Genomic DNA, 144,179 nt, shown 5'->3' on the forward strand with positions numbered 1-144,179 from the left:
TGTGGCTCGTTGTTTGACTTGCATCCGAGCAATGATTCTAGAGAAAATTCCCAAGGTGAAAGGTGTTATCACAAGTTTGGATGGTGGGACTGTAGACATTATCTTGAAATCTACCTCATCCTTTGATAGAGATGCTCAAAGACAATATACAATTTCTGAGTCTGAACTTTTTGACATGAAGATTGAAGGCGGATTCCTAGTCAGCATGTGCAGTGCGGTCACAAGATTTATACCTTTGCAAAATGTTGTTGCTTAGCCAGTACCTTCACTTGGTGCAAACCTTGCGTGAACAATTTCCCTCAACATTAATACGTCTTGATACTACTAGACATAATATCTCAAACATCAAAAGACTCCAAAATATGATTTCAACATCCACACATGAGTCCAATAAGAAAGATAATGGCCACGACGAGAGGACGTACCATCATCCCTACATTTTTGAAACGCCACTAGGAGAACAGAATCTAGCTACGTAGACACTTTCGGCAATTAAAAAAAGGAAACGTGCACATATAACAAACGATTGTATAACACTAACGAAGTATTCACAAGCTCTTGAGTCCAAGTAATGCATGTCTCTGAACGCCTGTTCTTGCTAGCTTCTCTTGCTGGAGTCCAACATTTTTGTTTTGCTTTTGATTGTTGGCTTGTGAGCCCTCTCATCTGCCCGCTCTTTTTTCATGTTAATGAATGTATGTAGCAAGCTACTCTCTCCCTTTCTTTTTCCCATATTCACTTGGTGAATGCACCCTCTACTTGCCTATGCCCAGCAAGCCATGCTACTCTTTCCCTCCCTTTTTCCCTCATGTACTTGCACCATTCTTTGTGGGACATGGGTATGTGTTTTTGTTCATTAATGCTCATGAATATTGTTTGTCTGTGAATATATTCCAACTGTTTGCTGCATGCTTGCTTGCACTGTGACAATCTTAGTCTAGCTTGTGAAATGCATTTTTTAAATTTGTTTGAATATGGCCCAATTGTGCAGAATCTATGTTGTGTTTGGTTGTTGCGTGCAAAATCTATGTTGTACTTGGTTGTTGTGTTCTTATTTGTATCAATGTGGTTATGTCTTCCACAATCTTTGGAAGATATTGTCAACGGAAAGCCCGACATTTTTTACCAGTGCCAATGGCTTCCTTTCAATGAACGTACTTATGGAGTTCAAAGTTTCCTTAATGCCTCAGGCCGTTATAGCCGCGTACTTAGTTCGAATCCCCGTAGTTAGTTCGAAGTAACAAACTAGTTTAAGGAACAAAGACTCTATAGTTGTTACCATTGGAAAAAAACATTTGTAATTGAATGTTTCCATACAGTATTTGTTATTGGAGATGGGAGTCTTTTATGTATTGGTACATCAATAATCGAAAAGTACTAAAACCTCATTGGAGATTAAGAATATTTATCATTCACGTGTATTACATTTGATACAATGATGCGATATTGGCATATTTTAGCAACATTGTCAAACTTTGCTGAATGTGTCAAATAATGAAGTACCTTTATAGTTTCCTAGATTTTTACTCCAGCATTAACATGTGAACATTCTAGAAGTTTTGACAATTCGTGACTTGTAGAAATAGTTATAGAATTTCCTCATTATTTGTTGTAAGATTAATAAATGTACTTGGTAATTATTTGTGTTGGTCAAACTAGCTGCAACCTAGCAGCAAGGTGTAACAATGTAATAAAAAATCAACATCAAGTATGTACCCGTCTTCAATATTATTAATGTTGACATGATGCATTATAAATTGTTGTTAGCATAGCAGTACCATCTTATGCTGTAAGAAATTTTTAAGTATTTTTGTACTTAATTGAGCATTCAAAAACTATGCGAAGTTGTAGATTGTTAATGTAGATGTGAAATTAGTCTCCCTCTACCTTCTTCCTATGTTTATATTATTTTTTGCTATTCTTAGCTCTTATACACCATAATGTAGTAGTGGAAAGCAAAAACAATGGAGCCTGTCTTCTATGGATTGGTTTAAGGATTCCAGTAGAATGTAAACATCTCCATTCTTTAAGTAGGCCTTAATTTTAAAGGTTGTAGAGGAAGTCATGCCCTTTCTAATATGGGTGCCAGAATCCTCACAATGATGAAGTTCCTTCGTTTTTTCTGAGGGACACAACTTATTTTCAAAATTTGAGATTCAAATAATCATGCCCAACTCACTTGGAGTTGACTTATACCTAAGTTCTGTTTTTTGACTACGTGAATCAAAATAGTTCATTCTACAAAACAAGATCCATTGTTACATATTTCATGTGTTCAACGCATTGTCCAATAGTTAAACTATTAATTGCATTGAAATTTATTTGCAGTAGTTAGAAAGGGTATTGAGAGTTCACACTCAACATCATGTGATCATGTGTGCATAGCACCATCACATGATCATATGTGCATATAGCACTAACCTTATAGAGTGCTATAAAGGAAAGGGTTATATCCCCTAACCCTAACCCTAAAAGGGTTTGTATGTATTCTATTTTTTCAACTAAATCTAGTGTACAGTTAGTCATTTGTGGTGTGCTCTCTAGCTGTGCCCTCTCCCCTCATCTCCACTCTTCTTCTCTCCCCTCTTCATATTTTGTCATGGTATCAGAGCATGGTTCTGCCTTTCGTTGAGGCGCCATCCTTCTTGTGAGAGTGAGAGAGATCGAGAGATTGAGAGTTTTCTATCTTTCATTCTGTTTATGAAAGATTTCCATCCATTGAAAGAAATTTCCGTCATTGTTCTTGAGAGATTTCTACTTTGAGAGAGTCTGAGATTTGAGGGAATTTTCGTTCTCTTGTGAAAGTTCATTTCTTTTAGAGATCTAGTTTGTGAGACAAATTTGTGAGGAGTTGTTGTTCTTCTTCTTCTTAGAGGGAGAGAATAGACATCCTATCGTTTGAGAGAAAGAGCCCGAAGCTCTACTAGTTTCGAGAGAAAAGAGAAAAGCTTGAGAGAAAAGCTAAGGGTGACTCAAAGCCGCCTCAATTAGTCTTGTCCTCTACAACTCCTTGCTCTATCTGCAAAGCCATCTCCAATGACCCACTAGCTTGGCTACCTAGCAGCCCATCAAAAGCCTCAACTGGGTCATCCTAAGCCTCTACACCGCTTCGTTGACCTACCTCTATACAGCCATATCAGCCACAACTGCATCCAAGGTACCTCCATATGCCTCTCCTCCATGGGCTTTGACGCCTCCTACAACACTGAAACAGTCGATCTCCTCTACACAGCAAAGCTCTGTCGGACTCAGCAAGGTGCTCCAAAATCCCACAACCGGTCATCTCCAAATGTAGCACTCAGCCACATTCATAGTAACGATTGACTCTACGAGCGGCACCTGATTATCGACCTCAAACGGGGTCCGACTTCCATGACCTTATGTAGCAATGCCTTTGATGGTCTTCACCGACTGAACCTGTTACAACGAAGCCTCGACCTTGGAGACTCAATTCTTCAGTGACGACCTCTTCATGGGCTGACTTCAGTGACGAATCTCAGGCTCATAGCTTCATCACTCCAAGCCTCAAAGGCTCCACCATATGGGCTACAGTTGCTTCTTCAAAAACAACTAGCAAGCTCAAAAGAGCTTTGATCTACACACATCAACTGAGTAGCAGATATCATGGGCTTCGACAACCTCCCAGGCTCCCCACCACTGAACGGCAATGCAACCTCTCTCGCGAGATGAATCGATCCTCAGAAGCCATAGCTTCTCCATCACAATCCCCAACTGAGACACGTGACACTCCACATACCACACCCACCTTGGGTCAAGCTAACTCAGGTATAGACACCCTAGTTAGAAGCAGATAGGGTTGGTCAGTGTCTTGACATGTGGCAGATAGGATGATACCAGGGTGAGGTCAGTTTGACCCTGGGTTAGCAGGCTTGGTCAACACATGCCACCTCCAGTTGTCCAGTCAACACTGACCTTTGCAAACACACATAGTGCTCCACAGTCACTTCATGTGGCCACTCCTACCACCTCAGCACAGGGCTCCACTAGCACACCTCCTGCTAGGCACAGTGCCACATCATCACTGCATGTGACTCAAAGTGACACATCATCATTGAGCACATTTGCACTCCTTTTGCCCCTCCACCTAGATCAAGTCGTATCTCTTGATCCAGGAAGAATTTGAGGGTGCTCCAAAAAGGAAAGTTGCTTGTTTTTTCGTGCTCTTCGCGCTCATTACATCACATGCACATTTTGATGCAAGTTACACTCACATTTGAGCCTCGCCGACAAAACCACTTCCTTCACATACATTTGCCTCTACATCGATGCATCTGACCCAGCACTTAAAAAGAACAAAAGAAAAGGAATTATTTGCTGTTATTTCATCAATCGACGGTTTGTTTAGATCTAGATAAGAGTAGACTATATCGCTATAGAGGGGACGCTTTGAATTTTTCCAAGTTGCCAATCTAAGCCATGCCCGAAATTCCCGACTAGTACCTACTCAGAGTCAGTCCATACGCTCACATACGGTTTCACATCATTACATTACGTGAAACCTTATGTTCATTAGTTCAGTGAGCAGACTTCAGAATTCAGAGGCATTGCAGATTGTTTCAGTGGGTAGATAGCATTTGATTTCACACACACATGCCACCATTGTAAAGCCTATTTGGCTATCTCATGGCATCGTGCACATCATTTCAACCTTGTAAAGCCTCTTGGCTATTCCCGGCATCATTGCCACAGGCCTTGTAATACAGATCAGATTTTATATATTGCAGTTCTATCTTCATCGATGGTATAGAGATTTCACTTGGCATAGTCAATGGATTTGCAGTTAATTCATACAGAGATTTTCACAACACTTTTGAGTACATTTCTTGCACCATGTCTACAACTAGCAAACTCAATCTGGAGGCACCTGATAAGTTAGACAACTCCAATTACGGTACATGGAAATACCAAATGGAGACCATTCTTGTGCTTCAGGACAAATGGGAGTATGTCGATGGGTCTACACCTAGACCATTGGACAATCCAGCTACCAGTAGCTCTACTCCATCTGTTGTCACAGCACCAGCAACAGGATCTACATCTACACAAACAGTTTCTGCACCAGTAGCAAATCCTGCCATTGCTCGAGCTCCAAGCAGAATGGGATAAGAAAGACAAGTATGCCTATCACCTGATCAAGCAGAATGTGCAAGATGTCATGCTAGGACAGCTCAACACAGTCAAGACATCAAAAGAAGCATGGGCTATGTTCACAGCTCTCTACGAGTCCAAGAACACATCAAGGATTCTCACCCTGAGAAACCAGATCAACCAGAGTTTTCGCAATAGCAGTGAAACCGATCATGCTTATGTACTCCGCATAAAAGACTACAACAATCAACTTGTAGCAGTAGGAAAGACTATGAACCCCGCAGAAATGGTTCAAGTCATTCTGAATGGATTAGGAGAGGGATACGAGAATCTAGTCCAAAGTATTGCCATTCAATGGCAAATTCCGACAATAGAAGAACTTCAATCAGTTCTACTTGGTGAAGAACTCAGAACTCAAGCTATTCAAGCTCATAAAGGTCATTCTAATGATCAGGCATTCACAGCTTTAGGCAGAAGTAGAGGCAAAGGCAAAGGCAGAGGTAGATCATATCAGAAAAGTGGTCATGATTAGCAACAAAATCAAAGTCAGCATCAACATCATCATCAGCATCAACATCAGCCTCAGCAACATCAAAATCAGCAAAGAGGAAATCATTCCAATCGAGGAAGATTCCAAGGACGAGGGAATGCATCCACCAATGTGTCAAACATTTAGTGTAACTACTGTCACAAGTTTGGACACTATGATAGAGATTGCCGCAAGAAGCAGTTTGACCAAGGCGGTCAATCCACCAGTAATCGAGGGAATTCCCGAGGTAAAGGAAATCATCGTGGTGACATTCTAGTCATAGTCATTTTGCAAATGAACATGGAAATATGTTTCTGCAAGCGAGGAATTGCATCAGACTAATACAATGCACCTAAACACTGATTTCAATCCCAATGAACAATTTCATCGGTACAAAAGGATTAGTGAAAGATGTGCTCTATGTTCCAAAGCTCAGCAAGAACCTTTTGTCAGTAGGTCAAATGACGGAACACAATTATAAAGTCATCTTCGATGGTGATGAATGCACTATTAGAGACAAATCCAAAAGATGTCAGCTAGTAGCAAAAGGTGTCAAGGAAGGACGCTTATACAAAATGCTAGCTACAGAACCAGATAAGCATGCCATGTCAGCTCAACTGCAATAGATGCCACTATCTGCAAAATGACGCAAGAGATATGGTCATGTCAACTTCAAGTACTTGTTAAATCTCAGGAATCAGAATATGGCAATTGGGATTCCGAAGCTACAGCTTCTTGGAAAAGTTTGTGAAGCATGCTGCTTCGGCAAACAAAAGCGAACCAACTTTGTCAGAAGTACCTCTCGTGCACGAGGTATTCTTGATTTGATACATACAGATGTATGGGGTTATGCCCAGACTCGCAGCATCAATGGTTCACTTTACTACTTGACCTTCATCGACAACTACAGCAGATATTGTTGGGTCTACTTTGTGAAAGAGAAATCTGAAGTGTTTTCTAGATTTCAAGAATTCAAAGCCATGGTAGAAAACCAAAGAGGCAAAAAGATCAAAGTCATGAGATCAGATAGAGGAGGTGAATACATGTCTTCAGCATTCATGAACTTTTGCAAAAATCATGGCATTCGAAGACAATTCACATGTGCAGATACTCCTCAGCAGAATGCAAGAGCTGAAAGGACGAATGGGACTTTAGCAGACAGTGCTAGAGCAATGCTTAGTGAAAAGCATCTTCCAAATCAGTATTGGGCAGAAGCAATAGCTATAGCAAACTATTTGCTTAATCGGCTTCCTACCGAACCGATACAAGGTATGACTCCTTATGAAGCATTCACTAGACAAAAGCCACACATTGGGCATCCCCGCATATTTGGTTGCATAGCATATGCTCACATACATGATGATCATCGCAGAAAATTGGATGCAACGTCACACAAATGCATCATGGTTGGCTACAGTGAAGAAAGCAAAGCATACAAATTGTCTGATTCCATCAACCGCAAAGTCATTATCTCCAGAGATGTAACCTTTGATGAGGAATCAGAATGGAAAACTTTACTTACATAGGAGATAGAAGCATCGACTTCACAGTCATCTACAGAACAGGTTGATGAAGAAGAGCACGAATTGCCAACACCCCAAGCAGAGCCACAACAGCTCAGACAGTCTACTAGGGAAAGCAGACCACCAGCCAGATTGACATATGCTCAGAAAGGCAAAGCAATTCAGGTGGAAACCACCAACTATTCTCTTATGACTACCATCATGGCTACAGAAGAGCCAGTGTACTTCGAAGACGCAGTAGACAAGCCGGAATGGCAAACTGCTATGAATGAAGAAATGGATGCTTTGTATAAAAATAACACTTGGGAATTATGCGACCTTCCACCAGGAAAGAAGGCCATAGCAAACAAATGGGTATACAAAGTGAAGTATAATCCAGATGGAAGTATTTAGAGATATAAAGCCAGATTAGTTGCAAAAGGATTTGCACAACAATATGGTCAAGACTATGATGAGACTTATGCTCCAGTAGCAAAGATGGATTCCATATGGTTCCTGATATCACTAGCGACACTTAGCAAATGGAATGTATATCAGCTTGATGTCAAGAATGCATTTCCAATGGTATTTAGACAAGAAAGTCTACATGCAACAACTAGCAGGTTATGTTGAACCAAGAAAGGAGAATAAGGTTTGCCATCTCAAGAAAAGTCTCTACGACTTAAAACAAGCACCTAGACGCTGGTACAGCAGAATTGACAAGTATTTTGCTGATCTGGGATACATGAAGTCCAATGCAGATCATACTCTCTACTACAAAGTTCAAGGTGAAGACATTGCTATTGCACTTTTGTACGTAGATGATCTGATTGTGACAGGAAGCAAGGAGAGCTTCATCAGAAAATTGAAAAAAGACTTATCTACAGAGTTCGACATGAAAGATCTTGGACTTATGCACTATTGTCTTGGAATTGAGTTCTGGAGAGATTCAGATAGCACATTCATGAGTCAGCTCAAATATGTTGACAGTCTCCTTAAGAAGTTTCATATGGCAGATTGCAGGATTGCAGCCACTCCCATGGAACAAAATTTGAAACTTACTAAAGATTCAAAAAAGCTACAGTCAATGACATATACTACAGGCAACTCATCGGATCTCTTATATATCTGACAATCACACGGCTAGATATTTGTTATGCAGTAAGCTCACTAGCACAGTTTATGGCAAATCCAAGACAATCTCACTAGAATGCAACCAAAAGAGTCTTGAGATACATCAGAGGTACAAGACAGTTTGGGATAGAATACTGAGGAAGTCATCCACGGTTGCATGGATACTGTGACAGCGACTATGCCAAAGATCATGAGACCAGGAGATCGACATAGGGATATGCATTTTTCCTTGGTCAAGGTGCTATATCATGGTTATCAAACAAATAGCCAACTGTTTCTTTGTCTTCGACTGAAGCAGAATATAGAGCACTCACTACAGGTGCATGTGACGCTATATGGCTCAGAAGACTATTGTCAAAAACAGATTACTTTGATGAGTCAAAGCCAACAATAATATACTGTGATAATCAATCGGCTCAAGCATTGGCCAAGAATCCAGTATATCACTCCAAGACAAAGCACATTGATGTCAGAGAGCACTTCATCAAAGAAAGAGTGTTACTTGGTGACATCACACTGCAGCATTGTGATACCAAAGAAAATGCTCAGTCCTTCTTCAATTCCCCAGAATCATCATCTTAAGGGAAGGCCTACTTCATGATGTTGATCTTGAGGGAAGGTGTTGAGAGTTCATGCTCAAAATCATGTGATCATATGCATAGCACCATCACATGATCATATATGCATAGCTATAGAGTGCTATAAAGGAAAGGGTTCGATCCCCTAACCCTAACCCTAAAAGGGTTTGTATATATTCTATTTTTTCAACTAAATCTAGTGTACAGCCAGTCATTTGTGGTGTGCTCTCTAGCTGTGCCCTCTCTCCTCATCTCCACTCTTCTCCTATCCCCTCTTCATATTTTGTCAAAGGGATGCTCTCTGTTGCAGAGCATGCCATGTGTCCTCCATGTGCTAACAATCCACCCCAGGTGGAACTCCTCCTTGTACCCTAAAAGGGTCGACTAGGGATACAAGGAGTTCTTCAACTTGGGTAATATATACAAGGCCCCCTCAAGTGTTCATGTGATTATGGCATTCATCCCATTGCACACTGTGTCACACAGTCCACAAGAGACCCAAATACCCTTTATTAATTAAGCCTCACATGGGGGTACCAAGAACGTTTGACCCATATCAAACATACAAACCTACCCCCCCCCCCTCTCTCTCTCTCTCTCTCTCTCTCTCACACACACACACACACACACATGTATACTTGCCCAACTATGAATTATTCTTTTATGTACCCTCCGTGAAATCTCTAATTTACATTCTCTTTTTAACCGCCCCACACACCAAGCACACTAATCCTTCCATACCTCCTCTAATCCCTTCTCAACCCATGCACTCATTCGCTCCTTACTCTTATGACAAACTTTTTTGTAATTATCTAAGAATCCATATGGTTGTCTATATTCCTAGGTAAACAATAACAAGCCATGGAAAATAGGCATTACTTGTCTACCCAAATGTAACTATGATGTTCAAACACCTAGTATGTTTGGATGGTGGTAGGTGAGTGGACCTTGACCTCAAAACCAAGAATGCCTTAGGATTCAACATCTTTTTTCAACATCGTGTTTGTCAAACTCAATCTTATTTGAAAATTTACTTTTGGTGGAAATTTTTGCAAACTCTAGTTGTTGCATTTTTCAACTTAGATGTCTCAAATACTAGTCTTACAAAGGTATCTATAGATGTCTCAAAAAAATTTTCCTTATATGTTTTCCTTTTTTTTTCATCTATCCAATTGATGTGTCAAACATTTTGTACTTGTTTCTTTTTCCTTATATGTCTCAAACTTTTTTCCTATATATATGTTTCCCTTTTTGTACTTTTTATCCAATTGATGGAATTACCTGTATGGCTCAATTATTGATGGGATTTTTTAATCTAAATAGACACTTTGATTTCCCAACTAGCCTTTGGGGCTAGTGCCATATAGTTAATTCACATCATTCGATAATTCTTTAGAATAAATAATCCCTAGTCATTTTGTGATCTGCCTTATTTTTTACTAAATTTAATATCTATTTTGTAGATGTGATTTATGCATATACTATTGGCATTATTTTTTCATTTTGACACTTATCATACAAATCCACTTTTATTCACTTATTATCAGTAGGTGGTGAGTAAGTTGCACATGGTGGGCGTACTCCCCACCATGTGGTCTTACCCTCTGGGTTGGGGGTGGGCCACACACACACGCGCACACACACACAATAATTTTGTTTAGTAAATGTATCTCATACACACATACTTATTTCTTTACACACACACACATGTATACTTCCACAACTATGAATTATTCTTTTATGTACCCTCTGTGAAATCTTTCATTTACATTCTCTTTTTAGCCACCCCACACACCAAGCACACTAATCCTTCCATACCTCCTCTAATCCCTTCTCAACCCATGTACTCATTTGCTCCTTACTCCACTTGTGATTTAAACTTCTCTTATGACTTAAACTTTTTTTAAATTATCTAAGAATCCATATGGTTGACTATATACCTAGGTAAAGTGATAACAAGCCAGGGAAAGTAGGCATTACCTATCTACCCAAATGTAACTATGATGTTCAAACACCTAGTTTGTTTGGATGGTGGCAGGTAAGTGAACCCCTAACCTTGTAACCTGAACTGCCTGAGGATTCCACATCTTTTTTCAATATTGTGTTTGTCAAACTCAATATTATTAAAAATTCTTAATTTGGGTAGAAATTTTTGGAAACTCTAGTTGTTGCATTTTTCAACTTAGATGTCTCAAATTCTAGTCTTACAAAGGTTTATATAGATGTCTGAAACATTTTTTCCTTATATGTTTTCCTTTTTTTACTTTTTATCCAATTGATGTGTTTATCAAACTCAATATTATTAAAAATTCTTAATTTGGGTGGAAATTTTTGGAAACTCTAGTTGTTGCATTTTTCAACTTAGATGCCTCAAATTCTAGTCTTACAAAGGTTTATATAGATGTCTCAAACATTTTTTCCTTATATGTTTTCCTTTTTTTACTTTTTATCCAATTGATGTGTCAAACATTTTATACTTTTTCCTTTTTCATATGTCTCAGACATATTTTTCTTATATATTTCGCTTTTTTTACTTTTATCCAATTGATGGAATTAATTGTATGGCTCAATTATTGATGGGACTTTTTAATCCACACACACACACACACACACACGCACGCATGCATGCATGTGTGCATGCATGAATGCACAAGGTAAGGTATCCCATGGTGTGGGCAAATATTCAGTATCATAGTGGGATACTTGATGACTAAGTAAACAAGTCAACTCTTGAGATTTAGATCAACAAGTGCACTTAGAGCATATGAGCGACCAGCTAGGCAAATATGAGATGAAATAGGTCCACATTGGGCCATATCTTCAATTTCATATGCTTCTTAAAGGAACTCAGACAAAAAAATACACTATACAAAACATAACTCCAAAAAAAAAAAAAAGGAGACTCAAATACTCAGAAGCATATCCGGATGCCATGGTGGCTCTCCTATGAGATGCACAGATATAAGGCTTTGTACTCTTTGTGACGCATAGGAGATAGAGACGTTGCAACACGTTTTGATGTACTGCCCTAGATTCTATGAGATATCTCACTATCTTTTCACTTTGGGTTACAAAAATATGAAAAAATCATTGTCTATCTCAACTAGAGATGTTTTGCACCTTTTTTACATAGGTTACCTGACTCAAACATATTTGAATTCATGACATGGTCCCAAATAATAGGAGATCATTGACTTCAAAGAGAATAGGTGATTGAATTGAAAGAGAAGAAGTGATTGGCAGGTAGTGGGATTATGACCTTGAGTTCCAAATATGCCAGGTTAATAGGAGGCTAGATACAAGACATGCGAGCACATCATCCACCCCATAAATGCATCTTCGCTTCAAGCTACCTAAGAGTGCAGCTCTTAGTGAGGAGTTGAGGACACCAAAGACGGATATCAAATATGTTTCAGAGAGAAGACTCCTAGTGGGGACCCCATCACACTCATAAGGAGTCAAGCTACTTTTGATTAATGCATGACAATTGTATGGTAGGAGCAATGCATGACAAAGGGTCATTCATGTTTTCTTACAGTCACTAGTAACCTATTGGAGGTTTAATTTACACCTCTACCTCCCCCCATGGGAGGTGTACTCTCATGATATTTTTAGTCTTTTTATCTTCATAGGCGTTTTAGGCCTTCTGCATATGTTAATAAGCCTCCCTCCCTCCCTCCCCCCCCCCCCCCCCTCTCTCTCTCTCTCTCTCTTTGTGCATATGTTAATAAGCCTCCCTCCCCCCCCCCTCTCTCTCTCTCTCTCTCTCTCTCTCTCTCTCTCTCTCTCTTTTATTCTCTCTCTCTCTCTCTCTCTCTCTCTCTCTTTTATTCTCTCTCTCTCTCTCTCTCTCTCTCTCTCTCTCTCTCTCTCTCTCTCTCTCTCTCTCGCACGCGTGCTCACTCCAATTTGAGCAAGATGATGAAGGTTGGCAGTTGCAGTCCACAAGATGATGAAGGTTGGAAGCAGTCCACAAAGGTGGCACCTTAGCTGCACAACACAAGAAGAGCAAGAAAAAGGGACAAAAAGAACATCCATAATACTCTAGATTAGTGAACACCCTACAAACACAAACACTTAAATTCAGAATAAGATAATGCAAGGCATAAGGGCAAAATGCCCCCTTATAGACGTGCTTTAATGGTGGATCTTGGTGGGTAGGAGTACTATGCATGTTAGAACTTTGGTGGACAGATCCCCATAAAAGTAGTCCTTGGCACTCCATTGCCATTTCCGTGAACTTTAATTGGTAGCGAAAGTGCAAGTTCCAAATTTTGATATGTCATTGAACTCTTTTGATTCAAAAGCCATGAAAGCTTGATGCATGGTGAAAATAGACAAACTAATAAATATGCCACAAATTTTGAGCCATGCACAAGTTTTACATGTTTTGCTTCAAGATCTCTCAAGGCGTACGTGGCTACGAAAAGATATAGACCAACCAATGTTGCAACATGACTTCCTAGACACCACGACCTCTAGCAACAACTAGCTAAAGGATATATGGTCCTATCATCTCCATCATGTGAAATGCTCATGTTTTGTGTGTTCCCTTCCCATGCCTAAAGCCAGCTAGTTGGTTGTTTTTGTGTGTTGGAGAGGTGATCCTCCTAGGAGTGGTACTGTGATAGCAAGACTAAGGTGAGATAGTTGCTCAATGATTGGTTAGTGCTTGTTGGTCGACACTTTGTCGTTGGACCATGCAAGAGATCACATATGATTGGAGGGCTGAGCATGTCATGGATACTTGGCGATTCTAGAGAAAGAACTAGATGTTGCATGAAGGCGGTGATCGGATGGTTGTGTTCCTTGGTGACTACAAAAGTCTTCACGTAAACTAGCTAGGTCTTTTTTTGTTGAGGCCACAAGCTGGTATGCCATGAGCCATAGTCAGTATCAAAGTCAAGCGGCTGCATAGGGTCGTTAGTCGAGTCCTATAGATGCTAACAAACTCCGTATAGGTGAGGCACATTTTTGTTCTACATGATTGTCAAGTCACATGATAATATACAATGATAGTTTCGATTCTATTTGGTCGTGGTAATCTATTTGTTCAATGTGTTTATCTTCATCTTTGTATATGTGAAGAGTGAATTTTGCAAGTAAGAGAATTGCATACATTCACTGTTTATCTACAACCCAACATTGGTATCAGAGCAATTCGATTCTGAGAGCCAAGATGAGTAAAGGCTGATTTCATGAGTAGAGTTAGAAGATTCGGTCCTGTCAGTCTTGATATCAACGATCATGTGTCAGTGTGGAAGATGAAGAGGCCAAGGAGTAAGCTACATCGACGTTCCAAAACTCCGCTAGAAGTATTGGCTACAATGTGCTCTCATTGTTGCTCGAATCAAGTTGTGCATGCTAGATTGAAAGCATGGAGTTCGTTAAGAAGACCAAGTCAGAGGCAATGATTGTTAGATTCACGAGTAGGAATTTTGCAAATTGGCAGCTATCTACTAAATTATGGTTTATGCAGAAAGTCTTGTGGGGTATTGTCTCTGACACTGAAAAAGAACCAACTTCTGGAGAAGCTGAGAAGCGTGCATGGAGGAAGGAGAATGAGAAGGCTATTGGCATGATGGGGAGAGCATTAGGTGAAGACTATTTCCATCATCTAGACATCATGAAAAGTGCAGCAAACAACTGGACAATGCTTGAAGCATTATTTGGAGTTAAAATGTGCCATTCCAAACCCAACTTGAAGCAGCAACTCTATGACTTGCACATGAATGATAATGAAGATCTGGCAACTTTCCTGAATTGCACGCAAGTGTTACTGAAGCAACTTCTTGAGCTTGGATCCAAGGTTGAAGAGGATGATAAAAAAGCAATACTATCAAAAAGCTTGCCCTCCTGATATAGTGAGACTGCTCATATTCTGAGCCTAGATGATGAGGCAAACTTCATCGATTATGTAGGATTACTCCTCAGCGAGGAAAAGTGGGAAGAGAATCTCTTCACTGGTGATACTACCTACTTTGCAAAAGATAAATGAAAGACACATGCACGCTCGTGTTACTACTGTCGTAAGCCAGGCCACATTGAAAGATTTTGTGCTAAGAAACAGAAGGATGATGTGGGGAAGAAAGAGAAGAACAAAGCTTCGTGTTTGAAGAATCTTCAAGACCAAAGGAGATGGTGGGATTAGTCTCTGATGATTTACCCGACCAAGACTAGACGTTCTAATTTTTTTGATGGTTTTGAGGCTTGGCTACGATGCCAAACACTAAGCTTTGATGCTTGGAAGAGTCTATGTGATTGAGCTACGATGCTCAGGAGTGTTTTATGTGGACTATGATGTCCTTTGTTTTATGAAGCTATGAGGCTTTAATTTTGTTTGAATGATTAGTTGTAATGGCGACAAGTCTAGTAGGAATGAGCCAATTTTTGTTATGATTTATTATTGACTCCCTATTCAGATCAAGGGAGGGTGTTGGAGAGGTGATCCTCCTAGGAGTGATACTATAGTAGCAAGACTAAGGTGAGATAGTTGCTCAATGATTGGTTAGTGCTTGTTGGTTGACACTTGGTCATTCGACCATGCAAGAGATCACGTATGATTGGAGGGCTGAGCATGTCATGGACACTTGGCAGTTCTAGAGAAAGAACTAGATGTTGCATAGAGGCGATGGCGGTGTTCCTTGGCAACTACAAAAGTCTTCATGTAAACTAGTTAGGTCTTTTTTTGTCGAGGCAACGAGCTGGTATACCGTGCGCCATAGTTAGTATCAGAGTCGAGTAGTTGCATAGGGTCGTTAGTCGAGCCCTATAGATGCCAACAAACTCCGTAGAGGTGAGGCACATTTTTGTTCTACATGATTGTCAAGTTAGATGATAATGAACAATGATAGTTTCAATTCCATCTGGTCGTGGTAATCTATTTGTGTTTATCTTCATCTTCGTATATGTGAAGAGTGAATCTCACAAGTAATAGAATTGCATACATTCAGTGTCTATCTAAAACCCAACGTTGTGCACTCAAAATATTCACATACCACTTTGAAGACACATTCAAGCTGCAAAATTTGATGCCAAAATCAATAAAGAACAGCCTTTTGATGGTTTTTTCCCCAAGGCTCATCTACCATTAGATTTGGTGGAAGATCTATGATTTGGAAGAGGCCAGGTGGCTTCATGAGAGGTTGAGGATCCCAAACATTCCTCAAGCACAGAACTAACCAACTATGCGTAAACTCCTAAACACAAAGCCAACCAACCAAGAATAAATACCCAATACTTACAAGAAAAAATCTGCATAAATTAATGAGAGATTGATGATGGGAACCTCTTAAGGATGCCATTGGTTGCTAATGATAGTAAGCAAGAAGCGACCATTACAACTAGTATCCATAAAAAAAACTGTATACAATGAAATTGCAATATTTTCATTATCATCTGTAAACAAGATGAATACTACATTCATGAGGCCTGCCCAGAATGCCATGAACTCCATGTTGTGAACATCAAGTCATGAACTATTGCTGATCAATCATTCCAATTGCTGCATGCCCACAAAACAATCTAAACTTTGAAGGCCACCACGAACTCCATGTTGCAAACTAGGAGCTATAGAGTCTGCGCTCCAAACACCATGCCATGAGCAGCTACCGACACTCCAATACCACGAATGAATCTGAGAAGTGGTAAATATGCACATGCACCACAATACAAGTGTACTAGTGCATACATGACAACAAATAGCCGGTTTAGAAATATTCACCATACAACGAAGACCTTCCCCACCAAGGCACGCCAAAAACAAAACACAATTTTCCCTTTCACAGGACTTGGACCATGACTAAGTCCTACCCTTATGGGCAGGCCAAAAATAGTTTCTCCATTTGCAAAAATTTTAGGCAAGGTAGTTACATTTTAGCTAAAAGTTTTCAAGAAAAAACTTAGAAAATTGGGAAAAAATGTTTTGAAATGATTATAATCCCTTAACAGGAGAATCCCGAGCTAACTATAGTGTATCTGTGCAAGAAAATCAACCGAGTAAGTGGTGATGATTGCTCTTCTGAACGCAACGCCCAAATGCCAAGGTTGGCGTAGCTGCAATTACCAATATCAGGTTGCCATGTTCGCTTTGTGTTGAAATTCTTGTTAACAGTGCGTACCAGCTGAGCTAAACGAGCAATATGATGGCCAGAAATCGCTTCTTGAGCTCTGGCGAGTGCGGGCATTGCAATCTTCTTGTGCTTCTGTTCGAAGCCCGTTGCCAGTCTCTCTTTCCATGACTTGTGGCCACCAAAGCGACATGAAGGCGATGCTGGACAAGCACCGGACCCAGGACATGGCTGGTAGCGAACCACCGCTTGCACAAGCCGACAAAGGGGTTCTCGACAAGTCGAGGTTTGACGTCGTGTTGAATGTCTTGGCACTGCGGATCCCCAAACAGCACTCCAGTCTCGTGTCAAAGACATTAACAGGGTAGTGCATCTATCCATACATGCAAAGTTTTTTAAATTTTAAATTGTATAACTTTTTCATGTCCAGACTCAAAATTCATTCAGAACGCTGAAAGTGACGTCCAAAGTTCTAACAAGTGTCACAAAATTTTGCGGCCAGGTACGTCATTGACAGGCCTCGAATAAGACATATTGTACCAGATCCATCAAATTCCAACACTCGGCTTATCGTTCTGTCGGAGAGCATAACCGATCCAAGTACATTTCTCCTGTTCTTGTTTCAATGAAAATCATGACAACACGCCATAAAATTTAATATTTCTTATTCCACCATCGATTACCCTTCAACATGAGGTTCGTTAAGAGAGGAGCACATGATGCAGAGGAATGCTTTGAAAGCGGAGTTGAGTAAAGTGAAAATCACATGAAGACGATTCCCCATATCTTTGAGGGTGTGGTCATTGGATTCTATGTGGAGAACATAGGGCAAAATGTGCATCCTAGATATGGAGGGGTGAGGAAGGTCCTTGTGCTAGTCCTAGATTGCCCACCTGTAAGGCCTCCATCAAGGGCTTATTATATTGGATGAATTTGGCCCGCTTTTGGGCTCTTTTGGAGGGCCATGAATTTTAGAGGTCTTCTCGTCTTTGCACAAGTAAGGGTGCTTTTATCCAACTTAGTTACATTATTTCTCTTAAACAAGAAAAGTTTCAGAAATAAATAAAACAAAAGCTTTATCAAAGAGAGCACAATGAAGCATCTACTAGAGGTGTCTGGTACATCTCCATAGGTGAGTGTAAATTAGAAAGAAACTGTAAATACATTTGCGATAGATGCTACAAGCCAAGGGTCTGGGCTATTCATAGATCAGCTGGGCTGTATCATGAGTAGTCTAAGCTGTATTTGAAGTTGGTGGGGTCCCAATAGGATTCTTGGTGTCTCTGTAGCATGTCTGAGGTTGTTGTCCTCTGGTCTGCTCTGTGGCCATGACCATGGACTTTGTGAGATAGCTTGTTTCTTTGACGCTCTGAGCATAGTACCTCAGATGGGATGCCTGCTAAGAGAAAGACAAAGGGTCTGGGCTATTCATAGATCAGCTGGGCTCTATCATGAGTAATCTAAGCTGTACTTGAAGTTGGTGGGGTCCCAATAGGATTCTTGGTGTCTCTGTAGCATGTCTGAGGTTGTTGTCCTCTGGTCTGCTCTGTGGCCATGACCATGGACTTTGTGAGATAGCTTGTTTCTTTGACGCTCTGAGCATAGTACCTCAGATGGGACGCCTGCCAAGAGAAAGACAAAGGGGCAAAAAGCGGGGTTGGTGGTGGTGCGAACTGTCCTATGGATAGTCTCTATCAAGAGATGCTGTTTGTTTTGTTCTTTGCTTCTGCCTCGGCAGTGAAAGGATGCAGCAATCTTTCAAATTCTTATAGGAGCTAAGGGGACAATAGACCCATGGCAGTGTATGAGAGTGTGTGTCTCAATCCTTGCTTGTCTTTACTTTCTGTCGTGCACCACTTGGAGTGTATTTTATCTGAGCACCGATATTTTGTTTACCCTCAGTCCGTTTATCCAGGGTTTTTATATGAACATTCTATTCTTCTTTTTCCTTTGGCATGCTATTTTTGAGCCCCTTTGCTTTATGGAAGGTCCAGTCAACTAGATATTTTTACAGAACAAAGGAAAAAAGGTTCTTTCTTTGCTCTGTTATTTTTCCAAGGTCTTTGGCTTCAGTAAAGACATCATGTTTGTACTATAGAATTAAGTTCATGTTTTTGACATTATAAGTCTGAAGCTTTTAGAACAGGGTATATGACATGGTGTACGGAATGAAATGAATACCTTTTTTTGCCATGAGAGTGCCACTAGTTAATTGTAATTGGACTTTTGTCTCATTGACATCACAGATCTATCTGAGCTTCCGGGTGACAAGTTGGCTTCCTTAAGGTCAGTGACTGATGTGGAAGTGGTACAACATCAAGTCCTGTTGGACTACAGCTATTGGCCAGTTGGTGAGTGATGTGATTTCTTCAGTTTGTTCATTTTTTGGCTGATCACAAATGGTGCTTCTTACCATAGTTGTTTAAAGATATAAGTTTGGAAGGCTGATAGCACCTTATTGAGGAAATTTTGTTCTTACAACAATCCATCTTCCAACTTTAGGAAGAGCATATTCTCTAAGCATGTGTGATGGTACGAGATTCCAAGGTTAAGGTTTGGCCATATGTTGATGTGGGACCTCTTGACAAGCTTGAAGTTAATTCATAGATGCACATACAACATAGATACAACAAAACGCCTTTGCATCATTCTCCAAATGCTTGCAAACTTTCTATGGGGTTTTTTTTTGGGAGACATGTTATAGATTGGTGCCCCAACTAGAGGATAGTATGTATATTTCATAATTTATTAATGCCGCATCACATGTCATTATAAGTGACCAAAGTGAGGGAAATCATTATCATCATGCCACACATATTGAAGTTTGAAGGTCTTGTCAGAGGGGTGAGTGTTTTGGAAAACATGGGGCTCATTTATAGGCAGATATTTCTGTGGCACACATTTGATTTGTCCCTCCCTACATCAAATCCTCACAAACGTTTGGAACTTCAAATTCTTGGATGTTAAATACGTTTGGTTGTACACACACTAACACAACTTAATGAGTGTTTGTGAATGGTGCCTATCTTGCCTAAATGACACTTAATAGGGCACCCTACTCCACATTGCCTAAGGAGATGCATCTTGAGAAAGCCTTACGAATTTGTATGGCCTGTTGTAAGAGAATATCGATGGCTATTGCATTTGTTGTGCTATCCAAAATGTCTCCTTGGCTACATCACCTGTAATGATGGAAGGTTATGAAATGAGAACCTAAGGGGAGTGACAGTGAAAGAAAGAAAGAAAGTTAAGTAAAGTCTATATGTTATTTGAGAGACCAGGTCCACTGGTTGGTTGAGATTGGAGAGGAGGGTCTCAATGGACAGTTAATCACATCTTGGATGTAACGGTAGATAAACTCGCTTGTGGTCTTTCTATCACCTTTCCTGCAGCAACATCACATAAGAGGTGTGTGCCAAGGCAAGAATAGACAAGGATATTGACGATATTTCTCCTTCTACTATCAGATCACCTATTAGAGAGTATGGTGCAGCCAAATTTCTTCCAACCTTCCTGGATGGGACTAAGGGCTCTAGGTATGCACCCAATCTCATCATCAAGAACTGTGCTACGCATGGCCCTATAGTCTACTTCTGTCAATTCCGCACATTGGCTGATTGTTGCAATAGCTTTGATCATACTCTGCCATTGAGGAGTGTTGAAGATATTGAAAGAGAGATGACATAAGTAAAGTATTCTCCCTATCAGTATCGTAGCCATTTTCATGCGCTCTTTCCTCCAAGCTTGAGTGGTGTGTGGTTGATGGACGGTACCTTGCCCATGCAAAGGTGCCAAGGGAGGTAGGCCACTGGGTGTTTGTGATGGGATGGGGATGGTGAGGGAGATGGGCACAATGAGGAATTGCTTCTTTGCCTTTGGTTCTTTGAGACACTTGATGTTCCATCCCTGCTTCCAACATTTGATAGCATGTTTTTCTTCCAATTATGATGAAGCCCTAACTACACGTGTTGCTGCTATGTGTGCAAGATCAAAATTTTCTAGGATAACTCACAAGGCCCTACATCCTCATCTCTTAACTTGGAAACATGACAGAGGAGTCAATTGATAGCGACAGGGCTGATTAGTGAGATTATAGAGGGCATGGGCTGAGTAAGTGGTAAGGGCTGAGAGAGCCTAAAGGCAAGACCCGAGAACTTCAGTAGGCTGCAACCTTAACACCCAAGAGTAGAACAAGAATGAATGCTAGGCGAAGTCATGTGATGGCAGCAACGGTGGTGGCATGGTCTAAGTGACTAGAGCTAGGTTATACTTTTAAAAAAAAGTGTAATAGGGGTGTACCTAACGAATTCAAGCGTTCTAAATCTTTGAATTGCGCCTCACATTTAGGTGTGCTCTGCGAATCAACTATGGTTTATTGAAGTTCTATAGAATGAAGGGTCTGTGAGACTAAAAGAATCAAATGTAATGAAAGCTAAGGGATTGAGCCACTAAAGGGGCATCCACTCCCAAGTCTTTCTGGGAGGACACACTTGTCTGCGTGAGAGCCACGGGCCATGGGAGATCCTTGTAGGGGAACCAGTTGGTTAGTCAACCACCAAGGCAATAGAGCCTCTATAAATTGTATGGGGGACAAATTCCACCGGCCGGCTGATGATAGAAGAGATGATCTTGGCCGACAAAGGCTTCGATGAAGGCTGGGTCGCATTGAAGCCTTTGTCGGGAGAGAGAGGAAGTTAGTGATAAGATGTTGGTGCTCAATGTGGGCAGCCTCTTGGGCCCCTCCCAGTATACTATGAGATCCGTGGACGCTTCTATTGCCTCTTCAGAGACAGTTTTGGGATATTGTTCTGCTTTCTCTCCTCTCCAGACCAGAGATGCTTAGCCGCCTTCATTCACGAGGCAGTTAGACACCGCGAGCATCTACTTCGATCAAGGAGACAGGATTAGATCTCCTTGATAGACTGTTCTTAGAGCTCGATCATTGAGTTCTTTCGGCCAAACCATGCAGGCTCCTGCACCATGAGGCCCCGCCATGATTGTGACACAAAGCCAGCGACATGACAGCTCAGACAGAGGGTCGATGCACAGATTACGCTTGGGGATATTCTTCTCTGTTCAGAGTTGGGGCTCTAGTGACAGGGGTCACTATAGTCCTTATTAGACGCATAGCTACGACCAGGAGGTGGTAGAGGACCATGTCCACGGGCAGCTGCCAGCATTCTATCTCTGTCTTTATGCCCTAGGTTCGCCTATGGCCCTCTCTGTCTTAATCCTTAGTTGGTGGGACGAGACCGGAAGCTGTCCAATGGCAATCCTCAATGCATAAAGACTTGTCTATCCTCTTGGTACTGGGGTCTTCCATCCTTTGTGGTCGCATTGCCTCAGTGTGACCATCCCAAAACATATCCTCTAAGGCCTGCCTATGAGGTGACTCATGCTCAAACAACTCTCAAATGGCTCTCTAATCCAAGCCATGACTAGTGATCTCTGCCTCAGCCTGTGCCTGAAAGGTATCCAAAACGTGCTCAACTGTGTCTAATCGACCTAGAGCATCAATGATTGAATCTAGACTTGCAACCAAGTGAGGGGGTGCCCTAGCATCCTGCAGTGCCCTCATCTCAGCTCTCAAAATCACTATCTGCATACGAAGAGTGGTGTCAGAACCTATGCACTGGCTAGTGCATGCACAAAAAAACACATGGAAAAAGGATCATAAACCCCAGACCACTACAGGTTTAAACACGATATAAATCTTAAAAAAGTTCAGTGTCTACTAGGCTACTCCAAAATCAACCCCCCTTGTTGGAAACTGGGTTATGACATGGACAGGATGAAGCCTTTTGACATTAAGGCAAAGAAAGACCCCTTTATTACAATTAATTTTGGGGGACATGCAAGGGCCAGAACCCATTATCGACACACACTTAACAGACATAAAAACAAGAAATTTACAACTTCCAATCCCATAGTTTTGTGCACCTCTTGCTCTTGTTGCCATTGTTAAAGTCTCACTCAAATTCTCTACTCTTTAAAAATCCTCCCTTTCACAAATATGTTCAAGCTTTGCTTCAGCCTTTTAAACTTCCTTCAATTTGGCAAAGGTGCTGGAAAACTTTTCTGTTGATTGTCTCTGCTTTTGTTCGCTGTTTGCACAGGGTATAGTTTAGAGTATAAATTCCCCATACGAGAGCGTTGCCCCCATCCGATGGCACACACCAAAAGCAAGGCTTTGGCTTGAAAACACAGACCCCTCGTGCTTCAATGCAAACACAGACCCCTCGTGCTTCAATGCTTCTGTCCTTAGCATTCTTTTATAGACTTGCAATGTTTGGTCCTCTGCATCTTCGGACAGGTTTCGCCTTGTCAAACCAGCAAGACTCTAGTGCTTCAAGAATTGAAAGCTTTAAGTGAACCAAAGGATTGATAGTAGATGCCATGCATGGGAGTCTAGCTTTCCTCATTGCTCAGTAGTTGCAAACCAGACAATCTTCAAAATATGCCAATAGCATTGCTAGACATTGATGGGGATGCACCTCCACCAGTCTGAACGAGCTAGCTACAACAGAAAGGAGCGCAGCTTTGGCAGTGAAGGTGGGACTATTAAAAATCTTAATGATACAAGGTCGAAGACATTGTAAGGTTTGTCAGGAGGAGATCAACTAGCTTTAGAAGCAAGAGCCTGTATATGGCGACATAGAGGTGGCTGACTGTATTGGTCAACAGATGTGACTGGCAAAGGAAATGGCATAAACACCCTACAAAGAACTACACCTGAATAATCTCGCATTCAAAAGAGTCATCTGTCCATTTATCTTTGAGTGATGTGTTTGATATTTGACATTTCATCCCAGCAAGATTCACTGATTCCACAGACTTAAGCACTGAATATACAATGGAGGTCGCCAAAAGCTCGAATGCAAGCAGTGAACTTGAAACAGGCAGTCACAATATATTAATTATCTCTGAAGCATCGCGAGATAAGATCGGCCTTGCTTTTAAGCACGTTCTCTGCTCCAGGCCTGAACTATAATCGGAAGGGAGAAACATGATCAGATTTGGAGCGTTTCTTAAAAAAAAGGGCATTAAGTTTGGTGGCAGCTGAAGCTGTAGCAGAGGAGAAAGAGATCGAGCGAAGTGAAGGGAGGATTGGAGCAGCAGCTGAGGCTAGTTTCCTAGCTCTAATACCAATCGTTGGTAGGGCTCTGTAAACTAGCTACGTGGTTGTGGATGGAAGATCTTCATGGTGTGTGGGAAGAGATAGAGAGATGGATACATTTCAAAGGTCACCAACTACATATATTTATTTTTTGCCGAAAAAACAGTGCTAATTATATTACTTCGAGAACAAGATACAAAAGGTCAGCTTGTAGCTGACGGGCTGCGTTCACAAATCGGACACAGCCCTAAAAGGTAACACAATAAATCACTCTCTCACGTCGGGATAAGGCGAGTGTGAATGAACAGCCATCGGGGTGGTGAGTAGCGCCACCGAAAGCCCTGCGAAGTTTGCTCGAAGAAGAGGCCCTGAGTGTTCCAAGTCCGGAGGAAGCGTCCTCGCTTCTCTTGACCGGACCGGGAATCTCCCTGAATCTGGTCCCACTGGCCTCTGAGGGTATGAATAATCTCGCACCAAATATCAGTCATGATCTGGGCAGTCGATAAGGAGGTGCCACCGAGGATCTGCGCGCAACGCGAGGTCCAAATGTGCCACCCTGCTATGCTGCTAATAATCTCCCAGACTGGCTGCCTCTCCTGAACTCCTGTATTCGCCTCTGCTAGGTGCTGCGGGATACCCTTGAGCAGCCCCCATGTACCCTGCGTGATAAGGAAAGTGGGGTCCTGCTGGCATGCCTCGAATAAGTGATGTAGACCAGGTGCGGTGCTGCACCAACAGAACGCGCCCCACGTGATCAAGCCTAGCTCTGGTGCTGCGCGAGTGAGAATCCCGAAAGTCCACCTCCACACTTCCTGGGCGCGAGTGCAGCTCCACAGGCAGTGTTTTGGTGACTCCTCAACCTCATGGCAGATCTGACAGCGTCCGTCCTGGCCTATCTGTCTCAACCAGCTCCCCACCGGAAGACCTTTGTGGGCGAGAAGCCACAGGAAGTAGGAGATCTTCCGCGGCCGCCAGCTCTCCCACAAGGCCTGCAAAAAGAATCTGGAAATACCCTGTGCATACCAACTGGGCCGTTGGGTGGGGGGGCGGCTCTGCATCCTCCCAAGAACTCGCCTGCCCAAAGTCGTGCTGTAGGCAAAGAAGGAGGTCGGCCCCTGTCCTGTCACAACCTCTGGCCAGCTCCACTCTCCTGGGTCCCAATCAAGCTCTGACAAGGCCCGCCCCTCCCAGAGCTAGAGTCGCCAAAGCTGCAGCTGATCCTGCTCAATGCTAGGATCGGTACGCCAGACCTTCCCCAAAAGGCCTACGATCCGAACCCTCTGCCATGGGAGTAAGGGGTCGATGAGTGCATAAGGGGTCGATGAGTGCATCCTCTCGCCTGAGTCGTCCATCCCCCATAACCGCGAAGAAAGAAATAGAGGAGTCGTCCATACGTCCTGCGACCACCAGTGGGATGCCACGGGGGGTGAACTGTCCCAGCCAACGGTCGTCACCAGGCATGAGGATCTGAGGCTCAGGTGGAACCAACCAAGCAGCTGGGATCGCGCCGTCGATCTCCGTGCGTCTCGCCTGGGCTCCACGTGCACCTCCAGCTGCGTCTGCGAGATCAGCCGTCTCCAAATGTCTGTACGTGTCCCTCCAAACTCGAAGGGACTACCCCCTCATCCAACCATCCCACCTGATATGTGATCTCTTCCCCAACTGAAGGCCCTCGGCATCTCTGACCTGATCATTCCAGATAAGCGGCTGACGATCGATCTCCTCCTGACAGCGGGGAGGGGACTGAATGAGACTGAGGCGGAGCCGCCTCCAAACCATGAGGAGGCTACGAACGAGTGGGGAACGGGGCTGAGTAAGCGGGGCGGAAGTGAAGATCCACCTGAGGGACGGGAGCCACTCTCCACCTCGGCGCGGGACACAAGAACCGACCCCCTGCTGAAGTAGCATCTTCCACGTCTGCGCCCCCGGGGTCAAACCGCGAATGACTAACTTGCCTAACAAGGCCTGACTCTGCAGCTCTGGATCGATGACTCCCAGGCCTCCCTCAGCCTGCGGAAGAATAACTGTCTGCCAAGCAACCCTGGCTCTGGTATCTCTGAGGCCATCCTCCCCGGACCAAAGGAAGTTCCGAACCAGCCTCCTAAGCTGTGCCACACTGGATCTCGAGAAACACCAACAGGAAGCCACATACCAAGCCGTGGCAAGGAGGACTTGGTTGACTACCAAGGCACGACCTGCAAGGGAAAGCTTAGCAGTGCTCCAGAAAGCCAGCTTCCGTCGGATGGAATCTAGCATCGGGAGAAACTGCTGGAGCTGGCGTGATGTCCAGGCCGACCTGAAAACCCAGGTATCTAGCTGTCTGTCCCCGCGGGATCCACCTGAAACCCAAAAACCTCCCCCACTGAGAACGTGCCCCGGGGTCTGTGAGGAAACCAACTGATTTGTTCCAGTTGATTTTCGCACCAGCAGCCGAACAGAAGACCTCCAGGGCCATCCTCACCCTCTCCAGCATCAACTCATCGTCCTGGACATACAGGGCTGTGTGATCCGCGTACTCCGAGTCCAAGAGCTCCGTGTCCTCCCGGAGGGGAAGGCGAACACCCCTGATCCCTGTAGACCTCGCCCGGAGGTAGTAAGTCATAGCCTCGGCGAAGAAGAGAAATAGGTAAGGGGCAAGGGGGCAGCCCTGACGCACTGATCTCTCCAAGCTAAAACGCTCACCCATCCTGCCTCCAATGATGACTCTGCTAGAGACTGTCCTGTACAAAGCTGAAATACCCTGAATCCAACCTGCTGGGAAACCTAGCCGCTCGAGAGTCCCCTCCAGAAAGGACCAGTCCACCCGATCGTAGGCCTTCTCAAAGTCGAGAAGTAGGATGGCAAGGTGTGATCCACTGTGCTGAGCCCACTCCGCCGCCTCTGAAAAGGTGAAGACATTATCCAGGATACTGCGATCCTGGACAAAGCCTGTCTGAGTGTCATGAATGAGGTCTGGAAGTAGAGGCCGAACTCTGGCGCTGATCATCTTGGCTAGGATTTTGTAGGCAGTGGTAAGGAGAGTGATCGGGCGCCACTGACGGATCTCCCTTCTATCTCCTCCCTTCGGGATGAGGCAAATCAGTCCCGAGGAGAGGCTCTCTGGCATATAACCGCTGCTGAAAATCCTCTGAAGAGCTGCTAAGAGGGGCTGATGGATTTGGTTCCAGAAGGAGGTGAAGAATGCCCGGGATAGCCCATCCTCACCTGGGCACTTCTGTCCATCGATGGCCATCAAGGCCTCCAGCATCTCATCCGTGGTAAACGGTGCCAACAGCGTCGCCTGCATGCTAGGATGGACCAAGGAAGGAGTGTGTCTCCACACCTCCTCACGGGCACGACGAGTGCGAGGAGCAAGCGGCTCCTGCTGGAAAAGGGTCCTCGGATCCGTGACGATGTGTCCCTCCGCTGTCCTGAGACTCCGAAGCTGATCACCTGCAGCTCTCTGGCCATGTGTCCTGAAGAACTCCCTGCACATCCGGTCACCCTTCCGAGCCCAGAAGGAGAGAGAGGCGTGATAGGAAAACTCTGAGCGACGCTGGAGTGTCTCCTCAAGAAGGGCTCTGGCTCAAAGGGCCTGGATCCGAAGCTCCTCCGAACCCGGGGATGCCTGCTGGAGCCGCTGAATGGAGGCGAGGTCCCTCCGAAGGGCTCTCTCTCTACCCCACCACTCCTGTCGAACCTGTAGGGCTGCAAGCTGGCAGATCTGGCTGGACTCCTGTAAAGCCTGCGCCACCGAATCAACCAAATCCGCGCACTCGCCCCAGTCTCTATCCCAAAGACTGCAAATACTGCTGCGCACGTCCTCCCTCGAGAAAATGGAGTCGGGAATCCGGCATGAGCGGGGGGGAAGGGCCTGAGCTGCCGAATCTAATGATAAGAGCACCGGCGCATGGTCGGAGAGTGTCGTCCTTGGAACTATACCGGCCTGACCGCCTGTGCTGATGGCCCAATCACTAACATAAAATCTATCCAGCCTCTCCAGGAGTCTGTCTCCTTCCCTGCGGAAACCCCACGAGAAGTCCAAGCTCCGGTGCCAACGCCGGAAGGACGGGTCTCACCAACAGTCCCTTCCTCCTGTCGCAAAGATAAAAGAGTCCCAAGCGGGCTGCTCTGCCTGAGACATACCTGTAAACTCCGGTCCTCTGCCTTGCTGGTCCTCCAAGGTCTCCAAATTGTTGAAGTCACCTCCAACAATCCAGGAATCCATGTCTGGGAGAATCCCTGTAAGTGTCCTCCAGAAGGTGGCTCTACAACGGAGATCTGTGGGAGCATAAATGTTGAGAATTCCAACTCTGGAGCCCTCCAATTCCAGGCCTACCCAAAGGGCACGACCTGGAATCAACGTGCCATGACCGAAAACTCCCTGGGCTAGCTGCTCTCCCACGGAAGTACAGACACCACCACTCCTCCCCAGTGCGCCGATCGAGGGCTCCCAATAAGTGTGAGAGCGACCAGGGAGGATCTTCCCGCATCTACGAGAGTGAGCCGCCGAAAGCTTGTGTTCCTGGAGCAGAAGTACATCCAAACGTCCTATCACTGCTGGCTGAAGTTCCTGTCTCAAAATGAGCTTCCTGGGACCACGGGTGCCAGAAGAGTGAAACCCGTTCACATTCCAGGATACGAGGTGTAGGCTCATGGTGAGGACTGGCAGGCAGCGAACAACTGTCTGCTTGCGGTCGAGGTCGAAGAAGAAGCTGACATTTCGGAGTAGAGGCGTTGGCGCTTATGGGAAGGTTTGGAGGGGGAGGCGGGGTCGTCCTGCCCGTCCTTCAACGCCTTCAGCAAAAGGCGAGAGGCCTTTGGTACCATGAACGAAGGCTTTCTCGAGCGAGCTCGAGATCTCTGAGGTGGACATCCCGTAGAAGGCACGGAGTTTCTGAGGCGTCCAGGCTCTGACATCTTGGGGGAGGGGCCAAGATAGGGGGGGCCTGAGGATCACAATCAGTCTGAATCGTTTGGCGGCGCAGCGCCACCGCAGGCGCACGTCACCCTCGGACCACTGAGTCTCGAGAAGCTGCCCACCGGACGGGCCTATCCAGGAGCAAATCTGAGCATGCGTCTGCTCCCTGAGAGCCTCCCAGACCGAGTCGTCTGTCCAGGTCTCGGTGCCGTCGCTGAGGAACGTGAAAGCAAAGCTAGGGCCATCCCTAGGGGCCAAGGCGGCTATCTTCCCATCCGCCCCTTTGCGGAGCAGGAAGATACTGATGTCGAGGCAAGCAGGGAAGGTCCCGAGGTCGGCCACATCCAAGTAGTCCCAGGGGCCAGATCTGTAAAAGTCACGGGGGAGCTCTCTCTCCTGAAGCTGAGGCCCGTCAGAGTCTGCCACTGAGGGGCTAGCGGACGGAGAAGCCTGCTCCGGTGGTGGTGTAGACTCCGGGTGTCCTGCCAGCGGAGGGGGAGGGGGAGGGGGAGGGGGAGGGGGAGGGGGAGGGGGAGGGGGAGGAGGCTGGGGAATAGGCAGCTCAGACTCCTCAGGGGCGGCTAGCGGAGGAGAAAAAGGAGGGGGAGCGGGAACTGCCCTCGGCTGAGGAACCGTCGGAGCAGCTAGCTCTGCGGGAGAACTGAAAGAGGCGGGGGGGGGAGGGATGGGGCTTCAACTGGAACTGGGGCTGAGAAGGAGGGGGAGAAGATTGAGGAGGACGAGGGGGTTGAAGCTGTGGGTCGGGAGACAAGGGGTGCAGTTGGGGGATGGGCTGGGGCTGGATGGGAAGAGGCTGGGGAGAGGAAGAGAGGGGGACTTGAGGCTGTGGAGGGCGGGCTACCGTCGAAGAAGATGCTCTCCCATGTCCCTGGGGCGGCTGCCTGTCCGGTCTCTGAGGTGCAGCTACAGGCGGGGTAACCTCTGCCTCCTTGCCTTTATCAGAAATCTTCTTGTTCTTTCCTCTTTTCCTTCTAACCTCAGTCCAGCCGCCAGCTACCTCTGGTCCGGGCTCCGGCTGCCTCTGCTCCTCCTGGCGTGGCTGCCCGGAGGGGGGAGGAGGCGGAGAGGGGGGAGGCGGGGGAGGCCGAGAAGAGCTGGCGAAACGTGGGCAAGCAGCCGCCAGGTGTCCAAAGCCGTGACACCTCAGACACTGTCCTGGCTGTCCGGTGACTACCATGCTCTGGGTGATGCTGTCGGCACCTGTCACGATCTCGATCACTGCCGGGAGAGTCGCAGGATCCGCCACAGCCACACGGACTCGGGGGGCTCCTGCCGTAGTCACCGCATCGGCGAAAGTATCGTGCATAACCCAGCCGAAGTGGGAACCCAGGTCGCTAACAATCGGCCGCAGCTCAGCAGCAAGACCAGGAAAAACTAGCGTCACTGGATGGCGAGGTATACGGAACCGGGCATCAAAATCTGTTGCGCTGAATCCACGGTACCACGGGACTATCATGATAATCTTTCCATCCACTGACGTGGGGGAGCCAGCAATCAGGTTGCTCGCAGCTTTCGCACTGGAGAGTTTAAGCCAAAAGATGCCCCTTCCCATAAGGGCCACCTCCTCAATATGGCCGTCCTCTAGCATGAGAGTGGACTGGAGCCAGTCCCTGATGGCTGATCTGGAGGGGGAATTTTCAATGACTCTGCCATAGACAGAGGTAAGAGCAAAGTCATTGGCAACCTCCTGAACCCGAGATGATTGCTGCTCTGTCAGGATGACGCGGTAGGCATCTGGAGAGGGAGGGACCGTCTGGGCCTCTGGTTTAGGGCAGGGAGCCGCCATACCGCCAAGACAAACTGCGAGGCTTCCGATGAGGACGAGGCTGTCACCCAAAAAAGGGGGGTAGAAGCGGGAGGGTGGAGCCTGGGTGTGGCGGGAACGGAGGTGGCGCGAGGTGGAGGCGTGGAGGCGGGGGACGGGTGAGGTGGGGCGGCGGGAGCGGAAGCGGGGGCGGGGGAGAGGCGGAGCGGGGACAAGGGGGCGGATGGGGGGCGGGGGGAATGGAGGGGCGGAGGGGGCGGGGTGGGGCGAATGGACGGGGGGGGGCGGGGGTGAAGGCGGGGGTGGAACGGGAGGGCGGAAAGGCGGGAGGGGGCGGGGCGGGAGGCGAGGGGTGAGGGGGCGGAATGGGCGGCGGGGGTGAGTGGAGCGGAGCGAGGGGGTAGCGGGCTGGGGCGGAGGGGGGTAGCAGGGCGGGGGTGAGTGGAGGGGGTAGCGGGGCGGGGGTAGCGGGGCGGGGGTGAGCGGAGGGGGTAGCGGGGCGGGGGTAACGGGGCGGGGGTGAGCGGAGGGGGTAGCGGGGCGGGAGGTGTGGAGCGAGGGGGTAGCGGAGTGGAGCGGAGGGGGTAGCGGGGCGGGGGTGAGCGGAGGGGGGTAGCGGGCGGGGGTGGAGCGTGGCGAGGGGGACGGAGCGAGGTGGGGGTGAGGGGGGAGGTGAGGGCGGAGGGGTAGGGGCGGGAGAGGGCGAGGCAAGGAGGGGCTAGGGGGAGGTAGAGGTACGGCGGGGGAGGGGAAGCTCGTAGGAGCTCGAGCAGCTTGATTGGAACTACATATATTTATGGCCACAAGGGGTATCACTTTGCTTACTGGTCTTCACCCACACAATCTCTCATGTCCAATAGAACTCCAACACATCATACCAATAATCTACATACTAAGGCACTCTCTCTTTTTTTTGGTGAAATCTTTGATTGATTATATTATATGAGTAGCAACCTCAAAACAGGGTGCTACAATTACATCAACTGAAAATTTCAGTATATGCCCAAAAGACCTCATGATCTATGCAGCGGGTCTGCAAGTGATCAAAGAAAGATTGCTGCAGAGAATGCCTTAAAAAACCAAACAGAGAGAAAGTAGGATCACCAAAAACTTTACAATATCTATATGTCCTTAAAGTCCATAGTGCCCAGTAGCGAACCCATACTAAGGCACTCTCACATGAAGCTTTGAACTCCAACATCTCTAAATCATGACTCTTAAGATTTGCATCTTGATGTCTCCTAATCATATGAGATGGTGGAACTGTACAGTGAAGATTTGGTCTAGAGTATGGTGCTGTCTTCACAACCGAGCTTGTCCCAAGCCCGTGGCCTTGTTGGAAAGGTCACCTTCCCATCTGGAAGCCCCCAAATGAGGAGAGCGTGGGGGAGGGAGACCTAGGGCAGAAGATGCCAGAGAAGAGAGAGAGAGGGGGCTGCCACATGGGCAGCACCTCACAAGAGAAGAAGGCTGCAACAGAAGGCGCGAATTACAGTGCACATGGCGGGGACAGCAAGCCCTAGATCTGACCTGGCAGGGCGCGATGACATCAGCAGTGTACGGCGCTGCACACGTGGCTGGAGAGAACCTGGCAGAGGGCAGAACCAGCAGGCCCGGTGGAGCAGCAAATGGGGCTGACAGTGGGCAGTGGCAATGCCTTATATAGGCTCGGCCCTTGCCTAGATTGGAGGGCCAAAATCCCTAGAAGTGTGGGCCAAAGGGCCCTAGTTTTGGAGCCCTTAAAGGGCTGGTTTTGGGGCAGACTGGGCGGCCCAAACAGACCAGCCAGTCGGCCCATTTAGGGCTGGCTGGTCGGTTACTTCAAGGGGCCCTTGGGGCCTATAAAAGCAGAGGCCACAGGCCTCATTTCGCATCCAGCAAGTCAGCAAATATAGGAGCAGCAGGAGCAGCAGAAGCCTGATCTTTGGGCCTACATCCAGGAGGCAAAGCAGGGCCAGAGTTGCTGCAGACTGAGCTCACTTGGGGCTGAAGCCTAGGCTGTCTACTAGGGCAGCAAGGTGCTGAGATCTTTGGACGGAAAGTCTACTTACGCTCGAGGTGGAGCACACGGGCTCGAGTCTAGAGATAGGCAGCAGATAGGAGAATGACCTTGTGGTAAGATCAGAGGACCACACCATTGGTGGGACTCTGGATCTATCTCTCTTGTATTGTGTCCATAGTTTTGGACGGAAATATATCTTTTGGTGGTTTCTCTTTCTGGCCGGTTCATTGTCTATTGATGAGTCTGCACATCTATTGAATGCACATAAGTAAAGAAGTTTGTGATTCCACACCCCACACGCACACTGTGTGAGCTCATGGGCATTACTATAAGTCTTCCACTGTGTGTACCCTCTGTTGGGTAATTTTCTAACATGGTATTAGAGCCCAAGTAGGAGGCTCACAGGTGTGGGAGCCTGAAGGCAGGGACCTTGCTGAAGGACGACCCTGATTCAGAAGCTCTTGGGAATCAACTTCCGCGATTGGAGTATTGTGCCCTTGCGAGAAGGAGGGTGACTCAGGTTCAGTCAGGTGCGTTCAGATTTCTGGTCTACCGAAATTGAGTTTGGTTGACTTTGCTGTGTGGTATAAACAGCAGAGATGTCGACCTCTACAGCCTCGTCAGCCCCTGCTTTCCCTTCCTCCTCCCCCAGTTTTCTCTCTTTCACTATCCCTAACTTTGGAGAGTCTGGGAAACTGGACAGGACTAATTACCCAATCTGGAAAGTGAAGATCTAGAGTCATTTAGTGGCTTGGAAGTTGTGGAAGCTGACCACGGGAGTGGAGTCCAAGCCGGAGGACATGGTGGACAGGAAAGGGAAGATAGTCATGGCAGTAGATAGAGAGGAGCTCGAAGCTTGGGAAGACAGAGATGCTCATGACCTGGCAATAATCATAGGGACTACGGGGGACTCCGTTCTTCCACATATCCAGCTGGCCGAGACGTCAGTAGAGGCCTGGGCCACTCTGAAGGATATGTATGAGACGGACAACACGTCCTGGATTTTGCTTCTTCAGCATCAACTCTACAATCTTGATATGGAAGAAGGAGATACGGTACATAGCCATTTGATGAAGGTCAAGGTGGTGAGGGATCAGCTGGTAGCAGTTGGTCAGAAGACAGATGCTATGACTGTGATGGCAGGTTAAAGGACCAAACCTCTGACATTCGCTGAGTTGGGTCCAGTACTGCTACAGGAGGAAGCTCGGGAGAAGCTCTACAACGAGGATAAAGACGACAAGGAGATGCTGGCGAAGGATTCTGCTGGCAAAGGAAAGGGCAAGCCTAACAGTGGCAAGTGCAAGAAAGACGACTCTAATGACGAGGGGACTTCTAAGAGGAAGCAGAAGAAGTGCTCCTACTGTGATACGCTAGGACATTTTGCAAAGGACTGCAGAAAGAAAAAGACGGATCAGAAAAACAAAAAGGAGTTTGACTTAGATTCAGAGAGAGAGGCCAAAGCAAATGTGGTAATCAAAGAGTTGTTCCTGGTGACATCACTGAGTGTTACCGAGGTCAGATATGTTGATCCATCAATCATAGTGAGGATGTTTGACATAGAGATGTGGGTCGACGAGGAGTCAGATGCCTTTGTGAGGTGAAGGATAGCACGGAGCGCTTGGTACCTTCCAGGTGCGTGGCAGTTGACACTAACACGAGGATGGATTCCATGCAGGGCCCTGGGGTCTCATGGTCAGATGGATGCTGTACTTCAGAAGGGGACAGTAAAGGATTACACAGGCTCTTGGTAAGTGCCTCATTGAGGTACAGGGTTTGCTTTCAGGGCAAACACACAGGCAGTACAACAGTCTGGTATGTATTTGATATTTTGCATTTGAGCCTTTATAGCATGCTGTGGAGGGACTCTGCTCTTCATTTGTCTCAGGTGATACGAGATTGGAAGGAATTGGCCTTCTTCGAAGGTAGAAGGGGAAGTATTGGTGCTTCTTCAAATCTCGGACGCAGATTGCTTGAAGGTGATGGACAAAGAGTATTGAAGCCAGAAGAGTACCTGCTTGAGAGCTCAGCGAGAGTTCATGGTCCAAGTTATCTGGAAATATTCATTGGTTGTAGACCTTGCCAAAGGAAGGACGGGTTGAAACAGACCCTCAGAGCATGGTGCCTGGAAGACTCCAGGTTGTTCACTCATTATGAGGGGGACAACTGGAAGATCGTGACGGCTGGATTGCTTGAGTTCGAAGGCGGGAATGTGATTGAAGGAGGTGGTGCTTGGAGGTGCTACCAGAGATGGACCTGTGTACTAGGATGGTGTGCGGAAGCGGAACCAAACTTGGTGGAGCAGGAGCCATTGGATGAAAAGCTAGGAAAAGATTTCGACACCAAAAGGTTCCAGAGGACTATGACCAGGGAGTTATTGGAGCATCGTCATCGACGTGTTGGCATTGGGCCGAGATGTGTCGGTGAGAGGGGGTGTTGGAAAGGTCACCTCCCCATCTGTAAGCCCCCAAATGAGGAGAGCGTGGGGGAGGGAGACCTAGGGCAGAAGATGCCTAGAGAAGAGAGAGAGAGGGGGCTGCCACATGGGCAGCACCTCACCAGAGAAGAAGGCTGCAACAGATGGCGCGAATTACAGTGCAGATGGCGGGGACAGCAAGCCCTAGATCTGACCTGGCAGGGCACGATGACATCAGCAGTGTATGGCGCTGCAGACGTGGCTGGAGAGAACCTGGCAGAGGGCAGAACCAGCAGGCCTGGTGGAGCAGCAAATGGGGCGGACAGTGGGCAGTGGCATGCCTTCTATAGGCTGGGCCCTTGCCTAGATTGGAGGGCCAAAAGCCCTAGAAGTGTGGGCCAAAGGGCCCTAGTTTTGGAGCCCTTAAAGGGCTGGTTTTGGGGCAGACTGGTCGGCCCAAACAGACCAGCCAGTCGGCCCATTTAGGGCTGGCTGGTCGGTTACTTCAAGGGGCCCTTGGGGCCTATAAAAGCAGAGGCCACAGGTCTCATTTCGCATCCAGCAAGTCAGCAAATATAGGAGCAGCAGGAGCAGCAAAAGCCTGATCTTTGGGCCTACATCCAGGAGGCAAAGCAGGGCCAGAGTTGCTGCAGACTGAGCTCACTTGGGGCTGAAGCCTAGGCTGTCTACTAGGGCAGCAAGGTGCTGAGATCTTTGGACGGAAAGTCTACTTACGCTCGAGGTGGAGCACTCGGGCTCGAGTCTAGAGATAGCCAGCAGATAGGAGAAGGACCTTGTGGTAAGATCAGAGGACCACACCATTGGTGGGACTCTGGATCTCTCTTGTATTTTGTGCATGGTTTTGGACGGAAATATATATTTTGGTGGTTTCTCTTTCTGGCCGGTTCATTGTCTATTGATGAGTTTGCACATCTATTGAATGCACATAAGTAAAGAAGTTTGTGATTCCACACCCCACACGCACACTGTGTGAGCTCCTGGGCATTACTATAAGTCCTCCGCTGTGTGTACCCTCTTGGGTAATTTTCTAACACTTGTGCCTCTGTGTTTGTGTTGATCTCTCGGTCTAGTAATGACCCGTATATCCTAGCCAGTGTGTGGCCATGAGAGTGCAGTAGTTTCCAATATCCGCGGGATCCCTTGCTTTGACTATGGTGGTGGTACTTCAAGCAAGGAGGAAGCCGTGGTGTACAGCATGGCTGAACATGTGTGATAGGATTGGGGCCAAGACCTGTTCATTCGCAAAGTGCTCTGTCCTCATGGTCCTTGGTTCTATTGTTATGGAGTCGACGTAATGCAGCCTGCACATTCAATGTGGTAAATATCAGATGGTGCTTGGGCTGGAGCATCATAGAGCGATGTGGCGTATGTGTGCCAGTATATTGGGTCCGTGATGGGGATGGGTGGCTTCCTCTTTGATAGAAGCCCCAATGCAATGGCGGGTCCCCTCTTAAAAGGAGTGAATCACCTTATCAAGCCTATGTGAGAGGAAAGCATGGCTCTTACAGAATGTAAGACGGCATGAGATCAAGCTAGGCCTCAAATGTCCTCAAACACTCAAAGCTTGTTCACGTATGAGGTGGGATCTGATCTCTTGGAACTCAACACAAACCATGAATTTTGGGGCATCTTCTCAGCTGGGGGTTGTGGTGTGGATCAAGTCGTGCATGGGAATGATCTGGAGCTGTGATACAAGTGTTTGAAGCATGGGCGAGGTTTGCATCATCTCCCAAGGGGGATCGAGCTCACGAGACATGTGGCTCGCATAGATTGCACCTGCAAAGGTGTTTGGTTCTCATCGAAATGGATTTGGGGTTGTCTCGTAGAGCTGTCCGCCTGTGTAGTGTTGCAATGCAAGCTTGAGTGTCTGTGAATCAGATCACAAGAGGCTGTGGGGTTTCGTCCTATGCGCCAAGGGCCCTCAATTCCTTTGACTCTTAGGGTTGAAGCCACGAACCTGATCGCATCATCGATGGCAGTGGTGGAGGTACAAGGGGTCCCCCTCACTCTCATGTTGAGAGCCTTACTGGTTCTTTGCTGCTGCTTAAGAGTGGTGGCCGAAACAGTGGCCTTTGCAGGCTCCCATTATGCAATGTCCACTCATCTAGAGGTCTCTTCAATGGCCCATTTTATGGTGGATATCTGAACCTTCACTGCTGGTCCACTGCTTGGGGCTGTCGGCAGTCGCTATGGCAGCGAGCTTCTTACAGGGCTATAGTACCTCTTGACAGAGGCTATGGACAAAACAGTCCTGCCTTATCTCTTGCGCATGTAGATGATGAACCTCCATGACGAGCTGCTCCCAGGCCTTTGGTGGAATCTATGTGACTGATGTGACTCATATGGATCCCTAGGTTATGAAGGGGGGCTGAGTGAGTGGGATACTGGATAGGGGCAGACAAAAGACTGAGAGTGGTGTGGGGGCGTCCAGGAGATGGCTGAGGTGAGCTCGACTGCAGAGGGAAAGGATGGCTGGCTAAGGGGTAGGGTAACAAGAAAGAGGAGTATTGTAAGGTGGCTTAAGGGAGGAGTATTGTAAGGTGGCTTAAGGGAATACGGTGGAGGTTGGACTCACATCATTCAGGCCGAGTTTGGTGCTTCTCCACTCCAGCTAGATGCAGCCTTTCAGACGATCACATATCTACATTGGGTTAGATCATATGGGGACTGCACATCAGGGAGACAGAGGTTGCCATGGTCGGCAACAGAGGGAGACGAGTGATGCTGGTATGCACGGACTCACATATGGTTTGTGAGACTAGGGTTTCACATCGATAGGATACCTCCTTTTCAGTACAGTTTAGATGCCCCTCTGGTACTCCCACCCACCATCCTGATCGGGCCACACACCAACCAGGTCATTCGAGAGGATCTCCTGCAGCTACACACCTTTAGGACTTGGTTGGAGCCGAGGGAGCTCCCAGTGAAGCTGAGTTTCTACAGAGATTACTATCTTCGTATTTCGAAGGAGGGATTCATCACACCACCGGGGTACACTGAGCTTCATATGCCTCACTCACTATTGATCTCCATTGGACAGTTTCAGGTATCATCACATCGCCTCTGCATAGAGAGCGGCAGAGCAAAGGGGATCCCTAGGGAACATCGTGTATGCCTATTGTGCGATTGTCAGGAGGTTGAGTCGGAGGAGCATTTTATTTTCAGGTGCCCAGTGTACTACGAGATCCGAGGTCGCTACCACTGTCTCTTCAGAGACGGCTTCGGGCTCCTTTCCAGATTCCTTGCCTACTCAAATCAGAGATGTCTCGCGGCATTCATTCATGAGGGGGTTCGACACAGCTAGTACTTACTCAAGCAACGGGGCTTGGCCACACCATCAGACACGTCTCAGAGCAGGATCACAGAGTTCTTCCCATCGAGTGACATTGATCGTTCAGTGTCTAGCCGCAAACGTGACAGAGACCCAGACCTGACGATCGCAACACGACGCACGAGACATCGAGGGGACACAGATCACTCGGGGGGACCTCCTGTCATTGTTTAGACCCGGGATACGCCCCACGGGAGTCACGGTAGCTCTGGTCTTATGCCGAGCCTCCTCTAGGAGACCGAGACACACGGGACCCCTTGCCAACGTCCTATCACTGGCTATGCACCAGCTAGGGCGACATGACATACGGAGGATTCCGCTCCGCTCTAGTCTTTTTTCTTTTCATTGTCATACCCAGATGTATTCGATTATGTATGATCAGATTTAGGATTTAGCACGGGTGATGATGCTCGTTTTAGTAGCTCCACCCTTACTATGATTTGTATCAGGTTTTCTTTCAGTCTCATAGACCCATCGGTCTTCTGAAGACTCCAATAAAATTTCTTTCTTTCTTTCTTTCTTTCTATTGTCTTAGAGGGGACGAGCATTTTTCGAGCGAAATCTTCTGAGCGTCCGAGCGAAGGAAAAAAAAAGCTTCCAACTATGCAAAAATATGACAAAAATGGATCAGAAGAAAACATAGTTTCACTTAGAAATATGAAAAGTATTATAGGAATGCCTATTTTATACACGAATATTTATGTGAATCTTTGGGAATGGTAAGAACATAATGGGATGGCTTTTGAAGAAACCCACATGTAGAGTAGACTTCTCTATGAAAATTCCCTTATGATCCTTCTTACAACTTTTTAGTTAATAGGGGGTGACATTGAAAAACCTCTCTCACCCTATCTTCATGAAAGGGTTTCTCCAAAGAAAACTCATTGAAGCAAGCCATCAAGGTAGTTTCGCCAGCGAAACCCCTTTGAACAAGGTCTTTCAAGGTAGTTTCGCTGGCGAAACTACCTTGGACAGCACTTTTAAAAGTGACATAACTTTCACATCCAATGTCCAAATATAGTCATTCAGCCACTCAAATTGATCGGAAAACCCCATTTGAGCACATCTATGGGGTTATATTTTGGAAAACCTTGCATATATAGTATTAAATATTACATGTATTTTATGAGAGTGATATATAAGCCCAAGTTAATACTTATTTACAGTAATTTAAACTTCTGTAGAAACATGTCCATAAATATATTGTTATTAATACTATAAAAACACTTGAAAGATATTGCCATATGATATAAATGTGTTTAATAAGTAATTATTTATGTATAATATTATTATGTTGAGAGTGATTATGAGGGACGTTTCTTAAATGAATTATTTTTCAATACTTTTTTAAGGTAATAACAAGGGTACAAAGGGATGTCTATGAATAAGAAGATTTATGTTATGTAAAAATGAATGAGTGACTAGTTTGTATATTTTTATGATAAAGGGATCTAGTTCTAATGAAAATAAAAGTGTAAAAACCATGTTTCCTAAAGAAATACTATTTTTAAAATCTCTTGAAAAACACGCTCGTATAAACTTGCTCATAGGTTTTTGCTCGTAAAATTGACGCATCCTTGTCTTAGAGATCATATGTGTTGCTCTTGTTGGGGTCTATTGAACACGAATTTGAGTTTGGGGCCCTTGCAAGATTCTACTGGTGGGCTAAGTAGCAAAAGCATGTGATAGGGTAGACATGTGTATCTGCCACTTCGCAAATTGAGGCATCTATTGGGTTGCACATACATCGCGAGATTCTACTGCCTGGCGGGATTCTATAGGCTACCATGGATGCTCAAACTCTAGAGGTGGCATCTCAGCTCATCGATCATTGAGGCAGGACTCATGTGATTGATGTGAAATTGAAGGGAGAGCCAGTTCCTATTGTATGGGCTTCTGCCATTTCTACAGTAATGAAAAATCATCTTTCTGCGTACATGGTTTTTGCTCAGGAATTTAATCCAATTGTGAAAAGTCCACTGTTTCTAAGTCGGATAAAGCGAGGGCAGGTTTTCTAAATCAATTTGCTGATTACTGTAAAGGTGCATGTATGAAGGAAGAAAGAGCAGTAGTCATTCAACCATAAGCTACCTAATCTATGCTTGCTGTGTGCACATGCTTATATGTTTCACCTAGATTAATTGGGATTAAAGTATAGAATGAATAAGAGTTTCACCTACAGTTAAAGCTGAGATAAAATAAAGTGTACCTTTGAAAGTCGTCTTATGATCCCTCTACAGTTAGGTGTAGTCACTTAATTATTGGAAGTCAAAGGTTAGTGTTGATCACTAGAAACCTTTGTTCCACCCTAAATTCAGACAATAAGCTTATCAATGTTTTTCAGGTCATCTCAGTAGAACACGCAAGAGTATTTTATTCCTCTTTACCTTTGTATCTGTGTCTAACACACCAAGGCTCACCCCCAATGCTACTAAGGTGCTAGAACTACTTAGGTGGACATGGAAGGCCATGGATCTGTGGAGCCATCTTAATCTGGTACGTCATGTTAGTCTATGACCAGGTGGAAAATGATTTGGTGATATTTGGACTAAGAACACCTCGTGTGCTCATAATGGCAAACAAGAATGGGATGTTTACGCTAGCTCCCAACATTTGTCACAAAGAAAGACGGCTCATTTGAATGCCAAATCAAAAGGACGTCAGAAACAGTCAAACAGTGTAGATGGTGCCATGAACGGCTAGTCATCACGAAGCTGGTGAAAGTCAATAGACAGGTTGAGAGGTCTTTGATGATGTTTAGGCACACAAAATGGTAATTGCCTGTGCACAATAATACAAGAACACATAACAAGTTTCGGTTGGAAATGAACTTGGTTTTTAAATTGCTTTCAATATCTTAGAATGTGATGGTGTGTGAACTCACTCTTCTAATATTTTGATTTTGTATGTATCTCAGAGGTGTCAATGCTCTACAAATAAATTTGTTCAAACAATAGGAAAATGTTTAACAGTATTATGAGAAATGAACTGATTGTTACATTGCTTGTCAATATCTTAGAATGTGAGGGTTTGTAAAATCTTTTTTAAAAACTTGTATTTGGTATATATCTTAGCAGTTGCTGCTCTACAAGACATTCTTATGACACAGGGCTAGTAAATCTTGCTAGGATGCCCTCCTCTCATCAAGCTATCTCAAGTTTATGATGTGTGCAAAGGCTTCTGGTTTAAAAGTCTATATAACAGGCTTTACTTTGCAGGAACTCTTTCACTTCATATTCCTGCTACCTATCAATATTTTTTCCTTTTGCTGCTGTAGAACATATTTTGAAGGGCATTTTACCAGCTGGCTGTGAAGTACCATCTTCCTTTGAAACAGTTGGTAAGTGGATTCATAAGCCATATCTTTAAATGACCTAATTGCGCTGTGGGGATGACTTGTTTGGCTTGTGTGTTACTGTGTGTGCATTTATTACCTCTCAAAGTGCTGTCCTATTGCCTGTTTCTCTCTTGCGGCTTCTTCCCCAGCGCTTTACTATCCTGCTTCCTTTTGTTACCATTCTGTTTGGACTTCTTTTGATGCTAGACAGCTATTGGCGAAGAAGACGGTAGGACGATTGAGTCTAAAAATTAAATATTAAACTTGTTGGAAAAGTCACCTCCCCATCTGTAAGTCCCCATATGAGGAGAGCATGGGGGGGGTGAACCTAGTGTCTAAGAAAGAGACACATGGGCATGGCTGCCATGAGGGCAAAAGAGAGAGGGAGGGGGCTGCCACATGGGCAGCACCTCACAGCCAAGAGAGAGGAGAAAGGGCTGCCACATGGGCAGCACATGAGCTGTCATGTGGGCAGCACAGCAGCCTGGCAGAGGGCCGACAGAGCAGCATGTACAGGCTGGAACAAGCCTCTGACAGAGGCGCACAGGTCACCTCCCCATCTGTAAGCCCCCATATGAGGAGAGCATTGGGGGGGCGGGGGTGAACCTAGTGTCTAAGAAAGAGCCACATGGGCAGCATCATGGCTGCCATGAGGGCAGGGATCAGACAAGAAAAGAGAGAGGGAGGGGCTGCCACATGGGCAGCACAGCAGCCCGGCAGAGGGCCGACAGGCGTGCAGCATGTACAGGCTGGAATAGGCCTCTGACAGAGGCGCACAGGGGACGGAATAAAGCTGGCACGTGGCGCAGCATGGCGGGTCAAAGGGTGCCTGCAGAGGGCTGCAAAAGGCAGGGGTATTGGGCAGGCAAAGGGCCTGCAAGAGGCTCCTACAGTGGCAGAAGCAGCATCCCAAAAGGGCCTGGCAAAGGCCGTTTTATAGGGTTGGTTGGACCAGCCAACCCAGTCGGTTTTGACAGACCAGGTCGGCCAGATTTGGCCAGGCTGGTCGGTTCTGTTACAGCCCCTTGGGGGCCTATAAAAAGATGTGCCTTGGATGTGTGTTGGAAACCCCAAAAAGAGGTAAAAACCCACCAATAAGTACAAAGAAAAAAACTTACAAGTAAAGCCTCAGAGGAAAACTCATGAGGCAGCCAAGTAAAAAGTTACAATATCAAACTGGAGGAGGATCAAACACAACACCCTCCAGTTGCAGATTGTTGCTTTGTAAAAATCGATGCAGTGAAGAAACTGCACCGTCAATAAAAACCACCTGTTTTTTGCCCTTGTGATTCTTCTTAATATAAGCTGGGAGCCTGAATGTTTGAATCACAGGGTCAAAAACCTGTTGCAACATAGGATGAAAAGACTCCAGAGAAAAAGAAACAGCTGCATCCTGAATAGAAAGACTCTGGCATAGTCTTCATAGGCATATGAATTGGATCAACATCTGTACTCTTTGAAGAAGAAGCGTCTAACGAAAGAGCTGCATCGGATAAATCATGACTCATCATGTCAGCTTTAGTCAGGGTATCACCCTGAGAGGTAGCAGGAAGAACATCTTGTATAATCCTTGCTTCAAGAGGCACATCCATATCCTGAGGAGAAAGAGGCTGATGGTGCTCAATAGGAGAGGGATCCTGAATTGCTTTAGGAACAAAAAGATCATCCTTGGATTTATCTACCTTCCTCTAGTAGTGCTTCGGAGCAGTAAAAGAAGGCTTATCCAGTGAAGCCATAGTAGAGACTGGAGGAGAAAGTAGAGGAATCTTGACAACTGAGGAAGGAGCAGGAGGAGTGGTCTTAGAAGCAGAAGAGCAAGCCCGTGTAGAAGCAGCATCCCAAAAGCGCCTAGCAAAGGCCCTTTTATAGGGCTGGTTGGACCAGCCAACCCAGTCAGTAAAAACCCAAGGCTTTACTTGTAAGTTTTTTTCTTTGTAGTTATTGGTGGGTTTTTACCTCTTTTTGGGGTTTCCAAGGCACATCCAAGATTTACAGCTTTACAGCCCCTTGGGGGCCTATAAAAGGAGGGCCTCCAGGCCCTCATTCACCATCACTTGGAGCAGCATTTCAGGCAGCAGCAGGAGCAACAGAACAGTCACCTGTGAGCCTCTATCTAGGAGGAGACAAGTGGGCTGTAGAGCTGCAGACCTAGCTCTGAGTGCTGCCCACCTAGGCTGGTGCGAAGACAGCAAAGTGGAAGGGATCTAGACGGAAAGTCTACTTAACGCTCGAGGTGGGCTCGAGTCTAGAGATAGCCGGCAGATAGGAGAAGGGACCTTGTGGTAAGATCAGAGGACCACACCATTGGTGGGACTCTGGATCTATCTCTTTTGTATTGTGTCCATAGCTTTTGTATTGTGTCCATAGCTTTGTATTGTGTCCATAGCTTTGCTGTCAAACAGAGGCTAGACGTGTGACTTGCTGAAGCAAGTGGAAAAACCACAAATTTTTGTTTGCGTTAAAGCTAATTTGCCTCAGATGGTACCAGGGGTTGTTTTACAAGAGAGTCAATTTAACTTGGCATATGTCTCTATGAACTGCATTGTTTTCACTGAATGCTTATTCTCTCTATACAGTTGCTTTCTCCAATCAAGGCAGGCACACGCGCACGCGCATGTGCACACACTCACACGCGCGCATACTTTTTTTTGGGTGAAATCTTTGATTGATTATATTATATGAGTAGCAACCTCAAAATAAGGTGCTACAATTGCATCAACTGAAAATTTCATATATGCCAAAAAGACCTCATGATCTATGCAGCGGGTCTGCAAGCAATCAAAGAAAGAGTGTTGCAGAGAACGCCTAAAAAAGCCAAACAGAGAGAAAGTAGGATCACCAAAGACTTTACAATTCCTATATGTCCATAAAGTCCAGAGTGCCCATTAGTGAACCCAAACGAAGAAAAGATGAAACTCTGGTCTGGATGGATGAAACCCAAATAGCTAGAAGAACTTCTCAAATGGAATAGATGGGAATCTTGCTCACATGCGCTGTCAAAGCAGATAAAAAAACTCACGAGAGCACGAACAATGCTAAAACAAGTGAGGCACAGTCTTCGATGAAGCATAACATCTGTGGCAAAGTGCAGGAGCAATGTGTCGATGAGCTAATAGCTGTCCAGATGGAAACATTCCCAAAAGAACTCGCCAAAAGGCCCAAAGTTGCTGTAATCTTTTCCTCCACCACTTGGCTGGGCGATGCATTCGCCAAACAAAATCACCTCTCTCTGAAACCCAAGGTTGAGGCAAGAGGATTTTGTACAATGCAGGTACAGTAATCTGAGATAGCCTCAAAGGACGAGAAGAGGACCTTGGAGAAGTCAAAGTCCAATCTTCTAGCCGGTCCTGGAGTTCCAAAGGAGAAATCGGAACAAAAGGTGAAAGCATAGAAGTAATTTGTCGCCACAAAGGATGATAATGAGAGCCCAATCCATATGTAGTGGCTGCTAAAGCAAAGGGGAGCACAGTAACAGCATCATCTATAACATCAACAACCGAGGTAATGCCTTTAAACGAGACAAAGTAGGAACGTCGAGGTTCCTGTAAAGCCAAGGGAGGCTGAAAGACTTTCGACCAGTGAATGCTTTCAGCTCTCAAAGAATTCCCAAGCAAAGATTGCCATCCATTCCATTCCAGATGAGAAAGAACATGCTTCCAATCAAGAAGCAAGCGGGAGACAAAAGGGCAGCCAGGCAAAGTGCCATCAGTGCAGCCAAAAAAGAAATCCCATGATCGAGCTGCCAATGACCAAATGCAGAAATACTGATATGAGTGACCAGAGTCCTAATCATAAGAACCCAAGGTTGATCACCTTAAAGAAATTGCAGCAACATTTTCCCCCTGTGGGCAAGAATATGCACATGAATATTTGTGATGTTCAATCCACCATGCATCTTGGGAGAACAAATGTGATGCATCGAAAGCAACCTGAGACTTTTTCTGCCATGTTTGGATCGCCAGAAGATTTCCATAAAGACAAACATGAAAGATGTAAGATCTGCCTCAGTGAACATGATCAATGGCAAATAAAATTGAATACATGCCATGAGGATGGGCTGCACTATTCGAAGACGAACGTGCAAAGGCCAGGTTGCTAGTTTCTAATACTCAAGCTTTTTCTGAAGCTTAGTCAAAACCCAATTAGCTTGTTATCGGCGAGTGAGTTCCCACCCCAAAGAGTAACCAAGATGACGAACAAACTGAGTGGGTGGAATGATATCCCCAGGCCATAATAGACCATGCCAATCTTTGCAATGCAAAGGGAGCAGCTTAGACTTCTGAAAATTAACATAAAGACCAGCTGCCAAACCATAAACAGAGAGGGCTTGCATCAAGGCACCAAGATCATGTTCAGGGTAAAGAAAGAATCATCAGCATAAGCTTGAGCAACCATGCTGCGATTAGCATCAAATTCCAAGCCATGAAGTGATCTTGTAGCCACAAGATGATCAATATATTGCAGCATAGGATGAGTAGCAATGACACACAGTAAAGCATTGAGAGGGCATCTCTGGCGGACTGAACAACGAAGAGTCCACTCATAAGAGATATCCCTAGAAAGAATGCAAGCTGCATTGCTATCTCTGTAAAGCATAACCTGCTGCATTTTTGGTCCAAACCCCAAAGCTCACATAGTTTGCGAGATGAAATCCCATTGAACTGTGGCAAAGGCTTTAGCAATATCGATCTGCAAGAGTAGAACATCTTGCAGCATGTATTTGGCATATTCAATCCCAATATAAGCATTGGCAATGTTATCTGTGATATGGCGACGTGGAACAAAGCCATATTGGGAGGGATGCAACCCATCATGCAAATAACCTTTAATCCGATCAACCACCATTTTGGCAATGATCTTGTAAATGACTGGCATGAGTGTGATTGGCCTACAATCACCAAGTGAATCACATAGCTGCTTTGTTGGAATTAGCTTGAGAAGACCCTTTTTCCATGACACAGGCATCTGCTGATTTCGCCATGCTATATTTACCATTTGCAGCAAGGTGAATTTAAGAAGATCCCAGAATGCAAGAAAAAATTCAACAGTGAGACCATCCCATGTTGGAGATTTCCATCTGCCACAGGATCTCAGTGCATCAGACAATTTTCTTTCAGTGAAGGGATGTTCAAGTTCCAAAGCCTAAGCATCAAACAAAATTGGATGAACATGCTGCAAAAGAAGCTGACGTGCAGACACGACCCGAGGAGAAAGAGTATCCACATGCCCAAAATGAGTGGAGAAGTGCTGCATGCATAAATCAGCAAGCTCTGAACGAGATGTTGACCAAGAACCATCAGGCATCCGGATCCGACAGATATTGGCAGCTTGTCTTTTGTAGTGTAAACTCTTAAAAAATTGCTTGGAAGAGTAGTGTTTATCAAAAAAAGCCCCTTCTTTGGATTGGGTTTCCCATTTAGCAAGCTTTCTGCGATCATTGGATTGAAGAGAGAATTGAGCTTGACGTAAGAGCATGCTTTCCTTTGAAGACAAAGGCGAAGATAAGCAAACTCAATCAAACTATGACAAGTAAATTTGGCATGTGCTACAGTCTCCCTTGTGGCTTGCATATAGGATTTGCCATGATCCCGAATAACTGCTTGCATTCGAGTAACAAAAGCGTGCTAGGTGTAAGAAATCCTAGATTTACTATATTTAGAACTGTGCTAAGGAACAGAAAAGAGACTGAGATAGCAGAGAGCAAAGGAATAACTGTATTGCTTGAATGTCTGTAGGGTGGATGTGATTGTCATCCATACAATTTGGCCTCTCTTATATAGAGAGTGAAGAGTCACACATGAAAAGGTGTGTACTCCAAAGGGTATGTGCATGAAGATGTGTGTACCCCTTGTGAAGGGTGTGACCCTTGATGAGAGGGTACATTACAATAGGAATGTCTCTTCATTAGAATGTCTCTTGTGAAGGGTTATGCCTAATTAGGAAGTGTCCCGTCGAAAGGGCAAGTGTCCCGTCGAAAGGTCATACCCTTCCACAAGTGTCCATTCATTAAACCATTCATAAGTCTAGAAAGAGAAAGGAATACGTCACAGATCGTGACATCCCCTCCCACTCAAAAGAAGACCCTGGTGGAGATAATGAACCGATTGAGAAAATATCATGGTAGATTCTGAAAATACTGCTGTAAAAGATCAGGGTACTGCTGTAAGTCTTCATCAGACTGCCAAGTAGCGTCGGAGTCGTCCAGATCTCGCCAAAGAACAAGGAATTCCTTGATAAGTCGATGTTGAGTCTCTCGCTGTCGATGGTCCAGAATACGCTCAGGAATAAGGAGAACATAATCGTCTTCGATTTCTGGGACATAATCACCTGCAGGAGGAACTGCTTCATCGCCTGGAATGTACGTCTTTAGCCAAGAAATATGAAATGTTGGATGGATTGTACCCCATGATGGTGGTAATTCCAATTTATAACTTAAAGGTGAATTTTTCTTGACGATCCGGAAAGGTCCATAGTATCTGGGTCACAACTTAGGAAACACAGACTTAACCGTCTTATAGCGATGTGGGGCTACAAATAATAGCACCATGTCACCAGTGTTAAATTCCAGGTGACGTCTATGTTTGTTGGCAGACCGTTGATACCGCTCTTGCGCTTTTCGCATATGATCCCTGACTTGTAGTAGAATATCTTGCATTTCTTCCAGAATTTGGTTGACTCTTTCAGTCTGTCCATCTGATTCTGGGTGGTAGGCTGAACTGAACAGTAGAGTAGTACCCAAAGATTCGAACAGGGAAATCCAAAAGTGACTGGTAAACTTAGGATCTCTGTCGGATATGATATTCTTGGGTAATCCATGGTGTCGGAAGATGTGTTGTATAAAGAGTTTGGCTATGTCCGGGGCCTGTGCACTGCTTTTGCAAGCAACAAAGTGTGCCATTTTGGACAATCGATCAACAATTACCATAATCTGAGTATTACCTCTGGAGGATCGTGGTAGTGTTGTAATGAAATCCATGGAAATACTTTCCCACCTTTCAGTTGGAACTGGAAGAGGCTGAAGAAGTCCTGTTGGAAGTCGTCGACTTGCTTTCATTTGTTGACAAGATAAGCAAGATGTAACCATGTTGATGACATCTCTTTTCATCTGAGGCCAGTAGTATGTTGCACTGAGTATCCGATAAGTCTTATTGATGCCTGGATGGGCAGCATAAGGAACTACATGATGCTCTTTTAACAAAAGACGTCGAACATCCTTGTCATGTGGTACACAGACGCGATCTTGATAATACAGAAGGTCGTCCGTATAAGAATAGGATGAAAAAAATCTTTTGTTCGGAAGTCGAAGGTTGATCTTTGGAAAGAACCTGTACTGCGGTGCCGAAGTCTTTATCATTGAAATACTTTCCTTTGAATGAGTTCGGAACATCCACAGATAATGTAGAGATTATCATGGCTGATGCTAGAGGTAACCTGCTGAGAGCATCTGCAACTACATTGCGTAGTCCTGGTATGTACTCAATGGTCATGTGAAAGTTGGCCAGAAACTCAACCCAACGTGCTTGTCGAGCGTTCATGACTGGCTGAGTAAAAATATACTTGAGAGAGTGGTGGTCTGTTTTGACCACAGAGTCGGCACCCATGAGATAATGTTTCCAAGAGCGATAAGCATGTACAATAGCAAGAAACTCCTTATCATAGACTGGATATCGGGTTTGGATATCAGAATGTTTATGGCTGTCAAAAGCAATAACTCTGCCTTCTTGCATCAAGACTGCTCCAGTAGCGATGTCGGAAGCGTCAGTCATGACCTCAAATGGGAGATTTGGGTCAGCAATAGCCATAACTGGTGTGGTAGTGAGTGCTTGCTTGAGTTGTTGGAAACTATACTCTGTTTCGGGAAGCCACTGAAAAATTGCTGTGCTTTTCAATAATTCGGACATAGGAGCTGCGATTTCGGAAAACTGATAGACCTTTGTATGGTAGAAGTTTGCCAATCCGAGAAAAGAGCGGACATCATGAACATTCTTAGGAGTAGGCCAGTTTCGGATTACCTCGACCTTCTTGGGATCCACAGAGATACCTTGAGCTGAAATAACATGTCCCAAATATTCAAGTTGGGTCTTGAAGAACTCACTCTTCTCAATGTTGATGTAGAGAGAATTTGCGCGGAGAACTTCAAAAACTTGGTGAAGATGTTGTTTGTGCTCATGTAGGGATCTACTGAAAACGAGGATGTCATCGAGGTAAATGATGACGAACTTATCGAGGAAAGGCCTGAAGATGTCGTTCATTAATGTCATGAATGTGGCCGGGGCATTGTTTAACCCAAAAGGCATGACCAAACATTCATAGTGTCCATACTTTGTTCGAAAAGCTGTCTTGTACTCATCGCCTTCTCGTATACGAATTTGATGATAACCTGAACGAAGATCAATCTTGGAGAAGTGTGTGGCATGTAGAAGTTGATCGAAGAGGTCATCAATGCGAGGCAATGGATACTTGTTTTTGATAGTGAGCTTGTTGAGGGCTCGGTAGTCGATGCAGAGGCGCATAGACTTGTTCTTTTTTTCCACAAGTAGTACAGGAGATCCGAAAGGGCTGCGACTGGGCCGAATGTGACCTTTGTCGAGTAGCTCGGTGACCTGTCTTTGGATTTCTGCATTTTGAGTGTGAGAAACCCGATAAGGAGGTTTCGACGGTGGATTACTGCCTGGAATAAGTTCGATTGGGTGATCCACTGGTCGTCGAGGTGGTAACTGCTTTGGCAATTCCTGTGGAAAAAGATCCAGGTAAGGCTGGAAAAAAGATTGGTTGAGGTATTCAGGAGGATCCTTTGTTGGTGTCTCCTCGACTGCCGTAACCAACAGAAGTGAAGTCTTTGCTTGGCGTTTACGAACCCACTTCTTTACTTGTAGGGCAGAGGCAACTGGGGTTGAAGGAGAGTCCCTAGAACCAGTTAGCTCAATAAGTTTTCCCTAGTGGACAAACTGGATAGTATGGCTGCGAAAACTGATTGATGGATCATAGTCGTAGAGCCACTGTTGTCCGAGTATGACATCGTACCGAGAAAGAGGCATAATGTCGAAGTTCAACTTGTCCGTATAATGTTGGATGCGAAAAGACAAGTTTTTGATCCTGGTATTGCACAAGAAAGTCGTTCCATTTGCGAGTTCAATCTGATAGTCCATGAGGCTAGGACTGGTGGTCAACCGAAGTTTATCGACCACAGAACTGGCTAGGAAATTATGGGAACAGCCACTGTCGATGAGGATGGTGACCGTTGTTCCACGAATCGATCCTTGAACACAAAGTACTTGAGTGGCCAGGGAAGGTTCGGGGTTGCTGGCAAGGCTCAGGTGGATGGTATTCGCCATTCGAACAGCTTTGCCTTTCTTGTCTTGTGCTGAGGTAGCATCTTCTTTTGGGGAAGTGCTAGGTTCCATATTAGAATTTTGCTTTGGTTGCTTGGGACAATCGAACCATCTATGGTCGCCTGTACAGATGGTACAAAGTCCTTTTGAGCTGGAGTTATTCTTCTTGTCAGTGGCCGCACCTTTATGTTGGGGCTGTCGGTAATGACTTTGTGAAGAAGAAGAAGAAACACGATCCTTGGGGGAGTGCTTCTGTTGGAATCCAGCAAATGATTTCTGAGGCTTCTGGGGATCTTGAGACTGTCGCTGACCTTGATTACCGAAGTTTTTGCGAAACCTGGTGTTTTCTTGAGGGCGAGCACCTTTGGCCATAGGAGAGTTCTGTGTGCGATTAGCACTCTGCTTCCCTGTGTTGAGGAAATCTGTAATGCGCTCTGCGTAAGCAATAGCGCCATCTGTGGTGGTGATATTGGCTTTAAGAACATCAATGCGTAACGAGGGTTGTAGGCCTGAGATGAAAGCATGAAGGCGATCATCCTCAGTTAAACCATCAATCTCTAGCACCAATGTGGTGAACTGAGAGATATAAGAAGACATGGAACCCGTTTGCTCCAACTGTCGAAGTTTTGATCGTGCTTGGAAGTCCGCATTGGCAGGTACAAACTGCTTACGGAGCACGTGTTCAAAACGTTCCCAAGTTAACATACTTTTTCCGTCCTTTAAGCGTCTTTGCCACCATAGAAATGCTGTATCCTTCAGGAGGGAGGCTGCCAAGGCGATCTTTTTGCCTTCCGTGAGGTCAACAGTGTCAAAATACATGCGCATTTTAGCGAGCCATTGGTCAACAGTTCGGCGATTACGTTGACCAGTGTAGGCTTCCGGAAGTTTGACGTCAAGTCGCTTTGTTTTGGAAGCTTGAAGTAATCGGTAGAGAGTACGCAGTTCAATATTTTCTACCTCGGGGGGGAAAGAGTCCGCATCGTCGTCGGGTTGCGTCACGTCGTCCTCTGTATGTGCTGGACTTCGAGAAGTTGTTGAACTTTTTGAACCAGGTCGGAGATGCTGTCCTGAAGCTGAGATATTTGAAGTTGCAATAGAGATTCACTTTGGGTGTTGCCTTCAGGGGTCTTTTTGGGACTTGATTCTTTAATCTCGGGAGAGGCTTCACGCGAGCGGTGCGACATGTCGGAAATCCCTGTGAGAGAGGCGCGAACTTGCGCTCTAGTTTGAACCATCCCTGAAAGAGGATTCGGGCTGCTCCCTGAGGTTGCTCATATTGGAGGGGGCAGGCGAGGCAGGATGGAACCACCCGTGGAAATCTGGTAAGGGAGGTCCTGTCGGAGGTAACACTGGAGATTCTGAAAAAGGTGTTACTGCTAGTGATAAGACAGGGGTAGGTAGCAGAGTCCACGGATCTGAAAAAGGATAAGGAGCTGCTGTCGGGAATGGAGGATATCCAGGAGAGGGAGTGCGTTCAGGATGTAAATACTGACTGGGAGAAGGTACACCCTGTAGAGTGTTGGGGTAAAGGCACATTGCCTACCCTTATATTAAAGAATTAAAGTTAGGACACCTATGACTGTCTTAAGACAGTCATAGGGTAAACCTAATCCTAATAAAACTTAAGTGAGTTTGTGGTGTGGCTCACTCATCACTTCACACCCGCTCACTCATCACTTCACACCCGCACTATTGTGTCTCTCTCTCACTCTCACTCTCTTGCTCCCTTTCCACCTCACTTCCCTTCCACAACTGGTATCAGAGCTTTTCTCTCCCTAGCTTCCTCCCCTCCCGAGCTTTCTCTCCCTAGCCTACTATCCTTTCCGTACGGACGTACGGGCAGCGCCGTACGACCGTACGTCGTCCGTACAGTCGTACGGACGAACTGCGACTACAGCAGGCGGGCGGCGCACCAGTCGACGGCGCGGGAGCAGACCAGTCGACGGCGCGGGAGCAGACCAGGGCGACGGCGCGGGAGCAGACCAGGGCCACGGTACGGGAGCAGGGCGGCGGCGCATTTTCTTGGTATCAGCTCCTCTTTAGCAGCTGTGCGAAGCTGCATCAGGCAGCTGTACAGCTGTACAGCTGCTCCGTGACGCTGCGCAGCGGCGCACTCTTCCAAGGACTGCCGTACAGTTGTACGGATTTCCGTACAGCTGTACGGACGACGTCGCCACATCCACAGGAAGCTACACAGATTTTTCTTCTTTCGATCTGTGTGTAGCAGGGAGGTACATTTTCTTGGGATCTGTGTCCAAAGATTTTTTTTTGGGGAAGCGTGCTGCTGTAAGGACACAAGTACAGCAGGACAGCAGGAGTTTCTATGCATTTACTGAGGAAAAATCTCAGTTTTGGGTGAAATTATCAAAGGGCTTTTGCCTAGATGTGTTTGCAGTCTATGCCTTGAGGCAGTGTGTAGCCAGGGAGCACACATTTGCTTTATTTCCGCAGTGCATTTGGTGACATTTGTTGCAGGTCACATTCTTTGTACACATTCTGAAAATCTCAGTTGAGCCACGCTTGGTCAGGGCGCATCGAGTTTACTCGGTCCCTAACTGCCCATCGTTGACAGTGCTCAAAAGATTTTCTTCTGGGTGTTTGTACTTTGTGGTTTGTGTTGTTACTGAGTACACAGAGGCAGTCTATGCTTTGCACATTGTCAGGTACAAGAGTCAGAGAGATTTTCATATTGCATGCTACCTCATTGTTGAGGTGTCCTCCACTTGATTCAGGTGTCAGATCAAGGGGCTTTTGCCCAGACTTTGTTTGATTGCACTTGGGTTACCAACAGAGATCTTCAGATGCATTTTCTCCCCTTGGTATAAGGGTGATTGCTTGGGATTTATCCCATTTCCTGTTGCAGGTTTTGTGTGACAGGCTGAAGAGTCATTTACTGTTTTTGGGGTGTCAGTCAAGTATTTTCTGCAATTTGAGACAGTGACATACCTCATTTGAGGTGGGAGAAGTGATCAGTACAGTCAGTACAGCAGTGTTTACAGCAGTCTGAGTGGTTTTGTCAGATAATTATGCACTGTTAAGCTCTTGTTGAGCAGCAGCAGCAGTCTGTAATTACTGTTTTTTATGCCTCTTTGAGCACAGAACAGTTTGTCAGAAGGTACAGTACTTGCAGGGACATTTACTGTTTTGCTGCAGATTTTACTGACAGTAAAAACAGCACTTTTGAGAGTGCTACTGGCTCTTGAATAGAGCAGGCTTTTCTGAGAAATCAGAACTTTATTATTCAGTCTTTTTACTTCCAGGGAGTCAGGTATTTTCCTCATCTGATATGGCATCAGGAGGAGGTGATTCTTCAATTCTGAACATAAAGAAACTGGAAGGAGCACATAACTATGCATTATGGGCAGAACAGTGCTTGAATGTTCTTCTGTTAAAGAAGATTGCTAAGCCCATAAGGGTAAAGGGTGTCAAGCCATCTGATATGGCAGCTGATGATTGGGAAGAGCTTGATTTGTCTGCGAGGGCAGCTATTATGCTTACTATTTCAGACACTCTTGTGTTCAATGTACAGGCTGAAAAGACCTCTTATGGTCTATGGCAGAGACTAGAGGAATTGTATGCCCAAAAGAGCTCAGCCAGTAAGGTTTATTGGCTGAAGAAGCTGGTCGATCTTCGCATGAAGGAAGGTACAGCTATGACCTCACACTTGAGTGAGTTCAATGCTATCTTTACACAGCTGATTGCACAGGGGTTGAATCTTGATGAGGAGTTCAAGGCCACTTTCTTGTTGTGTACCCTCCCTGAGAGTTGGGACACTTTCAAGACCACCCTGTCTAATTCAAATGCTACACTTATGTATGCTGATGTAGAGAGCTCTCTCCTTATGGAAGAGATGAGCAGGAAGAATAATGCGGGCAGCAAGTCTTCAAATGCTTTGCAGGTACAGGATAGAGGCAGGACTCAGCAGAAGGGGAAATCTGCTAGTAAGTCCAAATCCCGCAGTCAGTCCCGTGGCAAAAAGGACATTGAATGCTTTTATTGTGGCAAGAAGGGACATGTGAAGTCGAAGTGCTTCAAGTTCATACGGGATCAGAAAGCCAAGAAGGCTGAATCACAGGATGCAGGAAATGCAAGCAAAGGCAAAGGCAAGGCCACGCTAGTTGAATTGGATGCAGTCAATGTTGCAGCAGAGGACAGTGACAGTGACATTCTTGGATTCAGGTGCCTCTTTTCATGTTACACCTCACAGGGAGTGGTTTACTTCCTACACAGGTACTCATGGAGTTGTTCATCTTGGGAACAACTATGCATGTCAGATTGCAGGGATTGGCAGTATACAGATAGTATTTCCTGATGGACAGTCATTTATGCTTGATGGTGTTCGCCATGTGCCGCAAATCAAGAAAAATCTGATTAGCACTGGCTTATTAGATGACAGTGGTTACCACACCACATTTGGGGATTCCAAATGGGTGATTACTGATGGCCAAACAGTAGTGGCTGAGGGTTTTAAGAGTGATACCTTGTACCCTCTTTATGTTTCCAGTATGGGTAATCATGTTGTTGCCATAACCGAGCTGCCAAAGGTTTCATTGTGGCATAGCCGGTTGGGACACATGTCTGTTAAAGGAATGCAAGAACTGTCACGTTTGGGTTATCTGCCGTCTCTTTCATTTTCAGATTTGCCTACTTGTGATCATTGTATTTTTGGCAAGCATTCTGTGACTCCTCATAAGAGGAGGACTCCCCAAAATAGAGCACCACTTGATCTAGTGCACACTGATTTGTGTGAGATGCCACAGTTATCACTAGGGGGTGCCAAATATTTTATTACTTTCATTGATGATGCCACACGTAAGGTGTGGGTATATTTCTTGAAGCATAAGGGAGATGCCCTAAATGCTTTCAAGAGATTTGTCGCTCAGGTTGAAAATCGGACAGGTCGTAGGCTGAAATGCCTAAGATCCGATAATGGGGGTGAGTATGTGTCACATGCTTTTGTGCAGTTTTGCCAAGCTAAGGGCATCAAACAGGAACTCACAGCTCCTCATAATGCATCTCAAAATGGTGCCAGTGAGCGGATGAATCGAACTATTCAGGAGAAGGTTCGATGTATGTTGTCTTATGCTGCATTACCCCATGGCTTTTGGGCAGAAGCCGTGCAAACAGCAGTTCACATTATTAACAGGTCACCAAATAAGGCTTTGGAATTGAAAGTGCCAGAGGAGGTGTGGTCTGGCAAGCCACCCTCATATAAGCACTTACGGGTCTTTGGCTGCGAGTGCTTTGCTCATGTACGCAAAGATCTACGCACCAAACTGGATCCAAAGTCTATCAGATGCATCTTTATGGGATATGGTGATGAAGGTGAAATGGGGTACAGATTATGGGATCCCGTTAAACGGAAGATTATACGCAGCAATGATGTCATCTTTAAAGAAGATAGTGTACACAAGGAACCCGTGCAACCTGTGGAATACAGGAGGGTTATTTATGATGATGTTGGACAGCAAAGAATGCCCATTTATATGCAGCAGCAGCCTGCTGCAGATCACCCTGTTCAAGAGGGTATACAGGCTGAAAATCAGCCAGATAATTTTGCCAATGATGCACCACTGGATGTGCCAACTGATGGGGCTGTAGAACAGCCAGATACAATGGTACAGCCACCTGTTATGCATGAAGAACAGGCTGGACAGCAGCCTAATCCGGAACAGTTTGTTAGGAGGAGCACCCGTGCACAACGGCCTCCTGTCAGGTTTGTTCCAGGAGCCAATAATGTGGCTGATTTTATCATGCTAACAGATTGTGGTGAGCCTTCCAGCTTCAAGGAAGCTATGGGAAGAACAGAGAAAAAGAAGTGGGAGAAAGCCATGCAGTCAGAAATGGACTCTCTACTTCAGAATGATACATGGGACTTGGTGCAGTTACCTGCAGGCAGAAAAGTTTTGCCATGCAAGTGGGTTTACAAAGTCAAAGTGGATTCAAATGCTTTACCTCGGTATAAGGCCCGATTGGTTGCCAAGGGATTTAAGCAGGAGAAGGGCATTGATTTTGATGAGATTTTTTCCCCTGTAGTCAAAATGACTACTTTGAGAGCAGTGTTGGCTCTTGTTGCTCATGCTGACATGGATTTATGTCAGATGGATGTGAAGACAGCTTTTCTTCACGGAGATCTCCATGATGAGATCTATATGAGTCAGCCAGAGGGATATGCTGTTAAAGGGAAAGAGCAGCTTGTGTGTAAGCTCAAAAGGAGCTTGTATGGACTCAAGCAGGCACCAAGAGAATGGTACAAGAAGTTTGATGCATTCATGCAGTCCCAAGGGTATCATAGGTGTGAGACCGATCATTGCTTGTACACCAAACGGGCAAAGGATGGCAGTTTGATGCTACTCATTCTATATGTGGATGACATGCTTATTGCCAGTAAATCTCAGCATGAGATTAGTGCTTTGAAGAAACAACTGCATAAGTCTTTTGACATGAAAGACTTGGGTGATGCAAATCATATTCTTGGCATGCGTATTACTCGTGACAGGTCCAAGGGACTTTTGTTTCTGTCACAGAAAGAGTACATTGACAAAGTACTGCAGAGGTTTAAAATGGAGGGGGGGAAGTCCATTAGTACCCCGTTGCCTCCACATTTAAAACTCAGCAGTAAGGACAGCCCCAGATCAGATGATGATAAGGCTGAAATGGCCAAGGTTCCGTATGCATCTGCAGTTGGATCTTTGATGTATGCCATGGTTGCCACTCGTCCGGATATTGCTTTTGCGGTGGGAGTTATCAGCAGGTATATGGCAAATCCAGGCAAGCGGCATTGGGAAGCAGTGAAAGGTGTCTTGAGGTATCTCAAAGGTACCAAAGACTTGTGCATATGCTATGGTAGGCAGGATGCTTTGGTGCATGGTTTTACAGATTCAGACTATGCAGGGAATGCAGATAACCGGAAGTCTACTACCGGTTATATTTTTACATTTGCAGGAGGTGCTATATCATGGGTGTCTCGGTTGCAGAAATGCGTTGCACTATCAACCACAGAAGCTGAATATGTTGCAGCCACTGAGGCTTGCAAGGAAGCAATATGGCTTACTCGGCTGGTGGGAGATTTGGGCATTACAGGAGATATGCCAGTTCTGCATTGTGATAGTCAGAGTGCTATCATGTTGGCAAAGAATCCGGTCTTTCATCAGAAGACCAAGCACATAGAAGTGAAATATCATTTTATCAGGGAGGTACTGGAAGACAAGCGTCTTGAGCTTGTGAAAGTACATACTGATGATAATCCTGCAGATTTGCTCACTAAGAGCTTGCCTACAGAGCGGTTTGCACATTGCCGCCACATCATGGGATTAGGATGAGACCATTCTTACTTTATGGTCTTGTATACAGTAACTGTATATTGCTGTATTTTTATTCTTTTCTCCCCTTTAGGCACATTGGCCTTTAGGTGGGAGGTTGTTGGGGTAAAGGCACATTGCCTACCCTTATATTAAAGAATTAAAGCTAGGACACCTATGACTGTCTTAAGACAGTCATAGGGTAAACCTAATCCTAATAAAACTTAAGTGAGTTTGTGGTGTGGCTCACTCATCACTTCACACCCGCACTATTGTGTCTCTCTCTCACTCTCACTCTCTTGCTCCCTTTCCACCTCACTTCCCTTCCACATAGAGGAGGATATCGGGGAGCTGAAGGAGGTGGAGAGTACCCTGGGGATGCCGAAGGTGAAGGGTAGAACTCTCTCCAAAAATGAACAGCAAACTCCTGAGGAATATCGTGTTCCGGATATCTTCGTGTCTCGTGGAACACAACCTGTACTGTGCTGAGGAAATAATGTAACTGAGGTGCCTCACGCAGAAGGTAGAGGATGTGATCCAAGTCACTCGGAGGGCACGTGACACAAAAGACCCAAGATGCAAAGGCTCCAAAATGGGCTGGCTGTGCAATTTGAACACGATATTGTGTAGTAGCAGGTGCCTGAGGTGTCCTTGAATGGCCGGGTGAATTACCAGGGGTTTCCATGCTTTAATGTGGATTCTTTCATTTGCTGTAATTTGTTAAAAAGAATCCTTAAAAGCAGATTGGAAAGACTCCACCTGGCAATACTTTAATCTGCCAAGTTATTGCGTAGAAGAAGGCTGCAAATCGTTGTCCGGAGGTCCATGTTGCAGTATTTGCGAGGAATGCTCGAGGCTTGTCTGGTCCGGGCTGTCAACGGGCTGTCTTCATTGCGAGAAAAGTGGCAACTGGTGCTGAATTGCAGGGTGAAAATGGCGAAACAAGGAGAGGGCAGCAGACTGTCAGGAAAAACAGGTATCCAGGGCTGCAATGGCAAGGCCAGGGCTGCAAATAGCGAGGGGGGCTGTCAGCAAGAATGGCGAAGTAAGGGTTGGCAGCGCAGGCTGATGCAGAAGTGACGGTACGGCCTGTACGGATGCAGGCTGGCTGTCCGTACGGAAGTACCGTACGGTTCGTACGGTAGATGGCGTGAAAATGGCGCAGGCTGCTGGTTGGCCGTACGGCTGGGTGCACAGCAGGGTACCGATGGATGCGCAGCAGGGTACGGATGGACTGCGCGGGGGGGTACGGAAAAAAAATGGCGCAGGCTGTACGGCTGGGTACGGAAAAGAATGCGCAGGCTGTACGGCTGTTGCGCAGGGATTTGCTCGAAATCCGTACGTGAAATGAAGAGGTGCGCCTCTTTTCGTTGGGGGCTGCCCAATGGGTTATTTGCCCCAAATTAATTTGGGGGTTAAGTTAACCCTAGGGTAGTTAGGGTAACCTAGGGGTAGGGGATGGGCTTAATTTTTGTCCCTTTTTACCCCTCTAGGTACCCTTTTTGTAGGTACTTGGGCCTAGGAGGTGTGCCTATTCGAAGGGGTGTGACCCTTGGAATAGGTGCACCTGTTCATGAGGGGATATGTCCCTTTTGTTAAAAGGGGTGCGACCCTGCATGAATAGGTATGTCCCTTTGCCCACGATGGGGTATGTCCCATGAGTGAGGAGTCGAGACTCGTCACCAAAAGGTGTGTCCCATGGTGGAAAAGGCGCGTCCCTTGGTTTTGGGACAGCCCAAGCACCTTAAAGGACACGATTTTGGTCGTGTCCATTCACATCAACTTGTGATGTGAGGGAGATGGAGAGGCCAGGATGACTTTAGGCGTTTAAAAATTTTACGCTCATCCTCTCCATCTCTTCCATGCACTATGTACACGGATGTCCTTCTAGCGGCAAAAATGTATCAGATCAGCGCTAGAAGGTGGGGGGCATTTCCTACAGGCAGGAGCGAATTTTGCTCTGATACCACTGTAAGAAATCCTAGATTTACTATATTTAGAACTGTGCTAAGGAACAGAAAAGAGACTGAGATAGCAGAGAGCAAAGGAATAACTGTATTGCTTGAATGTCTGTAGGGTGGATGTGATTGTCATCCATACAATTTGGCCTCTCTTATATAGAGAGTGAAGAGTCACACATGAAAAGGTGTGTACTCCAAAGGGTATGTGCATGAAGAGGTGTGTACCCCTTGTGAAGGGTGTGACCCTTGATGAGAGGGTACATTACAATAGGAATGTCTCTTCATTAGAATGTCTCTTGTGAAGGGTTATGCCTCATTAGGAAGTGTCCCGTCGAAAGGGCAAGTGTCCCGTCGAAAGGTCATACCCTTCCACAAGTGTCCATTCATTAAACCATCCATAAGTCTAGAAAGAGAAAGGAATACGTCACAGATCGTGACACTAGGCATAATCCAAACCAATGTGTATCCGACAAGAGAGAGGCTGAATAGCATCAGAGACCAAGGCTTTAAAGTCAGCATGCTCCAGATAACTATTATTAATTAGCAAAAGCCTTCGGCAAGGCAATTTGTCAGTGGGAAATTCATGTAAGGAAAGCCTCAACCAAAGAGGAGCATGATCCGAATGTGTGAAAGCATGATCAACCCAAATTTGTAAAGGCATCACAATGCTGTGGATCAACTTGATACCATCTGTCCAAGCGTGCCCGATAAGAAGATTGAGTATTATGCTGAAAGGTATAGCCCCGAAGCATGGGCTATAATTCCTTCCAGAGATCAACCATGCGCAATTGAAGCAAAAAATCAGACCATGCCTATGTTTCAAAAGCCAACATATGAGTGTGGCCTAAGGTGTTGTCACCCAATTGAGGGGCATTATTAAAGTCACCACAAATGAAGGCATGTTGTCGCCATGGATAGCTATGCATGGCAGCCCAGATCAAAGCTCTATCACGAGAAGATTGGGAGGCATAAACCAATGCAAATTCAAAAATTTCCCCTTGAACAAGGCGTTGAACAATAATGCTTTACCAAAAAAGCCACACCAAAAAAGGATTGCTCTCCAGCATAGAAGATATCATAACCAGTAAAATGGCCTATCTGACCAGCATACATATGCTGATTATGCTCTTGCAAAGCAACTATATCAGGCTGCAATTGCCTAATATACATCCAGACCAGTTTCCATTTGCGACCATCACACATTCCTTGTACATTGAGAGTAACACATTTCAGATGATCAAGCATATTTACAGTTATGGGACAGGTATGTACAACAACTAACGGGCTGTCTACGTCTGCATTTCCACCTCAAGGTTTGGGCCTCTGCCCTGGGATGAAGCATCAGCCTGAGGAGAGGACAAAAGAGTAGCAACTTCTTCTTCAGGAAACAAGTTGCGATTTGCAGTCAAAGCAGCCTAGGTCAAGCCAATACCAGAGTTTTCAGCAGGTGTTTTCCCATGAGAGGATGCACCACTCCAAGTCCAAGAAGGCAAAGGTCGCCTGGGGGAGATCACTTTGCGAGGAGTTTGCCATCCATCAGTCAAAAAATTTTCCCCCTTTCCCTGAGGTGGAGAGGACAAAGGCACAGCAAAAGAAGCATTGCCATTTGAGACAGCCGGGGCTTTGCCTTTGTCTTGAATAGAGAAAAGTTGTTTGACCCCTTTGTTTTTGACCACAGAAGAGGCTTTTGCATTCTTATTCAAAGGTTGAACCATTTTAGCTTGCATTGGCATCCGTGGCGCTCGGGAAGAGCATTGTGAAGCCATGTGCCCAAATTGCTTGCATTCAAAGCAAGCACCTGCAAACAGCCCCCACTTGAGCTTGTAAAAGGCACTCCCCATGGAAACATTATTCACAGTAACCGAATATGAAGCTGGAGTGGGATGATTTGTATCCCACAAAATGCATAAGCGATTCGAATTTCCATTGGATCGCGGTGGACATACCACCTTCTAGAGGGAAGCTGCAATTTTAGGTAGAAGAGAAGACAAGCATTGAGGAAAATCCACAACTTCTACCCAAACAGGGCGACGATGCTGAATCAATGCCTGATGATCCCGGGCGGGAGACTAGGGCAGGACATGGACCATCTGCTGGCCATGGAAGAGAGGAGAGTGCTCCAGCAAAACCTGACGGTGCTCCTCATCAGCCATGATGATCTCAAAAAAGCCCCTTGCTGCATAATGAACTTTTTTCACATAAGAACCACCCAAGGTTCAAGTCAACCAATTCCCAACATTTGCTACAGTAGGCATCCGTCCTGGGAAGAAAATTATAATGGCATGCTTTGCATACTCCTTAACTGGATCAAAGATATCATCCACTTCCACCATAATGCCAGTGGTGGGAAGTGGATCGGATCTTTCCAACCTTTGCGGGTGTCTTCAAACCCTTCATGCATAACCTCATAAACAAGCTGAGCCTCAGCAGAGTCATGAAGGGAATCATCTGAATACATCACCTGTTTTTGTTTCTTGTTGGAAACCGACTTGTCTTTGTGAAAGGTTTTCTCATAGGAATAATCTGCCATTCGAGTCAAGGAAAAGGCTTGGAAGCAGCAAAGCTTTACAAGGAGGAAAGCATAGCAGGTACAACAGCAGCAGAATCTGTACGGACAACAGTACGGACGAATTTGTATGAAAATCCGATAGTACAGACTTTCAAATACTACGGATTTTTTATTTTTTGACTGTATGGACGAAACTGTACGGCTTTTCCCGACTGTACGGACTTTACGGACAAAACTGTAGGGATTTTCCTGAGTGTACGGACAAAATCGTACGGATTTTTGACAATACGATTAAAAAAAAAAGTTTTATTAAATTTTTTTCCCCGGATTTTCTGACAGAGCATACGGACACAAAACGGGTGTCAAACGGAACCTCAAGGGCGTCAAACGAAGGGAGAAACAAGCAGCTGCAGCATGGGAGCACGAGGGCTAGCACGAGATCTCTCTCTTACATCGAAAAATCGAAATTACACACACACACACACACACTCACACTCACACACTAACCCACTCTTTAGAAAAACGTAGGACAATTGAGTCTAATAATCAAGCATTAGATGAATATCTTGAGAAAAATGTAGGAAAATTGAGTCTAATAATTAAACATTAAACTTCACTGTCAAACAGAGGATAGACAGCCAGACTTACTGAAGCAAATGGAAAACCAAAAGTTTTTGTTGCTTTAAAGCTATTGAAAGCCCAATTATTTATTTATGTATTGCACGTGCTTCATGCTTGGGATGCAAGCAAGGGTGAAGGAGGAAGAGCGAGTGATTTCCAAAAGCTGCATGTTTGTATATCCAAAAAAAACTGTACATGAGCACCACCACGTCAAACCTGCTTGATCACCTCGCTCTCTCTTGAGAAATCTCTCCCCAACTCTCATCCTCTAGATACTTCTTAAGGTCCTATTTGCACTGAGTCTCACACTCCTTAATTAAACCGCTCTACCCCCCCCATGGGTGCATGACCCCTACACTAACTTATTTGAATGTATATCTCGGGTTTTGGTGACCCAATTGATTTGAAATAAACCCCATCTGAAAGCCCTTTCGACACCCCACCTCCCTCTAGACTCCATAGTGGAGGTGGATTTACTATACAACCCAATACAGCCTTCTATACAATAACACTAGAACATGCTAAGCACCTCTGATACCAGTAAAATAAATTTTCAGATAACATTTCACCCCCTTGGCTGCCAAGAATGTGTCCATGCTTGGCAGATAGGAAAGAAACAACTGACACAAGTTGTATATATATATTTTGAAATCTGGCTGTACATAACTTAACATCCTTTCACACATCCCGTCTTGCTTGGAACCTTTTCAAGCGAAATCCATTCAATCTTTCAATGGGCATTTGCTGTCCAAGCTCTTGCAGATCATATGTCCCGTTTGCATTAGCCTTCAATATGATAAATGGGCCTCCCACAGGTCAAAAGTTTCTGGGCCATGATCTGTTACTATTTCCAGAGGGCAACCAAAGCGTGTACGATCAGAAAGTTGGCCACTGTCTTAGCACTAGCATTTGTTACAGCTTTTGCTTCAGGCCAATGAGTAACATAATCTGTAGCCACTATGATGTAGCATTTTCCATGGCAGGAGCGTGGCAATGGCCTTATGAAATTCAATCCCCATTTTTCAAAAGGGCCTAATGCCTTGATGGGGTGAAGTGGCGCCTCCTAGTTGGGAAAAGGATTTCTTTGTTGAGTGTAACAGAGAATGCAGTAGCTGCTATGCTATTACAAAAAGGGGAGAAGGGTTATATGCAGCCCATTTACTATGCGAGCCGCCGTCTAATGGATGTAGAGGGGAGGTATTCTGAGATTGAAAAACAAGGGCAGGCAATGATGTATGCAGTACGTAAGTTTGTCTTATTTGCTGCCCAAGGCTTTTGTTTTTCTAGAAGATTCAATGATGGGTATTCGAGAACTTTTTGTCTGCGGGGATTCTCTGCTAATAATATCACAGATAAAAGGGACTTGGCAAGTCCGAAATAAAGCATTAAAACCCTTACGAGAAGAAGCTAAACAGTTATGTGGACAGGCAGAAGTGGGTGCATTCCTGCATATCACTAGGCAGCAGAATGCTCGGGCTAATGCTTTGGCCGAAGAGGAACTGAAAGTAGAGGTGAATGCCATACTTAGGATTCTAGATTAGAGGATTTTGCAAGACGTGTACAATTTTCTGCAAGAAGGTAAAACCCCTGATAATATATCAAAATATGAGCAGAGAAAGTTAGTGGCAAAAGCCAGGCCCTATACATTGTTGGGGGATATTTTATATAAAATGGGCAAAGATATGATCTTGCGGAGGGTGATCGGCTGCAGAAGCACAGGGGGTGATGGAAGCTTCCATGAGGATGTATGTGGAGGTCACTTTGTGCGTAAAAGTACTGCCAGAAAAGTTTTGACAGCAGGGTATTGGTTGCCCTTTATGCATAAAGACATCCAGGAGTGGTGTGCCACTTGTATACTCGTCAAGCATTTGGGAGGAGCAAACTGAACTGGTCCTCGCTGTAGCATTTTCTTAACCCTCTCAAATGCTTTTTAGGTCCAATGAAACTCAATCTTCTTCTTGGCCAGCTGATGCAAAGGATAGAGCTCTTGTGCCAATTCCTGTAGAAACCTGTCATAGTAGGTAACTTTCTGGACAAAGGTCTTTAATTGCCGCCCTGTCTTTGGCACCGGCATATCCTCTATGGCAGCAACCTTTTCAGAATCCATCTCAATCCCTTGCTGGGAGACCACATGACCAAGCAATTTCACTTTATCCTCTACAATATGACACTGCAAAGGGTTCAAGTTACCTTGGGCATCATCTATTCGTTGTAATGCCAACCGAGTCTTTTCCAGATGGTCTGCTTTAGAGCTGTAAATACAAAAATCATCTATGAAGACTCGTATGAACTTATCCAAGTAGGGCTCAAACACCTCATTCATGAATTTCTGAAAGGTAGCAGGTGCGTTTACCAACCCAAATATCATGAACCAGTATGCGTAAGTCCCCCAAGGCGTCACGAAGGTAGTCTTCTTCTAGTCTTCCTCTACAATACCAATCTGAAAATAACCAGAATAACCATTGCACACAGTGCACCTTTCGTGGCCAGCCACTTGATCCAAGATCTCATCTTGAAATGGGAGAGGATAATAATCCCTTTTAGTGCATGCATTCAAGGGACGCATGTCTACACAAGTCCGCCACTTCCCCCCCTTTTTTGGTGTGGCAACCACTGCAGACAACCGCTCTGTATCCTCCACAGGAAAGATAAAACCAGCAGCAAGTAACCTCTGAATCTCTATCTTCAAAGCATCTGCTTGAATCACACCTAGCCTTCTGAGTTTTTGCACCACTGGCTTAGCTTCAGGCTTTAATTTAAGCTCATGCTGTACCATAGTCACTCTATGCATCTGCCAGTAATCAGTAACAAAGAGCTGTGGGAAACTATCCAGCATATCCAAGTATGCCTCCTCCGAGCTCTCCAAATGTGGGTTTAGCATCTGTACATTTGCCGCCCTCTTTTCAGATCTGTTTGTAACTAAGTTGCAGGAAACATTTCAATGCAGGAAATGTCCAAGGTTTGAAACGTTTCCGAAACGCCTATTCAATTGATACGAAACAGCGGGGGTAAAGAATACTTGTGAAACCATATTACCTTCAGGAATTCTGAATTAATAACATTCTGTCATTGCAGCAGCATCCCACACACACACAACTTTAGGAATCTGAAGTAATAACTAAGCAAAGAAAACTTGTGAACCCGTATACCTTTAGGAATTCTGAAGTTATAACAGCCTGTTATTTCATCAACATCCCACACACATATAACTTTAGGAGTTTTGAAGTACTAACAGCTAGGAATTCTGAAGTAATAACAACAATTACAGCAACATCCCACACACACAATTACTTAGGAAATTTGCAGCAATTAGAACAACATATCGACCAGGAATTCTGGAGCAATTACAGCAACATATGGAGACTACATCACATGTTCCATTAATTGCAGCATTTAAATAAAATTTGCACAATACACACATGCATTACTACATCACTGAGAAAATGAAGATTATATAGAAAGTGCACCATCTTCCTCTTCCTCATGAACATCCCATTGCTGAGAAGGGCCAGACTTATACGATGGATCACTTTTAGAAAGAAGCCAGAGGTTGCTGTGCACATACACAAGATTCTCTGCCATTTTATGAGCAAGCCGATTACGTATGAGTGAATGGATGAACCCATAGGTGGATCAATTCCGCCCTGCTGCAGAGGAACTTGATACTTGTGGGAGGAGCCTGATTGCCAACTTTTGCAATTGAGGGGTATCTGAACCATAGTTCTCCCACCAATCAACGGGAGCAAAAAACTCTATCTGTAGAAGTAGAGGGCTCACCAAATGCACCCACTTGGCCAAGATACATTGACAATTGATCCTTCATCAAAGTCCTCTCTGCAGCATCCTTTCCCACTGATCACTTCAGCATCTTGTTGTGGATTCTTACCAAACCATTTCAGGTTGAGAAGAAAGGCCGTGGCATGGAGAGGAGAATGAAGCATATCCCATCTCACTTCGGCAATTTCTTCATACATTGTGTCTCCATTGCTTTCTACGGCTAGGACCTCTTTTATATTCTCAAGCATTTGATCAATACCTTCATAGATCACACCAAGACATGCATCATCCTTGTCCACCAATCGCAACATGCACATTCTTCCCTCTCAAACTCCACTAACCAGTCGACCCTTTTCATTCCATTCCCATCTTTAGCCCCCTCTGCATGTGGATACTAGGAGAGCGTTGCAAAGCCTTCGTCATCAGTGTTATCGTACCATCGCACGAGGTAACATCAACAATCCTAGAGGGCATGTGAACAACTTATGGCTTGGAATTCGTGACGTGATGAAATCATACAAACCAGAAACTTGACTTATAGAGGGAGTTGCCTTATATATAGGGTGTTGTGTTGTAGCAGAGAGTATCTTGAGATTACTCCCATGTGCATACCCTATAGTACGCGATTGCTTAGGAGTTTATATCTGCCTTGGACATCGTCCATTGTGCATTGCCAAGACACACAATGGTTTGAAAATCCATTATGTATCATTGGGAGCAGTCTTTCATTGCTAAAGTGTCAAAGCTCTTCACCTCTCTTTGAAAGAAGAGCTCTCATTTCAATTTTTGTAAATTGATGTATGTTGATTCCCTATGAGAGAAATAGCTCATGGAATCATGAGAAGCTTACAAAAACACAATATCATTTTATGTAGAGTAGCTAAATTGTCATAGCTCTCAGATGCACAGGGATGCATTCAGACTGACATATATCTCATATGAGAATAAGCTTCATGGAGAACATGATGCAATGACACACATACTATATGCATTGTACTTTTCATTTTTGTATGCCACATGCAAGAATAAGCTAGGCATACTTACGCACATGCTAGATTCTGAAGGAGAAGAACCAACAATCACAGAGATCATGATGCCAGAAAAACAAGACTCTATGGTCAAGTTAGCAACCCTTTTGAAGCACACACACAGAAGGACACACACACTGTCTCTCTTTTTGCTTAAATTAGAACCGTTTCTTTCAATAACTAACAAGCATATAAAATAAAATGGATAGATATATAATGGCCTAAAAATGATGAGATTTATAGTATGAGTAATAGAAACAATGAAACATCATATATTCTTGGACCCTCGTGGCTGGATGTTGTTACTCTGCTGTAGTACAGTCGGATCATGGTCAGCTGTGCTGTGCTTTATGCAGCTTATTGGCAGCTTTCAACTAATGGCACATTTCTTGACCACTGGGTCAACCTAAGCAACATATCATTTTGCTTTTGCTACTCTGTTCCTCCTTCTGAGTACAAGGTTCTATCTCATTTTGCATGTGAAGGGTTCATTGGCTAGAACTCTCACCAATTTTGGTGTACTTTTCAGTCATGATAGTAACAACTGGGCATTGATTCAAGCAGGGCTCTCATTCATTAGTTTAAACTCACTATCGTGGTTTGGATATTGTTGCCAATGTAGTTATCTGTCTTACTATTGCATGCACGCCATGCGTTAGGTCTTTCAACTTCAACATTGTAGCTTCCGGCTGTGTTTTTCATAGATCTAATGGGATATAAAGATAATCTTTTTGCTGCTAATGCAGCTATATGCGTTACTCTTGCATGCATGCCATGCCTTAGAGGTCTTTCAACTTTAATATTTAAGCTTCTGGTTGTGTTGTTTCATAGATCTATTGGAATGCTGGGGGATATAAGATAAATCTTTGTGACTTCATCTGTGCATGTGTGTGGTCTATTTGTCACATCTCTGCCTACCACCTCCCATGTAAAACATATTTGCTTGTGACTTCAAGGCTGAAGACCATACCTTACCTGTGCAGGGCACATTGCGCATCTCAATATACGTGATGAATTGCTTCCCTATAAAACAATCATTGCTTCTGTCGTTCTTGATGTGAGTACTCCAGTCTGTAAAGACTCTTGCCGTTTTAAGCGGAAACAAATTATTGGAAAAATTCTATTTCTAGAGACTTGCAAAAATGGTGCACAAGATTTTCTTAACATCCCTAAAGATGAATTGTTGCCAGAGTGGTGTGGTTCTGCACCCCACCAGTCAAAGGAAGGAAGAGCCTTTCTGTCTCCTCCAGCTGCACCAGGGACTCCTTTTGTGATCTTGCTCCCTTGTTTTTCTTGCAGAAAAACCAGCCGAAGATTAAAACAGTTGTGAACAAAGTTGGTACAATAAAGAATGAGTTTAGAGTTCCAACGTTTGAAGTATTGGCAGGGGATGAGAGCCTTGTCACTGAATTGAAACAACACAGTGCTACTTTCCAACTGGACTATGGCCTAGTATATTGGAATTCCAGGCTAGAGTTTGAACATAAACGATTAATTTCACAATTCTGCCCACATCATGTCATATGTGACATGTTTGCAGGGATTGGACCTTTTGCAATTCCAGCTGCACAGAAGGGATGCATAGTTTATGCAAATGATCTGAACCCTGATAGTGTCAAGTACTTGCGGATTAACGCAGACATAAACAAAGTCAACAGCAGAGTTCACACCTTCAATATGGATGCGAGGGAGTTCATGGTTCAGCTTATGCTTCCCAAGGATGAAAATCGTGTCCAAGAATGCCAGCCAAAGGCATCTGTGACAGGAGTGTGCTGTGAAGGACAAGATAAACACATACAGAGAGATGCAAGTTTAGCAGACTCGCCTCCTTGCACCGTGGCAGGTAAATTGAAGCTTGATCTAATGTAGATATGATTAGAAAAGGCATTTATAATAGCACTCATTATAAGCTTCTGGATTGTACGCATATATGGTTGTACTGTGTTGTGGGAGTCAATTCTTTCAATGTTTTGGTATCAATGATGGATGAGGACAGCTTTAGTAGAAGTGTGTCTGTGTGTGTGTGATATGATATGATATGATTGTATTAAAGTCCTTTTGAGACCCTCAGGATCTATGGGACTGGTGACCATTATTAAATTAAATAGTGGTTCATTACAACCATTGAAATACATCGTGAGTATTTGCTGAACTATTTTGTGTGCTAGTTTGAGAATTTTACTGCGATGTTCCAAGATTTCTTTTAAGTAGCTTCCAATCTTGTGGGCCTGGGGTGCCAACTCCCTTTAGTAAGAAAACCTATCAAAATCTTGAGTATGAGATGATTTTAACAATATGCCATGCATAGAAATTATTCAAATTAACATAGTTGTGTTCTATACTAAAAGAGCTTCAAATATGTCTTTAAACCTTGAAATTTGGGTAACACATGTAAAAGTTACATTCATTTGAAAGGGGATGGGTTTTCATATTTTAGTGTATTTTTTGTTTTACACCCCCTCATCCAAAAGACCCCTTCCCTTGGGCCTCACATATCATGAAAAATATGTACAAATCCTAAAATCTTGCATATTTTTCAAGGTATATACCTTATATTTTGTGGGAGGGGGGGACATGAAATTTCCATATTTTTCTCTTGCATATTTGATTTTTTAAAAAGAAATCCATGCATATTATTTATAGACCTTGTCCCCCCATACCGTGGATTTTGGATGAGGGTAGTAACATATTACATATTGAGTTGGCGCCCCAGGCTTGTGGGTTGGCTGTTCCAATAGATTCTTTAGGTTACAACTATTGTTGCCATGGTTCTCCCTTATGTGTGCTTATGCTCGACATTTTAGGAGTATTTGCTGCTCGTCTTCTACCTCCCCTATAGGGCAGATTTTGCATATCCTCTTCTCCCTCGGGATCTTGGGTCATATCCATCTACCCTTCTCCACTTCTAGATCATGTGGGCTGGTCCTTATTTTTGCATATTAAATTCCTTTTGAATATTGAGATGTCCTCCCCAGATATTTCTGCTTTGCATAGCTGTCCATTTGGTTGATTTCCCGTTTGTAGAACAGCATTTTTGTACCTGGATTGTGCCATATTTTCTGTATCATTTTCAGCGTCACTAAGTCCCTGATTTCACATGATTCTTCAGGTATATCAGCTGCCTTTATCCCCCATAGGTCCATTCACTCCTTCCCATCTTTGTACCAGCCCGTGGTCTTAATGGCTTCCATTACTTTATGTGGTATCCGGTGTGCATCTTCTTAACCTTGTTGAGGTATCCTAGATAATGGCATAGTGCTTCACCTTCCGGTGGTATCATACCTGTTCTAGCCAACAGGATGGGATATGGTGTCTGTGCTTTAACTCCCAACTCGCCTACAATAAAGTGTTTATGCACTATTTCTATTTTTTTCCAATAAGCCCTGGAGAGTCCGGGTGCCTAGGCTGGACATCCATAGAGAACCACCGTTTGCACAAGCATGGTGTATAAAAATTTCCTCATCTCCCAATTCGACAAATGTGCATTTCTGCATTTATTTTGGAAGCTGAACAATGCTTTTAAACCTCCCAGGATCCTACATTCCACACTTGCATTCCAATTATAATTATCTATAAAATCCAGCCCTAGATAGAGATAGAGAGAGAGAGAGAGTCATATTAACATCCACGGGAGGCCTCATGGGCCTATGGGACAAAATGGAAAATGTCACAATGACTTACAACATCTGGATAAACCAGAGAGTCTAGGAGTGCACATGACATCTTAGCTCGAAGTTATTATAGCACACATCTAAATTCTAGTCCTATCATAAAATGGCCTTTAATACATGAATTTAAGACTGAGGGTCTTTGGGTTTATCTATTTATTTATTTTTTCAATTACTTTATTAAGTATGAATGAAAACCGCGAGAGTAAGCTCAAATGCAAGAGTACATCATGCTATGCATGATGAAAAAAAACAGCTCAGAAGGAGCTAATAAAAAACCAAGGTGGAGGCTGGAAATGCCACCTCGGTCCTCAACCTTGATGGAGACTCAAAGAAGAAAGGAGATCCTCTCCAAACTTTGAAAAAGGTAACTCTCTTGGCAGTGGTTGCTCTAGAGGATCCTTGCATGCTCGCCCGGATGGCCATCAGAGTGTGTATTGTGTCGGTCCAAATATTGGCCATAGCCTGGGAAGGGTCTTTGGGTTTAGATTTGAATTCTCTAATTAGTGCCAATCCATCTCGGTAGATTGCCCATTTTCCAGCTTTGCATGGATCTTTTACTTTAAAAAGCTCGACATTACGTTGCCGATGAGCTCTTTGCACAGGAAGCTGAAATCGACGAGCTACAAGATGGGCTCCGACACACTTAGTACCGGCTTTAATATGCTGATGAAAATCATAAGGAGCTGCAAGGCGACCACCAGGCCCTTACTTGCCAATGTCAAGAGGCCCAAGCCGCTGTACCTCAGAAGCCAAGCTCATAGAGGTACAGATGAGAGATCAAGTGCAGCAGCAGGTAATTCGGCACCTTGAGCAACGAATTGCAACCGCCGTTTTATCCTCCGCTATTGCCAATGGAATATCTAGTTGCTCCATGCAAACAGAGTAACCCACGTGCCATCCACCGATGGGCCAAGCGGTGCGGCCTCGAGAGGCGAGGACAAACCAGTGTGAGCTACGTAGGCGAGCCAACCAATGGTGGCGATTTTGAGAAGTTTTCGGGTTAAGTACAGAAGGCAGTTCCCATAACTGACTATGCTAGTAAGTCCTAGGAATTACTTAAGTAGGGAACCTGAAGTCGAACGTGATCCACCAAGTGTCTAGTCTAAGTGATATTGAGTCTAAGTGCTAGGTCCTAGAGTCAAGCCTTGTTGCTCTCAGTGATTGCTGTGCCTTGAGCCGAGGTGAGAGTTTGTGAGGTGAGAGTTCCCAACACCTTGTTGCACAAGCATCGTTGTGGCTACGGCTGTTTGTAATAGACCGAGGCCTCTTCTCTATGATACAAGCGTTTGGCTATTATCTCAGTTTGCAACTTTGGTTTACTGCAACACTTGTATTCATTCATGCATCCTCGTTCATCCTTCTTTATTCGATTTTGCCCACGCTACACAACCCGTGATAGCTTGACGTTCAATCTCTTGCAATTAAGCACTGAGTAGTCTCTACATACTGTTATGTGAAATTTTATTTTACTGCTACTATTGGTGGTTAGTGGGTTTTAGTGACAATGTGTAGGAGGCTCTGTTGGGTTGTATTGTAAAACTACCTATGCTATGGAGTCTAGAGAGAGGTGGGGTGTTGAATGAGCTTTCAAATGGAACCCGTTTCATGTTGATTGGGGAACGGGGGCCCAAGGTATGTAATTAAATGTGATTGTGTTGGGTCGCATTCCCATGGGGGGGTAGGGTGGTTTGATTTAAAGTTTTTAGGACTTGGTGTGAAGAGAGTAGGGAGAGTGGTCTAGACAGTTGGAGGTTGACGAATTTCTATGTATGAAGAGAGATAAGATACATAAGGGAGAGATACACAGCTTTGAAAAAGAAGTTCTACAGTTTATACGGTGTGGTGTCCTAATGTGTTTAGTGTGGCTTTCTCCCTCCTTCACCCTTTTTTGCTTCCCGGGTTCAAGACACGCACATGAAATGAATAAACAAATCCGATACCAATACCAAGCATGTCTTGGAGTCCAAGAGAGGGCATCCAGGGACCATGCACACACCGAACACCAAACACACCACTAGTCAAGTGAGGGGGGAGGGGAAAAGGCCGTCAACACTGAGTGTAAAAGACGACATCTCTATTAGTGTAAGTCTTTGAGACCCGCTGGGATCAAGCCAAAGGGTGCCATTATAGTTTCACACAGCCACGCTTAATCTATTTTGTGTCCCTGTCCCATAGCCCTGACACCGTTATGTGTTTTCAGCATCCCTCTCTCCTCTTTCTCCTTTTTCTCGAATAATTACCTTACCCTCTCTATATGCTCCTAGCCTTGAAATTGCCTAAATGTATGTAGGCCAAACTTGCCTTATGTCCTGAGGGACCAGCTCTAATGGAAGATCAAAGAAGTCCCTTCCCCTCAGAGAGACCGGTCGCTCAGGGTGAGGCATGTCCAGTTGCCCTAACTACGCATAGTCCTCCATCACAGGTCTCATCCTTGCTTGCTGCCACGTGCAAGCCCGTCTCCTCCGATTTTTTGTTACATTCTAGCATACTTTCTTGCCCTCCACTCTAGTCCAAATCCCCACCCAAGGGACGACCCAAGGGTTTTGGGACTAAGGCGGTTGTGGCTCTCAACTACGTGAGAAGCGCATCTTGTCTACCCTCTCCTCTAACTGATGATCTGCAAGGCCCTCGAGGTGAGAGAAGGGACTATTCGCGCAGCATGGGTAGGCCCTAGTCAAGTGGCCCATTTTTCTACAACATAGGCATTGCTTTGGTAGGCTCATCTCTAGAATAACTTTTTGTGGTAGGGTATCTTAGTCGTCCACAATCAACCGCACCTTTGAGACTTTGTCGTCTGAGGCTATTGTGGTCGGTGTCTTGAGTGCAATGTCGAGATAGGCCTCCATAGAACACAAAATAGTTATGTTCTCCTTTTGGGAAGCACAATGCGATGGGATACTTTGGTATGTGATTATCATCTCCATATCATCCACTGAGAAACCATGGTACCTAGGGATGAAACAACCAAATGAGGCCCATGGTAAACTCGACTCTACTCCACGATGGCTTGAGAGGTGGTGATATCATGGATGTGCTCACTAAACTCGCCTAGACACGTCACTCGGAGTAAGGCAAACAATGCCCCCAACACTGCTCAATCCTAAAAAGGGAGAGAATAGCTTTCTATACCTATTGTTTGTCCTCTGAGGAGAGAGGTCCAATGGTCCCAACATGACAACTATTTTCATTGTCAGTGCGACCTTGTCCTTGGTTATATGGAGATGGTTCCCTTGAGACAACATGTCTTTCTATGGTGGGTTCTGTTGGGGGTTATTCCTTCTGGGCAGTTTTAATCATGCAGACGTATTGCTCTAGCTATCTGTCGTCCCCCCCCATGTTTAGCTCCGAGGGAATCCGTATCTCATATCTTTTGGCATTGCCTTCAGACACGGAGCTTGTTGGACCTCCTTCGGCAGAAATTGAGATTGAGATTCTCTCCGGCTTCTTTTGGCAAGCTTTTTTGGTTGTTTGGGATTTTTCCTAGACGGCCGGATTTTGACTTATTCTTCACCTGGGTTCGCTACTGGGCACTTTGGACTCTTTGGAAAGCTAGAAACCACAGAGTCTTTGGTGATTCAGTTTTTTCTACTTTTGTTTTCTTTCATCGTTCTTCGCAGCAATCACTCTTTGATTGTGTGCAAACTCACTGCATAGATCAGGAAGTATATTTGTCCTACATGGAAATTTTCTCTTGATGTAATATTTCAGCTTACCAGTTTTTTTTGGGGTAGCTATCTTGTAATATAAAGCACTCAAAGTTTTCACTTTAAAAAAAAAGTGTGTGCATGATGGCAATTTTTGGTAGGTGTACTACTGGTGGTTTGTTTCTTGGCTGCCAGGAGTATAGCATCATCGGCTTGTCCTTCTTCCCATCCCAATGTGACAGTTCTGCACCTGCTTTGGACCATCCCAGCTGCCAGATACTTTCTTCCTTGATTGGGGTCTTACCTACATACTTGCTTTCCTCCTGCTTCTTTTGGTAGGCGTTTTTGGTTGTTTGGGATATATGCTTCTAATCTGGACTATGATTACTTTTTCGCATGGTGTCATTACTGGGCTTTATGGTAGTTGTATCACGCCTGGACCTCTCACCTGTATGGGTTTTCCTATAGTTTTTTAAGATCCTCCCTGCATCGATCCCTTGAGGATGTGTATGCCTTGGGAGATCTTCCTCTCAAGCTTCCTTTTGCTGCTTTTAATTGTCAGTAGATGTTGCTCCTTTTGGAGCAACTTTGAATGTACATTTTCTTTTAATACATACTTTCTTTTACCCAAAAACAAAGGTGCGTGTGCATGTGTGCACATGCATGCATATATGTTTGTATGCACGTATTTATTACATACGTTTGCATGTGTATGTCTGCGCACGCTCTAGTGTTTGTTGTGGGCAGGCAGCAAAACAAAAATGGTGATCCACTTGACCGCTCACTAATAATAGTTGAGGTCACCACCATGTAGATTGGCCAATATGCATTTGCAAAGGAAGCTTATAGTGCTAACTGCATGTTCTGGTTGTCATTGTTGTACAGGTTTTTTAATGCTTATTGTGACTTCTGAAGAATCAGGAGATGTGATGTTTCTGAATCATTGGGCATGCCATCAATAAGGGTGCTTGTGTCTGAATTGACTCCAAAAACAATATGTTGTTTGCAGTGAATTTACCAGTTGGTTCAAATAAGGAGGAAAAAAGTGGAACAAAAGGGAAAAGGCTGCAGGTTCTGTCAACGGAGATGACTGAGTTGAAGCCTTGGGAGCATGTAGATCACATAATCATGAATCTGCCAGCATCAGCTCTGGAGTTTCTGGGTGCGTATCCTGAGGGAATGATTTGTGGCAGGGCAGGGAGAAGGCTGATGAGTTTTACAAAGTGGAGTCTTTAAGTGCACAACTGTAGTTTGACAGAGATAGAGGGCTAAAAGTGGACCTTTTTTAAAAATAAAAATGATACTCTTTAGGATAGTGGTACAATTTCTTTGAGTGAGGATTCTTAAAAACATATGATACTTTTGAATATAAATTTTTTTGTTGTTTAAGATAAAATGCTGTTCTTCTCATTCCTGAGTGCATTTTGGAGCATCATTAGTGATCGACTCATCACTGAGTTCCTAGTTCAGTGGCGTGATTTTGACGATTCTGATTGTACTCGGCAGACAGATGAGGATATGCAGCACTACCCTGACATGTTGCAGCAATATTTTCAGCATACATTCTACACTCGTTCATCTTTTCCACCAGGGCCTTCCTTTTAGTGGGAGATGATGCCATGATCCTGATGCATTCCTTTCCTAAAATCTTACGCTTATGGATGGTTGGATGAATAGACATTTGTGGAAAGGTATGTTCTTTGCACATGACACTTCCCATAGGCACAACCCTTTAAAAGAGCTACAATCAAGGGCCACAAGTCTTCTAAAGAGGCATACAATTATGAAGAGGCACTTCTAATTATTACATTATAATGTGCGTTCTCATCAAGGGTTGCAACCTTCACTAGAGGGAAAAAACTCTTCCTGCATACACCCTTTGTAGCACACATCTTTTCATGTGTGGCTCTTCACTCTCTATATTAGAGAGGCCTCATTGTATGGACCACACACTTCAGACATTCTATTCAATATAGATATTCTTGTTCCCTTCTATCATTATCCTTTTTGCACCTCAGCTCACTAATGATATTAGATTACTAGGACTTCTTATAGGGATTGGTTGGCTAATTGCCAAGGGTAATTTTGACGATTGGGCTACCCCATCTAGAGATCAATGGGAAACTTTCGTAGCTGACCATTCTTGTGCACAGGATGATAAGAGTCAATATCTCGATGAAAGATGTTATGTTGTTGATCCATATGGTAACTCTAATGCTCAAAAGAGACCGCCAACCCCAAGGATGGGTAATTTTGTGCTGTTATTATGAGGCCACCGATATGGGTGGATTATACTTTTCCAAAAGAGATTTTTGTTAAAAGATCCACTATACAAGATCTTTTTGACGTCCATCTTGTCTATTAAGTATTTTTTATGCTTCCTAAGTAATTGTGCATTAATTCATGGATTAATTGCACATAATGCTTAAAATAATTGGTAAGTGAATTGTTTATTATCTCATATTGTGATTTTCTTCTAAGAATAATTAATCATAAAACAGAAGTACTTTTCTGTAAATAAAGCATAGGATATGGTTATACAAGAAAGGAGGTTTTATGAAACATAAGAAGATTGACTCTCTCGGTGTTTTGAGGAACACTGAGTGAGAGCATCATAACACTGCTTATGACCATTCTTTCATGTGTTTGGGATAAACACCGGGTGAAAGAATATTGGGGTCGACAGTGAGGTTAGCCATTTTGCGGAGCCTAAGGATTTAGAGCCATTGGACATGCATACCTTCAAGCTTATCATGTGACTATGGACTACATTTCACTTTGAGAGGGCTCATTGGGGAGGTCAGGGCACAGAGATAGAGGGCTTATGGTTGCTTTTGTGAATTTCTGCAAGCTTTTTGGCACGGTGCCACTGGCTCGACTTTTCAGAAATCTATGAGACGTAGGGTACAATCAGTAATTATGTGGGCAATCACGACACTTTGGGAGTGGGTATTAGATAGAGTTCAGATGGCTAGTTGGTTCGAGGAGGTTATGAGTATGACTGGGATTAGTGGGGATGCCCTCTATTAGTGATTAGTAGGGATGTCCTCTATGAGTGACTTTGTTTGGACTATTAGTTGAACGGAGATAGCTATGAATATGATCAATTGGGATTAGTAGGGATGTGCTCTATTAGTGACTCTGTTTGGACTATACATTGATGAGCTTGAATTATTCATTGTGACACTAGGCAGTGCTGAATCACCATTAGATGGATTCCTAGTCTCGATTCTTCCTATATGTACTTGATGTAGTTTTAGTCTCCTCTTTCATAGAGGGCCTAGCAACGATATCTATACACACTCTAGACTTTCTCTGAGACACATGATTTGAAGTCAACCTTGAAAAAATTATCTTCAACGCAATTTGTACAATAGCATATCGAGAGCAGTTCATATTCTAGGCAGTAGCATACCGAGAGGTGATTTGCTTGGCAATGTCGGAGACGTCATTGTACCTCTTGGTTCCACGCATGGGTCACTTGGAGGAGTTGGAAGATGACGACCCCTGCGGAGTAGAGAATCTAGATTTCTTGAAAGATCCTCTGGAGGACTTGATGGCAAGGTTAGGCTTCAAGATTTGATCAATGATATGAGAAAGAGGGGTATGGTCGATCTTGGGGAGGAGAGGGGAACTTGGAGAGGAACGGGTGAGATTGCGAGCCCCTTCAGGAAGTTGCTCTTGAAACAAGTAGTAGGCAATGAGACTTGTCCTGACCTCAAGACGAAGGGAAGAAACCCGTGCAATAAAGGCATAGAATTGATCTTTGGGGGACTCAAGTTTAAAAAGGTAATGGAGGTTGTGGATCATATACCAAAGGACTTGGCCAGCTACATATTCGAGGAAGTGTATCCAGACTTATCCTGAGTAGAACATCGACAGTTGGTATATGGCCTATGGATGTTCCAAAGAGTCTTAACATACTTCTTGCTAGCCTTTTTAGTAGGGATTGCTCTGATATAAAATAGACACAATGGCTAGCACATTTGGAAGATCAAAGATTTGGTAGAAAACAAGGGGAGGGTGAAATTAAGATCAGTAGAGAGGAAGAGTTTGCCTTGCCAAATGGACACCTTATATTGGTTGACAACATCAAAGGAAATACTGCATAAGGTAATGAGAGACTCAAGCGTGAAGATGGCATGGTAGTTAATGGTCTCAAATGCCCAAAGCTTGTGTACAAGTCCGATGGAATTCCAACTCTAGTTGACGAGGGAAGAAGAGGAATGAAAGAGGCAAACTCGGCAAAGAGATTATCAAATGAAGTTTCAGATGAGGTAAAGTTTTGGGTTAAGTTAGCAAAGGCTTCCTTTTCAGCTAGATCGAGACCATCAACATCGACAATTGGGTTAAGAGGAACACAAGCAACCTGGGCTGGCAGGGGAATCAAGGGAAGACTATTTACTAGCAAGAGCTTGTTGACAATGGAAGGGAGTGACTTGTGATAAAAATCCAGGTCTTGCTCATCCGAAGTGTTGACGTCGATAAGTTGTCGAAGAAAGAAGTCGAATGTGGCATTAGCAATGTACGGTTCCTTTCAGAAGGTTAAAAGTCGCTGTAACCAATCATTGATGGACGCAATGCCGATAGACGAGGGTGTATTCTTCCCTTTTGCTTCCTTTTTGAATTGTATTAGCTTTAAATGAAATCCGTTGCTAGGAAAGCACGAGAGAATGGTTTGAATGCCTTGCGTAGGAGGGGGACCAATGTCATCTTTGAAACCAAGACGTTGCAGAAAATCATTTCAACATTCCTACACGACGTGAAAAGAGTTTAGTGAGCGACATGGCACGTGGCATGCGGCAAACCCAACCTAGGGTTACTAATATGACACACGGTTAACCCTGCCAAGGGTTAACAAGGTTTTGGTGTGCGTGTGTGTGTTTAAAAATTAAAACCTTTCAACAACACGCCACATGAAGCTCTGACAAGGGTGGATAAAAAGCAATTCATTACATATTCAATAAAAAATTGGTACAAAAATTATAGAATCCATCAAGTAGTCCAAGCTCTGAGGTTGGGGTCCACTCTGCCACCATTCAAACAAAACAATGTGTTAGAACACCATAGTTTTGTGAGGGAAGACAGATAACACCTATAAACTTTAGCTTGTTATCGCTAGTACCACAGAGCAAGTCAACTATCAAGATTCTAAAATGATTATAAAGGTGGGGCATCAAAAAGTAAAAAAAAGAGAGATCTCGTATCCTCACAAGAGATAGTTAAATTCTTTTTTTGAAAAAAAGAAAAAAAGGAAAAAAAGGAGGATTATTCCTTGCCCAAAAACTGAAAGAAAATTATTGTTCATTAATGGAACATATTTTTCAAAAATAAAAATAAAAATTGAGGGGTAGTCGACATCCATAATGAACAGAACCACGGGGGGCATTCCACACCCATGATTAACATTTTTTAGTAAGAGTTGAAAATGAAGAATCTTAGAGGGGTTGTGAGAAAAGAGGGGATTAACTCTCTTTGGAAATTAAATTCATGGGGGGTCTTCCACACAAGACCCACACCCATGTTCTACACATGATTAAAATTAAAGCACTTGAATGCATACATTACATTAAATGAAGCGCTTGCAATACGGGCCAAGGGGGAGAGAAGTAGGCAAATAAAATGAGTAGGGAAATAAAATAAATGCTTACAAATGTAAGTATTTCCAACCCCTTGTCAATGCTCCACCATAACATGCTTGTAAATTATTTTATGCTTTAGGCACGTAACAAACTTATTTTTAAAAAAATTATCCTTATAATTTCTCATGCTCAAACCATAAAATTTTAGAAAGGAAGTTACTTTTGGTAGTAAGAAAGCTTTACTAAGAGAGGAGAAGCAAATTAATTAAGGAAAAAATCTTAAATTTTGAGAAAAATGGGAAACTAGAAATTAAAAGAGAGAATTAATCAAAGAAACCTAAAATTTAAACTCTCAAGGCAAGAAAATAATAGTTATTAAATAAAGCTAGAAAAGGTTCCTCAAAGGAAAATTAAAACTCACTGGATTACAGCCAAAGGAAGTACAGTTAATTTGATTAAGGCATTAATTAAATAAATAAAAATTAAGAGCATAAATAACATGAAAGAAGAAGCAATAATGCACAATTAGGGACACATTTAAGTAAGTGTATAAATATGTGTGTGTGCGTGTGTGCGTGTGTGTGTATCAGTATGACTTTCGGTACAGTCCTGTCTGACTTTCCGTACAGCCCCGTCTGACTTTCCGTACAGTCCCGTACAGATTTTAGGAAGACCTTTTGCATCTCCGTATAGAACTCATGAAAACTATCCGCAAATCCGTACAGTCCTTCTATGTACTTGTCCGTACAGTCATGTGTTTTACTCCTAAACTTTCCCCGTACAGCCCTGTGTCTAGCTTGTTGCTTCTACACTTCTTCGTACAATCCTTCTTGCCTTGTAGTATTTCAATCATGGCTTCAGGTTTGGATGTTTGTACATATGCTCAAAAAGAGAGACCCGCAGATGCTAAGCGCCGCCCTTCACAGCCTGCATCACAAGATGATGAACTTACTATGGAAGCTCAGTACGTGTTTGATACCCTCAAGGATGACTTTCAGCAGTCACGACAAGAATGGGGCAAACCAGTTCCAGAGATCACGTACCAATTGAAATTGCCATCCCTCGTGAATCCTCTCAAGAAGTTATCTCAAACCACGGTTATAATTTTCTTTCCAGGAAGAATCCCAACAGCCAGTGATGTTGCACAGTGGATTAAGTCCATCCTTGGAGGATGCTTTGTAGAGGGAGTGTATTTTGCATCCAGAGGCTTTTATGAGGTGCATTTATTAGATGCTTTGTGCAAGCAGAAGCTACTTGAGTTTTCTCCCCTCTTTTACGGGAAGCAGATGGTACATGCTATGCCCTGGTCCCCAAACAAGGATTATCAAAGTCTTATACGACATCATTGTCCTGTATGGGTTGAGGTTGTTAACTTCCCGGACTATATGCATGAAGAGTTGCCTGGCTTGGCTGCTTCTTTGGGACAGGTCATTTGTCCTCCACGCCCTATGGGAAACTGTAACAAGTTCTGCATTCTCAAGGACACGGACACACCTACCCCTCCTTCTATTGCAGCGGAAGTTGAGGGAGTGCAATTGGGAAAAAAGTATTTTGAATTGAAATAGGGCGTGTTTGCAGGAGCTTGTTTTGCCTGCCACAAGTTTGGGCATCTAGCCTCTGAATGCCCAATGGTTCTGCATCAGCCCCCTCCCAATGCCTTGCCACCCCAGACACGGGAAAAGAATGAGAATTTGCAAGCTAAGACAGCAAATAGAAATGGAGCAAAGAATGCCAAACCAATCAATTAGGTGCAGTCACTTGCTGGAAAAGGAAAAGATAAAGAAAAAGAGGAGATGAAGGAATCTGCGGGAACTGATCAGGATGGTTTTCAACAGCCCAAGAAGGTGGTTGTATTGAAGCAACGCCCCTTTCAATCTCATCAATGGGATGCTACTTCTCCCTCACCAGGACAGGCTTCTACTTCAGCTCTTGTCCTTCAAAATTGGGTGGGGGTTTTGAAGAAGGGCATCCCCATATGTGATTGTGAAGAAGGGGAGAATGCTATGTCTTTCATGGATCATGAAGGAACGCAGCCCATGCAGGCAAAGGCTTTGCCTCTCTGATGTCTTGTTTTATTCTTATACTTTACTATATATACCTCTTTCATGCATCAAACACTTAAGTGCTTTACATACAATGTACAAAGCCTCTGCAATGTCTCAAAGTGGAGGCTTTTCTGAAATTATGTACATAAAATGCAGCCAGATATTGTTTGTTTGCAAGAGCATAATCAACACTCCAAGGTTGGTCATCATGATTATTTTGGTGGTTATGATATATACTATGCTGGTACCACTACCTACTCAAGTGTATGCATACTGGTTAGACATGAGCGCGAGCCTCAATCAGCCTTCAATGACAGCAGTGGCAGATGGACACATAGGGAAGAAAAACTCATTTTTAAGAGTAAGGAAGCTAGATGGCTCTTGGACACACTCTTTCTCTGATCTCCAAGATGAATGCCAAAATTATTTCAGAAATTGTTCTCTGCTCCTGGTTCCCCATCAACTCAAATGGCTGATGCGAGGACTGAATTACTCCAATATGTTTCTGAAATAGTGGAAATGGATGATGCTCTTACCTTGGAGAGACCTTTTACTGACTCAAAACTTGATGATGCATTGTTCCACCTCAGCAAATACAAGTCCCCTGGCTGGGATGGCCTTACGGTGGAATTTTATATTGCTTTTTTGGAATGAATTGAAAGATGTCCTCTTGCAAATGATCAATGTTGCCTGGCAAGAAAATCAGTTGCCGCACTCTTGGAAGCATGGCATAGTCAAACTTGTGCCCAAAAAACATCTGTGTGACCATATGTCAGATTGGAGGCCTATTACTTTGATGCCTGTAGTTTACAAACTCATTACCAAAATGATTGTGCATAGGTTTCACAGGATACTGGATGCGGGATTTCATCCTCATCAGTATGGATTTGTGCCGTGAAGACAAATCCATGATAACATTTCCAATGCCTTCGCATCAAGATGTCCTTATATTGCAGGTGGATATTGCTAAGGCATTTGATACTGTTCAATGGGATTTTATCTCTCAAATCATGACAAAGTTTGGCTTTGGTCCCAAGATAGCAAATGCAGTTTACTGGCTTTATTCTGACTCTACTTCTCAGTGCATTCTTGGGGGTCATCTGTCTCGGTCATGGACATTGGGTCGATCAGTTGGATAGGGCTGCCCTCTTAGTGCTCTCTTCTATGCCATTGCGACTCATCCTCTTTTGATGTATCTTGATCATCTTACAAACACAGGACAGATGACTGGTCTTAAAATCCCTGGGGCTGCATCTTTTTTGGCACAAGCATATGCTGATGATTCCTGGGAAGTTCACATGCTTATGACCACTCTTTCATTGTATGGTTTGGCAGCGGGATTGCATGTCAATTTTGACAAATCTAAATTACTTCCCCTGAAACAATGTGATTGGCATTCTATTCTTTGGCCTGGTTAGGTGGTGCAATCCAAAGATCTAGTCAGGCATTTGGGATATCCCATCGGATGGCATATCACCAGGAAGCAGCAGCTAAAATGGATCTTCCAAAGACTTCAACATAAACTGGAATACTGGAAGATCTCTACTTGACCTCTTCATGTCAGGCTCAAGATGTTATGGAGGACAAGAACTGTTGTCAAAGCATTGAGACTGATGAAGATGGAAATGATGTGCTCTCCTAGGATGCATGGTGGACTTAATGTCCTCAATATAAGATATCATGTGCTTGCAAGGAAGGCGACTATGCTGCATACTTTTTTCCGCCAACAGCAGCCATGGACTTGTATGCTAGCATCCATGTGTGTCAACATGAGGACTTGTGCTTATGGTCATTGGACTACTGATCATTGGGAGGTTGTCATTGGCAGATTTGTAGGGAAGATACGTGGCTGTCCTTTCTCTACTGCTCTGATACTTGACTGGAAACAAGTCCTTTCTAAGGTCAAATGGAATCCTAATAATTGCTCGGGGACAAACTCAATGAGGAAAGAAAGTATTCATTGGAGTGCCATTTTTGACATTCCGCTCGCTTTGCAGGAACCTTTTCAGGCATACAATCTCATGAAATTGAGAATTAGATACATACATGATGTGATAGATGATCAAGGATATGTCTTATCCTTTTCTCAGGCCACTGCCTTCTATGCATTGGGAATGCATCATAGGTCTAAATGGAAGAAAATTGCTGATTTATTACATCCTTTTCTACCTATTCCTCCTGTGGCTGACACAGACAGGCTTACGGATTGGCAATTGCAACCCTTTGCTACAACCTTAACCTCCATCAAAGCCTATAGGCTTCTTCAGCCTGCTCCATGGATTCAACAATATGCTAATTCTTTATGGCATATAAGGAAGCCCCTCTCATGGTGGCGGAAGAATCTCAGGATGTTATGGAAGAGTAAAATGCCATTGAAACAAATACTTTTTCTTTGGAGATGTATGACTAGTACATTGTCAATGGGGGTCACACTTGCGAAACGTCGCATTGTACCATCCACATGTCTAAGATGTCAGGCTTCTTCAGAGACTGTTATTCATTTGTTTTGGCACTGCCCGTGTACTAAGATCCTCCTCAGCAGAATTTCAGATTATCTTTGGATCCGTTTCCCAAGTCACACATTTGGGAAACATTTCTGGCTCTTTGGCAGATTTATGAAGTCTTTGTCTCAATAGTCACTATTTCTCTCTTGGATGCGATATTGGGCTCTTTGGACAATCTGGAGTGAGCATAATTTGGCATACCTGGGTCGGCAGATTCACAAGTCATATGAATCTTTCCGAGCGTCATTGCGACAATCCTTGTATGATGCTTGCCATGAGGGTGATATGGATGCTTCTTGCATAGAGCTTTTCTTTTTATATTTCTGATCTTTGGGATACTCTCCATTTTGGAGACCTCCCATCATGTAAATTTATGATCATATAAATATATGCACTGGATATTACCAAAAAAAAAGTGTGTGTATCATTTTGTGATTAGAAAGCATAAAAATTTATAAAATAACATGAAAAGTAAGGCATACGATGAACAAGAAGTTATTTATAAAAAGTAATCATATAATCTAGAAAGAGGGTGTATGCATATACATACACATACAATACATACATACATACATACATATAAGGCAACAAAAGGAGCATATATACTTATAAACAGATGTAATAAAGAAGATTAAAAAAAAGAGAGAGCTTGGCAAGATTATAAACAAGTCTGCATGTATGCACGGGAGCACTACCTCCGGGCTGTGAGTTGCATAGGTCTCTAGATACTTGCAAGATTCATTAGGTTATGTAGTTTCAATCAAATTGATTCTAGGCAGTAGCAAACTGAGAGGTGTTCATCTTCGATGGGGAAGTAGTGGAGATTGTATGCCTACCTGGTGGTCCTTTGTCAAGCTCGATCTTTAGATGAGACCAGCTATGCAGGCTAGATTCAGTAGAGGGTATGGCAGGCTCGCGAGACTTGAGCGATAGTGTTTCCAGTCACTTTTTAAGGATCTCAGGACTAAGTCTCATCTTTGATTCTCTTGGTCGTCCATCTGGTATGTATGGTAGTCCCTTTTTGTATTCCAGACTTACTAGAGGTAGATTAGTACCAATTAGAGAGGCTACATGTTTTATTATTTGCATGGTCTGATCCACAATAAACCATCGTTCACATCAAATCCTGTTGGTAAGTTTGGAGCTCCTTCTGTTTAGCTTGATGCAGCCTTTCAGGTGGTCACATACCTTCATAGAGCCAGAGACTTGGGCTGCCTAACATTAAGATGGAGAAGGCTACCTTGGTTGGCATTGTCCTATGACACTAGTGGCATAGAGAGGCAAGAGGAGTTGATATGCTTGGATGACATGCAGATGGTCTGCAAGCCTTGGACTCCAGATGGGACAAAATCAAGATTGTTTCCTTTTCAGTATGGCCTGGATGCCCGATTGGTTCTGCTCACCTATCATGAGGCAAATGAGGCCATCACAACTCCACACATACATGAGTTGGCTAGCCTGTGGTAAAGCTTCGCTTCTACAGAGAACATTTCTTGTGGACCTAAGAGGAGGGTTTCCTCAATCCCCCTAGCTATACTTGGATCCACCTCCCACATGCCTTGATGATTTTGATTGGGCAGTTTCAGGTGTCCTCACACTGCATATATTGAGTTAGGACGCACGGAGGGAAATCCCCGAGAGATGGCTTTGGACGTTATGTGACATGAAGAAGGTCGAGTTAGAGGAGCACTTTGCCTTTAGATGTCTGACTTTCTAAGAGATCTAAGGATGATACCACATTGCCTATTCATGGAGGACGGATTTGGACCACTCTCAGCTTTCTTGGTCCACCCTGATCAAAGACATGTCATGACTTTCCTACACGAGGCTTAGTGACACAGAGACCTGCTTGTGTGTTGACATATACATGAAGACCGGAGATATCTTTGGTCTACTCTAAGATCTAGGGAGATGGACGATGGGAGTGATAGTGGTGCTTGCTAGGTGGCCAGCTATCTCTCGGTTTCCACAGAGGAGGAGAGTAGAGCATGGGCAAGCTACCCAGTGGCAAAAGCCCCAAATGTGCTCTAAAAATTGGTCAAATCTGGGTGACATTCCAGGTGCAATCTTGAAATTAATGAGCAGAAAATTAGGTAAAAGCCCCAATTTCAATTAAAAGTCCTAAATTTCAGGCACATGCACAAGAATGCGAAATGTGATGGACAGATTGAAAAGCCCCAAATTTGAATAGTGAGCCGAAAAGAGTGCAAAGACAGCTAGAACCCAAATATCACTACAAATGTTACTGCACACTACAAAATGTGATCAATTTATGCAAGCTGAACTGTAACTGTTTAGCTGCTTTGAAACTAGATGCAGGAACTACTAGGGAAATTCATACTGTATGGGCAATATGTCAGAAATTGTATGGCGGAATTGTACGGATCTATCAGGAAGTGTCAGTCCGTATAGTTGTATGGAGTCTACGGCAAGTACTGCAAGTGGTCACATCTTTGTACGGATGGCACCAACGTGTAGTTCTTGTAAAGGCGACTGAGTAGCCAGGTCCAAGGCCACTTGAAAATGGCGGTCACCTAGTGTGAAACACCTTTAAAGTGGCGATGCAAGTAGACCTGCATAGCTGAACAGGAGATAGTGCAGAAAATGGCGCAAACACAAATAAGCCTCCAGGAAGAGTTGATGTCAGGAGGTTGGAGCTGCCTTCAGCCAGTGTGACTCAAAGGCAGCAATAGCGGCGCAGATGCAAGTTGTAAGGTCGTGGGGCAGGCGACACTTCAAATTGCAGTTTTGTTGGCGCGGAGCTGTTTGAAGAAGTGCAAGAAAGGGGGCAGTAGCAAAGGGCAGCAAAGGGGTGAGCATGTAGGAGTCCGGATGCTTTGATACCACTGCTGGATGAAGTGAAATGGAAGGACATGTGTAATGCAGAGGAGTGTACTTGCAAATGGATGGAGTGAAAGTACATGTGAGTGGCCATCTAGGGCCAAGTACACCCTAGATATCCTAGGTGTCCCAAGTGGACTGTATGCATGTAGCTTCTTGTCAACTTTAAAACTCGTATGACAGTTCAAACTATTTCCAAAATAGTTTGCATGGCAATACACACGCATGCACAAAGAAGTAGCACGTCACACGTCACACATGCAATCTCCCTTTACCCTAAAAAGTAGGACCGTCCAAAAAGTTAGCAACTTGAAATGGAAGGACATGTGGAATGCAATGGAGTGTACTTGCAAATTGATGAGTGAAAGTACAGTTGAGTGGCCATCTAGGGCCAAGTACACCCTAGATGTCCTAGGTGTCCCAAGTGGACTGCATGCATGTAGCTTCTTGTTAACTTTAAAACTCGTATGGCAGCCCCAAAATAGTTTGCATGGCAAGTAAACATGCATGCACAAAGAAGTCGGACGTCACACATGCAATCTCCCTCTACCCTAAAAAGTAGGACTGGCCAAAAAGTTAGCCACTTTTCTTCATTTTACACCAGCCGTAGTCCCACACACAATCCTAAAGCCACCAAGCAGCCAAAACGGCACACACACACACACACACCAGAGTTTCAGTGCTGAAACACTTTCACGACTGTTCCAAGCTGTGCCATGTGCTGCCAAGAGGCAAAACTAACACTAAAACTCCCCTCTAATTTCCGTTCTTCCAAATCACCTCCAGCAAATTGTTCCAGCAGCTCCCATGAGTGGTTTTCCTGCCCAAAATCTGTCGCCAGTTTCTGTGTGTAACCAACATTTCACCTTGAAATCTGCAACGTGGCTGCAAAACAAGTGAAGTTCTCACAACTACACGGGCTGCAAATCTTCCCAGGGAGTCTTCCCATTCTTTGCTCCTATTTCTACCTCAATTCTACCCTTGCAAGGCTTCAAACATGCAATCTCAGATCTACTTCAGCAAGCTGAAGTAATCTCAAGAAAAGCACACTGAATACAGCTCCTATTGCCAAATCTCAACACAAGACAAGTGAAATTCAAATCCCGAGTTCTCAACACCTACATCTGGCACACAATCACACGCATACAATTGTAGAAATCATCCAAACAAGCGAACCTCTCACGGACAAGAAGATAGAGATGGCTCTGATTCCAAATGAAACAACCCCAACAGGCTAGTCACCACTAACCTTGGGCTCTAGGACCTTCTCTATCGTTGTGCTAACTTGCAAGCACAATCAATCCTCAATATGCAAACATGGGGACATGAAACACGTTTCAGGGCCTAGCTGGGCCTTGAAACGCGTTTCAGGAAAGGCCCGGTGTATCAGGGCTGAAACGTTTCAGCCCAGCTGAAACGCGTTTCAGAGGGCTGAAATGGGCCGTTTCAGTAACACCCCCTTCCCTCTATTTCATGATTCTCGTGGGCGGGTTTTTCTCCTGTTTGCGTTTTCGTTTTGGCCTCCACTTGCAATCTTTCATGCCCTCCACCCCTTCAGCCTCACACGTTTGGACTTTTGAGGGTTTTCTAGCCGTCCTTGAGCCCCATTCACTTCTTGTGAGTCCTTTCTCTCCTGCATGCTGCTTCAGTCCCCCACCATCATCCACTCCCCTTCAGCCCCCCTCCATCATCCACTGCCCTCCATCTAAACCCCCCTTGATGACATGGCATTTCCCTGTTTCAGCCCTCTTAGAAACCCCGAAACGTTTCCGTTTCCCCTAACTATGGTCACTACCCAAGTGTAGATCCCTTAGGATCACCCCTGAGCTAGAGGTTAGGCAACCTTTGACAATAGTCTATCCCAAATAAGACTACATCTCCCATATCACGCAACCCCATTAATGCATACATGTCGTTAGGGAGACATAGGCCTTGGACGAGCTCTCAACCTAGCTGGGAAACTGGGGAGGCCCCACTCGCCGAATTGAGTAATGGCTCCCACTTATGTAGATGTAGGGTGTTTTAGGGTGCTTTATTCAAAGCTTGATAATTTATACACATATGATAAGATTTATCCTCCCTTTTGACCAATAATACAGGTGCTCCAAATAGAGAACTTGTTCAAACTAGGCTTTTCTTCCATAGATCGTCAATCTATTTTTCTACCTCCTCCATTTCTATCCGGAACTCTTCATGGAGGTGAAGGTCCTTCATTTTCTATCCATTGTCTACAAGGAATACAACTATTCTCTATCCATTCACAAATCCATACTCTAGATCTTGAGGTGGTGTTGGCTGAATGGATCAGATTCACTATTGGTTTGATAGTAGGAGGTAGAAGCCTCACCCTCCTGCTTGGATGCCTTAACTTTCCCTTTGACTGAATTTGTCTTGGCAATTTCAGCCAAAACAATAGGACATTTATGCTACACATGCCCTGGCTTATGTTTCTTACATCCAAAACATTTGCCTTCCTTAATTAGTCTTTTCTTTTCTTCATCAATCATGGAAGTAAATGGCACCTATTCAGGACGTGATGGCTCTTTACATTTTGTATAGGAGCCTTTCCCTTTCCCTTTTTGAAGGGTTAGGAGGATTCAAATTTCTCTCATCTAATTTAGCCAATTTAGTGAGGCCTCTAAGAGTGGTTGCGCTGAAGATTTCAACGTCATACCTCACAATAGGGTTGAGGACTGTTGTTCTATCATCCTCACTCTTCCTTTGTAACTCTAAAGAGAGTTTTCAAAACCTAGCTGTAAATTCAGCAATACTCTGCCTGAACCTTTCCCAACAGAAGGTCAAGTTCTCTTCATGCCTTGGTGGCATGAAAGTGGCTTTCAGCTGTTCCACAAACTTACCACATTCAGGGAGAGGCTCTTTTCCTGTTTGTAACAATGACCATCACATCAAAGCATCCTTGACTGGGTGAAGTAAAGCTTGATATGGCAAATCCAATTAAGTATTTTATCAGCCTCCCTTTCTCCATCATATGTAGGGAGTTTAATCCTTTCTAGTGGTTGAAACTTGATTCTTTTTTGAGGACTACTCAGCTCTAACTCCCCAAGACTGAGAACCCTTTTTTTCTTAGCTTTGTCATTATTGACTGCTCAATCATATTACTAGGCTGAGAAACTAGCTTATCCTTGAGAGACTCTTCTCTTTGCATTCGGATTGTTATCCACGTGCATGAGATTTTGGGCTAAAGGTCTAAACCCATTACCCTGCTCTCGGGTGCACTCATTTCTCCTTTCATTTCTAGAAGAGAACCCTCTATCAAGATGTTCTTGTTGGAAAGAGGAGGGCAACTCTTTTTGTGGATTATCATAATCAAGGTATTTATATGTTGCATCTAATGGATCCTCTTCAAGAGGAGGTGACGGTGTTCATTCCCTCTCTCCTTGAGGCAAGGAAGGAAATGGGACATTTTCGTTATTATGTATCTCTTCCCCTTCCATTCTTTCTTTTTACTAATAACAAAAAATCAACTTGCTGCAATTTCAAAAGAGAGGTTGATGTTATAGTAAGAATTAAATGTTTTAAAGTTTTTGCTTATCCATCTCCCGCTTCATTTATGTCGAAAAACATCTGGGAATAAGCCTTTCCCCTTGTCTTTTGCTGACTGGTGCGCTGAGTTTAGGCTGCTTAGTTTGAGTGAATCTGAGTCTGGATGTGGTTATAGGGGGTATATGATGTGTGGATCACCCCCTTAAAATCTTGTTCCGATCCAACTTTTTGTTAGGGAGAATGGGGTGGTCGTTTTCCTCAACAAATTAGATGATTTAAGGGCACATTCACACGGGAAGGTTTCAGCCAGTTAGAACAACCGGTTCACCGTCGAAAACTACTTGACAAAATTGAAAACTTTCTCGCAGAGCCTTCCCTGCCAAGGACAGCGGATGTCTACCCTCTTCGGAAAACCTGGTATTCTGTCGGCTTTCTCTAGCAGGTGCCCTTGCGGGTCGATCCTACTCCTCTAGTGCACTCTTTGCATGCTACTTTTGTCGTGTGCATCACTTTCCGCACCCTCCTTCTCATGACCTTTGTCACACATTGTTCTTTTGCCTCTGTAGCCTATCTTCCGCCCGTTTTACACCCTTTCCATTTCCTTGCCTGCTTGGAACATGCTCTGATACCAATTGAAATGCAAAGTACTCTCTTTTCGTGAATGCTTTAGATTACTATTAGTTTTACTTAAGTCACGCAGCAAATAAGAGTTTAGGATAGAGAAAGGGATGTTGCATATGGCCCCTCAATTAGGAAGAGCGTCCCGGACTGGTATTATGTGCACTCTCGCTCAAGCATACATCAAGTGTGTGTATGAAGTGGACATGGCTGAGGTGAGTCAATATGACAAGACGACAACGATGAGACATGAAGAGGCTTATACCTCTTCATACCACCCCATTTACTCAATTGGGATACAATAGCCCAATGAAATGACTAAGGTTCGCCCCTTAAGGTGTTGGACCTTATAAAATTGCACTCCAATGTGTCTACTATCACCTTGGTGCCTAATGCATGGCGCAGTGGCTTCAACTCGACGGGCCCTATCGACTCAAATGATTCTCCGCTGCCATAACAATCTCAATCGGTGTCCATCATAAATACAAACATCTATCGCATCGTCAAATTAGGGCATGTGCTCTAATGTCTATTAATTAAAGATAGTTAGTTTCCTTGTCATGACAAAGTCGAGGGCTAGGAGGGCCTCAAGTAAAACTCCTAACCCGCAGGTGGGAAATACTGCCTGCAATCTTAGCTAAACTATTTAACAAAGCTTTTTGCAAAAGGCCTCCTCACTTCCTAGATCACAAACACCAATGTACCTATTCATAGAGCAAGAAATCATGGTTGCAGGGACTACAAGGCTTTCATGGTTGGCCACTTGATGGCCAAGGTGTACGGGTCAGCTCTTGAGATACACATCAATGAGCATACTGAGAAAACAGGAATGCGAGCAATGGGACTGCTCCATGTGGGATCACATTCTCAGTTTGAGAGCCCTCATAGAGGAGGCATGGTTCCCAAAACAGAGAGTATACTACTGTTTTGTGGATTTTCGAAGTGCTTTGACTTTGAACCACGAGTTGGGCCCATAGCACGACTTAGAGACTTGGATATGGCACACAATGATATGTAGGCAGTTATGGCCTTTTATGAGAGGTGGTTGGTAGAGTGCACATGACAGAGGGGATGTGCAAGGAGGTGAGCAGCAGGGATGCCTCTGTGTCCCATCCTATTTGGCCTTTACATGGACGAGTTGGCCTCCTTTGTGGCACACTAGGAGGTCAATGAACTCTAGCACAATGTGTTCCATCTTGCCATATGCAGATGGTGTGGTATTGATATTAGACACAACTCAAGGACCATAGATGTGCTTGACAACTCTACAGGCTTTTTGTGAGGACCGAGACATGAAGGTCAACCTAGGTGAAACCAAGGTAATGATCTTCAATGGTAATAAGGTTCAGCACTAGCTAGAAAACTTCACACTTACACAGGTGTCGGTTGAGATAGCACACCTTATATATACTTAGGATCAAGGTAGCTATGGTATGTGCGAACCCCTTAAGTAGATGAGGACTTCAGGATCTTGTTCCACCTAGCAAAGGGATCGTGCTTGGTTCCCTTTATAATTCTTATGTGTGCTCTCATTTACAGAGCTCCTTCTAAATGGAGTTGCATCACTCTAGAACCTTCCCCCATGCCAAGCACGTGCCATTTGGTCCAATACTTGGTGCTGTGTATCCCCCTAGGAACCCTTTCATTAAAACCCTCTCATGGGCTTCTCTTTGCACCTCTTCACTAATGGTTAAGCCTAGGAATGACCCTAGGCCCAAGCCTTCTTTGCCCCACTAAAGCAAGCATTGGTGGGCCCTCACAGTTCCCTACCTTAACATAACCTTTATACAAAACTCCCCGGTTATGGTTGACCTAACATTCCCTTCCCCTTAAGAATGGTCTGCATCCTAAAAAACAAAGTTGGGAAACCTCCTCTGGAAATTGTTCCTTTCCTATATTGTTGTATGTCTTGTTCTTTTTTATTGTCTATCTAATTTTTTTTCTGGTTCATTTGGTCAAGATGTAGGTTCAACGAGTTCAACTTACAAATGAGATTGCCATCATCGGCTAATTTTCTTTGAGCCTATTTACATAGAAAACTAGATGTACTCTACATCCCTCTAGTAAGGCTAATTTGTAAGAAAATTTTCCAATTCTCTTAAGTATTAGGAATGGTCCGTAATACCTAGGAGATAACTTTGGAGATAGACTTTCTCTTTTTGTACTCCTTGGGAGCTGCCATGTTCCCTCCCTAAGCAGATGTACTAGAGGATTTTTCGTGGTCGCATAGACCCGTTAGTCTCCTGTGGACATTAATAGACTTTCGTTCTTTTTCTTTAAACTCCAACTTTCTATAGTGTGGGCCTATACAACTTCTTGCTCTATCTTGAGCCTTTCTAATGCTGTCCTTGCTAACTTAAGCATTTGATTCACGTATTCATGGTTGCTGAATCTTCTTTTTTCGAATCCCACCGTAACTGGGATCTAGGTTGAAATCCATAGACTATCATGAAGTGACTAAAAACCTATTGCCGAATGTGTGGCACTATTATATGCAAATTCTAATACGGCTAAATATCGTTTCCAATTAGTTTGTGTTTTGTTACACTGGGTGGTAGCCCATACAACCCAGAAATATGCTCCACAGATAGCTTTGCTATTCATCCTCACTCAAAGCATCTTTCTATTCACTACTAACATGTTGCTCTTCCAGCTCTGCTTCTTCTCTTAGAGTGTTTCGATATCTTTGGGTCAATATTGACTCATGAGGACGATTAATATTTATTTCATTACTTTTGGACTCATGTCTCTACATTTGGATTAATCCTAAAAATCCTTCCCAAATGGAAAGTTTTCTTTATGAAAATGTCATTCAAGAATCAAAGTTTACTTTCTGGCATTTCCACATAATCAATTTCACAATATCTCTCTACAATGTTGTACTAATAATGAAAAAACTACTATGAAATCCTACCATTCCAGAATTAATAAAGACTGAAGGTGACGTTGGTTAGATGAGAGATGAAGATGGCACCCAAGAGACAAGTGACAATGAATTACACATTCAAACAAGCAAATGTTAGGATCACCTATTTGTAGGCAGTTTGGCATTTCAATACATAATCTAGGACGCCTTGATCTATTCCAAGACAAAAGAATTGTCTTTTCAGAAGTGCATAATTCTTTTGAATTTGCGGTCTCCTAGAATGGGATTGCCATGACACTTGAAAAGAATTTGGTTCCTAATGTCATTATTTTCCGTGAGACATACTATACCTTTGTAGAGCAAGTAGCCATCTTCAGTAAAATATTTTTGTCAATTGAGTCCTTTATGATGAACCCATGGTATGTCACCATTTGAAGGCTCTTATTACCATGTGACTTAATGAAATCTCCTTGACCTATTGGATGTCTCCTCATAATTGTTTTCCGTATTTCAGAAAAGTGAGGATCAAGCTCATATTTAAGTTTAGGGACTCTAGGAAATCATTTCTAGAATTGAGTAAAACTCAATTCGTTAACCATTTGGCATTTGACTTAGGAAATTTGCTATCACATCAAAATATCCCTTCTGATATGTAATTGATTATTGAATATGATATTTTGCATTAATTCAGCCCATCTAGCTTTTCTTCTTTTAAGCGTTGGCTAGTTGTAAATCCACTTGATGAAAAATGATCTCAAACTTAGCACCATATAAATCTTGCCTCCATTTCTTTAAAGCATAAAACTATAGCATGTAATTCGTTCTCATATGCCGAGTAATTTCGTTGAGCATGATCTAACTTTTTGCCTTCAAAAGCTACTGCTTGACCTTTTTGTAAAAGTACCGTTGCAAGCTATATTTAAATTTTCAAAATTGTTTCTTTGAGGTTCATCCCATATAAAGGTATTTTCCTTCCCCTAAGGTGATTCATCATGGGAAAAGCTATCTTAGCAGATTGTTGAATGAATCCCTTATAAAATTTAGACAAACCTGAGAATATGTATTAATTAAACCAATGGCATTACTATCAATTAATAATGCAAATTCTTAGTACGAATCCTCTTCTCTGTACATGGTGGTATCCAAATCTTGAATCAATTTTAGTAAAATATTTAGCCCCTTGGAGTCAATCTAAGAGCTCATCAATGTGAGGCATATGATATTTACTTTTTATTGTGATTTTATTAAAGATTGGTAATCTATGCATAAGTGCATAGTACCATCCTTTTTATTTACCAATAATACTGGTGAAGCCCAAGGTGAGCTACGTGGTTGAATGTGATCTTTTCTAAGATATTCTATTAGCTATCTTTCTAACTCACATTCATCTACTTGACTAATTCTATAAGGGCATTTACAAACAGGGGTAGATCCAAGAAATATATCTATTTCATGATCTAAGTCTCTTAGGGGATAAACCATCAAGCAAGTTAGACGGAAAAGCATCTTTAAATTCAACCATTAAATGATTAAAACAAGCTTTATGCTTCTTAACAACATCAAGCAAAATTTTTTTTTTTCAAGGATGGATATGCTAATAAAAGATAAGTGTGATCAACTTTAGGTGGTGGTAGGAAACCAGAGAAATCAGTGATGTGTGGAGTGAAGGAAGGGGATCGCTTGAGGTAGTGAATCCACCCGAGGAGGGCCATCGATCTAGATAATTGTAAATAATGAGGTCATGTATCTTGCCCATGTTCAAGAAATAGTGCCCGTAAATCCAACTAAAGCCGATTCCAGAAACATGCCTTTATATTGCTCCCAAAATTGAATTCCCCATTTCTACAGGATATCTTGCATTTTTCACCTTTAAAACCAACATATGGCTCATTGAGCAAAACTTTGTAAGGAATTGAATAACCAATCTTCTTTTTGTAGGGAATTGAATAACCAAACTTTGTAAGAAACTAAATAACCAAGCTTCTCCAATTTTTGGTACGGTGCCATTGGACCTCTTCACAAAGTTTGCTGCCATTGAAATTCCTCTACATTTCTTTTTGCGCTCAAAACCTTAATAATAGAAGACATTGGGCTTGATACAATGACGTATGTTCGAAGGAAAATGGAGCCAATCACTTAATGACATATTGGGGAAGGAAAGTGGCATGGAATTGGAAGACAGTCCATGAGTATCACAAAACATGCATTGATAGAAGCATCGGAGTGAAAAATGTCTGTTGGTTCGCACAAGTGCCACTGTCACACCCGTTGGTCATGCCTTTGATTTGATGAACATGGAGGGAAGATCCTTGAGCCTGATCTATGTGTCGTTGACGGGTCTATCGTATCTCTAGCCGTGGGCCTCGGCTACGCCAGGGGCGTGCTGGTTTGTGCTATCGAACTGAAAAACTCAAGATCACACATTAGGTGGAATCTGGCTATAAGCACCTTGATCTCATCTATGGGCTCCGAGTCATGAATGAAAGTCACCAAGCATCCCGTGAGACGAGATTGGAGAGGGGTCTGAATTCATTCGAAAGAGACAGTTGTGACGGCCTTTGATCTCATGGTACACGAGGCATTTGAACTTTGACTCAATATCTTGTAGATCACATAGAGTGCAACTGCAAAATTCTCTAGATGTGCCCTAAGCCCAATCAGTCTCAATTCGTAGCCCATGTGGATAAGCACGGAACGCCTAATTGAAACTCTTAAACAGTGGGGGAGGTGGATCCGTGTGTAGCCTAGTGGGTTGATGGTTTCCAGCTACTTGATACATGACCGCTCTTTATTGCAGTATGATTTTCCTCCCAGATGCATCATCATATGCGCATTTTCTTTCTTTCTCATGTGCCATGCATGTGACATGCGCGCACACGAACTCATGCTTGCCCGAGTGTTAGTCTGTTCCTCCAGCAATAGCTCTCCCATATGGACTGCTCGCCTTCTATTTCTTTGCGCTCTTCAATTCTTTTTATTATATGCATATGTGTACTATATTTTGTGTGATGACATAGCTTCCTAAAAAAGGGTCCATCCTAGTAGACCTTGAAATGTTTGTTTTCTAGGAATTGCAATTTGTCTGAATAACTATGTTCTAGATAAAACTATCAAGGTTGCATTGTATTGACTACCACTCAAAGCTTATATAAGTTGTTTTTTTGTATTTCGCTAGGTATTGATAAAAAGAACTTGGGAGTGGATAGATCATCGTGTATAGAAATTTCTTTAGCTGCATAAAGATAAGTCTTAGAAGTTAATTTGGCTGAAGATATGTCTCGTTTGTAATATCAGTTCACTTAAATGCACTGTGATCAGATATTTTTCAAGGCTTATTTTCAAGGGAAAAATGGAAAGGAACCATGCCACGGGTGCACTGTTATTGCTTTATGCGATCACATGAAACCACTGAAGATGCTATCAAGGTATATTATGTCGCAAAACTGACCCCATGTATCTTGTTTTTTCGAAGTAATATAATCAGCACTGTTTTTTCGGCAAAAAAAAAAAAGGTATATTATGTCGCTTCCTTCTTCCTAAGCTACCCCAAAGAGAAGAATTAAAATTTGCCACATTTATTTAAATGAAAAAAGAGACTTTTCTATCTAGATTCTAAATCATGTATATTTATTTAGTGTTAGGCTCTAGAAGGATTGCCAATTGCATAAGTAAGATTAAGAGGTAGGTCGATGTGAAGTAGTCTTTCCTTCTCTATTGGCGAAGCAACATTGCAAATTTTTCTCTTTTGGTATAATGTCCGAGTAATGTAAAACATTTAACTCTTGAGAAATCATCGAGCGTGGAGTCATTGAAACAGACAAGGATTTGTTCTTCTAGTATTATGTGTCATGTCGTTGAGGGGGAAGACTGGTAGTCATGGGCACACGCCAAAATTGTAGAAAGTGAACCTAGGTAGACTGGGAAAAGTGTGACCATGGAAGGGATGCACGGTGCGATATAGATGAAGCCAATGAGGCTGCAAACCGCACAAGACCTTCAAGAAAGCACCTAGTAAGGCAGTCAGCCACAAGAGCACTAGACAACTAGATTGTGGAGGGCTAGTGCCAAGAGTGTCTACTGTTCGCACCTACAGGGAGCTCCTTAATAGCTCATGTGACATCATCTTAACTAGTTGTCCTATCCTCTATTCATGTTAGATCTTCCAATCAGGAATGAAAATTCCGTCCTAATTGCATGACATTTTGAATTCCATAAGCTGTTGGAAGTACTCAAAATTTTCGGCAACATCCCCTTCGTCAAGCATCTCACATCACTGTGAACCAAATGCAAATTATGGAATGCACCAACATCCCCATCTTTTGCAAAAGAAGCCCGGTGCATTTTTCCAAGTAGGCATTCCTCACAAACATGTTTGGACAACACATGCATCTTTGGGAGATCAACAACCATATCCTATGAATTCAATCTACTTAGGCTGCCATAATTCAAATGTCCTAAATGGTCATGCCATAAATGAGTATTTGCAATGACAGAATCCTCGACTGCAAGTGCTGCAGTTTTTGTCTCTCTGTCATAGGCATCAAGTCTATATAGACCCCATGTCAATGTCCCAGTGACAACAATGATATTACCATTTCTGAAATCATAGACGGCACATCAGTAACTGTCAAAGATAACTCTATATGTAGGAGTAACTATATGGATATGAGATTCTTCTTGATCCGTGGAACATACAAAGCATCCTATAGAGAGACAGGATCACCTAAGTTCAACTTGCCCAATGCCCTTCACGGTATTAAGATGCATTATTGGCACAGTCACAGTGCCCCCCTTCGATGCATCACAGAGAGAAAGAAACAACTTCTTGTAAGGAGTGATATGCTTAGAAGCACCATTGTCAAATACCATGTGCTCAATGCATCTGAAAGTGCCATGCAAGAATCATGAATGGAAGGATTAAATTGCCATGTAACCATAAAAGCCCAATCTTGGTGAGCAACTTTGGCTAATTCATCCTTCTCGTGATAAGAAGTATCAGTAACTGCAAAGCTAGACTGCTTCTTCTGCTTCTTTGGTTCTATGCACTTTTGACATTCAGAGATATCATGACCTGGTTTCTTGCAATAATTGCATCTCTTCTTTTTCTTTTCTGCATTCTTCTTGGCATTTGAAGTACTGCCACAGTTGTGCTTGGGTTTACCACTAGCCTTTGCTGATTTTGCATGACCCTTACGAAGGTAGCAAAAGCCTGATCATAGAGATAGAGGCATTCTGATTAGCACGTCTTTGCTTTTCTTGCAACCATAGAGTGACCAGCTGATCAAAGCTGTAATGGTCGGGACTGCTCATGGCAACCAACCGCAATGTGGGCGCAAACCCCTGATATAGTCGAAGCAGACACAATCTTACTATTTGGCATAACCTCATCAATGTTGGCCAATTGCTCTTTGAAGGTCCTTGATCTTTGTCAAACGGGCTTCCATAGTTTTCCCTTCATCTATTTTCAAACCATCTAGTTGCTTCTGCAGATATGCAACCCGTGCTTCATTGCGAATTAGATACAATGAAGCTAACTTATCACATGCATCCTTTGTAGTGTTGCAACATTTGATATGATGGATTATCATCCTCTTAACTACCAATGCAATCAAGGCATGAGATTGAGCATCTCTGCCATCCCATCTGACCTGATCCTCAGTCAAAGGCACTAGGGCAATAGTGCTAGATGATGAATGGCGGGTGCAGTAGTAGCATATTCCTGTGACAGAGGCCTCACCTCAAAACCTACAATAATGTTCCACAAGTTCTTGGCCACCAAACATAATTCATCATTTATAACCACATGGGGTAGTTGGTGCCATCAAGCTTGTCTTCAGGAGAAAGCATACCAAGAAGATCATTGCTCGCCATTGTAGATAAGGCACAAACGCAATGAACCCACAGAAAAATGACTGAATCAAATGACAGCACTAGGCAAGTGCGATGGCTGATTGCGACCACACAAGGGCAATAGCCTGCATAAAATCGGAGAACCAAAAGATGTGCTGCATGAACAATGGTAAGAATGAACCACACTCCAAGTACAAGAACTGCACAACAAGCACAAGAACTGCAAGAAGTCTCTATTGAGGCAACAGTCCACTGCAAGAAGTCCCGACTGAGGAAACCGTCCAATGCAAACAAAGCTCACTGCACAGCTCCTTCCAAGGGGCACCAACTTTAGAAAAACGTTGCTGAACTTCTCCTTCATTGTCTGTGAAAGAATGCAAGGTAAGTCAAGAAAAGTAGCCATAGAGAAGGACCAAACCTTGAGGTATCAGAAGACACTCTTCACAGCCTGCCAATCGTATGTACCAGGACTTTCATGAATCTGCTCAACTAGGAAACGACATCCTGGAGATCTGGCAGTGGGTGACATGGTATATCAAGCATCCAACAGCCTGCTGATAGGGAGTGGCATCAAATGGGTCGACAGCATCATCCATGGAGAAACAAAAACCAGGCTCAACAAGGCTAGAAATTGGTTTGCAGTCCTCAAACAAATCTCTATAAGATCTGTTCCAATGTACTTGGACTAACTCATCATAATATCCCCCTCAACATGAGCAAAACGGAATGGCAAAATAGAAGAATCTGGCCCATTTGTCGTAGCAAATGATTGCTACAAATCATACTTAAAGGCTGCAATATGCGGAGTGGAAGGTTGAGGGGTTGCAACGAAGAAATGGAACAATAAAACGAAGCTAGAGAGCAGAGTTCCAGGCCTACCCTGTCCATTTCCAGCCTGTTTGGGAGAGTTCCGTTGCGAGACAGAGTGAGCAGCTGCTACAGAAGAACTCCCAAGGACCAGCGGCGACCTGCAGCAGGATATCTCAAACTTGGCAACTTGTTTTGGAGCTTCCTTGCTTTCTGACAGTGCGACTTGATCTGCAGCAATTTGGAGCTGTCTTGTGCTGTTTCCTTGCATGTGGGACTGTTCCTGCAGCTGTTTGACCAGCTTTCCTAAATTGCGCCTCTTCCAGGAGTTTCCTAGACCTACTGTGCAATTTTTTCTGAAGCTGTTTTCAGATATTTTGAGATCATAGTTCTTGGGCAACATCTGCAGCAGCATTTCTGAGCTTAATTATTCCTGTTTTGAAGCTCAAACAGCCAAAAATTCAGTTCTTTTCAGGCGCTTTTCAGGCAACTATTGCCTTTGTGCATTTATGAGCTGCATCTATGAATTTCACAGTTGTTTAGTTCCACTACAAATAGTTTTGTGCATCATTTTGGAGCGACTGTTTGCAGAAACACATTTTGAAGTGTTTTGGTACTAGCTTTCTTAGTTTGTGAGCTTTTGCCTCAGTTTTGAGGCTGAGTTGGGCTCTGTTTAGATGATTCAGACTACGTGGATGCTATGATACTAGAGTGTCACATAGTGGCGACTGTTTTATGCTTGGAGCTTTGTTTATTTCTTGGCTCTGCGAAAAGCAGCCTACAATTGCTACTTCTAGGTGTGAAGCTAAGTACAGGGCAGCTGTTACAGCTAGAGTGCTTTAGCCATTGTGCGGAATCCAGTGTTTCAAGTGCATACTAAGCACATTGAGGTTCATTATCAATATGTCAGAGAGAGGCTTGCAGTAGGGGATATTTACTTGTCTTATGTTATGATACAAGACATTGTGTCATATATCTTCACCAAGGTCCTTTCATGCACCTTATGCAACATGCAAGAGTTGAACAAAAATAGAAATGAGCCTGCTAGACTGCAGTGCCCTCCATACACAGGTAGGATTTGATGCGTGTACACACACATGCGCACATAGTTACTATCAAACGCGTTTGATTGGCTTACCAAACGTTTGGAAACGTTTGAAAAACAGGCGTTTGGAAACTTCAATCAAACTTTGCTTTCAGTGCACAAGTTTGAAATTTTTCAAACGTTTGAATAACCCACGTTTGAAAAAACTCACGTTTGAAAAAACCCTAAAGTCATAAAATATGCAAATTCGCCTCTTTTTCCACGCCCGTACTTGCGCGACAGCTTCCATACCTCCTTCCGTACCTCCTGCGTTGGAAGCGACCCAGGCCCTAGGGTAATGGGTTGCATGCTGCAGGCTGCAGCCTGCTCTAGTCTTCTACAGCCTTGAGCCCTCAGCCTACAGCCCAAGTCATACAGCGTGAGCCCACTGGTGACTGCTCTACACGCTACTCAAGAGTCAAGACTGTAGGCTCTACTGGACTGTGCAGCAGTCCCAGGCTCCAGCCCCCCCATGCTGAGTTCTCTCCTGTAAGGTAATTTTCTTGCTGCTGTAACCTGTTAGAACCTATCTTTGAAGCTTGAAAGTTGGCAAGTGAATGCTACAGCCTGTTGAAACTTGAAAGTTGAAACTTCAAGCTTCACTTATAAGTTATAATTATTTTAATTGTCTTGACTCTTGTTTGAACTTTGCAGTCTGGAATCTGCAGATAGCTTCAAACCTTAGCCTTGCATTACTTTCAAGGTGCAAATTGCAATTTGCAGATATATCATATATCATATACATTATAAGCATCCTTGCAGGCTGCAAGCTCTAGCCTCGAGTGAAGAGTCTGGACTCTCAAGTCTCTACCTCCTCACTACTCAGGTAGTTTTAACTTTTAGTCTTTAGAGGCTTCAGCCTTCAAAGTTCAATACTTTTGCAGCTTGCTTCTTTAAATCAGCCTTGAACCTATTACATACAGGTTACAAGGAAGTGGCAGTTATTTTGGGTCTACTAATTTTTAAATTCTAACGTCTAAGTACTTGTAATTTGCAAATTGCAATGTCTTGCAGTTTCAAGTTTCAACTTTCAGCCCTCATCATGGGTAGGATCAAAGGAGCTGAGTGGGAGTATGTTGAGATTGAAGGTGATTCTGGAAAGGGGACAAGTGGAATGAAGAGGTGCAAGTGTGTGTATTGTTACCAAGGAGGGCCACATAGAATCTGTGGGCATATTCTTGGCATTAAGTCCAGAGGAGTTAACCCTTGCCTAGCTCCTCCACCTGATGTGGTAGAAATATGCAAGCGGTTAGATGCAACCTATGGGAGCAAACAACATACTCTTGTACAGTCTTGGCAAGTGGCTGCAAAAAAGAAGGCCATGAGTGCTTGCAGGAAATTCTTTTTTGCAGAGGATTTGTCTTTCAATTTAATTCGTAGCCCTTTCTTCTTGGACTTTGTCAAAGCAGTTGGGGAGGTTGGACCTTCATGGAAACCTTCTTCATATGAAACCTTCCATACTAAAGACCTTGGGGAGGAGGTGAAGTCCATTAAGAAGGAGCTTCAAGTGGTGAAGGAGAAGTGGCCAAAGTATGGTTGCACAATAGTGTCCGATGGGGCTGGTCAGACACTAGGAGGCAACCACTTATCAATTTCATGGTAACTTCTATCCATGGGAGTATTTTCATGAAAGCAGTGGACACTAGTGGCCACTTAAAGACAGGTGAGTACATCTTCACCATCCTAAAAGAGGTTATTGAAGAGGTGGGGTTAGAAAATGTAGTCCAAGTTTTCATGGATAATGCTTCCAATTGTGTGCTTGCTGGAGATATGCTTGTGGAGGACTATCCCCATATGAGCCTGCTAGACTGCAGTGCCCTCCATACACAGGTAGGATTTGATGCATACACACACACATGCATGATGTGCACACGTGGATTGCTACAAATTAAAATGCTGATCTTGGCGAGAATGAAAGCATACAATTGAAAATGCAGCAACTAGACTGCAAACACACAATGAACCCCAAGTATAGAAAACCCTAACTAAGGAGATGTGGTGGTGAAGAGGTGAGGAGGGAGGAGTTTTTTGGTGGCTTCTCATAGAAGCCTAGGCTTTAGCCCCATCGTGTGTGGCACACTGACATATATGCCCAATCATAATGTATCAACCACATGTACTAGATGAGTGAATGTCTATGTGGCGTGTGGCAAGGCCACAAGAGGTAGACCAATGGAATGATGCCATATGGCACCATCCCCTTCATCCATGATGGATGTATGTTCGGGCATGCCACATCATGTCGCCCCTTCAAGATCTCTAACCCATGTCCATGACATAACATCATGGGTGCTCTATCCTAGGACATAAGGTCTACCTACCACTCTTTTTTATCTTTTAATTAATCCTAATCCAAAATTACCCAAGCAAGGGTAACTTAGTGAACTATGTCCATAGTTCATCACTTTTTCCAACCCTTCCCCTTGATGAATAATGGATTAGGTTTCACACCATTAGGTTGGAAAACTTCTTGCTTGATTCTAGTAAGAGATTGTGCTAGATAAGATAAGCTGAATTTCATTGCTCAGTATCTTTTTAGGTATAAAGTGATTTTGCACCTCAATGTGCATTGTTCGAGCATGAAATAGAGAATCCTTGCTCAGTTTGATTATTGGTCAATAACGGAGTTGGATCTTTTTGAATAAGTCGAGTATCATTTAAGATCCTCCTCAACTAAACAGCTTCACATGCTGCCTTGCTATTTACTATCCTGTCTCGAACGCAACACTGTGCTAGGCTCTAGGCCAAAACGTGCAACTACAGTTGAAGGACCTTATGGCCTGCCTCAAGAAGACATCAGAATCAGGAGAAGTCTGTTGCTCATGAACAGCATTTGCTATAGATTGCATATGATGAGTGGATACTCTATATTCAGCTTCTGTGGAGGATAAAGCAATAGTACTTTGCTTCATACTGCTCCATGGTATCGGTCTTGATCCAATGTTAAAGCAATATCCAAAATTAGATATTCTATCATTTGAGCATCTTCCCCAATCATTATTAGTAAACCTTGACAATTTTAAATCATTGCTTCTTTTGTACTCAATCCCGTGAGTCAGGGTTCCCCTGACTTACCTAAGTATTCTCTTGGCTTCCTTCCAAGGGCTTGCTTTCGGACATTGATTAGATAGGCTATGTCTGGTTTGGTGGTGGTCAAATATATCAGGCAGCTGCCTATACAAGGTGCCATCTACTCTAGGACTAAGTTGATTTTTCAAGAATTCCTTACCTAGATTCATTGGTGTTTGATCAAGTGACAATTCTCCATTTTGAACGATTTGAGGATTTCATTCTTCGCGTACTTGGTTTGGGATATGAACGTTTTATGTTGGTCTCTCCCAACCTTAATTTCCCAACAATGATGTTTGTATGAAGGTATTGTTATCAAAGGATTTGTTTAGGTCGTGTTTGGCTTGTTTCATTAGTTCCTCATCATTACCAGTGATGACTATCTCATCAAAATATAAGACAATGATAACAACCTTTCCTTTGTATACAAATTATAATTTGATGAACTCTGACTGAAGCCTTGTTCATGGAAATGTTCATCAATTTTTGAATACCAAGCACGAGGTAATCTTTTTGTGGTTTGCAAACCTTTTGCCCTTGCCTTTAACCTCAAAGTCATGTGGCTGGTCCACATAGACCTGCTCTTTTAGATCATCGTTTAGAAAAGTGTTTTAGTGTCCATTTAATAAAGAGGCCATCCATAATTAGTAGCAAGGGCGCTATCAAATCTGATGGTATTATGTTTGGCTATATTATCATAGTCAATGCCTCATTTGTGGGCATAACCCTTTGCAACCAGTCTACCTTCATAACTTTTCCACACTTCCATCACTCTTCATTTTAATATGGTAGACCCAGAAATTGACCCTGGTGGTAAATCTACTCAACAAGTGGTTCAAGTGGTTCAGTCTCTGTCTTTCTGTGATAGGAAATGTACCTTGTTGTGAAGTATAACTAGTTCCTCTTTCATCTTTGCCACTGATGATATTGCGTGCTTCAAGATGCCAAAACCTGTAGGCCTTTGCGAACAAATATACCTTTAATTGATTATTATCCAATTTTCTTATGTTGGGATCAGGGACACGAGCATAAGTCATGCAGCTAAATATCCTTACGTGATCTATTCTAAGGTGGATATATTCTAGTCTTACGAAGGTATATCTATTCTAGGCTTTAGACCTTTAAAGGCCTCTTCAAGAGTTCTGTTTTCGTTGCATCCGGTTATGAAAGTATGTAGCTGTATTTACTGCTTCAGCCCACAAGTGGTTTGGTATTATAGGGGCTTTCAGCATATTTGTGGTTTTCTCGCCTAGAGTGTGGTCCATACACTCAACAACACCATTTTGTTGGGGAGTATGAGACGTAGAGTGTTGTCTTTCAATGCCCTTCTCTTTACAAAATGCAATAATATTTGTTGACTTATATTCTCCCCCTTTGAGGACCTTAAAACACTTTCCGTTTTGGCGTTCAACCACGGCAATGGATTTCTTAAAGTACTTAAGAGTCTTAAACTCTCCTTCAAAAAGTACACCCATGAAACTTTTTATATGTAAATCATTTAAATATCAAAGAACAAACTAAAGCATGTATTATAAAAGATCAGATGTAAAGCAAGATATGGCCAAATAACTTACAAGATAAAATAAAAGTACCCGAAGATGGAATCCGATAGTAAATGGGAGGCTATTGAGGTTGGATAATACGAGAGGGAGATTAGGCTAGGGGAATATGTCTTAAACTCACCAGAATGTGCTTGCATCAGGGTGTTAGGATCCCAATCAAGCATCTCAGGGCAAGTGGGCAGTGATCAGGGATGGCAGACTCATCACAGGCACCTTGAGGCGTGCTCCCACAGTGCCTAGGGATGACAGACCAGCAGATATGGCCCCACCTCCACCTCCTGCTCCGACCGCCTGACGGGACAGGGCTCATGGGACACACCACCTGTCAGATAGTCTACGCATCGCTGTATGGAACTGCAATGGTTCTTTTACAGCACAGCCAGGCAATCTACGGGGGGCTTTCTTTGGGAGAGATATCATCTTTTTCACAGAGACACACGAGAGTCCAGAGAGACCTTTGCCACGAGTGACAGGATATACATGGAGATCTGCCTTCAGACAGCACACTCGAGCATTTGGAGTGAGAGGATCTGGAGGAGTGGCCATTTTGTACAGAGAGCATCTCGATCGGATCATCACAGTGGAGAGAGCGGATTCACATGCCCGATTCTTGTGGGTACGCATCCACCGCAGAGCCTCTCAGCGAGATCTCTTTATTGCAGTTTGCTACTTCCCCCCGGCGCAGTCGTTTTATTCTTCCACTGGACCAGGCCAGTCCATATTTGAGGATCTCTCAGCGGACATTGCAGATTTTTCACATCGCGGAGAAGTCATCCTCTTAGGGGACTTCAACGCGAGGACCTCAAACAGACAGGCCCTCACTTATGACTTCATGGAGGATCTGGTCATACTTCCGGCATCTCACAATGATAGCCTCTGTCGGACTTCATCAAACTGCACAGTACAGCCCACAGATCAGGGACGTCAGTTACTGGAGCTCCTCACCTCGCACAGTATGGTCATTTATAACGGCTTGTCCAGGTGGCCACAGTCTTCCATGCCTACATTCTCTTCTGCTTCTGGGCGTGGCACTAGCGTGATCGACTACATCATAGGTCCCCTGACCCCTTCCATCCATAGCCTTACTGTTAGCCCCTTCATGCCCTCTGCCGACCATGCACTCATCCACTTTACTTTGACTCATGTCTCCCATGACCCACCCCCCCCTCGTCATCACGACCGCACATCCTATTATGAGGTTCATTTCGACCACCAGTTCGATGATGTATATAGCCAGAACCTTAGCCGCCTACTCCGTCCTCATCTATTAGATGCTCTACCATCCACGCAGGACCGGTGGGAACTTGTACATTCTTCACTCGTTTTTGCTACCCACATGTCCTTCCCTGCCACGTGTCATTCGTCTAGTCCCCCACCGGTTGGTCTTGTTCCTTGCAACGGTTGGTATGACGAGGAGTGCAAGGAACTCCGCAGGAAACTTCACCTTGAGACCAAGGAGAAGTCTCCCCTCCTTACCGAAACCAAGAGAGACTACAAGTGGTTGGTTAGGCGCAAGAAACGCCAATTTCTAGCCCAGAATGAGGAGGAGCTGAGAAGCTTGCTTTTCAGCTGTGACTCCAAGGAATTCTGGCGAAAATTCCTCCGCTCGAAGTCTCAGAGCCCCCTTACAGATCCACGTGTCTGGTCTGCATATACTTCAGCTCTATATGATGTTCCAGTTCAGCCAGCCATCGATTTATCCCATTCCCCTAGGCCAGCTTCATCTATTCTTTTCACACCAGAGAGTGTCCGTGCAGCAGTCCACCGATTGAAGAACGGGAGAGCTAAGGATCATGATGGATTGCAAGCGGAGTATGTAATCCATGGGATTGATGCCTTAGATTTTATTCTTTCCCGTCTCTTCAATGAGTCTGTTTGTACAGGCCTACCACAGTCCTGGTTAGGCAATACCATAGTACCTATCCACAAGTCGGGGGACCCTATGGAGCCGTCGAATTACAGGACCATCATGATCGGCCACGTTATGGCCAAGATCTTTGCATCAGTTTTGGAAAGCCGTATAAATGACCATGCCGAGACGACAGGACTCAGAGCCAGAGGGCAGGCTGGATTCCGTAGGGATCATTCGACACTTGACCACATCCTCACACTTAGGGCACTGGTGGAGGAGGCGAAGTCACGAAGGCAACGGCTTTATTGTTGCTTCGTGGACTTCAGGAAGGCATTTGACACAGTTCCGCGATTCAGATTGTTTCAGAGGATTCGCCAGATGGGCTTTAGTGGAGAGATACAGTGGGCTATCATGGCTTTGTATGAGAGGGTCACTGGTCGGGCTCGGACACGTGAGGGGCTCTCAGAGGAGGTATGCAGCACGACTGGGGTGAAGCAGGGCTGCCCGCTCTCTCCCACTCTCTTTGGATTATACATTGATGAGCTAGAGATGTTTGTACAGATGACAGGTGGTGTGGGCTCTACTCTCTCAGGATCCTCCATTCCTATCCTCCTGTATGCAGACGATGTGGTTCTCATTTCCTCTACTGCTCAGGGCCTCCAGGCACATATTGAGGCACTCCACAGGTTTTGCCAGGACAGGGGGTTGACCGTAAACCTTGGCAAGACCAAGGTTATGGTTTTCAACACCTCTGATCGTATTTACAGCATGGATGAGTTTTACTTCACTTATGACGGACAGCCCATTGAGCTTGTTAGAGAGTACACTTATTTGGGGGCAGTTTTCAGGGGACCGGTCTTCACCATGACATATGCAGCACGAGATAGGATTAGTAAAGGGTATGCTTCGTTGGCTCATCTTGAGCGTCAGTGTTTTCAGTCCCACTTTCAGCATCCCGATACGAAATCCTTGCTTTTTGATACATTGGTGAGACCAGCTGCGATGTATGCAGCTCCTTTCTGGGCAGGAGACCTCGGCGCTGCAGATTGGAGACGAGTAGAGAGGTTACAGATCATCATGTTCTCTCGGCTCATTAGGGCCAAGGCTACAGTTCCGCACGAGATCATGCTAGCAGAGTTTGGAGCTACTCCCCTTGCATTGGATGCAGCGTTTCAGTCGGTCATGTATCTGCACAGGGTCAGGGAGTTTGGAGACTCAGCAGCAGGCAGAGCTCGGTTGCCATGGTTAGCACTTGCATCTTCTATGGAGTTGGCACGATCAGGGACCCGATACTGCTGGTACTTCAGACTCACTAGGTGGCTCACATCCCTTGGACTAGACATGGATAGACTGCCTCCGTTCCGATACAGCATAGATGCCCCTCATCTCGAGTTGACTCGCCACGAGCTTAGCCAGGTCACGAGAGCAGACTTGCTGCAGCTTCATACGTATCGCACTTGGGTTTATCCCACGCAGCTTCCGGTGAAGATGGCCACATATCGTGACCACTTCCTTCGGATCTCAGAGGATGGATTTGTCATCCCACCAGGCTATACAGGTACCCACATGTCCCACTCACTGAGGATTGCCCTCGGCCAGCTTAGAGTCTCTTCGCATCAGCTCGAGATAGAGGCTGGTAGGATGCGACGCATGGAGGATGGACGGCGACCAGGCCGAGAGACCAGGATCTGCCCTTGTTGCACCATGGGAGAGGTGGAGTCAGAGGAGCACTTCATTTGCAGATGCCCGCTATATTATGAGATCAGAGGTAGATTCCACTGTCTCTTCACGGATGGCTTTGGACCTCTCTCACGAGTGATGGACTACGAGGATCAGCATTGCCTAGCCCTTTATGTCAGGGAGGCCACTATGCTTCGGCGAGACTACCTCAGAGAGCACAGACCGGAGCGTGATAGAGCCCAGCCTCATAGAGCTCAGACACACGCCATACCAGAGGACAGAGACCAGGAGGAGCACGAGGATGGCAGAGCCCACACAGGACACATGCCTCCACCATGTGGATGTACATATGAGATGGTTTGTAGATGCCGCAGGATCTTGTTACATAGGGGACGTACTCGCCGCTTCATCTCCAGACGATCCAGGATGATGGCAACATTTCGGAGGAGACTTACTCATGGAGATCTCGCCCCACCAGCCGCTCACCTCACCTTTGCCCAGATTTGTACTCTCATAGCAGGAGGCAGAGTCGATGGACAGGATTTCCAGTATTATTTTGGTTCTCAGACTCATTGACACCTGGACTTGTATCTTTGCATTGGCATATTGTGCTCATCCCCCCCATTTTGCATCCGGGGGCGGTTTCCGTGCATCTAGTTTACTCTGTATTTAGGCTCAGATTTGACATTATGTACTTTCACTAGCATTATATTGCGTAGCACTTAGATGATATTCGACGATGCCTCTTCTTTGGGGCACGTTGATTTTGTGCTATCTTGTATGCAGAGTTCTTGATGTCCCATGGGCCCATTTTGGCCTCTAGTGGACAATAATACACTTTCTTTCTTTCTTTCTTTCTCTCTCTCTCTCTCCCCCCCCCCCCTCCCCCGCTTTGGATCCGGATCTGACACAGGGACAGCTGGGATCTATTTGTTGCAGTATGCTACTTCCCTCCCAAGACACCCCACTTTGCTAGAGATATTCGAGATGAGCTGAGACATCCCCATTTGCAGCCCTTTATCAGTCCATTGTTGACTTCTCGAGCTGCGGAGAAGTCCTCCTAGTTGGGGACTTCAACGCAAGGGCCCACCAGGTACCACTCCTCGACTTTAGAGATGATTCCATTGTACTGCCAGATATTGACCTTGAGGATTCAGGTATACTACGGGTTTCAGCTGATAGATGAGGGCCAGTCACATCTTATGGGCAAGCCCTATTGGACTTCGGCAGGATGCATGATCTCATTATTTATAATGGTCTTGATAGATGGCCCGCCTGAGGTGGTCTCACATGCTTTCCACATGGGGAAGGCTCTAGCGTTGTTGATTACATCATGGGATCCCCTGCCTTCACATCTCACATCATTGATTTCATTGTAGCACCTCTTCCTCTAGGGGTTGATCATACCTACTTATTCTTTAGCATATCCACCCCCTGTCACACCGTTTCCTCCACCCCACCAAGTTCTTACTCCATCTATCATGAAATACGCTTCGACCTTGATCACTCACCTATTTACTCATTCCGTCTGTACATACTCCTTGCTTATAATGATTTCATACCCCTTTTAGAGGACCGAGTTGCCCTGATCACCCGCTCACTACACAAAGCTGCCTTTCACGCTTTCCCTCACACCACTCGCTTCACCCACCTACCACCACTTGGGACTGTACCTTGCAATAGTTGGTACGATGATGAGTGCAAGGCTTTACACCGTCATCTCAGACTCGCAACTAAAAATAGTCTTTTGAACGAACCAGAGACGCTATGTGAGTATCGTCGGTTGGTACGTAGGAACAAACTAGATTTCGTTGCCGGAACGAGGAGGAACTACTAAACATTTTGTTTAGTAACAACTCTAAGGACTTTTGGCGTGGATTTCTTGAGGGATGGTCCCCCTCACCACTCAGTGACACTCAGGTCTGGTATAATTACGCACGCACACTATATGACATATCTGATTAGCCAGTCCCCGACCTCTCACATTTGCCATGCCTCACTTCCTATACCCTCTTCACTAAGGGGGGGTGAAGGATGCTGTGATGAAACTTCATAATGGTTGAGCGAAGGATCATGAAGGACTATGCACTGAGTTCATTGCATATGGGATTAACCTCCTAGCCCCGATCTTAGCAAAGCTTTTTAACGAGGCTGTCTGTTTGGGGTCTCCACGCACTTGGACCATTAGCATTATTTCACCCAACACACAAGGCAGGGGATCCCATGAGCCAGGAGAATTACAGGACCATTATGATTGGACATGTCATCTCCAAGATTTATGCATCAGTGCTTGATTCCGAGGTCAGCCGATTTGCGGAGTGTAGAGGACTTAGAGCAGGGGGACAGGTTGGGTTCTGACGTGATCATGGAACCATGGACCACATTTTCATGCTCAGATGCATCATCGAGGAGATGAAAGCACAGAAGCAGAGGGTTTAATGTTGCTTTGTGGATTTCAGCAAGGCATTTGATATGGTTTCGAGAGCCCGCCTCATCGGGCGCCTATAGGATTTGGGTTATGACCAGGAGATCATTTGGGCTGTCACGATGCTTTACGAGAGGGTCATAGGCAAAATTCTGACATGATTTGGGTGGACAGACGAGATCATGATGAGCACTATTGGAGTCAAACAAGGGTGTCCTTTATCACCTACCCTGTTTGGCCTCTACATAGACGAGCTCGACACAGTGATGCAGACATAGGGGGGGATGGATGTTCTCTTGCTGGCACGTTGATTCGGATTTTGTTGTACGCAGATGATGTGACTCTTTTGTCTTCCTCCGTAGAGGGGCTCCAGAGACACCTTGATGCACTACAATCCTTCTGTGAGTCCCATGACTTGAAGGTCAACCTGGGTAAAACCAAGGTTATGATCTTCAACACATCTTGAGCCGTTATGAGTCAGGAGCAGTTCATGTTTGACGGATCACCTGTTGAGATAGTCATCGTACACGTATCTTGGGTTTGTCTTCTTTGGACCCATCTTCACTATGAGACCCGCGATGCATGCCCGTTTGAGCAGAGGGCAGGCTTCATTAGCCAGACTAGAGAGGCAGTGCTTCCGCTCGCACTTTCAGGATCCACGGACCAAGGGGTTGCTTTTTGACTCCTTAGTTCGTCCAGCGGGATTGTATGGAAGCCCTTGCTGGGAGCCAAACTTGTCGGATAGAGTGGGCGCGACTTGGGCTGCACATGGATAGACTCCCTCCCTTCCAATACAGTATGGATGCTCTGTTTTCTCCCCTCCGGCCACATGATGTCAACCAGGTCATTCGCGAGGATCTCTTACAGCTACACACATTCCGGACCTAGGTGGGACCGAGCGAGCTTCTAGTGAAGCTAAGCTTCTATAGGAATCATTGCTTGCATATTACAGAGGAGGGGTTCATTGACCCACCAGGATACACGCAGATCCACTTACCCCACTCATTGAGGATCTCCATTGGGAAGTTTTGGGTCTCTTCACATAGACTTCGTATTGAGAGCAGCAGAGCAGAGAGCCTACCCAGGGAGAGGCACATATGCACATTGTGTGACACACATGAGGTTGAGACGGAGGAGCATTTCATCTTCAGGTGCCTTGTTTACGATGAGGTTCGAGGGCGCTTCTACTGCCTCTTCAGGGAGGGCACTGGGATTTTGTCTCGTTTTCTCTCCTATCCAGACCAAAGATGCCTGGCGGCTTTCATTTAGCTAGATTTAGATTTAGCTGCTCGTTCGAGAGAGTAGACTTCACAAGCAATTATAGCTTGAATGAAGAGATTTGGACTACTTTTTGATTAGCCTTCTCCTTTAGTGCCAGCCTTCGTCATGGCTGAGTTTGCCTTTCACCTCCGGAGCGCCGACAGAAACTCAGTACGAAGACTTTGTATAAATGGATGCTCAAGTATGTATGGGTGTGTGGATTTGTATGTGTGAGAGCATACTTTTATACTATGGTCTACACCCACTGTTGGGCGCTGATGACGTTAGTGGGGATGTCATAGTAGCTAGTCCCTGCTACGCGTGATGGAGTTTATGGTTTTCAATCTTATGAGTGATTATCGTGAGATTGAAACTGCACTATGTTGTGTTTTTAGAGAATGAGTTTGGGAATGTCTAGGTATATGCTTCTGCCGTATTAGCGGACATGCAAATTTCACCTTGTGAAGTTTTCATCCAAGTTGCGGCTTGCTGGTATTGTGATAATTCTTTCTATCTTAAATGGTGCGTTGCCCTATTAGCTAGATTTAGATTTAGATGCTCGTTTGAGAGAGACTAAAATGAAATCGTTTAGACTTCACAAGTAGTTGTAGCTTGAATGAAGAGATTTGGACTACTTTCCGACAGAAACTCAGTATGAAGACTTTGTATAAATGGATGCTCAAGTATGTGTGGGTGTGTGGATTTGTATGTGTGAGCATACTTTTATACTATGGTCTGCATCCACTGTTGGACGCTGATGACATCAGTGGGGATGTCATAGTAGCTAGTCCGTGCTATGTGTGATGGAGTTTATGGTTTTCAATGTTATGAGTGACTATCGTGAGATTGAAACTGCACTATGTTGTGTTTTTAGAGGATGAGTTTGGGAATGTTCCTGGATTCATCTAGGTATATGCGTGGCAGCTTTCATTCATGAGGCAGTCAGGCACCGCGAGAGGCTACTTTGGTCACGGAGACAGGAGCAGACCTTTCCCTTGATAGACCCTCACAAAGCTTCATTACGGAGTTCTTCCTGCCAGACGACAGGGACCCCCACTGGGCGAGACCTCGACATGATCGTGACCCAGAGCCAGCGACGCGATAGCTTAGACAGAGGGTTGACGCACAGATTACACTTGGGGATATCCCCTCTCTGTTCAGAGTCAGAGCTTGGCCGACAAGGGTTATTTTAGCCCTTGTTAAACGCAGAGTTATGATAGGAGACATCATAGGGCCACACCTATGAGCGGCCGACAACACCCTATCACCGCGTTCATGCTGCCTCGCCCACCTTGATGTCCTTATGATGATGATGACGCTGCTGAGATTGATATGTAGTCGACCACTGATATGACTATGTTGTACTATTTTTAATTTTTTGCATTTCTGCATTGGTGTGGATGCTCGTTTAGTAGCTCCACCCTCACAGCTCATTTGTACTAGGTTTTTCATTGTCTCATAGACCCATCGGTCTTCTGAAGACTTTAATAAACTTTCTTTCTTTCTTTCTCCTTCTCTCTCTCCTTCAAGCGACCCACTCACACAAACAAACAAGAAATCATTTCAAGATATTTAGTTCTGAATATGATCTCTCTACCTTACTCTCTTTCCCCTACCCACTCACACAAACAAACAAAATATTATTTTGAAATACGTGTCAGAATATGATCTCTCTCCCTGTCTCTCTCAAAATTCGCAGCTTAGTTCAGGTTGTGGTCTCTCTCTCTCTCTCTCCCCCGCCTGCTCCCCCTCCCCCTCACCCCTTCTTATCCCCCTCAAACAAAAGAAAACACAGCAGTTTAAAATACAATCTCTCTCTCTCTCTCTCTCTCTCTCTCTCTCTCTCTCTATCTATCTATCTATCTATCTATCTATCTCTCTCTCTCTCTCTCTCTCTCTATATATATATATATATATATAGTAGTCTCATAGACCCATTGGTCTTTAGCAGACTTTAATAAATTCTCTCTCTCTCTCTCTCTCTCTCTCTCTCTCTTTCTCTCTCTCTCTCTCTCCCCCCCCCCCCCCATACAAGAGAAGAAACAAAATAAAAAATAGTCTTATGGCTTCAAATATTATCTACCTCTATATCCCCCTCTCCCTACCTTTTGCAATAAACATAGACGAAAAAAACCGTTGGTTGCAATGTTCAATGACTTAATTTTTTAAATTTGAAATAAGCATTGTTAAGTGACAATTAAAAAAAGAGCATTGTAATGGATGTGCCCAGTGTGACTATTTAGCCATGCTTTATCAAAGTTTAAATGTTCATATTTTCATGGAAAGGGTAGTCATTGCAACAATGATCTGTAGTAGTGCTGGCAAGAGCCAGCTGGATGAGGGTTTCAGGCCTAAAAGTAGTCCGAATCGAATAAGAAGCACAAAGTGTGCTTCAAACTCAAGCATGAAAGACACGAGATCTTCCTAACTATTGTGCGTGCTTTATTCACTATGCTGGCATAAATGCTCTAACTACTGTTTGTACTTGATTGCCAGCTCTGCATATACAAACTGAGCCGACTAGACTGCCTGATTGGCAGTCTAGTTTGAATGACATGCTGGTTGGGTCAACCAACTGATTGGATCTGGTCAAATGACCCGCCTAGTCAGCTGTCCAGGGCCAACGCAGCTGCCCCTTGATTGGGCTGCTGGAAGGGCCTCAAAAGGAACTGAAAGTACTTCTGGATGCTGCAAATACCTGATAGTGCAGCCAAGTGTCACTGCCATTTGTGCCGGCACTGGTGCATGTGACATTCTCCTCTATTGAACTTGTTTCTAGGTGGATACCTTGCAAGTCTTTGCCCTAGCGACCTGAACTCCTTCGCTGTGGCTTGTGACCGTGGGGGCTGGGAATGGACCCACGTAGCTCGTGCTTGACCAGTCCCTAGATTAGGGCTCACAAAAAGGGTCACGGCATAGAACAACATATCTTGGGTCTGAATGTGTGTCACAATGCACCCTAGTGCAGGGGTGAATGTGACATTCCCTCCTGCTTAGATTCTGGATGGTAAGTTAATCAAGTTCTAAACTTGGTATCCATGAGATCCATAAAGTTGATCTCATGGTAGCAACCGACTATTGCACTACCTAGAGTGTCCAGGAAACAGGTGCCAACAACCAGGATGGAGGGCTATATATCCAATGGAATCCTCGATTCATATGAGTGTGATCAATGCCTAAATGCCATGCCTTTCAGAAATGGTCATGCCTTTTGGCAGTCTTCCTACACCCCTCCATAACTCGCTCCGAAGCAGCATGCGGGTTGTGGATGATATGATGCAATGCATTGATGAATATGGATGCAGACCAAGTCTACTGCCTCCTCATCACTAAACTGCAGTGCTCTATGCAGATATTCCAGGCTGTGATGCTGGCAACTGTCCCCCAAACTCCCAACTGTCCTCTAAAACTCCATTCCTTGAAGCAAACTCGAGTCTCAGGCAAGATTGGAAGAGACCGAGTCTTGAATGCCTAGGCAGGTGATACTCAATCGATCTAGAGATCCCATCTCGATTGGGAATGCATGCCGTCCTTCTGTCAACCAAGCTGCCATGCCTTTAGGTGAAGTCCCACCAGCTTTGTTGCATCCTGACTACAAGCCCAAGAGTAGCACTGCCAAATCGTTTGAACCACTAGTTCTACAAGGGGTAAGCTATCTTCTCAGGTCCCCGACATCACAGCAAATGAGAGACCCCATTCATCTTCATCTACTCCAACCTTGGTCCTATGTGCAGACCGCCATGCGCTGCCAACTACAAGAAATAAGAGATGATCGACGCTAGAGTAGAGGCGGGACCAGAACCTAGTAAAGACCTCATTTGGTACCTCCTGCTCGAGCCAATGTCGCTACGGTGAGGGGGTCCAAGTGGATCTGTCCTGCTGAAGTCGTCTACTAATGCTGGTGATGTAGGAGGGCATCTCTATTATCTGCTTTGAATCGCTACCCTGCTGTCCAGAACCACTTGATTGGAACCCACTGTCTCTCATGCAGGGGTTTGCCCCTCCCATAAGTGAAAGAGACAACAAGAGTGATCATGCCCATACAAAAACAATTTGGCATTGATGGCCCAGCTCTGCCTTCGCCACCTACTCTGATCCTTTGTCACTCCACTGAGTCCAAGGGCCCCCCTGGTGTTGTCTCCTTGCTCTAAGGAGGATTGAAAAGGAGGGTTTGGGGAGTGTCTATGGTTTTTTTTTTCTTTTTGTGGCAAGGGAAGGGGGCAAAGTGAGAGAGAGAGAGAGAGAGAGAGAGAGAGAGATTCACATTGGCTTTTGGGTGGTGATTAGCGTGCAGAAAAGGTATTAAATGGTCCCATCAAGCAACCTGATGTATTGGTGGTCAGGGATGTTGCTCCAAATAAGGTGAGCGTCCTTCGTTAGTTTTTGGAATGGATTCTGTCCCCCCAGTTTTTAGCTGAAGTAACTTATTTTAGTATGTTTTGACAGACCATGCTATGTTTAAGCTTTGATTTGCCTGAGGTAGTTGTCTTCAAAGGATACACGACTATTGATTGCGATGTACAAGAAGAGTCATTAACTGTGGAGGCTGCCATGAAGAAGGCTCGCATGGACAGATGAACTTTGAAACTAGTTTACTGCTGAAGTATTCTCGAATGGTAGCATCTGGGAGTTTCCATCAAGAAGCACCCCCAACCTGACCTGAAGTGTAAGGACATTTTTTTGCGATAATGGTTGAAATCTTAGCATGATATAGGTCCTAGCCCGAACAGCTGGGACAATTATCTGTTCTTCTGGTATTGGTGGAGATTTCTTGTAGGAGATTTGCCCTTTGCAGTAAGCTTTTAATTCCCATGGACATGGACTCGTCTGTACTCCATAGCTGGATGGGTTTTTCTGCATACATGCACAACTAAATTCACCCTATCAGTCACAATTGGCTTTAGTTTTGCAACTGAATTGAGCTCCTTGCAAAGTATCCTGGACAGATCTTGTCTATATTGCGGTTACTAATGCTAAAATGTGTGATCTGAGACTTGTTTGGAAGTCTGTTCTAGCTTCAGAGGAGCTTGGTGAACCAGGACATGCTACATGTATATTTTAGGCATATTGACTTCAAGAAAGATTCCCTTCAGATGAATACTCCAGGGAGGTGCTGTATACAAAGGAAACAGTTGATCAAGACCATTTGCGTCACCAGCAGTAAATCTCTCTGCATTAAGGGTTTTGGGTTTAGTGTATAGGGGATTTTGATTAAATTGTTAGCAAGAGAGGCAATGCCTCTTGCCTTCTTCAGGTCATTCGATAAAGAATGGATCTGTTATGTGCATCAGTGGTGCCCATGCATTCATTTGTACAATATCATTTGTTAGCAGCTCTGATGAAGTTGTGTTTTCTTGACACGCGGTACGGGCCACATGAGGAAGTAGCTTTGAAACCACATTTATTTAACCACATGGCTAAATAAATGTATAATCTATTTCACATACTTGGCATCATTTGCTTTGAACTTGCTCTTTTTCAAAGTTGTGGGCTTGAATATATAAGGAGATGGGATGTTTCTAAATGATTTGTGGGCTTGAATATATAAGGAGTGCATTGACTCTCACTGGCTAGTTGAAGTCGAGCATAGGTCTCCAGAGTGTGGAAGCGACAGACTGTCACTGGGTGGAGATTTTCTAAAATTACATTAATTTAGACACTTCTTAAAATCTATTCGATCTTTCTATGGTATCTCTAGTCACTTACTAGACCCACTCATGCCCAAAGTCAATCTCCTATATCTCGATCTAGCTAGCCTTGCCCCAATCCATCCCCCCACCTCCTCCTATCACTTCCTTTGTCTAGTACAAATATAACTTTGACCATTGTCTAGCTAATATATATTGTGGCTACTTGGCTACACTTGAAGATGACATAACGAGCCCACGATTGAAGACAAATCCAACACCTCACTCTATCCACATCATCAATACTCATTCCCTATATGATTGAAGCGAGAAATCCACTTGATCAAGTGAAGAAAGCAACTTATTGAGGGGTGTGCCTCACATTATAGTTTGTACGATAAAAAGTATAGACACTTAAGGCGATGCTAGCACTCTTAGACCAAGCAAGGACACCCTGAGAAAGGACAAAGTGACAGAAAGGACCAACGTTGTGTAGCATACGAAATGGAAGTATCTTGCATGGCACGAAGGGGAACTCATAAATATTCTTTATAGTCATAATTTCAAAAAGTTATAGAAAAGTTAGAAGTTGCTCCCAATCACATCTAGAATCTCTCATGGCGATACGTCCAATCTAATACCCCCAAAATTTAGCAATTCGTGGTTTTTTCATATGTGACCAACAATCCTTGTGTGCTTTCCTCCTCCCCTTACCACCCTTCCAGATTATAGGATAAGGACTTCATGCTTGTGGCCTTACCTTCATACCTCATTGCACCCCTTTCTAATATTTGATGCTTGGGATGAGGTTTCTTTTAAGTGGCCTTTTACTCTCCTGGAGCCGTGAGAACACAATGCTCAAGGCTAGCCCCTAAGTGTTTGGCTCCAAGAAGATCTTCTTAAAGACCTTTTCTTTAGGATTTGATCCTATAGAGGAGGATAGGCAGACGACTTCTCTCTTCATAAGATTTCCAGGTCTACCCCATTCGTACCATTGACTCGTAGCCAGGATCAAAGCTACCTTTGTGCTGGTTATTGAGAATCCTCCCCCTATTGTTTACCATCTTCTATGACCAAATTAGAGTTTGATGACCACATCATGCTCCAACATCTTCATTGGTCTTTGTTTGGGCAGAGTCAAAGAAGGAAAGGCGAATAAATCTTCTTGTGCATCCCCTCCTTGTCCTTGACATGAGTGTTCATTTGGCACTCCTAAACATCCACACCAGTCGCACGCCCACGATTGTCGCACCGGCTGTTCATCCTTCACTTACTGCCTTGCATTAGGTTGCAATTGAGTTATTCGTCCTCCACCACTTGTAGAGCATGAGGGCACATCTCGTCTTGGACTTTGCATTGATCGGAGATAGTGATATTCCAATTTTAGTCATGGATAGTGATGTCCACAAGCTTGCTCAGGTCATGGCTAGCAATGCCCTAGACCTGTCATTGATGAGGATTATTAGATGGAATATTCAGGGACTTGGTGGTGTACCACATTGTCATGCCAATTGAGTCATAAGTGGCTTTAACCAAGTGTCACTGGGGGTTCTATTAACATTTTGTTTTATTCAAGAGCACAAGTTGGATGATAGACAATGTATAAAGTTAGGTAAATTGCTTCTTGGTCGACTCTTGCTTTTGGCAATAAGGACAAGCTTGCATCAGTTTTAGATTCCTTTCGTTCCCTTGTGGTTGGAGAACATGGTATTATTACACCCTTTAGAGCACAGTGGATTATATTCTTTATTGGGGGCATGAGGTTGGTCATGCATCGAACAATAGAGGCTCATGCCCTTAACTAGAAGGAACTTCTCTCTTGGGCAACCTTTGCAGACTCCTAGATCATTGGAGGTGACTTCAACATGGTGGTGTTTCCCTTAAATAAAAAGGTGGGAAGAGGAGGTGGAATTTTCTCACTAGAAAAGAGCACCTTTGGATGCTTTCCTTTTCTAGTTCAGTGATAGAGACACTTGGACAGATGATGCCTTTCACACTTTGCCTCACTCATTCCTGTTTTGGTGGTTGAACAGAGGATTGCAAGTGACCATCCATGCGTGGATAGATAAATTTTATGTTGATGATTGGGCACTAGATAGAGGTTGCTTGATATATATTGGACCAAGAATTTCCACCTTGGATCACTTTCAATGCCTATCATGATTTCTTAGCCTCATTTTGACACTGCTCTACCAATATCAGGATTCTAGATGCCTTTCTATAAAGGAGGGCCTCATAGAGGATGTTTTGCAAATTTGGGTGTCTTATCTTTAGGGTAGAGTGCCATCTCTTTCAGATGTGGTAGCAGCCCTAGTACCAGAAAACAAGAATTTATCAAACTGGAGATTGGCTTTAGACAATCGATAATATCCCTACAAAGGAAAGAGAAAAAAGGCCTATAAGCTGCAAGTGGGCTCACTAGCACGTTTTGTTAGATCAAAGAGGAAAGTATGCCTTTCATGTTCAAACGGGTAGAAGTTTCCATAAACACGTTTTCTCTTGTTTTGGTCCAAGATATAGTAGAGAAAGTGTTTCTCAGCTTATTGACGGGTTTTATAGTCAAATCTTGATGCCATCTTATGCATAGCCATAAATTTTTATGCTTGCCCCCTTTTAGCAAATTCTACCAATGATAAATGCCAGATATAGATTTTGGCAGGGTATTCCAACATTGTTGAAACCAAATATGAGAGTCTTAGTCGATGCAGCTTTCACCAATTTGGAATTTAGGACATCACTTCTTGCATTTCACAAGGGCAAGTGCTTGGTATTAGATGGGTTGACACCCTCATTTTTTATTGCTTTTTTGGGACATGATTATGAACCACGTTACCTAGCCTTGTAGGGCATTTGGGACCCTCATACTTTGTGATTCACTTATAGAGGGTCTCATTCATTTTATCCCAAAAGGGGGTACAAAAACTTGATTATTCAATAGAGGCCAGTTAGTATTTTGGCCACTTTTAATAAGATTTGCCAAAGCTGGTACAACGTTTGCAGACCATTCTTCCAAATCTCATCCATGATATGTAGAGGGGTTTCATGCATGGCCAAAGTATTTTCTCATTTCGGGAGACTTTGCATTGGGCTATGTAGAGTGGCTAGAGGCTTTCCATCATACTGTTGGATTTTCATAAATCTTATGAGATAGCATAGATTCGTGTATCCTTCTATGTTTTGGATTTTCAGATAATTGGATCAGAGGGGTTTTTCAGCCCATGACTTTTTGATTAGTGATGAGGATACTCTAGACTTTTTTGGGAAGGGGGGGCATTTTGGTTTCATTTGGATTTAGAGGGGTGTTTCCATTAGGTACTAGGTTGCTAGGTCAGGGTGGCCATCGTTTCTTTGCAACAATTTGCTTCTATGTTGGAGAGTATCGGAGAAAGCTCCTTTTTTAGAGTTCAGCCAAACTTGACCTTGCTTGTAGGGTGGTTAAGGTCCACCAAGTACTGCTAGCCATGTCATGGCTTATTTGCTTTTTTTGTGTCATTCTAGGGATTGCATCACTCAGCTCACAAGGACAAGAATGAATTTTCTATGGAGTGGACTAGATGGTTTGGTAGACATCAGAGGTAGTAGAGTGACTTGGGAGACCTTGACCCTTCCCATGTAGAAAGGTGGCCTCAATATATAGATCCAAACTTGTAGAATAGAGCCTTATCATGCAAGGTGGTGGTCAAGGTGCTTTTTCTAGGAAGAAACATTGGAATGATTTTTATTCAATGCATACAGTCGTTCTCTTTCTAGGGGTGAAGATGGGATGGTGGAATTATGTAGATCTTCATGACAACCCATCTGCTTTTATGGCTGCTATTCTGAAAGCTTGGTCTAGCTTCAAAGTACTCTTTGGATAGTTCCCCCTTCCTCTTGAGAAGAGACTAATAGGTAGCATGTCGTGTGGAATCATACCATACTTGATGGGTTGGTACTTCTCACTATATCCATGGTCTAGATGGGAGAGAGGTCTCGCTTCCTCTACGGGTTTTTGGAAGGATTTCAAAAACCTTCCAGATGATAGTGGACTCAACTAGTAAGTCACCTCAAAGGAATTGCAAGGAGAATTCAACAGATTGATGCAGCCTTACCTTTGGATTGGGTTCATTCAAGTGATCGGCCTCACGTTTGAGGTCTACATAGTTTGAGGCATTTATTATGAGGTCAAGTATCCTTCTTCAGGTCATAGGACTATGACGTTCAGGTGGGGATTCCTTGGCCTTTGATGTTCAATGGGGCCATGTTATTCTAGTATATAGATGATATCCTTGTGGATGTTGCATTTCAACATGTCAGGATTGTAGGTAATGTCAAGTAGTGTTTTTTGGCTTCAAGATAGATCGTAACTTAGATCACATTCCCTTGAGCGGATGGAGGTGTCTCCATGAATTATTTATAGTAGGGATTCTCGCTCTATGGAGGTGTCTCCATAAATTATTTATAGTAAGGATTTTGGCTCTATGTGGGTGTCCCCATAAAGTATTCATAGTGGGACCCCATGGAGTGGGAGAGATCAATGCAAGGCACTGAGAGAAAAGCCTCCTATTCTTTCTCTACAATAGTAATGCCAAGAAGTTTCAGCTCAGCATTATGAACTCAATCTTGCTAGAGCTCCTCATTGGGAGAATTTTTATATTTTTACTAGCTTGCAAGAATCCTTTTGGAAGAGACAGCCAAAATCCTTCAGAAATAGGAAAATCAGTATTTTCTTTAGGATTTCTATCCAGAGGGATTGTAGTGAACCAGTGGAGGTCCATGTTTGGGGCCAACTCTACTTGTAGTCGTTGCCTTTCTCCTGAATCTATTCAACATTGTTTATGTCACTGCAGAGGTGAGGAGCATTTGGAAGGGAATTTCTAGTTTATTGACACCTTTATTCTTTGTCCCTTCTTCATGACTTGGGGCTCGATGTCTTGGCTCTCTCTTTTGGGTCCTTAGGATTTTTATGAGAGACATGATTCATCTTGCACTCTCCTAGTTTGACAATGTCTACTTGAGTATGCTCTCTAGTTGATGTTCCCAGTTCTTCTTACGGATCTGCACATGCCTTTGTGGATACGCCCTGTGAGATTTTGGCAAACATATTAGAGTCACATATTTGGAGATTCAAATGCATAGAGGCCTTGGATGGTTCTTAGGCCCACCATACACACACATTGGCCAATATTTGGACATATATTGTATAGACCTTGATAGCCATTTAGATGAGCATGCACAAATCTTCTCAGGCAGCTTCTAGTAGGAGGGTTATTTTCTTTAGGGAGTGGAGTGGTCCCCATTTTTCTTGGATTCCTTTGAAGGGTTGAGGTGGCACTTTCAGCCTTAGTCTTGCTTTTTTTCCTAGCTCTCTTGCATGAGCTTGGTCTCTCATGCCTTTCATGATGTACTTCTCCCATGAGCTTCACTCTTGGAGCTTCTTTCATACATCTTTGTGCCCCATCTAGGAATTTGCTCTTTGAAAGGACTGTGTTGACACCCTATATGATACAATGTATCCAACTTACTCTAGTTGAATTTCTCACATTTCCCATGTCCTAACCAGCTCTACGCTTTTCACCACGCCAATGCTAAAGGAATAAATCAAGAAGATTCAAAATGGAAAATCCAAGGATCATGAAGGCCTCCAAGTAGAATTCTTGACTCATGGCTTAAACATACTTGTATCATTGTTGACCAAGCTGCTTAATAAATCCTTCTACCAAGGCTTTCTATAGCTTGGACCACCAACACCATAGTCTCGATCCCCAAAGTAAGAGACCCTATGCACACTGGTAGGCTATTCAGTGATTAATGTATATTGCTCAACACTTGCTATGTGCATTAATGACCTGATGGAGTGGGTAGGCATGCATGTGGAGAATCTTGTAGGGTTGTGAGATGATACCACCCACTGTAGACCATGTGTTCACTCTCAAGGGCTTATTGAGCAGGTCAAGCATTGGAAGTAGAAGGTTGACTTTTTTTCCATTGACTTTCATAAGGGATTTAATTCAATCTGGTGAGTTTGTTTCACCTTAAACTTCCCAACATGAGATTGCAAATGATGTCTTTTGGCACTATATGAGAGAGTCAAAGGCATAGTGCACACCACCTAGGGTGTGTCAAAGAAGGCGAGAAGGCTAAACCCCTAATGACAGGAGATTATCAAGTTACACACACACACAAAGCGTATTAGACAATTAATTAATAGACAAGTACTTAGATGACCAGAATCAACTTGCAATGTTTGAGTATAATCAACATCCTGAGGAAATAGATATGTGATCTCTAAATTTTTTGGTTGACAACTACTCGGAACCTTCCAAGGATTTGTAATCTTCACTATCTATTTTAAGAATCATTTCTTCTGAACCCCAATCATGGATTACTTTTGCACTCTTAACCAAGTTCATCCCAATAGTATTGGATATGCATGTTACTCCATGGCAATCACAATGAAGCTAAATGTGTAATAGATGCCACCTATAGAAATGACAACATCCTATAACATATCTTTGGGGTCAATTGGTTATTGATCTGCCATACATACTCAAAAGGGTGATGGCTTATATGACTTAAACTTCAATCTCTAAGAAATTTCTTTACAAATGATGTTCACTCTTGAACCACCGTCCACTATTAGTCTCAGTATAGTTTGTTTCTCAAGCTTGATGGTGATTATTGGCACTTCCTCAATCAATTATTATCTATTGGAGTATTAAACAATCATATGTATCATGGCTAAGGATTTTACCTCTTTTGGTTGCTCGGGTGATTCCTTGATCCACTGAGCAAAGAAATCTCAATTCGGGCTATTCATAGGCTGCCTTTCTTTTTATCTCGTGACCCTCTTTTGTGTGTGTATGCTTCTCCTCCAAAGTTACTACTTTTGTGGTCCCTCTCATGTTTAGATTGTCTTGCCACCTTGTTAGCCTGTATTTCTTAGCTTCCTTTTGCTTTTACTTTCTTACTTTTATAGATAATTATATAATTGATCTTATGTGCACTTATGTATAGAGGTATATATTTATGTGTTCACTCTTCTTTATATGTCGTGTTTTCTTAGTTATGAATTTTTATGTAATTCTATATATTCATTTACTCATTTACTTGTTGGCTTTACGTACTGAAGGACAAATTGATGTCATGGGATCTAGAGTCCTAAGGTCTAAGGTTGTGAGTGTGTGAACACATGGTGTGCCTGGATAGGTGTTAGTAGGTGTGATTGAGTGAATCTAGGTGTGTGGTGTGTGATTGAGAGATTTGTAGATCTAGATGGTCTACTGAGCTCACATGTGATGTCACTACTAGATGTAACTGGAGCCTATATATTGGGCCCGTCTCTCTTGAATATACTCTCTCTCTTTTGCTTCACTTGCTCAATCCTTCTTGCAACTCCAACATGTGGTATTAGAGCCTTGGTTCACTCTCCTTGAGACCTCCTTGAGTGCCATGTCATTATCTTCTTCCTCACACTCTCTTCTTCTCCATTTTCTCCTCTTTTGAGCAAAATTTCCAAGCACTTGTTCTCCCAATGTAGATGACCATTGTCCAAACCCTTTCAGCCATAGATTACTCTCATATAGGTGCACTTCCAATCTAGAGGGTTTCTAGAAATTGTCTTTCTACAGCCCGTGCTTACACTCTCCCTATCCCGTGCCATTTTTGATGATATAGCTTGCTAGAGCTAGCATTTCAAAAACGGCCTAAAGTGCTCTTAGGCAACCCTATGGGCTATCTGTTGGTGAATTTTGAGAGCAAATGGTCAAGGGAATGAGGAGAAACTAAGGAAAAACCAGTCGGGTTTTGAAAAAGACATGTTTTTGGAGGTGGAGAAGATGCTACTGCCCCTGGAGGTGTGAAGCTTCATTTGGTCTAAGACTTGCATTGAGTCTTCTACTTCCAAGTACCTTTGATTGTGCTTCAAATGCCCTCTACTTGATGCTTGGTGGAGTGAGGTAGCAACCCTCCAATGTTCCTCTATTTTCTCCAAGCATTTCTAGACTATGTTTGAAGGTTGATGCTACACTAAATGCTAAGGTGATGCTTGAGGAGTTAAAGTACAGATTAGAGATTCAGAGATTACTTTTTCAGTTGTGAGAATGCTCTTTGAAGTTCAGTTGAATGCATTTTTAATCTTTTATATTGAGGTTATGATACTTTGAAGTGGATTTCAAGTCATACTATCTTGTTGATTAGTTGACTAGTTGACTAGTGTGGGTTGACTATGACAAGAGCTTTCATGAAGGAAGAATATATCACGACTTGCATGATGATTTCCAATGGATATGATTGGAAAAAAGGTTTCAACTACAACCATTATCATTCTTATTTTAAAGATGCCTCAGTTATGGTTTCAGTATCTTTCATGATGTATGAAATGTACTCACATTTGGTTGACTATACCTTGCTATACAATCATAACCACCTCTTGTACAAGAGTAGACACTGCCCTTGCATGACAAGTGGTAAGACCCTCTTGAGTCCATATGATTCACAAAATGTTTTTAAGGCTTGGACACTCAAAGAAGGTGAAGGACTACAAGGATCTTGTATTGCAGAATATGGACAAGATACATTAAAGAGTGTAGAGAAGGACAAAGAGCAAAGGGGTTACAAGATTGGCTACACCAAGAACCTCTCCATTGATAATGAACCTCACACTATGGTAGCTTGGAAGAGAAGAAGGAAAAGGACAAGATATGCCATCAAAGGGGGGTATTTCCTGATGTGTGTTGCCACTAGAGGTGGGCAAGGCATGAAGTTTCCCATGGACTATTGCTAGGGTTGAGGTCATGAATTTGTGGGGGGGAATGAAGGACAAATTGATGTAATGGGATCTAAAGTTCTAAGGTCTAAGGTTGTGTGTGTGAACACATGGTGTGCCTAGATAGGTGTCAGTAGGTGTGATTGAGTGAATCTAGGTGTGTGGTGTGTGATTGAGAGAATCATGGAATTGATTGAAAGATTTGTGGATCTAGATGGTCTACTAAGCTCACATGTGATGTTACTACTGGATGTAACTGGAGCCTATATATTGGGCCTGTCTCTCTTGAATAAACTCTATCTCTTTTGCTTCACTTGCTCAATCCTTCTTGCAACTCCAACATGTACCTCTTATTAGACCTGCTCTATTTAATTATTGATCCTTGTTACTCTTTTTTGTTCCTCACTTATTTACATATATGTAGTTATATAAAATTCTCTCTCTCTCTCTCTCTCTCTCTCTCCTATCTTTATATTAACACACTCATTTAAATTTAGGTTGTAGACATTTATATAGACTTGAATATATATATATATTGCTATCATTTCTAAGCTTTTAAGTCTTACTTACTCTCACCTTTGATTTCATTTTTTAATCTCTTGGATTTAGAATTCATGGTCCTCTATCTTGACTTCTTTAATTTCTTTAAGTTTTATTCTTTATTTTATTCTCTTTTATGTCTTTATTTTCTTTTATATTCTTTACTCTGTTTTAAGGTTTTTCTCTTTATTAATTACCTTTTAGTTTCCTCTTCTTGAGATTTTTTCTTTATTTAATTTTTTCTTCTTAGTTCCCCATCCTAATCTTTAGTTTCTTACTTTGTTAATTTTTATTTTTACATCACCTTTACTTTCACTCTATATTTAATTTTTCGCTAGGGAAAATTTTTAAAATATTTTATCCCCTCAATTAAAGTTACCTATCTATATATTCCCACATTATATATTCTCTTAGCCTCATGGGGAAATTATTATTCTTATTTAACCTTGAAGTTCTTAAATCTATTTATAGACTTTGAGAATTAAAGGTATGGAATATCCCCCTTCAATGGCGTTGTTAATAATCTTTATTGTCTACTTAAGGGCATGGTCATACCCCCTTGGATATTTTGCAAAGAGGATGGAGCTTTTCTTGACAATTGTTCATTTATTTTTTATTGGTGTGTGCGAACGACCCCCTATTGTGTTTCTTGCACATTGCTTGTGTGTTAATCCCGTTGAAGTTGATTTTATTATATAAAAGTTAAATTGTGGTGTCCATAAGGACTACACTTGTAACCTAAACGTTTTTTGAAGTATCTAAGAATCAATATGGTTGTCTATATTGAAAGGTAAATCAATGAAAAGATGGGGAATACATGGATTACCTATCTACCTAAATGTAACTATGATGTTTAACACCTAGTTTTTTTGGATGAAGGTAGATCAGTTGAACCTAACCTTGGAGTTTTGACTTCCGGATGGATTTGACACTTGGACTTCTTGTCCACTCTTTACTAATGATGGAAATTTTTTCTTATTGTACATATGTGGATTGGCTCAAGACTTTTACTAGTTTAAGTACCCTTGACTAGTAGTCCAAGGCCTGGGATAATCTACTTCTATTCAAGTTCTCAAATAAATGGTTATCATTTTGTAGACTTTATCCAAATGATGGGATTAACTATATGACTTGATTATGATAAGATTATTAAATCTAATCGCGCATTTTAATCTCCAAACTAGCCCTTGGTTGGGCTAGTACCATACAGTTAATTCTTAATCATTGGATAACTATTTGTAGGATTGGCATAAATTTTCCCTTATGTGACTATACTTAAATGTGAGTTCCCTTTATCTTTTGGTACTAACTAGTGATATTGTGTGGCAGAACCAATGGATTCCTTCCCTGGTAAAACTTGGATACACTGTAACCACATTCAACATCTCAATTCCTTCCTTGGTACACATTGTATTCTATTTGGATTTAAAGGTCCAGATTTCCATAAAAGGCTTTTGGATTTTGAGAAGCTAATGGCCCTTTAAAAATCACCTTTGGCTTTTACTATAGCCTTTGTCAACCCTCTCTTAGATGTGGGCCTCTTGGACCAAAATAAAAAAGAGGCTCTTTCTTGTTTAAACTCCCTACCTTGTTCTTCCTCCCCTCCTCCTCAAAAAGTCATTTCTGTAGCTTTCTTTAGTGCTATTTCCCTCCTCCCGCACTGGCAACTAGAATTGGACTCTATAAGATTGGAACATAACTTTGGGATTTTGAGTTATCAACCATAGAGCTCCTTTCTCAGTCACCCCTTATTCTTTTATGTAGTTTCTTCGCTGAGATGGTAGATCATTGAAAGACTATTGCCATAATGACTTTTTCTTTGAGATATCTCAAGCTTTTTGATGTGGGCCCATCTTTAAACCCTAATTTCCCATTGTTGCCTTGACTCCATAACAATCCTACTCTACTGATACTATTGAAGCTATTCTTCTACCATCAAAAGAAAGGATCCTACAAGACTCTCAATTACTCCTTCTACCATGAAGAGTTCCACCAAGAAGCCTTGTTTGTTTCATGGGTTAGAGGACTTGGTGAAACTTAAAAAGCACTTAAATTTAGTAATGATGATCAAGTAAGATTCATCACCAAAAAAGCTAACAATTTATCTTTGCTTAATGGTCAAAAAAGGAAATCCAAAAGATTTGTTCATCGGACTTTGTGGAAGTCTTTGAAAGATTTGATATTTAAAAAAATTGTCTACTTTCAACACCGGGTTCAAATGGAAATTTCCTAGAAACTTGGCTGCCACTTTCTACAAACCTTTAGATACATTTTGTGATTTCTCTACTGATTCCCTCTCATGCATCTGTACCACTTCAAAAAGATTTAGTTCCTTTGTAGAAGACTTTGACAACTTTGGTACCCATGTCCTCTCTATGGACCCATTGACCTGTAGACACCCTGTCTTGCAAGCTTTCATGAAAAAAGGTCTTAACCATATCCCTCTTGTCTTGAAGAAACGTTACCCTATCATTAAAGAGTAAAATCTAGCATGGGCCAAGCTTTGTAAGCAAGATGTGCATCAGATCATGAGACTTTTATCAAGTTGATTGTCCGTAGGGAATTTAATTCCGTTTTTCCAAATCACATGTTCAATCAAAAACCTTGGTTCCATGATAAAAATATAGTGGATGAAGTGGATTATCTCACACACCATCATTATATTTCTAGTCTAGATAAATCCTCTCAAACCCTGACCTTCATCAGCAAAAATATAATGAGATCAGTAGCCAAGCAAAGACTTTGTCCCCCTAAATTCTCACTATCTCTTGTCATAGATAAAGAGATAGCCAAAAATGTAGCACTATATGCATTGGCCTATGACATTGTATAGCCATCTAATCTCACTTTCCCCTATCTTATGGGTATGTATAAAGTGCATAATTTTTTTTTCAGATGGCTTAGTAATATGCATAACTTAATGTTTACTAGTATTACTGACCTTATTACTAAAATGCTCATAGCCCTTGATAGTGGAATCTAGGAATATACTGAAAACTTCATAGAGATATCGCCCATATCCGCACTACTGCATATTGGATTATCCATAACCAATATGATTTTTTGATTAATCTACCAACAAAAAAGTTTGCAGTTTATACCTTTGACATTATGTCATGCTATGAAGCCATACCTCACCAAGGTAGTAATAGCCTTGTTGATTCTCTCCAAAATTTTATCAAAATCCTAAACAATGCTGGCTATCTTGGCTTCCAAAAGCCTAGGAAACTATTTGAGCTTACAAAGAAAAACAAAGAGTGTACAATCAACTTTAAATTTATTAATTTAAAAATTTTTAATCTTAGACAACTATTACACTATACTTGCCAGGGAGATATATGTTCAAACCAAAGGTATCCCTATGGGATGCTCATGCTCTCCACTTTGGTGTAACTTATACCTGATTGAGTAGTACATTCTCAAATTTTTATGTAAACTAGGTTTGAAGTTATACATTTTTATGTAATTTTATATATTCATTTATTCAATTACTTGTTGGCTTTATGTAACTCTTATTAGAATTGCTCTATTTAATTATCAAGCTCATTACTCTCCTTTTTCCCTCATTTATTTACAATATATATGACTACATATATATGTATAAACTTCTCTCTCTCTCTCTCTCCCTCTCTCTTGTCTTTCTATATATATATATAGACTTGTATATATCTATCTATCTATCTATCTATATATACATATATGTGTGTGTATATATATGTATGTATGTAGGTATATATGCATGCATGTATGTAGGTATATATGCATGCATGTATGTATTGACTTCTAACTTCTATTATTAATCTATTGGCTTTATAACTCATGGTCCTCTATCTTGACTTTTTTAATTTCTTTAAGTTTAGTTCTTTATTTTTTCCTTTCTTTATTTAATTTTTCTTTTATGTCTTTATTTTCTTTTATATCCTTTGCTCTATTTTATTTTTTTTCTCTTTATTTATTACCTTTTAGTTTCCTTGCCTTGAGACTTTTCTTTATCAAAATTTGGTTCTTAGTTCCCCATCCTAACCATCCAATTGATGGAATTAATTGTATGGCTCAATTATTGAACGGGACTTTTAATCTAAACACACACGTTGATTTCCCAACTAGCCTTCGGTCGGGCTAGTGCCATACAATTAATTCACATCCATTGGATAATTCTTTAGAATGGATAATCCCTAGTCATTTTGTGATCCATCTTATTTTTTACTAACTTTAATATGTATTTTGCAAAAATGGTTTACGCATTTACTATTGGCATCATTTTTTCCTTTTGACCCTTATCATACAGATCCACTTTTATTCACTTATTGTCTCAATAGGTGGGGAGCCAGTTCTACATGGTGGGCTTACTCCCCAACATATGGTCTTACCCTCTGGGTTGGGGTGGGCCACACACACACACACACACTTTCTAATCACATTAATTTGGTTCCCCCCCTCCCTTATGCACTGCTTAATAATTTAGTTTCCCCCCCCTCCCTTATGCATTACCTAACAATTTATCTTTGTCTTTTAAATTTTATACAAGGTTCTATATATTTTAATTAATTTTTATGGCTAATCCACTTGTGGCATTATACTATTGCCTCCCCCATTTGCGTCTCCTGTCTTTCCCCTTTTTTCGAAATCCCCCTTGTAATCCCCCTAACTCGTCCTTTGTATTTTTCTAATAACTTTGCCTTGTATTTCCCCTAACCCTGCATTTAAAGTTTCCTTCAACCCTTACCCCATATTTGTACTCTAACCCTCCTATGTGTAGATATATTTATTAATTCTTATGTATTTTACTAAGTTCTCGGAAATTTCATGATGTTTCTAGGGAGACTTTTTTATTACTAAAACCTAAGAATCATTAATTTTGTAAAGAAGGCCTTCTAAAAGGTTTACTTTTAAATAACACTTTTTGTTTTTTTACACACAATCTTTTGTATTAATAATTTTCCTTTATGTAGCACACACACACACACACACACACACACAAACACACACACACACTTGCACACAAATTTTCTTTTGCACATGCTAAAACACACACACATGCCCACCTGCCCTTACCTAATTTATTGCCCTTCATAATTTTATGAAAACACAAACACACTTATGACCTACACTCCTCTGCCTCATTGGCCGTTTTCCACCGCCAGCCTTGCTCAATCACCCTCATTGATTGCTCAACTGCCCATGATCCTCTTTACTGCCTTGCACATTTTAGTATTCTTTTTCTTGGTTTCGTTTCACTCTGGCTTCTATCCTATTCCCTTCAATGAGCCTTTAATAGTGGCTTTCTTGTACACTCACGTCTTACTCTCAAGCCTCTTCCTTTATGTTGTCCGTAAAACTCTTATGGACTTCTCCTCTATAGCATAGCCTCTATTGCCTCTATTCACTTTTTATGCAACCTCTTCACTCAGGTGCTTGTCGCTTCACAACTTTCTTCTACTCTCCACTCTCGTGCGGCATTTGGCTTCCGTGCTCATGGGCTGGTTTGCTCACAATGGCTTCCCATTGCATCCTCGTGCTCATACTACCGTCATTACGCCCTGCCTAGACTTCTTATTCGAGCTCCTTAGTGTGTTTTCCTAAATTATCGCCTACCCTTATGTCTTCTACTTACTCGGCTTACCTTGGCTGCCTCTAGCCTACAGGTCATGCTCTAAAATTTCCTTTCAGTTGTGTTCTAAAACTCTTTTCCCTTGCTTTATGCATTACTAGTGATGGTCTCCCAGTCTGGGCACTTACTTCTACTACTTTGTAGAGTTTTTTTTAGTGCACCTTCTCATCGACACTTATGGCTTCCTGGCTTTGATTGTTCACGGTCTTTTCTCTTGCTGTGCTTCGATTGAATCATCTCACTTTTTACTGTTGCCCTCTCTGTTGCTGAGCTTTGGTAGTCAGAGTGGAGAGACACTCCTTTTTACGCACTTACAAGCTCCCAAGTCAAGGGGTCTCCCTTTCATGGTTTTTTTTGCTATGTTGAGTCCCTTGCGACACACACACAAAGTTCCTTACTTGTTCTAGCTTCCGTACACTCAGTCTCGTTTACAAGCAAAGACTTGTTGAGCTTGCAAGCATGGCTTGGGTGTGTTCTACATAACTCTAGCTCGTAGCATTGTCGACAAGCTTTTATGTTTTTGTGCCCTCCCATGGCTCATTGCGACTTGGCTCTTGAGTAACATTACATTTTTAGAGGCATGGTTGCATGGCAATCACTTGTTTTATCATTGAGTTAACCTTATGGTTGACTATGGCTTTAAGGATCTAGTCAACCTTGGAGTTGACTAGCCTTTCTTCCCTTTGTCTACCCTGTGATTTTTTCCTAATTTTTTTAAAAATCAGTTCTACAAGAATACTAATTTTTACACTCATGCACATTCTTAAGCATCTAACATTTAGTTGCCTCTTGTTCTTTTAATGTTCTCTAACCTATCTTTAAATTTCTAACTATGCCTATCCCTGTATCTACTTTAATTCTTTGTTTGGACTTACCTATTTAATTGGTTTAATAGTATGAACTTATATATATGCTTAATCTTGTACACATATATACTTTTGTTTATAGGTCATCAAATATTTACGTTTTCAAGAAAAACCCCCCCTTATTGTCCCCTTTTCCTCTACTATTGGGTTTGGCTCTTTACTCTCTTATTGTCTTTAAGCACTTTAATTGTTTCTATGTTACATTTTATTCTCTTCTCTCTACTTATTTCTCTCTTGATTTCTTTCTAGGTCCCTCACTTACCTATTGTAACACAATACACACACACACATATACATATACATATATATATATATACATATATATATACATATACATATACATATATATACATATACATATATATATATATATACATATAGATATATATATACATATACATATACATATACATACACACACACACACACACACACACACACACACATATATATATGTATGTATATATATATGTATATATACATATATATATATACATATGTATATATATATATATATACATATGTATATATATATATATATATATATATATATATGTATATATGTATGTATATGTATGTGTATATGTATATATATGTATATGTATGTGTATATGTATATATATGTATATGTATATGTATATATATATCTATATATATATGTGTGTGTGTGTGTGTGTGTGCATATAATTTATTGTACTTAACCCTTTTTACTCCCCTTAACCCCTCCTTTTTTGTTCTCTCTTGTCTCTAGTTTACTCTCTCTATGCTAATATACTCTTATTGTATTATATTAATGTTCCCTTTCTTTTATTAAATTTTTTTTTGCTCCTTAATTTTGTATTTTCCCCTTTTTACTTTACTTTTTCCTTTACTTTCTATATATGTATATTTACTTCTTTCCCTTTTGACTAGCGTTTACAGTTTTCTTTTTACTATGTTTTTCCTTAAAAATTTTTCCTTCCCTTTATGTTAAGCCTAAACCTTCTAACTTATGTGCTTTCTTTTTCTTTTTAGTTTCTCATTTTCCATTCAATGATTGATCAAAAAATCAATTAATTTATTAAGCAAAATTTTTTAGACTTAGGCCCTTAATATTTTTTGCTTCTTTATTCCTTCACTGTATTCAAGGGTCAAGGTTGTGGATTGACCCCCCTTTTGTAATTTGTATGTATCCTTATTTATGCTTATAAGAGACATGGACTTTAATTTTACTTGAGGGTGTGAACTACCCCCCTTAGGGTTTTAGCACTCTCACATGGGTTGTGGATCACCCTCCTCAAGTTTTTTAAAGACTCATTATTAACATGTCTCTTAACATGTTAAAACTCACACATGGGATGTGAATTACCCTTCCTTTTCTCTTGCTCCATTTTTATTTTAATTTTTTCCTTTTGTCATGAATCATTTTTTGACTTGTCACAAGTTGTTTTTTGTATCATTAAAGACTTGTGCTCTAGAATCTAGATGGTAGTTTGGTTCTTTGGTAAAGCAATAATAAGCTGGGGGACATAAGCATTACCTATCTACCCAAATTCAATTTCATTGTTCTAACAACTGGTTGGTTTGAATGGTGGCAGGTAAGTGGACCCTGACCTCGGAGCCTGGACTTCCTAAGGGATTTGACACTTTGTACTAATTCTTTGCTCAAGTTTGCAAACTCAATATAAAGAAAAATTCCATTGTCAATCCTCTTGCTTTCATCGCCAAATTTTTGATTTGCATTATTGTCAAAAGTTACTTCAATTTAGTTTTCTTTAAAAAAATCATTCCCTTGCTTTTTATAATTATCCAAATGATTGAATTAATTGTATGATCCATTTATTGATGGGATTATTAAATCTAAACACACACACACACACGAAAATGGAAACAATTGGACAAGAGAATGGAACTAGACCATTTTTGTATTGAAAAGAAAAATACAAGAAAAATTAGAGAACTTATGGCATCCAGTTTTTTTTTAATATACATTTAGAATCGGTCAGTAGTTCTAAGTCTCTTTGGTATAAGCAATAAGAAGCTAGGGAACACATGCATACCTTTCTTCCCACATGATGCCAAATTTGTTCTAACAAATGGTTTTTTGTGGATGGTGATAGGTAAGTGGACCCCAACCTTGGAGCCTAGGCTACTGGATGGATTCAACACTTTTTTATACTAGTTGTACTCATATTTTATGCGCATACATATAATAATATAATTACGAAAAGTTTATATTCACCTTTATCTGAACATCGTGTGCGGAGTTGTTAATAGGTTTCTATTTTTTACATGCACACGCACACACATTTACATTTTTGCACACAACTATACACACACACTCATTCAAAAAGCACACACATGCTTCTCTTTACTCACTCATACATATACTTTTTACTCTCAAATTTGTACACAAAATTACACACACTCATACTGCTCACAAACACCTCTCGCATATGAACCCTTTTCACTTAATGCTAAAACTAACATTTTTTCTAAATAATTGTGATGTACCAGGGTACGATCAATTTGATGGACGAATGACACACCAAACTTTCATGTTTTGGGTTTTTGTATGGTTGTGGGTGCTAGTAATTTGTTGGAAAAATAATACTTTGTAATGTCCTATATATATATTTTTGGAATGAGTACTTGACAACTTTGGTTGGAATTTTAGCATTTATTCAAGTTGTAATTTGTTTGGAAGAACCCTATGTAACTGGGTAATAAGGTCGGGGTATGACCTACATCTTGTAAAAATCCCACTAGCTTTGATTTTTTACCATGCTCCTTTGGCACATTGTAATTTCTATTCAATATATGCAATAATCAATTAATGTTTTTATCATTTTTGTTTTGCACAATGTTATTTCTATTGAATATATGCAATGGATAATGTTGTAAATTGAAGCATGTGTGTGGCATGGGAATAATGTGGTAGTTAATGCTTATGGTGGTGGATTCCCCCATTTTGGGAACTCTTGGATGCGTCTTTCTTTTGCATGCATTGAGGAACACTGCCTCTAACTTCTTCTAATTTGCTTCGTTTAAGTTTCCTTGGTCTACAAGCTCCCCGACTATACCCGACTCATGGTGTATAAACTTCTCTCTCTCTCCCTCTCTCTCTCTCTCTATATATATATAGACTTGTATTTTTATAAACTTGTGTGTGTGTGTTATTTTTAAGCTTTTAAGTCTCATTTATGCTCATCTTTGATTTCAATTTTTAATCTCTTGGCTTTAGAATTAATGGTCCTTTATCTTGGCTTCTTTAATCCCTTTAAGTTTAGTTCTTTATTTAATTTCTGTTTTATGTCTTTATTTGTTTTTTAATCCTTTACTCTATTTTAAGCCTTTACTCTATTTTAAGACTTTTTCACTTCATTTATTGTCTTATAGTTTCCTCGTGTTGTGATTTTTTAAATTTTATTATTTTCTTCTTCGTTCCCCATCCTAACCTTTAGTTTCCTACTACGTTAATTTTTGTTTTTACACCACCTTTAACTTTCACTCTATATTTAATTTTTCACTAGGGTAATTTTTTCAAGTGTTTTATCCCTCAAATTACAGTTCTCTAGTTGTATAATCCCACATTATACATTCTCTTAACCTCATGCGTAAATTATTATTCTTACTTAACCTTCAAGTTTAGGAATCTATTTATGGACTTTCAAAGGTTAAGGTGTGGAATTACCCCCCTCATGGCCTTATTAATAATATTTATTGTCTACTTAAGGGCATGGTCATCCCCCCTTGGATATTTTGCTCAAAGAGTATGGATTTTTTCCTGACAATCATCGTTCATTTATTTGTTATTCATTTGTGTGGACTACCCCCTACTTTGTTTCTTGCACATTGGTTGTGTACTAACCCCATTGAAGTTGGTTTTATTACATAAAAATTAAATTGTGGTGTACACTAGGACTACATTTGTGATGTAAACGTTTGTTGAGGTATCTAAGAATCAATATGGTTGTCTATATTCCTAGCTTAAACAATAACAAGCTGGGGAAAACAAGCATTACATAGTCTACCCAAATGTAACTATGATGTTCTAACACCTAGTTTGTTTAGATGGTGTGGTAGGTAAGTTAACCCTGACCTTGGAGTTTAGACTTCCCAACGGAATTGACACTTGGACTTCTTGTCTACTCTTTGCTAATGATGGATATTCTTACTTACTGTACATGTGTGGATTGGCTCAAGATTTTTACCAGCTTAAGTACCCTTACCTGGTAGACTAAGGCCTAGATTAATTTACTTCTACTCAAGTTCTCAAATAAATGGTTATTATTTTGTAGACTTTATCCAAATGACGGAGTTAATTATATGGTTCATTTATGACGGGATTATTAAATCCAAATTCATGCAAGCGCACGCATGCGTGCACAAACACACACACACACACACACACACACACTCTCTCTCTCTCTCTCTCTCTCTCTCTCTCTCTCCCCTCTCTGTTAGATATCAATGCTCCACTCTCATGTAACTACATGGGAACTAGCTAACTCTACTTGTAAGCCTCCCATATAAGGAGAAGGCATTTGAGTAGCTCGGTTATCCAGTAGGTCCTGGTTTGGACATCAGATGGGGGCCATGTGTGGCCTGATGGCTGGACGGTTTTAGATAGAGTTGGCACACTGCCAACTAGGCTACATGCAAGTGTGGGAAGGCATCCCTTGACTGACTACACTGAGGGTAGACATAGCATTTCTTGGGGTAGCCCTCTCAGGTTGCGGGGCCCGTTTGGAGCCTCGGATGATTCTGGATGGCTCTGGGCCGAATGAAAACTATAGGTCAGTTGCTCTGTTTTGCACATTGGTTCTATCGTATGGTCGGTGGCCTATTTTGGGGCCAACCCCCAGTCGACCGTTTTGAGCAGACTCGGTCAGTCAACCAATTGAGCCTAACCAACTACGACTGGTGGCTATATAAGAGCAAGCCTGTGGAGCCCATTTCATCAGTGGCCATAGCAACCCTGATTCCTTAGCATCTAGCTTCTGTCTTCTACTGTTTCCAGCATGCCATCGAAGCTTCTTTCATAGGAGCACATGGTTGGGAGGCAACGCCATCTATTGTATCAGTTCTATAATAATCAAAATTTTGATTCTCCATACTATCTTGTTTTCTTTCTTGCGTATGAGATCCTGTTATCTGTTGAGCACAGACGTTGTATTATTTTCTTACATGGTATCAGAGCCTAGACTCTAGCAAGAAGATTTAGTAGTGTGTTTCTATTTGCGAGCAGATTGTGAGAGATGGCTCAGCCCACAAGACTGCGAATCCCGCCGTTTGGCGAAAGCGGAAAGTTGGACAGCTCCAACTATCCACTCCAGAAGTTCAAGATGAAGACCATCCTAAGCGCATATGAGCTTTGGGACACTGCTACTGGGGTGGACGTGAGGCCAAGACCGGATCCAGCCAATGTAGGACAATAGATAGTACCAACTACGGATGAGATTCTCACATGGACAAGAAGAAATGCAGATGCACTATGTTCTATTGTCTGTAGTGTTAGTGATTTAGTCATGGTGTTAATTCAACATGTCACCACAGTGGAGGAGGCATGGACGGTCTTGAAAAATTAGTACAAGACCACGAATCAGATGTGGATTCAAAATCTGGAGACTCAACTCGCGAACGAAAAATTATCTGAGTCTGAAGTGGTAGAGAAGTTCATCACCAGGGTGAAGAATCTGTGCAATCAGATGACTGCGATTGGCATCACCATCACCAGTGAGAATCTAACACGAAGGTGCATACGAATTCTCCCACCAAAGTACGATGGTTTGTTAGGGCACTGAAAACACAGAACAAAAATTTGCCCCTCAACTTTGAGGATTTCAGCACGATGCTTTTGGAGGAGATGCGTCAAAAGACGAGGACTGTGGACCAGATTAAAGAAAGGTAAGGGTAAGGACTCTGGTAACGCATCTTCTTCTGATGATAAAAAGAGAAAGAAGAAGATCAAGTGCTTCTATTGCAACAAGGCAGGCCACAAGCAGAATGACTACCGAAAGAAGATTGCAGATGAGAAGAACGGAGTAAAGAAAGAGTCCAGCAACAGCGCGCAGGTAGTACTACTAGATCTATTCATCATAATTGAGGAGATTTGCATGGAGGCAGTTCATGTACCTGCGGATGAACCGTGGATCATTGATAGTGGTGCATCATGCCACATGACTAGTCAGAAGGATTGGTATACCTCTCTATAGCCGGTAGGGAATGACATCCTGGTAGCAATCGGCAATGATGCAAAATATCCAGCAAAAGGAAAAGGTATGATTGCTCTCAAGTCAGATGGAGTTGTAAAACAGTTGTCCGATGTTCTTTATGTGCCAGATATCAAGAGGAACTTGTTGTTTGTTTCCGCGATCATGGATCAGGACCTCAAAGTTCAATTCGATAAGAATGGTGCACAGATTTTGGATCTTTAAGGGAAGGTCATTGGTAAAGGTACACGGTGCAACAACATTTACAAACTCTCAGCTTTCAGTGCTCGAGCGGATGTGAAGAACACTAAGCAGTGGCATGAGAGGTTTGGTCATCTAAACCTTAGTTCTTTGAAGGAGATGCATAAAAGTGGAATGATTGCAGACCTACTAGAAATTTCAGATCTGCCCGATGGAGAAATGGAGATCAGACAGAGGTGGAGAGTTCACATCAACTAAATTCGAGAGTTACTGCAAAAGTCACAGAATCAAGAGGCAGAAATCCCCGCCACATACATCACAGCAAAATGGAGTAGCAGAATGCAAGATGCGTGTCAACTGTGAAATGGGCCGGAGTATGATGAAAGGGAAAGATTTGCCAAAGACTTTCTAGGCTGAAGCATGTAACACTGCAGTTTACATCCTGAATTGTAGCTACACGAAGGGTATGAATGGGATGACTCCACTGCAAGCCTTTTCTGGTAAGAAACCTTCAGCTGCACATTTCAGAGTTTTTGAATGTGACTGTTTTGTGCATGTCCCTGATGCTACTAGGACCAAATGGGAATTGAAGATTCGAAAGTGTATTTTCTTGGGCTATAGTGAAGAGGCAAAGGGTTACCGTCGCTATAACCCTGTTACCAAGAAGGTAATTGTAAGTCGCGATGTGGTCTTCTCAAAAAGCCACATCAATTGGAGGAGGATGCTTCCTTCCCAAACAACCAGGACGAGGATATCCATCCAGTACCACCACCAACAGTAGACCGAACTCCCCCAATGGCACTTGGGAGGATTCAAGACAAAGAAGATGAAGAAGAGCCTGTAGAACCACAACGGCAACGGCCATTCCCGAAGTGGGTAAAGTAGCATTTAGATGGCAGAGAACCTCCAGCCATTGAGGAGGAACCATCCGAACATGGCCGATCCAAGAGATTAGAGGAGCAAAGAAGGGCACATGAACACTTGGTCAACTATGCTATGATGACAGAAGTGATCCGTGTTGATGAACCCAAGTGTCTTGAAGAGGCATAGGGCAATGATAGTTAGATGGAGGCTATGTAGTCGGAGTATGGCTCCATAATGAAGAACAACACTCGGAACCTTGTGGATCGACCACCAAAATGCAAGGTAATCGAAACCAAGTGGGTGTACAAGACC

General features: G+C 43.2%; 1 protein-coding gene and 1 pseudogene across 1 annotated transcript; one reads left to right on the forward strand and one right to left on the reverse strand.

The window, feature by feature from the left end:
- Positions 1-16,863: 16,863 nt before the first annotated feature.
- LOC147891541 (S-adenosyl-L-methionine-dependent methyltransferases superfamily protein) lies at positions 16,864-120,748 on the forward strand. The gene is made up of 11 exons (XM_087388981.1): positions 16,864-16,926; positions 17,005-17,285; positions 17,424-17,521; positions 19,168-19,272; positions 41,769-41,831; positions 69,341-69,414; positions 69,657-70,200; positions 76,682-76,834; positions 98,951-99,057; positions 119,509-119,583; positions 119,668-120,748. Exons 2-11 carry the CDS (start codon positions 17,089-17,091, stop codon positions 119,797-119,799), a joined length of 1,548 nt encoding a protein of 515 aa, XP_087245107.1. The 5' UTR covers positions 16,864-16,926; positions 17,005-17,088; the 3' UTR covers positions 119,800-120,748.
- LOC147891542 (uncharacterized) lies at positions 67,003-67,646 on the reverse strand (annotated as a pseudogene).
- Positions 120,749-144,179: the final 23,431 nt, after the last annotated feature.

The sequence above is a fragment of the Dipteris shenzhenensis genome, chromosome 17 (genome assembly GCF_047967505.1).
Source record: "Dipteris shenzhenensis isolate YYH24624 ecotype China chromosome 17, Dip_SZ_1.0, whole genome shotgun sequence".
Lineage (NCBI taxonomy): Eukaryota > Viridiplantae > Streptophyta > Polypodiopsida > Gleicheniales > Dipteridaceae > Dipteris > Dipteris shenzhenensis.

Excerpts from the sequence above, each read along its gene's own strand:
- LOC147891541 (XM_087388981.1), top strand. The coding sequence starts at position 17,089 with ATGACTTGTGGCCACCAAAGCGACATGAAGGCGATGCTGGACAAGCAC. Across the intron at positions 17,286-17,423 it reads GTGTCAAAGACATTAACAGG|GTACGTCATTGACAGGCCTC; the intron begins GTAGTGCATCTA and ends TTTTGCGGCCAG. Across the intron at positions 19,273-41,768 it reads CTACAGCTATTGGCCAGTTG|AACATATTTTGAAGGGCATT; the intron begins GTGAGTGATGTG and ends TTGCTGCTGTAG.